Raw genomic sequence first — 144,179 nt, forward strand, 5'->3', positions numbered from 1 at the left:
TGTGACCCTCCCACAGGGAGTGGCCAATGCCTGTGCCTGCTTCTCCTCAGACAGCTGCAGATGGTACAATGACTGTAATTATTCAGCAGTAGAGGAGAAAGACAAGCATGCGGAAGAGTGAATAACAGCCACATCCCACTATTTTGTTTATTTTTTACGCATTCTGTGTAAGTCCCTCCCCCAAGCCATGTGTGTGTGACGATTGGCTGGAAGTGAGTCGTTGCCACCATGGCTAGCTTTTTTAATATAATAGGATATTCTATGATGTCATTGCAGGGCAGTCAATAGCCACCAACTTGTAGCAGCCAGAAACTAACAGATTATTTTATTTTTTGTTACAACTCTATTCTAGGTCTTTTTGCTATGCATGCAAGCTTGTAAGCGTAAGCTATATACAGAATACATTTTTATTCAAGACTGCATTGGAATAAAACAGTCCTAAATCGTGATTTTACGTTTTGGTTTTATGTTTTTATGTAATCTATTTTATTATTTTATGAATGCTGCAATCTGCCTGGAGCTCCCTAAGGGGAAAAAGTCAGTTAATGAATATTTTAAATAAATAAACAGAATATGTTTGTGTCTGGGTGATCCTACCAAGAACTTTATGGGGCTTTATATTAAGATGCTGCTCTGTATGAAAACGCTGGAACCATCTTCTGTGGATCCACGGAATTGATTTTAGCCTGCATTCTCCACACCCCTGGAAACCTCCAGCAGTTAATAATACAAAACAATTAATATGCAAAAACGAAGATTAAATCCTTCGATGTGCACATTTATGCTTTTATCATATAGTTAATCAGGGAAGCGAATGTTCACATTAGAGAGAGTTCAACGTGTGCCTGTTCTAGAATCCAACCCCCAAAACAGCACTATAAAGCCCTAATCTGCAATGCAAAAAAAAGAGAATTAAAAAATTACCAAGCATATGGGAGGGTCTATAGATTTTCCAAATCACCTGTGCTCTAATTTAATACGAATAACAATTAGTTTACTCTTATCAGTTAATTGTGCCCCTGGTGAATTCAGCAACACAGCATATCCTTGCTGAATGCCTTTGTCTGTGCCAACTTTAATTACACCCAGTCTGGAATCTTTTTTTTTCTCTTTTGCTTTGACAACAAAGCTGCCGGGAAAACAAAGCAAGGGGGCACCTTCCTTTTTAAAATGGGAATGGAAAATGTTCACAAAACCGGCGTGCATTGGTGCTGGGGTGGAAAATTCGGTCTTCAAACTGGAGATGGTCTGTTGCAGATCCGCATAACTTGTAATTGTCCAGACCAGGGGTAGGGAACCCTGGCGTGCTCTCGAAGATCCGCGTATTGTGGCTCTTCTCGCCCCTTGCACTGGTCAAGATTCCATGAGCTTGCGAGCCGGCTTCATCCTTGCTCCGCCCTGCAAGCAGCAGGAAGCGGGCGCACCAATTCGCCCCGCGACCGGGCTGGGCAGCGCCGCGGGTTTCCCCTCTCGCCCACCTTGTTCGAGCGGGGTGGGTGCTTTCCCGGCGGCCGGCAAGGCCGAGCCGCTGGCCCCATCCTTGCCCGCCCTGCAGGTGGGTTCATCCATGCGCTTCTCAGAATGAGTGGAGTAAAAGGTAAAAAACCCCAATATATACAGTGTTATCTTTATTTTAACTGTCAAATTATTTGCGGCTCCAAGTGTTTTCTTTTCCCATGGAAAACGGGTCCAAATGGCTCTTTGAGTGTTAAAGGTTCCCTACCCCTGGTCCAGACCAAAGACAGCTCCCTCACCCATGTTCATATTTCACCTGTTTCTGTAACCCAAAAAGATTCTCAAAACCATTCAGTGAGCCTACCTTGTCTGCATGGATATAGGATAGGGCTGTCAAATCTGGGTTGGGGTGGTTTGGGTGTGGAACCTGGAGAGGGCGGGTTTTAGGGAAGATGCTCAGCAGGGTATAATGTAGGTGTGCCAACTCCAGGTTAGAAAACAGGTAGACGCCAACGCCTCCCACCATTTGCTGCTGGCCTTTTTGCAATGCTAACACGCCGCTCCTTCGGCAGCTGGCAGCTAAATCCTTGATTCACCCTCTTGGTGAACCAGAGAGAAAAGCAAATCCCTTCTGGCTGGGAGGACTTGGCCAGGTGGAAACATTTCCCTTTCCAGATTAGCAGAAGCTTGGTGTTCACACCTGATATTGCAGGCGGGAGGGGGGTGATCTACTTTCCGCCCTGTTGGCAGGAAGGGAAGGGGCCTTGGCAAGACCGTGACTTCCAGCCGTTGCCTCCGCTGTGAAAGCCGAGCCACATGAGACAGCCTGCCGAGCAACAGATAAAGCCTTTGGCGGTAAAAATGTTCCTGGCCTGCAGGATGCAGTCCAGGAAGAGGAGCTTTGAAGCAATATGATTAGAAGTAAAATTTCACAGGGGAACATGCCCGGTCAGTCAGGTTTCCGGAAGCTTGAATTCCAAAGCTGAAAGGCAAGCTCGGGAAATGGCATATGACATCATACAATGTTGCAAATCCTTCACATCTTATACTTCTGAGTATAGGCTCCGATACAAGCACTGCTCTATGAAAATAGTACAAAGCACTACAGAAAACCTTGAAGCTTTGCGTGTCAGTGGCAAAGGTGGGGTATAAACAAGCTAAATAAATAAGTGCTTCATACAATGCATTGCCGAAGGTTTCACGGCTGGAACCAACCGGCTGTTGTGGGTTTTCCAGCTGGGGTCTAGTAGTTTTTGCTCCTAACATTTCGCATGCATCTATGGCTGCCAGCTTCACAGTAATCTTTACAACACTCCGTAAGGTATGTTGTTGCTGATCTCCATTTTTACTCCCAACTCTGGGTTGGGAAATTCCTGGAGATTTGGGAGTAGAGCCAGGGGAGGGAAGGTCTGGGGGGGGGGGGGGGGGGTAATGTTGGCTTGCCAAGTCCAGAAGGGGAAATTCTTGGAGATTTGGGACTGGATCCTGGGAGGGAGGGTGGGCTTATTGGGAGCAACTTTGATTTTTTTTTCTGTAACATTCAAGACCCTTTAATCCAGAAGGCTCAAAAAGCAAATAGGGACCAGGAAATATACCAGTTGGTGTCATAGTACCCTTGAAACCATGATGGGTTTCACTGATTTAAAATACTAGATTTGGGATCAAGGAGACCTGGATTGAAATCCTTATGAAGTCACGAAGCTCAGCAGGTGACATTGGACCAATCTCTCTCCCCAAACCTAATCTGCCTCACTGTGAACATTGGAGGAAAAGTTGGGGCCTTTCCCCACTTACCTTAAACCCCATGCAAGTAGCGCTGGGTCCCCCGGCACTCCCCACGAGAGGGGAGGCGACAGCGCAGCCACCCTGACGGTGCCACTGTCGCTCCCCCTCAGCGCGTGGCATCCCTAGTGCTCTTGCAAAGGGCGTCTTTTGATGACCCCACAGAGCGCGGGGTTGTGGGGACGCCTGGGCGCACGCCAGGGATGCTGCGCGCTGAGAGCAGCGCGCGGCATGGGGAGATAGGGGAGAGTGGGGAAAGGCCCTTGGATGAAAATTATGAAAGACAAACTGGACAAGAGTTAGCTGTGGATTGGCACTTGCGATTCCTCATACCCACGCTCAACATCTCGACACAACTCAATCCTGACTGTGCTCCAAAGTCATTCCAGAGCAAATCCCTTGTGTGCCACAGAGCTACGCTGGCTCTGGAATTGTCCTAACAGATTGGATCGTCAGCATTTTCATTAGGATCATTCAACAATCTGAAAGGCAATCATCATGAGGAGTCGCCTTGGCCATTTAGTGCCATTCCCACCCACTCAGAACAGTTTGGCAGCTTCTGCCTCTTCTGTGGCCCTGCGCTGGGTGGTCTACTCAGCCTTCCACCTTCAGTCTTGTTCCCGTTCTCCACTGATTGCTTTCCTGGCCCCTCCTCTTACGGCTATCGTGTATGGACAATTATGGAACTGTAGGAGCAAAGAATCAATCATTCCCTGTGGAATGGAAAGAGAAGAGCTAACGGTATCAAAACCGATACCGTTAGCTCTTCTCTTTCTCAGACAAGACCTGTAGGCCGAAGCCTTGCCTCAATTACCCCATCAGCTGGTGACTATGGAAGGCTGTACGCTATGGCATGATGGCAATAGTGTGCTCCCTCCTTGTGTCACATGTTCCTAGTCTGTCTTTCCACTTCTGCTCAATGGCTGGCGAGGGACTAAAAGGTTCTTAATAAAAGGACAAGACAGCATGGCACACAAAGGCAAGCTTAATATATCGAGCGAGGAGTTCAGGCGGCAACACACGAGGGAGACCGCAGCGGGCCGTGTCAGTTATTAACGGAGGGAGAAAATGAGATTGTCCTAGTTCACTGTAAAAAGATTGCATTTAAAGCCCTTATTACCTTTCCAATAAACATACATTGTCGCACTTATTCTTATGCGGTACGTGTGTGGGCTGTGCCTAAAATATCATAAACGTCACTCGGGGAACAACCTATCTTCTGCAACAGTGCAATTTAGATGGGACACACAAAGCCAAATCATGACTAAAGGGAAAAGACGCAGGAGGAGGTGTTACCCGAGAAGGATGCTCAATCCATAATGCAAGGTGGGCTCACACATTCAAGAAGATGCCAACAGAACTTCTGCCACTGAAGGCCTACAAAGCTGGAAAAGATCCATGACATGCCACATAACAACTTTGCTTTCAAAAATTCTGTTGTCCCCTTCCCCCTCCCACACAAAGGCACATTGACTGTTTCTGACCTAGATTTGATTATGAATGTGCTGACATCCCCTACTACTGTGTATTGCTACCTTTTGGGGGGAAAAAAGAGATATTCGCCTCCCATTATGGCCCTTTGATCTATTACCTTAATGTTCAAATTGACTTACTACTACAGAAGTCATATTAATTTACTGGCTGATAAATTTGTCAGGGGAAAAAATGGATTTTATTTATTACATTTTGGGATAACAAATTTTTGAGATTCCGTCATATGTCTTCTTTGCTTTGATAAAACTGTAATTTGATTTTGTAACGAAGGTGACTCTCAGCCTCGTTATCTAAGCGCCTCTTTTAAAATGTCATTTTCCGCCTCTCTTTAACTGTGTTGTTAAGTTTCTAATTAATTTAATAAATACAACAATGTTTCCTGACTGGTGGATCTGGGAGTCAAGCCAGAAACTGTCAGGTCAGGGGGACACAGATGGAAACTGGTTGGGCATGGGTAATTCCTGGTAGAAATTTAGGGGTGCCAAAAATAATACAAGAATTGCCATCTTGTTGAACATGTGACTTTTTCCAGGGCAAACCTGGAAGAGACATTACATCAGTATGGAATTTTGGAAACTCTATAATAAAACTCTAGGGCAAAACTATAAAGTTTGTACTGAATCCTAGAGTGGTGGGATATCACTTCCTGGTTCACCCTTGAAATGACATTGTGCTGCAGTGACCTCCTGTGTCCTCCATGTCCCAGTTTCCTGCCAGGTGCCAACCATTGGCTGGCAACCATATAGAAGAGGGTGCATCAAGGGGGCATCCAGCAGCTGAGTATAGTGCCTGATGAGGGCTAAGTGAGAAAATAAAAACAAATACAGGCATATGAAGCTACAGTGTTATAATCTGCCACATTCATGGATCAATTGACCTAGCATTGTATTGTCGAAGGCTTTCACGGCCGGAATCACTAGGGTGCTGTGTGGTTTCTGGGCTGTATGGCCGTGTTCTAGCAGCATTCTTTCCTGACGTTTCGCCTGCATCTGTGGCTGGCATCTTCAGAGGATCTGATGACCTAGCATTTATTGTCACAGTAATACCTTCCAGCATAGATTCCAAGGCTGTGTGTGCAGTTTCTCAGGGCTACCATCCAGTGGTGGATTCTGCCCATCATAAATATAACGTCTTTAGGACATTATAAAAAAGATCCATTGCGGGATTTTGTGTTCCCACAGTGCAGGAGAACACAAGCATTGCCAGCTAAAAGAAGTGTGGGAAACAAAGTCAATAGATCACACGGCACCTGAAGACATTTTCAAACATTTCAGCCAGAGAATTGTTTTAAAAGGGGATTCATTCCAAACATTTTGAGTCTGGAAAGGAAACGTTTTGGGGTAAAAATAATGCAAAACTCCATGGAGGAAATGTTTTACATAAATTGTGCAGAGAAGCCCAAGATACTTTGTGCTGTGTTGGAGTTGCTTTGTGCACAATATCCCACCCATGATCCACGAGTGAATGTGGAAATTGTCTTGATTGAAAAGCCTTGTCTGAACTACCATGGAAAGTTTGATCGCAGACATATGAGCCAGGGCCTTTTGCTCCTTTATGATGGGATGGAATTTTAAAATGCTTGTTTTATTCCCCCCCACACACCTTTGCACATCATATTACATATAAAACTAAACTACCCAGCAGCTTCAGGCTAGTCAGATACACAGCGAGAGGGGAACCGGATTCTGCTTTATAACTTGTTGCCTGCTGCAGGCATAGCGTTCTGTCTCCCCATCAGTCATTCCTCCGCAGAACAGAGAAGCGCAGAGCCCACGGGGGCGGGGGGGGGGGGGAATTTATATGAAAACGCAATACAAAACCCTGGCTTTGTTTTTTGCTAGGTCATTCTCTCTTCTTCAAGTAGAACCAGCGGCATAATGAATATTCACAGGGCTTTTGTAGAAACCCGTCAAGCTGAGCAGGACCCAGATCCGACCTTCCCTGATTCATACCTGAAGGGGGAAATGGAGACGTTGTAGGAGAACAAGTTCATGAGAAAGGAGCTATAGTCCTCTTCCACATGATACCAAAATAGAATGTGAGCTCAAGTAGGGGAGAGAATATTCAACTCAGGAAAAAACCCCTATGGCCTGCAGAGCGGTATTTTTGCTTTGGGACCAGTTGCCATAAAAAATGGGAAGAGACTGGGTTTTCTCCTACAGCTGTTTGTTTATAGCTGCAGGCTTTGGATAGATGGACTCCACCTGCAGACCCCCCTTCCCCACAAGAGCCCTGGGTTTTGCTCCTAGCATTGTTTGTAAGACCCCCCGCCCGCCCCCCCAATGAGGAATCAACATTTTTAGTTTCAAAATGAGCAGCCCGAGGAGAGAGCTGCTGTGAGGAGAAGAAGACTTGGATTTGCTTGCCGACAGTGTTCACTTGCCCGGCCCGGTTTTTGCCCTTTCCCCATTCCTAGCTTGCCCGGGCCATTTTTTGCCCTTTCCTGAGTCCTGGCTTGCCCGGGCTGTTTTTTTGCCCTTTCCTCAGTCCTGGCTTGTCCGGCCCGTTTTTTGACTTTCCTGTATTCATGGCAAAAATTCTTGTACCAACGCGCTTCCCCCCTGCGGCATGCCAAGAGAGGAAGTTCATCAGGGCAAGATTTCTTGCCCTAATGCACTTCCTCTTGCCCCATCTGTTCGTGGTGTAGTGGTTAAGAGCAGGTTCACTCTAATCTGGAGAACTGGGTTTGATTCCCCGCTGTGCCACTTGAGCTGTGGAGGCAACATCATGGGATCTAAATTAGCTTGTGCACTCCAACACTTGCTAGCTGGGTGACTATGGGCTAGTCACAGTTCTTTGGAGCTCTCTCAACCCCACCCACCTCACAGTATTATGTTTGTTGGCTGGGGATGGGGATGGGGAAAGGAAATTATAAGCCCCTTTGAGTATCCTTACAGGAGAGAAAGGGGGGATATAAAATCCAAACTTCACTCGCTTCTCGCTCACTTTCCTCCTCACTTTCCCTGGCTTGGAAGAGCAAAGGCACTTCTATGGCTCGACTTTTGTGCCAAAATGTGGCAAGGGTGGGACAGAGCTGATTGTGAGCCACTGTGGCGCCTCCCCTGTGGCTAGCTGGGTGACTATGGGCTAGTCACAGTTCTTTGGAGCTCTCTCAACCCCACCCACCTCACAGTATGTTTGTTGTGGGGATGGGATGGGAAAGGAAATTATAAGCCCCTTTGAGTATCCTTACAGGAGAGAAAGGGGGGATATAAATCCAAACTCTTCACTCCTTCTCCTCCTCCTCCTCGCTTTCCCTGTGGAAAACAAGAGCACTTCTGGCTCGACTTTTGTGCCAAAATGTGGCAAGGGTGGGACAGAGCTGATTGTGAGCCACTGTGGCGCCTCCCCTGACCGCCCGTCCCCCTGGAGCGAGTGTGCCGTCCCTCCTCCCTTTACCTGGGGGTTGTCCTCCCCAGCCAAGATCTTAAATAACCTCACCCAGAGGGTGCCTCAGCTCTTGGTGTACCCTGACACCCTTCCTGCACCTTTTTCCTCGCTCCGTTGCCACACGGAGCAAGGGTTAGCCCACCTACTGGGCTTTCCACTCTCCCTCCCCCAGCTTGTTCCCCAACACAGCTGGCCTACAGGACTCTCCCTCTCCCTGCCCTCTGTCGGGGCGGAGAGGCGGCGGATCGGCCCGGCAGCGCGTTGTCCTCTCTCCGGCCGCGGACGGGACCGCGGTCTCGCGCGGCACCAAAACATGTCTGGATGTCGCGCTGGGGCTCGCGCCCAGACAGCCACTGTGTAAGATATTATTGGATATATTAACAGCTTTAATTGCAGATTCAAATTTTGTATGCATCCCTCCCAAATAATAATCTGCAAGGCTCACAACAAGTTTAAAGTTTGGCAGTGACTGTACTTACTGAAGCATGAATGCAGGCAAGCCACAAATCTCAACAAATGAGGCACTACCTGTGCTCAATTCGGTTCTTTCTTTCTTTTTTTAAGAATAGGGTTTTTTTTTCTTCTTCCTGGCCTATAAAGCAGATAGCTTGAACCTGAAAGCAATTTCACACTTACGAGAAACAATCCGCTTCCATCAGGAGCCTCAAAGAGGTACTTTGAAGGAAGCTCTGCAGCATGTAAATTTATTTAAATTTAATTAATTGCTTAATCTCTTAAAAACCAGACAGTTACTTCATTAAAAAAAAAGAAAAGAACCTTGATTGGCTGACAGTCCTATTTGAAAGGCATTAAAAAAAAAAAAAAACGACCTGTTGTCAAACTCGTGTCAATTCCTGACTGAGTTTTTCCTTAAAGCAGAGAGGATTTTTAAATTTTTAATTATTGCACTTCGGTCTGCACTTTTATTTTGTGGAGCTTCCTATCATCCCCATTTTGCTCGTGGTGAACAGAGACTCAGTTAGGGCCGCCAGCTCTGGACTGAGCAATACCTGGAGATTTGGGGTGTGTGGGGTGGAGCGGACGCATAGCTAAGGAAAATGTAGCCCAATGCAAAATCTGAGTTTTCTGCCCCCCCCCCGCCCCCGTATGGATGGCTGTCCTCTCCCACCGTGACCAAACAACAGTTTTTTGAACCAAGTCTTGAAGTCAGTGTATGGACCTGGGGGGGAGGGAAGGAGGAGTGGTGCGGAGGGCGATTTTCTGCCCCCTACATGACTAAACGGCTACAGCCAGGGGACATTTGACCCCATCTGTCCTCCTGGGTGGTATGCCCCTGTGGGGGAGGCTGAGCATAACTGGGTTTGAAGAAGGGAGACACTTCAGTACAGTATGCCACAGAAGTCTGGAATGAGCATTGTGCTTACGAGGCAATTAAAATAGATAATGTAAATACAAAAATAGGCTTTGAAAACTCCCTGTGTTCCATGGCTACAGGGATTAGTTCACCTAGAGAAAATGGCCGCTGTAGAAAGTACAATCTATGGCATTATGCCCCACTAAAGTCTCTCCCTTCTCCAAACCCCGCCCTCCTTAGGCCCCGCCCCCAAATTCTTCTTACTTACCAGCCCATAGCTGGAACCCCCAGTCAGAAACTCTAACCACTACACTGCACTGGCTCCACCTGCATACATGCAAGCTTTCCTTAGATCCCCATGAGGAGAGGAAACTCGCTTCCTGAAAAGACTCTAAGAGCCCTTCCGGACACTACTGCAGTCGACTCAGGTTTGACTCGTGTCGGCGGAGTCTTACCTTGACTCGAGTCCTCCCGTTCCTCCGCACAGCAGCGGCTAATACCGTGTCTCCGGAGCCGAAGCTCAGAGGGCGAGGGACCACTCCTCCCTGATGCTTTCGCGTTCCGGGAATTGGTTGCTGTGTCCTGGCCGTTCTGGCGCGAGATGCCCAAAGCTTTTCGCGCCGCCACGAGTCTCCCCTTCTGCGCATGGGCGAAATACTTAGTTGTGATTGGCTACATGGCAGAGTCGAGTGACGGAGATTCCGCACTCCGTCGGCTTCGGCTCGAGTGCAACCCGAGTCCGCCAGTCGACTCAACTCCCCAGTAGAGTCGAGAAATTCAATGGCGAGAGGGAGGTGAGTCGAGTCAGACACGAGTCCGACGCTACGTCTGTGCGGAGGACTCGGGTCGGACTCTAGTCGATCTCAGGTCGAGCACGACAATGCGGAAGCACCCTTTAAAGCAGTGATGGCGAACCTATGGCACGGGTGCCAGAGGTGGCACTCGGAGCCCTCTCTGTGGGCATGTGCACACAGATTTCGTTTTGTGGGTGTGGAAAATCCCCCCCCCCCCACACACACATATCTAGGCTGGCCTGGGGCACTGAGCACGATGTGCACGCACTGCGGTGAGCAGGGAGGACTTGGCTGGCGGGCCTGGTGCCTGTGCTCCTGGTGGTTGCTGCCCGAGAAGGGCGGGTGGTGCAGACAAGGCAGAGATGCTTGAGGGGCACAGAGCGGTGCGTGCGGGACTTGCTGGAGGCTACAGCAGGCTGGCCCCTGCTCGAGCAGGTGGGGCGGAGGAAGAGGGAGCCAACCGGTTTTTTCTAAACTAAAACCTCAGCATTCAGGTTAAATTGCCGGGTTGGCACTTTGCGATAAATAAGTGGGGTTTGGGTTGCAATTTGGGCACTTGGTCTCAAAAAGGTTTGCCATCGCTGCTCTAAAGATACAGCTGGGTATATATGTGCACTATATATGCACATGTGTATAGACCTGTGTGTATAGGCACTATATCTACAACTGCCTTCCTTATCATGAAAGGCTGAATATAATTTTTTAAAAAACAACTGGCAAATGACATTACAAACACTATGTTACAGCAGTGGCTTTCCCAAAGATTCTTGAGAATGGTAGTCCTGACAGAAGGCTGTGTGAGAAATCTCCTATCCTGCCTACATTACAAGAGTAGAAAATGACTCTTGCGCTATACTTTAAATAAGGCTAGAAGATGTCCAGTTCTGGGCTGAGACCTCTGAGGTTCACCCTTTCACTATTCACTCCCCCGCCAATGCATTGAAGACTCCGAGCTGTGCCCATTTTCTAACCCTTCTCTCACCCCAAGTGGCGGCATCCATTAGGAAGTGCGACGGATTCCCTCCGGCACCGATCGATGGCAGAACGGTCGCTTGTCAGAATTAATCTTGCAGGGCCCCGTCGCTCCCAGTCACAAGTCCTTATGTCCAGTTGAAAACCACCATCGCTCTTAACTCTCCCTTTCAAGGAGTTGTCTTGCCCTAGGCAGTACCAATGAGTTATACATTTTAAATGACATTCCCATTATTTTTTAATACAGCGGGCTGGAAATCACTGAGGGCAGGCCCTATTTCAACTTCCTCTAAAATGGCTGCAGAATTAAAGAGGGAGAGAGAGAGCCTCATGAAGAAACTCGGGGTGTCAACCTCCTGGTGGGACCTGGAGATCTCATGGTATTGCAATTGATCTCCCAACTACAAACATCAGTTCCCCCAGAGAAGAAGAAGGAGTAGTAGTAGTAGTAGTAGTAGTTTGTATTTATATCTCCCTTTCTCTCCTGCAAGGAGACTCAAATGGGCTTACAATCTCCTCCCCCCCACCCCCAACAAACACCCTGTTAGGTGTTATACTTACCTGGCAAGGGAGAAACCTTGATCACCCTGTGAGGTGGGTGGGGTTGAGAAAGCTCCAAAGAGCTGTGACTAGCCGAGGTCACCCAGCTGGCATGTGTTGGAGTACACAAGCTAATCTGGTTCTCCAGATAAGCCTCCACAGCTCAAGTGGCAGAGCAGGGAATCAAACCCTGTTCTCCAGATTAGACTGAACCTGTTCTTAACCACTACACCATACTGGTCTATATAGTTTGGAGATCGGTTGTAATTCCAGGAAAAATCAAGGTCCCACCTGGATGCTGGCAGCCCCTGTCCATAGCAAGTTTTCTACTAGGCTAGAAAAATGATTTAAACAGCCTCTTGCCGTATGCTACTAGGTGCTTCTCTCTGAATTTCTCCAATTTAACAAGGATTTCTACCTCTTACTGACTGCATTTTAGAAGCTTCCATTCTATATTTACAGTGACACACAAGATATATAAATAACCAAGGTGCTGTTAGCAGCTCTGCAGCTGTTTTTTGCTGAAATTTGCACCGAGTCAGAGTTTAAGAAAAATCGGCTGCGCTCCTGCTAATCTAATTTAACCTCCCATTATGACACAATTACCTCAAATGAATGTTTGGACTTTCCCAAATACCTTCAAATGTTCCCTAACTTTAAGCTCAGTGCTCTTCCTTGTTTATTTCTGGCTCAGTGAGAATGAAAAAAAGATCACCTCCCCCCGCCAAGAAAGTCTTGAGGAAAACTGAACATTAGGGTTACCGACCTCAAGGTGGGACCTGGAATACAGCAGATCTCAAAACTGCACAGATGATGATGATGATGATGATGATGATGATGATGATGATGATGATGATGATGATGATGATGAAAAAGAAGAAGAGGAGGAGGAATTTGGATTTATACCCCGGCTTTCTCTCCTGTAAGGAGGAGACACAAGGTGGCTTAAAAACGCCTTCCTCTCTCCACAACAGACACCTTGTGCAATAGGTAGGGCTAAGAGAGTTCTGAGAGAACTGTGACCAGCCCATTGTCACCCAGCAGGCTTCATGTGGAGGAGTGGGGAAACAAATCCAGTTCACCAGATAAGAGTCTGCTACTCATGGGTAGGAGTGGGGAATTAAACCCAGTTCTTCAGATTACAGTCCACCTCTCCTAACCAGCACACCACGCAGGCTCCCCTGGAAAAAATAGTATCTTTGGCGAGTGGACTCTGTGATATACCATAGAGTCTAAGAGGAACTGAAATCCTAGAGTTTGGTGATATCTCTGCTGAGCTCCTTCTCCTTCCCAGATCTCCAGGAATTTATCTAGCAACCCTACTGAGCACACTCACAGAGGCACACAATATTGACAGCAGTGAAGATCCAGAGCTCGATAATTGGGGACCATAATTCCTGCTGTCAGCATGGCCAACTGGCCATGCTGGTAGGGGCTGATGGGAATTGTAGTTCCTGAACATCTGGAGAGCCGCAGGTTCCCTACCCCTGAGATAGAAGGATAAAAAGAGAGGGTGGAAATAGGGAAAATGGCTTTCCCAAGCTCCTGCGAATTTTTAGATTCCTGAAGTGGAAGATTTGCGGGTTAAATATTTTTTCCAACTATTTCCCCCTTCCTCCCTGAAGACCATTTTAGAGGGTAGTCAACTTTGTCTGCAGTAAAACAGCAAGATTTGAATCCAGCACCTCACAGACCAACATTTTTTTGTTTTTAAGCTTTCTGGAGTCAAAGCTCCTGGTATCTGACGAAGGGAGCATTGACTCTCAAAAGTTTAACCCTGCCCCCTCCCAAATCTTGTTGGTCTCTAAGGTGCTATGGACTTGAAGCCAGCTGCTTCCAGCATATCCCTCACAGACTCCTGCCTTCACAGCTAATAACACCCATCAAGATGGCCTGCAGCTGTATATCTGCTGAAGAATGTCACCAGCAGCACAGATGCAAATGCATTTGAAATACAGCTCTTTTTAAAATGTGAACAAATCAATCATTCGAGAGTATGTAGTGATCCACTTGAGAGAAAATGAATGCTATGAACTGGTAATTTCAGCATTCAAGCATGTTATTTGCAAGGGTTGCAACTTCACACTCAATTCCTCCTACCTCCATTTTACTCAAAGAAGATTTTATGGCCGTTGATTCATATTTTTGGAGAATACAAGGACCTGCATGGTTTAGATATAATGAACTGAGATGGGGGAAATTCAGATTCAAAACTATTAGCAAACACAGTTTTTTCCCTTCATTATTTTTGGATAAATGACAGGGGTCTAACACTAGATGCTTTGTTTCAGATTTCTATAATCCTAGTCCTATTACTTTGCTTATATTATCGAATTGTGTAATTTGCTTTGGCACTGTCCTGGATGGTCCAGGCTAGTCAGATCTCAGAAGCTAAGTAGGGTCAGCCCTGGTTAGTATTTGGGTGGGAGACTCTCAAGGAGTACCAGGGTTGCTATGTAAAGGAAGGCAGTGGCAAACCACCTCTGTTTGTCTCTTGCCTTGAAAACTCAATTGGGTGGCCATAAATTGGCAGCAACTTGATGGCACTTTACCCACAATTCACCTCGAGTCTCCATGAGAAAGGCGGACTGCATGTATAGTAAATAAATAAATCACTTCTACACATTCTCTACAATTTATCTACCTTTGAAACAAAACCTCTAAGCTTTTAGTAACTCTCAAAACTTACTGTTAGTAACTCTTTAAACCTTGGGAATCCTTCACGGCAGTGATAACCCTTCTTAATATATAACCCCCCACTTAATAGTCTCACCAGTTTCAAAGAACAAATCAATACATGAAGTGTGCTGACCAGTTCTCATCTAGTTGGGATTAATCCTGAATCATCATCTGTCTCATAAAAGAGAAGGCTGGATGGAAATAAGATAGGTAACCTTCAACCTTCCAGAAGAAAGGTTAGATCCCAGTCAGATAAATCCAAATCAGTGGGAGAACTAGTTTGCTTTTTAATTCCCCTGTTGCTGCTTGGAGGAGGGTGGGCAAAGCAAATTGTCAATGGGAGGCCTTCCGCCCTAGCTATACCGGAAAGCATGGGAACCCTATTTCAGGACCATTAGTTGGGCGAAAAGACAGCGTTAAAATATTATAAATAAGTACATGAAAATTTTGTTTTCTATGAACGTCAAACAAATGTATACAAATGGCTGCATTGTCGAAGGCTTTTACAGCCAGAATCAACTGGCAGCGGGGGGGTGGTGGTGGTGGTGGTGGTGGTGGTGGTGGTGGTGGTGGTGGTGGTGGTGGCTGTGTTTGGCTTTAGGTTTTTTTTTAAACTCATTAGCATCTGATAATAGTTTAATTCAGGCTCCATCGATCATTTTCTGGGCCCATGCTGGAGTTGCCAGTCTAATATGGGAAATATCTGAAGATTTGGGGATGGAATCTGGAGAAGGTGGAGGTAGGGGAGGGGAAGAACCTCAGCAGGGTATAATACCATACAGTCTACCCTCCAAAGCAGCCATTTTCTCCTAACTGATCTTGGTCGTCTGGAGATCTATAATAGTAGGACGAGATCTCCAGGTGCTACCTGGATGTTTGCAATCCTAGCCTATGCTGAGGTGTACATGTGTGCCAAAAAGGGGGGGTATCAAACATACCAAAACTTGGGGTCCCTGTGGGGTGAGCGTCTCAGGGACAGGGGAAACATCTGAGACCGGTTTGAGCTCTTTTGCGCTTTCTTTATACCTCTCTTCTGGAACTATCACACAGCTCCACACTTAGGATATAGAGCTTTCCCACGATCTCTCGAAGTGAAGGAAAGTCTTTGCTTTCCCAACCTGTGCACATCACACTCCTTCGAAATAACACAGAATCAGGGCCTGTAAAAAGAAACGGAAAAGTTGGCAAGTCTTTCTGAAACCCTGAAGGAAAAGTTAAAACAGAGGATGCCTAATTCGACCGTCGAGATTCAATAAAACAACTGCGGGAATTTTAATTCATGGGATTCGGCTCTGTGAGGCAGATGGTCATTTTGGGCTTTCTATGTTTCTAATCTTTTGCTCCATAAAGCAAACCTCCCAAATCCCAGATAATGTAGGTTTTATCCTCTCAGATGTATCCAAGAGCATTAAGGGTCGTCTGGGTGATGAGGTACATATGCTGGGACATCTGGAGGATGAAGCATTTTAAGGCAGCAGAGAGCAGTCGCCTTGTTCTTTGTGGAACCCTTGGGAGATGGAGGAGTCTTACTCTGTTTTTATAATGAATGGGCCAGGCCAGCCCCATAATTACATATTGTTTGTGTGTGGGAGGTATACATTATTAATTCCAGAGAGACAGACGGAGGTGCAGATCTCCTTTGGGGCACCTGCATGCCTTTCACCAGCTCCAGTTTGTATTCCAACTGTGGCCCTTCATTTAGAGGGAAGCTCTGGCCTCAGTTAGCCATATGCTGATTGCATCCAGGATGGACTACTTCTAAATGGCTTTCCGTACAGTAGTCCATGTGCATGGGGCTGCGTTTGACAGCTGTTCAGAAGCTCTGAATGGATAAACACACAGTCACAGCAAGGCTGCAGGAGTGAGTGTGCTACAAAGACCACATCTTACCAGTTTAACAAGATCAGTAGCGGCCAACACTGTCCTTCTAGTCACAGTACAGACTACTGGTTATTGTTTATAACGTGCGTTCTGAGGTAATTGACAACCATCTTGCCCCATACGGACCAGCCTGCCACCTAAGAACATCATCATAGACGCTGCTCCATGTTGGCAGACCTCGACGTTGAAACATTCCTGCAGATTTGAGGGTGGAACCTGGGAAGGCATGGTTTGGAAAGGGGAGGGACTTCAACCGGGCAAAATACCATAGAACCCATCCTCCAAAGCAGCCATCTGCTGCAGGTGAGTCAATTAGTATATTCCAGAGACCAGTTGTCATTCCAGGAGATCCCCAGGCCCAACCTGGAGATTGGCAACCTGCAAAGGTGAGTGAGCACCAGAGACAGGGTCTTTTCTGTTGTAGCACCTAGCTTTTGGAACTTACATCTCAGAGGCTTTCTTGCCAACAAACTGCCAGTGTTTTAGACAGTAGGCAGAATATTTTTTTTGTTCCCTTAACCCAGTGATGGTGAACCTTTTCGAGACCGAGTGCCCAAATTGCATCCCAAAACCCACTTATTGATCACAAAGTGCCCACATGGCAATTTAACCTTAATACTGAGGTTTTTGGTTAGAAAAAATGGCTAGCTCCGAGGCGTGCATTACTCGGGAGTATGCTTGATGGTAGTTGGTGGCTTTGCTTTGGAGCAACCGTGCAACTCTTCCAATGGGTGAATCACGACCCTAGGAGGGTTTACTCAGAAGCAACCGAGCTTACTCCCAGGTAAAGGATTTAGTTCTTCGCATAAAAATCAGTGGGTTTTAACAGGGTTACCTACACTGCTTCCCCAAAACTAGGTCTTAGGTTTAAGGCTAATAATCGAACCCAGCGGCCCAGGACAGCCTAGATGGGGCGGGGGCACTCTGTTTGCGTGTGCCCACAGAGAGGGCTCTGAGTGCCACCTCTGGCACCCGTGCCGTAGGTTCGCCATCACTGCCTTAACCATTTTATGTTCCACCCTATGGAGATTTTAATAGGACTCTCTTCTGACTTGGCACACTGATGAAAGTTATTGGTTTCATTAGTGTTTTACCATTGTTATTTTATTTTATGATCTGTTCAGAGTTTTTATGCCGTTCTCATGGTTTTATTGTGGTCTGAATTTTGTTTTATGCAGCTGTGGCTGCTTTTTTACCTGCTGCGCTTCTGAATGGCTTTCCGTCTCTCCGTCTTTGCTAGTTCCGGCTTGTGTTCTTGTTGCTTTAAGCAGCTGTTTGTAAGCGGTGCTGTGCGTGTTTACACTGGAAATGTGGGATATACATATTTAAAATAAAGAATAAATCATTTAAATGGATTAAAATGTATTTTAATAATTTAAAGGCCTGTCAGTTGCCACAACACCTTTCACGTGCACTGGGCCAGAACGCTGGATGCTGAGGACAGCTTTTCTCCTCACAGAGGAATTAGACAGAATATGGACTGCACATTTTCCACATGTAGGAAAAACTAACTGCTAGTTTGGAAGGAACAAAATTGTTGAAACTTTAAGAGGAAAAACACTTGGAATAACCTTCCTTCCCCTTACAGGTATTCCCAGGACTACTAGCTCTGAGATTTGAGGTGGGGGCAGTGGCGTACCTGCCTAAGGACAGGGGGTACCCTATGTCCCTGCCCCCCCCCCATTTGGTCACGTGGGGGGCGCCAACATTTCAGGGTCGTCTGTGTGTTTTAAAATTTTTAAGTGTTTTTTCACGTTGCAGCCTGCAGGGGGTGCATTTTTAAATCTAGCAGCACCAAAATTTCAGGGCATCACCCAGAGACTGCCCTGATGATACCATCCGAGTTTGGCGATGTTTGGTTCAGGGGCAGCAAAGTTATGGACCCCCAAAGGGGGTGCCTCATCCCCATTGTTTTCAATGGGAGCTAACCTGAGATGGGGGCTACCCATAGGGGGAGGGCAGAATTTGGGAAGAAGAGAAAAGTTTGAATTTATACCCCATCTTTCTCTCCTGTAAGGAGACTCAAGGTGGCTTACAAGCTCCTTTCCCTTTCTCTCCCCACAACAAACACCCTGTGAGGTGGGTGGGGCTGAGAGAGCTCCAAAGAACTGTGACCAGCCCAGGATCACCCAGCTGGCATGTGCTGGAATGCACAAGCTAATCTAGTTCTCCAGGTAAGCTTCCACAGATCAAGCGGCAGAGCAGGGAATCAAACCTGGTTCTCCAGATTAGAGTGCACCTGCTCTTAACCACCACGCCACTGCTGGAAGGAAGCTGAATGAGAAAGTGATGCCATAAAGTCCTGCCCTCTGAAGCAGCCATTCACTCTAGGGAAACTGATCTCTGCTGTCTGGAGGTAAGTTATAGTGCCTGGAAAACCCCAGGTGTAAGGTTACCAGCCCTGGATTGGGAGATACCTGAAGATTTTGGGCCAGCCTGGGAGGGTGGGACCTCAACAAGGTAGAATGTCCTAAAGTCCACACTCCAAAGTAGCCATTTCTCCAGGTGAACAGATTTTGGTAGTCTGGAAATCCATTGCAATAGATGGCAGTATCCAGGTGCTACCTACCCAGGCCCCATTTTTGATGTTGGCAACTCGACTCTGTACAGTTCTATTAATTGACTGATGGTATATTCTGTCCCACTTTCCAGCCCAACTTTGATTCCCCAAGTGGCTCATAAAAATTAAACTCTAATACAAATTCAATATGCAATGTTCCTTAAGAACATAAGAACATAAAAACTAGCCTGCTGGATCAGACCAGAGTCCATCTAGTCCAGCACTCTGCTACTCGCAGTGGCCCACCAGGTGCCTTTGGGAGCTCACATGCAGGAGGTGAAAGCAATGGCCTTCTGCTGCTGCTGCTCCCGATGCTAAGGCATCTGCAATCTGAGATCAAGGAGGATCAAGATTGGTAGCCATAGATCGACTTCTCCTCCATAAATCTGTCCAAACCCTTTTTAAAGCTATCCAGGTTAGTGGCCATCACCACCTCCTGTGGCAGCATATTCCAAAAACCAATCACACGTTGCATGAAGAAGTGTTTCCTTTTATTAGTCCTAATTCTTCCCCCTAGCATTTTCAATGTTTGCCCCCTGGTTCTAGTATTGTGGGAAAGAGAGAAAAATGTCTCTCTGTCAACATTTTCTACCTCATGCATAATTTTATAGACTTCAATCATATCCCCCCTCAGACGTCTCCTCTCCAAACTAAAGAGCCCCCAAACGCTGCAGCCTCTCCTCATAAGGAAGGTGCTCTAAGGAGAAGGGATTTTTCCCTTGCCTCCCTAGTTGCTTCCGGCCTGATGACGGTGCAACTGCATGTATGTGGACCTCTTGCTCTACTTTGCTTATTAGGGCTATCGGCCTCCAGGTGGGGCTGGAGATCTCCCAGCATTTCAGTTGGCCTCCAGGCATCAGCTTCCCTGGAGGAAACGGCTGCCTTGGAGGATGGACCCTGATGAGGTCTCTCCGCTCCACAACCCCTGACCTTCCAAGGTCCATCTTCAAAAATGTTAAGGGTCTCCTATGCCCCCTCAAGGTTTATAGGTTGGCAAATTCCTGGAGAATTAGAGATAGAGCCTTGAGGAGAGAGGACAGGGGATGGACCTTAGCGGGGCTATGTTGCTGTGGGTTCCAGCCTCCAAAACAGTCCTTTTCTCCAGGGAACTGACCTATGTAGTTTGAAGATCAGTTGTGATTCCAGGAGAAATGCTGGTCTCACCTGGATGCTGGCAGCCCTAGTCCATAACAAGTTTTCTATTACCAGAGTGGGAATTCTACCACCTTGCAATGTTACCTCCAAGGGAAGCATTTCTGCAGCATCCCAGGCTCCTGGTTGGAGCAGTTTCCAAAAAGACAGAGAGCCTGGCATCTTATGGAACATTTGAACCCCCCCCCCCAAAAGAGTCAACTTTGTTTAATGAGAAGCCGTTAGCATCTTGCCGGCTGGCAGTGAACGCTCACAATTAACTAGACAGGGAAATGTATTTCATGCAATATGCATATTGTTTCCCGCTTGAAAAAAAAATAGTGTTTTTTTTTAAAAAGATCAGACCGTAAAAAGGGCAAGAGATTGAGAATTCCTCTCATGCTAACCATCAATTTCCCCTTTAATCAGGCATTGCAGGGTGCTTAACTAAGAAGGATGGTACCGACCATTTGCTGGGCCTCGGAGGGACATCGGCCGGAGCTTTCAGCTGACGGAAAGGCATGGTGGATTTAGTCAGGGCATTAATGGGGTGTTTTCTGTAGTGGGAGATTTTTCTGTGTCACACCCAAATGCAGAGTGTAGCATCTGGTAAGATATTTGACAACTTTAGGGCCAAACTAGCTGTTGCATGAGAGCTCTGTGTTTGGATCTACCAACATTTTTCATTGTAAAACAATGGTGATGGGGCCAACAGAGATCAGGCTGTGGAACTGGGGGAAGACGCAAACTCCAGAGCTGTTATTAGCCATAACAGAGGAGAGGAAATGTAGATGCTGGTATGGCACTGGTTCTTCCTTGTCCCATGCAGCTAACAGTGGCATCAAAGGGACAAAAATCATTTGTCTAAAAGGGAGTCCCATGCATCATGCTTGGAAAGAGCATAATAGTGTGATAACAGGAATAGGATGTTTCCTTCGTACCATGGACAAAGTGGATCGTGACACCAGGCTGGGGAAATCCAGTCAGGACTAGTTGAGACCACAAGCTGCTTGAAAGTAGGACAAAGGGCATAAGTTGTACCAATAAAGGGCTAAGGAGCATAATTAATTAGCTAATACATATTAACTGACACACCCCGAGCTGAATAAAGAGCGTCAACAATGAACATGGAATGATAAGGGGCTTCCAACATATGAGGAAGGGGTCTTGATATGTAAAAGACAGATTGGATAGGTGGAACTTTAACTACTCTTCGCCAATGGAGGAATGGAGAGGGACTTGCCTATCAGGAGAAGGGAGTTGTATAGATGCATGTATTGTGAATGGTGGGTGGAGTTTGCCCTGGAAGGAACGGCTCCCCTTTCTTTGCAAATAAAGCTATTAAAAATCTCTTCTGTTGGCTTGCTATTTAATAAAACAAATATTGGGCATCAGAATTCCCAGACCTAGGCCTATGCTCTCCGGAAGCAGTTTGGGGTGGAGCCAGGGAAGGGAAAAAGTCACTGAGTGACTCCCCCCCCCCCCCATGACAACCTTTATGGTGAATCCCACAATGATTGGATCAATTCTTAAAGTGTCATGCAGGAAATGTGGCTGTGACTGATGTCACTTCCAGACTTTCACCCAGAAGTTACGTTACAGCATCACTGTCATTCTCTTCCTTCTCCCATTGCTCACTGGAGCAAAGGAGGGCAACAGAAGGTGCAGGTGAGAGTTCCCCTGTTTGCAGCAAGCACCTGGAGCAGTGGTGGGATTCAGCAGGTTTGCACCACTTCCGCAGAACTGGTTGTTAAAATGGTGCTTGTAAACAACCAGCTGTTAAATTATTTGAATCCCATCACTGACCTGGAGGCTCCAGAGCATGATGTTGTACAAAAACTACCCCGAAGTGGGATTGTGCTGTGTTTCACCCAGGGAAAAACCCTTGAAGAGAAGCAGCCAGCCATTGATGATATTGCTACAACTCTTCTGAGTCATAGAAAAGAAAAATGTTTAGAATATTCATGCTTACAACATATTAACATTATAACAGCCAATTAGAAAAAGATCTTTAAAATGTCAACCGCTAAAAGCAACCTGACCCCAACCCAATATATATGTCAAACTAAAAGGGGACCATAAAGAAGAGGAACTGCTCAACAACTGAATCCATCAAACTAAAACAAAACAAACAGCCCAGCTTTAAAAATCTAGACAGCTAAAAGGACACAGCTACCAGGAGAGGTAGTTTAAACCAACTTCAGGCAATTGAGAACGTTGGGAAGAATAAAAATATCTCTGCCCAGTGCCTGCTATAATGTAAGCATAATAAAACCTATTTATTTAAATAGATCAAAGATTTTGTTCCCCCCCCCCACCCCCCCATTGAAAGTCTTGTCTGTTCCCATGCAAAAAGTATCCTACCTAACTGGGTCAGCTACTCATCTGTTCTAACTCCTAAGTTATAGGCCCAGAAGTTTCTTTCTTTTTTTTTAAACAGCCTGCCTGGCTGCATATATGTTGTAATGTTTCCGGGTTCTGAAATAAGAAACCAAAAGTATGAGGCGTGGCTCAAACAGCTTTTATTAAAGAAGCAACTCCAGCAGGTTTGTGCAAGCGCTCTCCTCAAACTGAACTGTCTGTGGTGCATTCCACGCAATGCAAAAAAAGACCTCTGTGGGACGTCTTAAAAAGAGGCTACTGCCTCTTATCACTCTGCACATTCAAAATAGAGGTAGCTTCCAGACAGCTTTCCAGACAGCAAAGGCATTAGAGGGGGAAAAAGGCTATTTCCTGACTGACCGTTTTGCTTTCTGGTCAGTTTCACCCTCCACTTGCACCCAACATTTTGTGAGCAGCTGCAGGGATTCTCCCTGCTGACATTTGCTGAAGGTAGCCCCAGGATGTTTGCTCTGCGGACTCCAATCCTGGGTATCTTTTCAACCCCAAAAGTATGTAGTTGTACTCAGCTGGTCCTGCTGATTCCCGCAATATATGGTTTCCCTATTTTTTAATTTTTTCCCGAGGAGCTGTCTTTGTAGCTATGCAGATACACAGAAGGTCGAATCCCCACTTGAAATTTGCATACAGATCCAAACCTGTTAGTTGTGAAACCGTGTCCTCTTCATCGGAGTTTCTCCCTCCCCACCGTAGCGAGCACACAGCAGACACACCCGGTTGCAGAATTCTTAGCAATCCCCACTACCAGGCGAGCTTGCTTCATCGGTTTCCCCTGATTGGCTGGCGTGCCTTGATGGGGCGGGACCTTTTCCCACTGTGGAAACATACGTTGTAAGGGTGTGATAAAAAAACCAACATGTAAAAGTTTAACATTTAACTGTGCAAACAGTTAATTGTTACCTGTGTAAACCATTCGAAGCTACATGTTTGACTGTTTGCATCCCCTTCTGCTGGCCGACTAAGATTCTCTTAGATTAGATTAGACTGCACCTGCTCTCAAGGTCAATACTGTCTACTCAGAATGGCAGCAGCTCTCCAGGGTCTCGGGCAGAGTGCTTTCGCATCATCTGATCCTTTCATTGGGAGTTTTAATCTGAGACCATCTGCATGCCAAGCAAATGCTCTGCCACTGAGCCATGGCTGCCAACAGCCTACACAGCTGCAGATAAACCTGCACCTGATGCCGCCTACCCAAAAGCAGAAACAAAACCAAGGAAAGGCTGCGTGCGCATCGCAGCGCTGATTGGTTGCCCGAATTCCATCAGGGTTTCAACCCTCATCCCTCCCCTCGGATCAGCTCTGAACCATGTTAATGGGGTCTATGCCACTTGCAACCAGGTCTTGCCGGAACGTGGATTAACGGGGAGAACGAGCACCAGAAACAGTATCTGCCACGCAAGCAATGGGGAGGTAGTCCCTCAAACCTGGTTAGTTTGTGTTCTGAAACCTGGCTAAGACAGTAGCGGGGATTCGACCAGAAGAGAATCTTGAGGTCAGAAAAAAACGGAAGACAGGCCTGCCATCCATTGAAAAGCATTGGGGTTGACCTGCCATTCCAACACTGACATTTTTCTGAGCAGTAATAGAAATTCTCTGCACACTGTCTTGGGGTGTTCTTCTCTCTTTGCATAAATATATGTGTAATTGATTAGGTGCTTGATGGTGTGCATGGGGAAGCCTGGGCTTTATTGCCCATTAGGAGTACGGCTCAGTTGCGATTCCACATTCCTTGGATTATGCAGATACCATCGATCACATTGTTCCAGAAATTTGGTTAAAGCTGCAGTCGGAGACGGCTGCAGCTGCTCTCTGCTCTCTCCCGGAGAAACACATCATCGCTCTCTCTTATGAGAAATCAAAATTGCCCATTGCGGCGCCTGCAAAGGCAGCTGCTATTAGGTGTTTTCATTTTTGAACGAGGGAGAAAAAAAGAACCCACTCCACGATGATGAGTTTGCCTTCCCTTCCCGTTTAACCGAATTACAATGTGTTTATCATCCAAAGGCTCACGGAGGCTCAGGGTGGGTGGGTGGGTGGGTGGGTAGGTGGCATCAGGTGCAGGTTTATCTGCAGCTGTGTAGGCTGTTGGCAGCCATGGCTCAGTGGCAGAGCATTTGCTTGGCATGCAGATGGTCTCAGATTAAAACTCCCAATGAAAGGATCAGATGATGCGAAAGCACTCTGCCCGAGACCCTGGAGAGCTGCTGCCATTCTGAGTAGACAGTATTGACCTTGAGAGCAGGTGCAGTCTAATCTGGAGAATTGGGGTTGATTCCCCGCTCTGCCACTTGAGCTGTGGAGGCTTATCTGCGGAACTAGATTAGCTTGCGCACTCCAACACATGCCAGCTGGGTGACCTCAGGCAAGTCACAATTCTTTGGAGCTCTCTCAGTCCCACCCACCTCACAGGGTATTTGTTGGGGGAGGGAAATGAGTTGTCAGCCCCTTTGAGTCTCCTTGCAGGAGAGAATGGGGGGTATAAATCCAAACTCTTCTTCTTCTTTAAAGCAGGGGAGCCAATCCCTGTAGTCTGGAAATCAGTTGTAATTTGGCGGGGGTCTCCAGGCCCTACCTGGAGGTTGGCAGCCCTGCTGTAGGATCAACCCATCTAGGCTAGCACTGAGCAGGCACAGTGCTCTGAAGAAAATCTGGAAAACAGACAATGGTGAATTTGGATGGCATCTGTTCCTCTTCAGTGGGAAAAAAGACCAGAGAATTTGACATTCCAAAATATGCAACAAATCTGGATGAAGAGAATTTTGGAAGCGCATCCAGCCAGAATGCAGATGCCACTGGAGAAGATCTATGCCTGCCCACTCTGTATTGTTCATTGACTTTTTTGTAATGCTGTTTTGTAATGCTGATTTGCTCTGAGTTCTTGAAACGGCTAGGCTACCGATGAAAACGTTAGAGCCATTTGTACAGGTGGTGATCAAAATGGACCAATTTGTGTTTATTTAGCTTTGCTAAATTGAGATGCAAAACAAAGGGACCTTGAGGGTCTTTTTGCATTAAAAAAAACTCCCCTGAACAGTGAATGTGAAGCCCTGGAAAAAAAGATGATTTTTTTTTCTTCCCAGATCAAGATATGATATTTGCCAGGCAGGAAGGCTGGGTTTATTAGGTGCAGGATTTATTAAAGCAGGGAAGAAAATGATGTTTTAGTCATTGATGAGTAATTTTTTTTAAAATACCCACCCAATCCACATATTTGGCAAATTGGACTCCTTTCTAGGGCAGGATTTCATTATGCCTTTAATGAGCATGTAAGGAGATCATTGTCTCATGCACTCTCTCCCATCATGACTCAAGCCTTTTAAAGACACTGAATAAACTCTTTGAGACTGCATAATAGAATGATAGCTCTCCCTGTAAATTACCCTTTCGGAAGAGAGTGCAGGGGTATTAGGCTTAAATGCATTTACCCAACCTCTCAGGAAGGAAACACAGGTCATTTCCGCATGGCAAAATTATACCTGTGTACCACCGTTTTTTAAAAAAACCTGGCTCTATTTTATCCTGGTTTCTCCCTCTGCTCGGCTGTGGGAGGTAATACTCCAGTTTGTTCCTCATGAGCCCGGGTCTTTTGTATTTACACTGCAAGTGCATCCCTGCATGCACAAACCTCTTGATTGGTCGAGAGTGGTGAGTCAGGAAAAATAAACTGTCTCTGCTCCTGTGGTGTTTACATGGCAGTGGGGTCACCCTGGGATAGATGAAAAGAATCTTGAATTTGGCGATTTTTGAAAATCCTGGGCTAAGGGGAATATCACGTGGCAACACTGGGGCCGGCCCGATTTAGCACCAGGAACTGTGCAGAAAACTTGCACGAACCGGGATATTTCACTTGCCCATCCCAGGATATTTGGACCATGCAGAAACGGCCACAGTAGCAGAACAACTTAATTAATGGCCTGCCAGTTGCTGTATGGTCTGATCTTGCTTCTGGCACCACCTGTAATGCCAGATGTTCTCAGTTTCTGGATGGATCACCAAAGATCCAAGCCAATTCAAATGTCAACCAGTGCTGGGCGTGATGACAGCTACTGGGACCATTCAAGAGCCATGAATGCCAAAGTCCATTGGTTCACTGGAAGTGGCAGATAGTGAAAACTTTCTGTGTTGTATGCATGAGTGCAAAAATGAGAATGTTTGTGGGCCAGAGTATTGGCATGTGGAGTGTATGTCACACACACTTTTGATGTACTTTACAACTGGGTGTTGCTGTGTGAAACAGCAACATCCACTTGCAAATAATTGCTAAAGTGCATTGAAAGTGGTCTGAAAGTGCTTTATTCAGCATGTGTGAAACAGTATGGTAGGGGACCTTCCATCGTTCCAGACCCAGGGACCACCTTTAAGACCAACTTGAAAGGCAAGGTGCCATCTTGAAAGGCAAGGTGCCATCAGTGTCACCTATCCTAGGTAAGAATGCACCTCACCAATTGAAGACCAGAGTTCAAATGCAAGGTGTAACACCCCTATCATTATCAACCTGACCTGTTTAAGCTTTGTAGACTTCTTCTTTGAACCTACTGCTGGCCTTCCCTCTGCAATTAGTCTTTTCCCCCATCCACTGAAGTTCAGTGCAAATGATGATACCAAGATGGGATGACTCGGATGGAAAAGTGCCAACTGATTGGGAGGAGATAAAAAGCAATTAGTCAGAGGAGGAAGGTTAATAACTGCAATCTTGTAAAACTCCTTCAGGGGTTCTAATACTATTTATTGAATGACTAATGAGCCTCCCTCTGCAATTAGTCTTCCTATAATTTATATACTTTTCTTAATCTATCCAAATCTCTGCTCTTCCTGACTGGCTGATATTGGTGCTTTTGCTGCTAACGTGCTGCCAACCTGGCATTTCCCAAACATGGCAGTCATGTGCCACTTAGGCCCCATCCGCACACATGGAGAATAATGCACTTTCAATCCACTTTCACAGTCGTCTGCAAGTGGATTTTCCTATTCCGCACAGTAAAATCCAGCTGCAGAGTGCATTGAAAGTGGATTGGAAGTGCATTATTCTACATGTGCGGAAGGGGTCTTAGGTGAGATGCCAGAAATGCCTCTGCCAGGTCACTGGATCGTGAATGCCTTCTTCCCATTGAAATCAGCCCTGACCTAAGTGGCCCAGGCTAGACTGATCTCATCAGTCCTCAGATGTTAATATTTCGATAGGAGACCACCAAGGACCACCAGGATTGCTATACAGAGGAAGATGATGGCAAACCACCTCTGTCAGTCACTTGCTTTGAAGACCCCAAAAGGGTCACCATAAGTTCGTTGCAACTTGACTGTGCTTTACAGACACACATGTATTTGAGTTCTGCTATTCCAAGTAAACATCCTCAGTAATACTGTATGCATCAAGTTTCAGCTGAGTTGTACTGACATCATGACTACGGGGTATTCAAGGCAAGAGTTAACAGAGGCGGTTTGCCATGGCCTTACTCTGCATAGCTACTTTGGATTTCCTAGGTCAGTGGTGGTGAACCTATGGCACGGGTGCCAGCGGTGGCACTCAGAGCACTTTCTGTGGGCACGCGTGCACAGTTCATCATGTGATAATAGTGTAATTATTTCAGGGAGATTATTAGCATTAAACATAAGACCTAGTTTTGGGGAAGCAGTGTAGGTAGCCCTGTTAAGTGCTGTTAAACCCTACTGATTTTCATGGGAAGAAGAGTGATCATTTACCTGGGAGTAAGCTTGGTTGCTGGCAATGGGGCTTGCTTCTGAGTAAACCATCCTAGGGTCGTGATTCACCCGTTCGAAGCGTTGCACAGTTGCTTCAAAGCTTACTCCCGAGTAACGTGCGCCTTGGAGCCAACCGTTTTTTCTATACTATAACCTCAGTATTCAGGTTAAATTGCCATATTGGCACTTTGCGATAAATAATTGGGTTTTGGGTTGCAATTTGGGCACTCGGTCTCAAAAAGGTTCGCCATCACTGTCCTAGGTCATCTCCCATCCAAGTACTAACCTGGACCAACCCTACCTAGTTTCTGAGCTTTGGCAAGAGAGGGTTAGTCTGGGCTATTTAGGTGCTAAACACCCTTTCCTAGCCCCAAATCCCTCTGACTTAAATCATGAGTCTAATGCAAGATCTGCTCTCTGTACCTGCTTTCATCTACAGTCGGGGCGGAGTAAGGGGGAACTGCGCTTGGGGCATGCGTGCGCCCTGCTCCCTTGCCATACCTCTGTCCGTCCCACCCCAGAACACCCCCCCACCCTCACCATGCCCCTGCAGGGGCATGCGCCTGATGCATCGCGCACACACTGCCCCCTTGGCACTACGCTACTGCCTGCATTGTTTTGCTTTAAGGGACTCACAGTACAATTCAAAACAGAGTTACTCCAGTCTAAATCCACTGAAGTTAATGGGCTTAGTCTGGAGTAACTATTCTGGATTGTACTGTCAGTGTGATATAATGATGATAGGGTTGGGCTAGCATCTGGGGGACCCGGGTTTGAAACTCCACTCCAATCTCCACTCCAATCTCCACTATGGAAGCTCACTGGGCAACCTTGGGCCAGTCACACTCTTTTGGCCTTACTTACCTCCCTAGGTTGTTGTGACAATAGAGCAGAGAGAGGAGAATAATGTAAGCCATTTGGGGTTCCCTCAGGGAGAAAGATGGGGTTGAAATGAAGTAAATGCATGAAAATAAATATGGGGATTGGAGCCAATAATCCTAGTGGAAGAGATCCAGCCAAAGTTGAACACAAAATTTCACTTTGAGAGTCCAGTAAGAAGTTAACTTCCCTCCCCTGTGGTTAGTGGGTCTTAAAAAGGATTAACTTTGGCTGGATCACGGCCATTGTATGCGGAGCTGATGGCTCCATTCCCAGCATTTATGGAACACATGCAAGCTTAACCAGGGAATCCCCTTTCAGCTGGAACAGCTGCTGACTTCTTATTGGGTCTTACAGCATCCATCTTCCCAGCTGCCATAAACAGCATCTGTTCCTTCATCTATGCCCATGGGTGCCTGGAGTATTTTGGAGGCCCTCCCTTCTCTCCTTACATGGGATTGATGAAACTTTCACTTTGAGCTTAGATGAGCGTGAAGGATGCAAGTCAGGTTTCATTGAAAGACTTCTTGTTGGGTATTAACACAGCAAGCCATCCATTACACAAGTATTTTGCTGTGGCAGACAGAAAGTGACTTTTATGGCTCTATCATGAGAATGGATTTCGCCATCCATTAAAATGATGTACAGGTAAACACTCCATTCATTTTTAATCTATGCCGCTTTGGGTCTTTTCTCTAGAAGATGGTCCCATCAATAGAGCTGATATTAAGCACAAGTATTCACCAGGAAGTAAGAGGTAATGAATAGCACAGAAATTTGGCAATTAAAGAGATTGCAGTGCAAATTAGGAAGGAATTAAAGGCAGCCATTTGCTGACCTTCTCTCATCTCCAGAGGTTTGCCAGTACTGCAGAATCATAAGCTATTTCCTAAGACATTCTGAGTGAAGAATTCTTACGTCATCCTAGCTGGGTTGGTGGAAGGACATAAACCTACAACCTCTAGTTTGGAAGTTACTGATGAGTCATTGTCTCATGTAAGATAAACATGTTGCTGTGTCTAATCGAGGTCCATGTGGACCAACCTTCTCTTTCCAACACTGGTGGATTCTGCACAATGCAAATATTCAGGACATTATAAATAGCATTTTGGGGAACAACTTTGCACAGGTCTCTCCCCCAAAATGATTCAAGCCCATTATAGCCCCCTGAACCGAGGTTTTTCAATGATCGCTAAACTAGCAATCTTTTTGTAAAGTCTTGGGTTGACGGTGGTCCCACTTGAATGTATCAGGCAGGAGATGTTTTATGTTTTATTATTATGTGACGTTAACTTCATATACATGAAGAAGTTTGTCTCTCTTGTTTTCCTGATCCAGAAAACTGGGAAGACAAAACGAGAGAGTACTTTAACATGGCCAAATGGCCAAATGAAATGGCATGGCCATTGACTAGCAAGCTAACATACCACATTCCCCAAGTATCCTTATTTATCAGAGATAATCCCTGCTTTCTTGTCTCTGGAAAAACTACTTTCCCTATTTTGCCCCTATTTTTACCGTTGGGTAATGGCTTGTGAACTATTTTTTTTAGCAGGAATTGCTGCTGTTGTCATTCTTCTGGGATCTGCTGTCTCCTCAGAGAATCTAGAACATACAGCCCAATGCGAGTGGTTAGGTAAATGCATGTTATCTCTCCTGCGCATGCATGTAAATGTATGCACATGAAAATAAGGATGTCTCGGGATGCACAGTTTGCCATTTCACACTCCGCAGTGGCTGAGGTATACTTTGAACCACTGATAATACATTGCAGGATGGTTATGCTTTTCTCTAGTGTGTCTTTACCTCCAACAACTCATACGCTGTTGCTGCTCTAATCAGTGGAAGATAGACCACTGTGGAATAAATGAATATAGCACACCTCCAGTGGTTATGGGCATACAACAGTGTATCACAGGGGGGTTGCTTTGGGTTACGGCCTTTGGTGTGAGCAGAGGGGTGTTACAAGCATATCTCTATTTTCACCTGTGCAATACTGGAGAGCTTGGCACAGGAAAGATAGCAACGCTGACACAAGAAACATCTGCAGTAAAGAAATAATACAGGAAATGATAAAAGAGGCTGAGGAAAAAAAATTATACAGGGTGGAAATAATTCCTTATCAGGATTGCTAACAAAGTTATGTAGGATGCTTTTAAGACCTCCCTAAATATGTTTTTTCCCCATAATCATCTTCCATTTAATTAACACTTAAAAGCAACCCCACAGAATCTAAATTGAATCTTTCCTTAAGAAACTTTGTTCAGAAGAACACGGGACTCCCCTTTATCAGCAAAGGAAATGTCAGCTTTGTAATGGAGAAGAACATTTTAATGTGGAGCTATACAGAGGTGGCTTTTCAGATCAGTTGGTAGTTTGGTTAGAATATCAGAATAGTGGGAGACCAGAGTTTGGATTCCCACTACTGGCTTCACTAGAGCTGATTACTGAGCCAGTGTGGTGTAGTGGTTAAGAGCAGGTGGATTCTAATCTGGAGAACCGGGTTTGATTCCCCATATGTGTTTCCGCACATCTACATTCCTGCTGGGTGACCTTAGGCCAGTCACAGTTCTTCGGAACTCTCTCAGTCCCACCTACTTCACAAGGTGTCTGTTGTGGGGAGAGGAAGGGAAAGGGACTTGTAAGCCATCTTGAGTCTCCTTACAGGAGAGAAGGTGGGGTATAAATCCAAACTCTTCCTCCTCCTGTTCTTCTTCTTCTTCTTCTTCTTCTTCTTCTTCTTCTTCTTCTTCTTCTTCTTCTTCTTCTTCTTCTTCTTCTTCTTCTTCTTCTTCTTCTTCTTCTTCTTCTTCTTCTTCTTCTTCTTCTTCTTCTTCTTCTTCTTCTTCTTCTTCTTCTTCTTCTTCTTCTCCTCCCAAACTAAAACATTATTTTCTTGTACAAATGCTACTGTAGGGACTGCCTTACCAAGGAGAAAACTAATCTGGAAAGAGGAAAACTTCAATAAGTAGGCATCAACTTCTCTGTGACATCAGCACCTATTACTCCAATGTCCAATCTCTTCTCAGATCTATTGGCATGCCTGGCAGCCAGAACTAAAATTGGTGGCCAACAATGAGCGCAACTAAAGTGTCACAATGCAGCAGAGTAAAATCTGAGCAAGCAGGTGGACAGGTTCTAAGATTCGAAATACAGATCTGCAACCTCACCCTCTAAGAAACTTCACTAGTCTTATAACTTTAGCTTCCCTCAGAATCTCTCAGACATTTTGCCTGGAGAGAACCCTCTAAATCATCTCCCACTTTTACTCTGGATGAAATCTAGCAACAAGCTAGGAATGTACAGCAGTATTATAGGAAATGATTTGCAGTCTCTTCTGAAGCAGAATTCAATCCTTCGACATCTGCTGCAGTCCACGAGCTTCGAGGGGTATAAAGGCACTAACATTTGCATCCATTTATTTATATCCTATTTTTCTTCCTTGCTGGGACTCAAAGACTCTTCAGAACACCGTTCTCTCCTCCTCCATTCTCTCACAACAACCCTATGAAGTAGGCAGGTCTCAGAGTTTGTGATGAAGAAGAAGAAGAAGAGTTTGGATTTATATCCCCCTCTCTCTCCTGCAGGAGACTCAAAGGGGCTTAAGATCTCCTTGCCCCTCCCCCTCACAACAAACACCCTGTGAGGTAGGTGGGGCTGAGAGAGCTCCGAGAAGCTGTGACTAGCCCAAGGTCACCCAGCTGGCGTGTGTGGGAGTGTACAGGCTAACCTGAATTCCCCAGATAAGCCTCCACAACTCAGGCGGCTTATGATGAGCCCAGTCCCCCCCCCCCCCCCCGGCCAGCAAGCTTTCAAGGCAGAGATTTCATGGCAGAGACCCAGATTTGAACTTTGATCACCCATGGCCCTCGTCTGCCATTTCATCCACTATGTCATACTGGTTAATTTGCTAAATCTGCTTAGGAGATCATTGTTAGTCTTCCCACAAAGTTCCACACAAAGAGTCTTTCAGGAATATCCTCTAAATCTCCTCTCGGTTTCTCTTTAAATAAAATTTGACGCCAGTTCCAGTCTGAGGTAAATCAAGGCCAACTCATTAGGCACATACCCTCCCCAGTCTGAAGGCTGCAATACCAGCAAGTAATAATAATAGAAATAACCCAGCTTCGGTTAAAAGAGAAGCGATCAATGGGGAAACTGAATGAGAGAGTCCCATTTTCTTGAAACTGCATCTTTGTCAATAGCTAAATATATTTTGCTTTTGTGTCTTCTTGGTGTAGGAAATAAGTTTCAGAAACAATTTCAGGCTTCCTTGCTAGTTTGTGCCCAGATTTGCTTTGATGGCATCTGCTTCTCACTTTCTGATTTTCGGCTAAGTGTTTCTCTTTGATGCACAGAGCAGCGGCAGCGGCTACGGAGACAATTATTTTTATTAACAGCTGCTCCTTGGAAGATGTTTTGCTTCAGAACTGGCCGGATGCTTCTGAATTCCTCTGCAGGAGAACGTTCCCCTTGAATATGCCAAGTTGTCCACACTGCAGGACAGAACAGTGTGTGCGTTCTTGAAACCCGTTTTTGTTAGCATGACCCAGATTCTCTGCGGAGGGGAGAAGGGAGATGAACTGCATATGTATTTAGAGACTCATTATCCTTTTGGAAGTACGGATAAAACAGCATGGTGTAGTGGTTAGAATGTCAAAAGAAGACCTGGATCATCCTGCTTCAAATCCCTGCTCTGCATTGGATCCTCAGCCTATCCTAATTTACCTCACAATTCTTGTTGTGAGGATAAATTAGAGGAGGGGAGAATGATGTGATAAACTGGTTGTGATCCCAATTAGGGAGAAAAGTGGGAATAAGTGAGTAAGGGAAGTAAAGTAAGTGAGTAAGGGAAGTAATTGTATCATTCTCTCCATTGGTCAGACCTCACCTGGAATAAATACTGTGTCCAATTCTGGGTGCCACAATTCAAGAAGGATATTGACAAGCTGGAGTGTGTCAAGAGGAGGGACCTGTGGCAGAGGCTTATCTGATGAACCAGATGTGTTTTCACACTCCTGCATTCCTGGGTGACCTTGAGCTAGTCACAGTTCTTTGGAACTTTGGAACTCTTTCAGCCCCACCTACCTCACAGGGTGTCTTTTGTGGGGAGAGAAAGGGAAAGGAACTTGTAAGTCACCTTGAGTCTCCTTACAGGAGAGAAAAGTGCGGTATAAATCCAAACTCTTTTTCTTCATCGTCTTCCTCTCTTCAACATGACATCCCTTCAAATATTTAAGCAGGACTATCATGTCACACTTTGACCGCTTCTCCAGACTAAACATACTCAGCACCCTAAGTCTTTCCTCATAGGGCACGGATTCCTGACCTTTTATCATCTTGATTGTCCCATGATCGATCCAACCAATCTGCACCATGAGCAGCTGATGTCACAATGCTACAGTATTTGGCTATGCAATGAGGTACCTGGAGGCAAGTGAGAGCCAGTGAGGGCAATTTAAATATTTAAACAAATATTGCTGTAAGACGAAAGGGAAAAAGGTCAGAAAACTGGACACTGTTTGGGCACTGCTGAAAATGCCGATGGGAAAACAGGGAGCCATTTGGACTCAGCCACTGCTAATAATAACATCAGTGTACTTTGTGGTGAACAAATAGTGAAGGAAAGCCATTTACAGAAGCCATTCATCTATTCATCGGTTGTAAAAGGTGCGGGAATCTTTTCGTTGAAAAGACCCCGCGAAGTCCCAAGCCTTCATAATAACATTGAAACGCTCAGCCTGAATACAAATTAATTAATTAATTAGCTTCATTTCCTTAATGGGGAAATATTATCTCCTGAAGCTAACAACCTCTTCTCTCCTTCCTATCCCAGTCAGACAGACACATTTCGTGGGAGATTACTCCACAGCTAATCTAATAAATGCGTGTGACAGGGAAAATGTCTTGAGGGCTTTAACAAGGAAGTAACAAACAAACAGTGGCATATGCTTCTTTTCATTTAATTCTCCGCTATCTGGGCGTGAATAAACATTTCATATCACACTTTCTTCTTCTTTTTTTAATGCATGCCACAACAATATTTTGAAGTGAAAACGACAGTCTTGGGAGGAGAGCACGCAACATCGAGTAGTAATGAGATAAAGGCTGTATTGCTTCTGCTGGTCCAAACTGTCAAAATGAGTCCATCCTCAGAAAATTAAGTCAATGATGTGTGAGAGAAAGGTGGATGGATCTCGGTCAAAGGTGTCTGTAAATGGCATCCATTTCAGCATCGGGTCGCGGTTCTTCACCGCAAGGAATAAATGAGGTAAACTTTATTTCCAAGACAGGTTGATAAAAGCAGTCATACGGAGGCACAAGAGGACCCATTTGGACAATGCTTTTGCTCGCTTGAACGTTTAAAAAATAGTGTCTCTCTTTTGGGGCGAAATAATTGCTGACAGGATCAGGCAGTGAACTGTGCATGAAGAACGTTCGCTTGCTGTCTCTCTTAATGGGCTCCTGAGAAATCAAAGGATATCTATATCCGGAGTCCTATTTGCCTCATGGCAAAGTAGCCCGTTGGTGTTCGTAGGACATGGGTAACTTTTGATGATTCAGAGAAAACTGCAGGCTAAGCGCTGTGATCAGTAGAATTGCCTGGTGGAGCTCGGGAAGGCTGTGCCATTCAAGCTGCGTAGCAGTATTCCTCCCCTGTACAAAACCTCTTGCACAAGGGAAATAAGCAGTCAGGGAGAAGACTAGACAAGAGTTTTTCCCCTGAAACTCTTGATTTCCACATTCAGGAACACTTTAAAAATGTAGGGGGCATTCAAATGTATGATTCCCCCATCTCAAGTGATTCAGCAAGCCCTACAGCAGTGATGGCGAACCTTTTTGAGACTGAGTGCCCAAATTGCAACGCAAAACCCTCTTATTTATCGCAAAGTGCCAACACGGCAATTTAACCTGAATACTGAGGTTTTAGTTTAGAAAAAATAGTTGGCTTTGAGGCACATGTTACTCGGGAGTAAGCTTGGTGAAGCAACCGTCCAATGCTTCGCATGGCTGAATCACGACCCTAGGAGGGTTTACTCAGAAGCAAGCCCCATTGCCAGCAACCGAGCTTACTCCCAGGTAAAGGATCATGCCCAGGCCAGCCTAGGGGTGTGTGTGTGAGGTGTAATTTTCCACCCCCCCCATGATGAACTCTGTGCACGCGTGCCCACAGAAAGGGCTCTGAGTGCCACCTCTGGCACCCGTGCCAAAGGTTCGCCACCACTGCCCTACAGCATGTGATTACTTTTGCTTCATTTATACCATGCCTTTCTGCCCAAGGGAGACCCAAACTGATTCACAACATTCTCCCCCTCGCCTCCCCGTTTTATCTTCTCAACAACCCTGTGAGGTTGGTAAGGCAGGGAGTGTGTGATTGGCCCAAGGTCACCCAGAGAGTTTCCATGGCAAAGCAGAGGATTCAAACCTGGTCCGACACAACTCCCATAGGTCTGTGCAAAACTATACATGCATGAAGTAGTATCCATAATATGGACTTTGAACACCAAATGACATTAATTTTTAAAGTGTTATCAAATAACCGGTGGATTTCCCTTTTGCAAACTACTAGGTAGGCACTAGGACCCAGGAGGAGAATTCTACAAGAAAGAAGGTCCGGCCAGGGGTGGAGTAAGGAAACTGCGCCTGGGGTACGTGTGCCCTCCGCCCCTGCTGTGGCACAATCTGCCCCCACCCCTCCATGCCCCCTCCAGGTCACACCCCTGCCGCAGTGCACACCTGGGGCATCATACCCTCCCGCCCTGCCCCATTGGTGCTACGCCACTGGGTCCAGCATGTTGTGTTCTGTGGCAGAGGAATATAGAACCCACTAACATCTTTTTCTGAGATAGACGGCAATTTGCTGCTCAGACATGTCCTGTCTCTGGAGCTGGAGGTTACTTTTTGCCTCCATGAAAACAGATGATGAGTTCTAAAGAACCACCTCAGCTGCTGGCCCTGTTGAAACTGTTGTTAGGGAACCCTAGAAGAGGATTTTGCCTGGATTTCCTCCAGTGAGCCAATCCCCTCTTTTGGTGCTAGCGAAGCAAACATGTAGCAGAAATGTTTATCATATGCAGTTCGACAAACTTCTGGAAAGAAAAAAACACCCCTTGAGATGACCAGGGTCTTACGTTGACAAAGATGGCTTGTGTGGTCTGTCATTCAGGAGTAGATTCCTATTCTGAGCACGGTGATAGTCATTCCACTGCGTGGTGTCTAATTAACTGTCAGAAATGCATTGTTGAGGGGATGATGGATTACCCCGCTGAAGACATTAATAAAACTCATCCCCAACCTCCACGTGCTGGCTGGTACCAAGTGACCAAGTGACGCAGACTTGGCAAAGAGCTCGTTCCTTATTGGTTTGCAAAGTCACCTGGGAAAAGATCTGAAAGGGCCATCAGTTCTGGGTGACAGATGCTGCCTCCTCAGCCGCTAACACCAAGGTGAGAGGATTGTGATTTCTCAGTCTTAATGCTATGGCTTTGGCAAAGGGACATTTCATAGATGACATGGCAGCAAACCCAGGTTTTAGCCCTAGAGACCCTTTAAACATTGCTAGGTAGCTAGGAACTGTGGTAAGTGAAGGTTGATCATATTGGATCCTGGGGATCCATTCCCCTGATGGATGTGCTTCCCTCACATTAAGGATGTGGAGCTAGGGTTCTGATTCACCTGCCTGGAATAAAGAATAGCCAACCCACAGCCTTAAGTTCCCACTGCCAAATAAGTGAGGACTGAGAGAAAATATGGTTTCCACATCATGATGTTCTAGGAATTTTTCTCAGTCTCTGTGGTAAATACCATAGAGACTAGGGGAGGCAGCCTAGATTGTAACAGTAACAGCACATCCTCCCCCAACTCCACCCTCCTCAGGCACTGTCTCCCAAATCTCTGGGCATTTACTGAGGCAGTCTTGCAAGCCCTAAAATAGGTCCATGAGATCTAACTCATAGCTGCCCTATAAGATTTCACATTTGAAAACAGACCTAATATTGGTAATCTCTCAATCCTCACACCAAAGTGAATGCAAACATATGTTTGTGGCATCCACACTTGATTATTTAACTGTCTCCTAAAAGATCTTGTGCATGACTAAAATTAACTGAAGGGATCCAGGGCTGCTGCCAGAATGTTTTTAAAGGGAGATCCCCAAAATGAAAGCAGAGCTGAGTTCACATCCAAATGTTCCGAACCACTACTATAAAATTACCAGCTTCCAAGTGGGGCCTGGAGATCTACCGGTATTACAATTTATCTCCAGGTGTAGAGATCAGCCCCTTGAAGAAACTGGTAGTTTTAAAGGGTGGACTCTACATCATTGCACCCGGAAGAGGCCCCCTCCCCTCCCCAAACTCCATTGTCCTCAGGCTCCACCCCCAAAATCTCCATCTATTTCCCAGAGCTGACAACCCTACATCTTTTGGGTGCTAAAGGGTGAACTTTTCGGCAGTATATCTGGATTGAATCTTCCACCCTGGCCTGTGCTGTCAGTTCACATCTACATAAACATGCATTTTTCTGTGATGGTTCCCTTCCCTTCACACTCCCTTCCTCCATTTATCTGCATGCCAGCTCATTTTACAGTCTTTCTCTGGGCAGACTCAATGCATCAGTTGGAGAAGTAGATGCTGGACCTTGGGCTGAATGCTAAGAAACTTTGGCTGAGTGCACAAAATAGCTTAGCAGAATACTGGAGGGAACATCCTTTTGTTAGCATGCATGGCCTGGCAAAGCTAATTCTTGCAGCTATTTGCCACTGTCCGTAATCCCCTGACTTCCCCGCTCTGCCTCCTTAGCCTTTCATATTACAAGGCAAAAAGAAGAGTCCGGAGCAACAAGAAGTTGGGGAATTAAAAAAAGACTCCGTGTTATGGAAAGGTGTCATAGAAGAGGAGGGACAGCTTGGGCATTCATTGATTTTATCCAACTTATTTATCAATTTTACCGATTCCCCCCCCCCCCCCGCCCAATTATTTCATAGATCTCTAGTCAGCTGAAGGCTCAGCCTCTGAGAGCTTGGGGTTGGGGTCATGATGCAGTGCTGGTGGTATGCACCATGACATCACTTCCAGGGGGGAAAAAAAGAATCAATGTCTTGTTGCTCTAGGAACTGATAAAAAACTTTATGATAAAATGACCCTTGGGGTTTTCCCACAGGAGGCCTGATAAGCCTAGCTCAGTTTTCTTCTGTGTTTATTTTATTACTTTATGTATTTTTATTTTTTGAAAATTTAAACTCTAGATATAGCATGGGGAGAGGGGGAAAGTTTAACCCTCCCCTTCCCTCCTATTTTCTCACTGGGAAAGTTTAACCCTCCCCTTCCCTCCCATTTTCTCACTGGGAAAAAACACACACCACACTGTTGTCATTTTTAAACCCCTGATGGGTGGGATGAAGGGTACAGGTACTTTTTATTCCATCAGAATTAAAAGCCATTTTGGGTGATTCTGTCTAGGCCCTTTTTGCACAAACCTTTTAAAACATTTTGAGGCAGGAAATAAAATGTTTCCTCCATGGAGCTATGCATCGTTTCACCCCAAAATGTTTTATTTACAGCCTCAAAATGTTTTAAATGAACCCTTTTTAAAACGATTCTGTGACTGAAACATTTTGAAAATGTCTTCAGTTGCTGTGTGATCTATTGACTACATTTCTCATGCTTGTCTACTTCCGTGAACTTCCTCCTCGGCACCATTTTCGGAGTTCAGTCAGTTCCCCCTTGTCTTTTATTTGCAACATTTTTGTTTTGTTTTTTTAATGGGGGGAACCTTCAAACAATTGAGTATATGAGGAGCAGAGAATTGCAGCATGTTTCAGAAATGTTTTAGCTGATTTTTGCGGAAAGAGCGATAATTTTCCCAAATAGGACAAATAGAATTCCTGGTCTTATCAGGCTGAAAAAATGGTATGGAGGGACAGCTTAAGCGCTTGCTGTCCGAGCTCCCAATCCACATCGGTCCTCTACATGCCTGACAGCAAAGTTTTCACATGGACTTCTTTGCACCCATTTGGTTTGGCAGGACTTGGGGGTTGACCCACACACTGCATGAGGTGTTGTTAGGCCATGAATCAGCCTCCCACCCCCACACATTTGGATTTGCTAGCAATTTTCCATGAAAGATTGTCACGATCCTATTTGAGGAGCTGCCATTTTGTTATTAATGCCGACCTCTCTCCTCCCTACATTTCTCCCATGCAGCAAACAAGCAATTTATTCTTGATCTGCAGAGTCCAAAGGAAGCTGGGGGAACTCCTTCCATATGCAACAGGCTCCAGCCCTAAGAAACCTGCATATCGAATGGGGAGAAATCAGTCTGCTCCCAAGGACTTGTGTGGATTAACGCGTTTCGTTTTTAAGTCAGTTTTTAGCAGCAAAAAATTCACACTGAACCTTTTCTTCTGATAAAAAGGGCAGGGTTGCTTGGATGTCTTTTTTATCACATAATTCACAACATGTGCATCGAAGTGATTTTACCGTTTGCTCAAATATTACGTTCCCCGGTGACAGACTGCCTTTTTTGCCTTATGTCTATGGAACAGCATGGCCCAGAATCCCACTTGTTCAGAGCTCTAGGCCCCTCCTGCTACATCTTGATTCCTGCTAGTATTGAGAAGGGGGAGAAAGGCTGATGGGACCAGATTGGGAAACTCCTGGGGATTTGGGGGTGGAATTTGGGAAGACAGGGCTCTCAGTGGGGGTACAGTCCCATAAACCTTTCCCACACAACCAAAATAAAATGTTTCGAGCAGTGGTGGGATTCAAATAATTTAATAACTGGTTCTGCTAGGGTTCAAATAATTTAACAACTGGTTGTTTACAAGCACCATTTTAACAACTGGTTCTGCCAAAGTGGTGCGAACCTGCTGAATCCCACCACTGGTTTTGAGGCAGGAAACAAAACATTTCCTCCAAGAAGTTGCACAAGGATTTTTAGCCCAAAATGTTTTATTTCCAGCCTCGAAATGTTTTATATGCATCCTGGATTTCAGCAAGTCTTTGTTTTCAAATTCTGTGTGTGTTGTGGGTGGTCAAGTCAAAATAGCACTGAGAGAGCAGGCAGCCCAACAATCCCCTTGTGGGCGGGTGAGCCAAGACCACAGACCCAGCCTCCACTGTCCAAAAGAGGTGTGCAGTTTTCCCATCATACACACACACTTTGTCTGAATAAAATTGGTGCACAGTAATAAAGAATGGAGCATAAACACAGCAAGATTATTTATTGATAACAGAACAGGACCAGTGTATGAGTGCTTTAAAGAACCTTAACAATAACCTTCAAAGCAATATTCCCTTAGACCTGCAATCAGCCATAAGCATAGCTATGCTGAATTCTGTAGCTACCATCCATAATTCAGAAAGGGAAGGGCAGCACAGCCAATCAAAACAACCAGGCTAATGTGGGAAAGCAGTTATCCAATCACCTGGACAGAGTGGTAGGCAAGGTATGATTCACTGGTGGACTTTAGGGACAGTAATTGTATAAGCCAATGGGACCAGTTGCATGGCAGTGTGTGTTAAATTGCTCCACTGCTCCAGGGCAATAATATAAGGGCAAATCCACCCACCCCCACCCCAGAAAGTGAATAGTCTAAAACTCAAGTATGCAAACAACTGGAGGAGTTACTCATAAAAAATAAGAAGTGTGGAGTGATTGCCCCGACTGCACTAAAAGCAGAGGTGTCCAAAGGCGGGGGAAATTCAGAACAGGGCTGCTGTAAAGAGGACAAATGGAAGAAGAGTTGGATTTATAACCCCCTTTCTGTCCTGTAAGTAGACTCAAAGAGGCTGATAATCTCCTCCCCCCCCCCCAACAAACACGCTGTGAAGTAGGTGGAACTGAGAGAGCTCAGAAGAACTGTGACTAGTCCAAGGTCACCCAGCTGGCATGTACTGTAGTGCACAGGCAAATCTGAATTCCCCAAACAAGCCTCCACAGCTCAAGTGGCAGAGCGGGGAATCAAACCTGGTTCCTCCAGATTAGAGTATACCTGCTCTTAACCGCTACGCCACTGCTGCTCCCAAATGGACAAACATTATTCTATACTGCGTTCTAAAACAGTGAATGATATATATTTTTTCAAATACTTTGAACATTCACTACCATCAGGAAACTGCAGCTCAATCCAGTATCTTCTGAACATTTGCAGATTGGATGAATTCTGACAGCTGAAGCTACATCTTCACCTTCTTCCAGACATGCTAGTTGTTTATTTATTTATTTTCTGTCAAGTCTCATTTGAAATATGGCAACCCATAGGGTTTTCAGCTCTGTTTCAGGTATTAGGGCCAGTCGAAATATTCCAGAGCACGTGGAAGCAGCTTGAAATAGACTTTCTCTATTGGCTACTCTTAGCCATGGCCATAAAACCTTGGGCAAGTTGCCAAGGAAATCACCTGCCTCTATACAAGCTCCTTGCCCATACATTGGAATAGCTGATGATGGTACAGATCGGGCAACGTGGGAGTTGTGGCGGTTGTTACATATTTTTTATTGTGGTTGTTAAGAGAATTTCATGTGCCTCCAACAGCGACATGCCGTTGACAGAACCAGCCGGTGGACACAGTCCCTGCCTGCAGGCTTGCGATGAAAAGTAGACAGGACACACAAGGAAAGTAAACGAGGGGGAATGGAAATAGCAGTTTAGAGGCTGAATCAAAATAATTGGGGAGAGGAGGGGGGAAGAGGAGAGTTAGAAAAAAGCATTACAAAACAGATGGAATGCGGGTAATCGAAAGGAAATTTGAGAGGTAGGGTGCCACTTTAAGAAATGATGGAGCGTGGGAAAGAGGTGGCCCAAGCTAGCCTGCTCTCACCAGAACTTGGATGCTGAGGAAAGGTCTGAGGATAAAGGGACAATGTATCATTTGTGGTGGGTGTGCAAACTAGTGAAACAATTTTGGCAGAATATTCACAGTGAGATTTTAAGAATCCTTAAAGATACATTAACATTGAACCCAGAATCCTATGTTTTGGGTTTTATGGACAAAAAAAGACAGAAAATATGGGGAAATATTTGTCAGGATATTGAAAATTGCAAGGTGGTCATATGCTGGTCTAGAATGACTGGAATGTAACAGTCAGCAGAATTGTAAAGGTCGGAGCCTCTCTGTCTGGGTCTGCAGTGATTGGCATGTAACAGTCAGCAGAATTGTAAAGGTCGGAGCCTCTCTGTCTGGGTCTGCAGTGATTGGCATGTAACAGTCAGCCTTGAAGGGTAGAAAGGTCCACAGGCCAGGATAGATTAGATCATCTAGCTAATGATTTGCTGGACAAAACTATATAAGAAGACTGCATACCCAATTGGTCAATTTTCTCTCCTTCACCTTCAGGTTCAGACTCGAATTGTTGTCAAGAGTGAGAGGTGGATAGTCCATTGTTATTTTTTGTTCCTTTGAGAAACAAAGAGATAAGAAGTATTCCTGTTGGAACTAAATCCTACTGTCCTGAGTGTTTCTTTTTTTCTTATACTGCGAAACAGTTACCTCCTGTTCTAACAAGGGTGGAGTTGGCACCTAGTCCTTCAGCTGTGCACTAGGCCAACAATTTGGTTATAGACCCCAGTATCCTACACCACTGGAAAGCTAGAGAGTGTCGAGGAGCAGTGTGACCACGATGACATCCACCGTAATACAGTTTGCCTTTTGGTGCACTGACTACGGGAACTACTCAGCATGGAGTGTGAAAATGCAGAGCTTTCTCATGCAGTGAATTTATGGCTGCTGTAATTGATTACACCAGACAGGCACAGCAGCAGAGCAGGAGGGCAGATGCCAGAGGCAAAGTCCCGCAGCTCTTTGGCTGTGGAAAACTCCCAGCTCATCTATCACGGGCTGCTGAAGAGCTTCTGATACTGGAAGGTGTTGAAGGACCACCAACACCAGGCAGCAGAACTGCTGGTTCCAAAGGTAATCTTGACCAGGCGTTTAGCACAATTTTGAAGCGCTGAAGGAGGGTGAGAAATGTGGCCAACCATGTCCCAACAGCTGCGATACACTGATATTCGTCGAGGCTGGAGAGACAGGGCATGACTTTCACTGAACAGCATGGGGCCTATATTGTACTATCTTCCCCTAGATGACAGCTGGGACAATTTTGTCTATAGTATGCAGAGCATAAAGGAGATGATTTGACTCTAGACTATGTGACTGCCACAGCTTCTGGAGCTCCAGAAACAAAGGGAAGTTTGCCTTGAAGCCACAGCCAGAGAGAAGCCTGCTGTTTCCAAGAGGCAAAAAAGTGAAACCCAGCTTTCCCTGAACTGTCAAGGTCATGCGGTTCCGGCGTTGTTTCCGTTGTGGCTCTACTAATCATGCTTCTCGAGAATGCCCACGAAGGGGGGGGAGAAAGGAGCCAGCTAAAGGACAACGGGGAGAGAGGAAAGAAGAAAGAGCACTACTTGGCCGGCATTGCTGAGAACCGATGTCCCAGAGAAACCAACCCATCCTGGCTCTTGGACTCACCTGCTCCAGAGCATGTAAGTAAATGCTCATCACCCTATTGACTGAGGAGTCCAAAGGCAGAAGTGTGAAACATGTCAACTTGGCGATGGATCACCAGCTGCACATTACGCTGCAAGGAACTGCCACCACATGCCATGCCTAGGTAAAAAAAAAGTTTACCCAAAATGTGTTGTGTGTTCCCTGGACTGGATTTTTTTGTTTTGTTGAGCGTCCCAAAGTTTAGCTGAACAAAGGGAACAAAACTATATTTGATAGACAAAGGGTTGTACAGTATGGCAGGGAATGACATAGAGTGTGCAAAAGGTACACTCTGCGACAAAATGTATGTTATGATGACTGATAAAAGGGGCAAAATGAAAATGTAATAGATGTTTCAAGTCTAGCTAATAAGCCTATGCATGATGATTGTGTGCACTATCTTCACAAGAGTCCTAGGACATGCAAGTTTTGCCACCATCAAGCAGTTGGCAAAGTATGTGATTTTGAGTGTAAAGCCTTGCAAAACATTCCTAGACTGTTCCACAGTCTGTAGTGGGGGTTAAGGTGAAATCCCTATCCAATCCCAAAAGAGCTACAGACAAATGGAAGAAGACCATTTGAACTAGTCCCATGCAGACTTAGCTGGTCCTTTCCAATCAGCGAAGGGGTGCGATATATATTTCTGCTGATTGATGATTATAGCAGATATTCTTACTGCTTTGTTTCTATTTGAAATCTAAGGATGAAGCCTTTACTGGAGTTTAAGGAATAGGTCTCAATGATTGAGCAGGTTCCCTCACAAGGTAAACTTGCCTGCAATCTGACAGAGGCGGTGAGTTCATGGGGAACAAATTCCAAACATGGCTGACACAGAAGGTATTAGCAGGAGGCAAATCCGTTCAGCCCGGCTGAAAATACCAAGTATTTGAGAGGGAGACTAGGCATTCTTCAAACAATGCGGGATTGCATGATAAATGATAGCAGGTTCCCATTCCATTTCTGGGGAGAGGCTGTCTTAGCTGCCACACATAGTAATAAACAGGTTATTGAGTTCAAGTATCAATAGAAACACCATTTTTCAGAATGTTTGGCAAAAGGCCTTCCCTAAGAAACACCTTAGAATATTTGGGAGTTTGCTAACGTCCTCATTCCCCAGACAGCAGGAAAAAAGGGACAAAAGAAATGGCAGGAGCTGCGTTTTGTGGGATATCGCCAGAATACCAAAGAGCTAGCGATTTTCATTGGGTCATGGAAGGAATTGCTATCTCACGCAGTGCCAACTTTGAAAAGCATACAGGTTGGGGCATGTGCATCAAAACTCTGAAGTGTTCTTACCACCAGTAAGCCCTTGTTACGAGGTACCCTAGTGACAGCACACAACCCCACTCCTGTTCAAGGTCACACATCTGCTCCGAACTGGTAAGCAACAACAGAACAGTGATGGTGATCAGGAAGGAAGCCAGGGAGGAGGGAGGCTGAGAACGGAAACTGGAGAAAATAGCTATACCACTTAAGATCCAGAAGAACAAAATAAAGGCATACCACCAAAAGGTTTATAGTACAAGAAGTGAGAGTGTGCTTGAGTGGGGACAGAACCACAAGGTTTTCTACATGATATGTGTTGAAGTAATGCACCACAGAGACAGAGGAAAAATGGAATCAGGCTATGGACAATGAGTTTGAATCCTTGGTGAACTTAAAGAGAAGTGTTTAACATTGTTGATAAACCTACTGAGTAAGCCGATCATAGAGTTGCAAGATGGGTATACGAAGGCGTAAACCTATGCCCGATGGGACTTGCAAATATAAAACAGAATTAGTCAGCACAAGGCTTCTCTCAAACAAAGTTTGACAGTTATATGATCAGACTTATGCACCACTGCAAAGGCAGAATCCATGAGATTAGTGATTGCTCTGTAGCTGAGCAAAGAGACTTTAAAATGAGGAGCACTTTGATTTTTTAGAAACAGCTTATTTAGAAATGCAGATTTGCAAGAGACCATATACATGAAGCAAGCACCAGGTTATGAGCATGAACAAGTTGATAAAGTTTATAAATATATAAAGCTTTAATACCAGACTGAAACAGTCCAGCCAGATGTTGGAACAGTTACATACACAAAGCATTATGTGAAATGAAATTTGACCAAAGTGTGGCCGATGCCTGTATATATACAGAGGTACTGGTGATGAATGTATCCCATTTTGATGATTTATGTTGATGATCTCTGTGTGGTTTGCAAAACAGACAACCAAATCAAACAACTTTACACTGAGTTGAGTAAACACTTTAAGCTGAAAGACTTGGGTATCTTCAAGCAATACCTGGGTATTCAAGTCAGTAAATCTGAAGAAGGGGATGTGTTTCTGACACAAAAACAAAAGATAGAGGGTGTCTTACAAAAGCTGGTCTGCAAGATGCCAGAAGTGGCACAAACCCCAATAGTGGTTGATTTTTTCGTAAGCAAGATAACAACAAAAGCATTTGAAAGGCAAGAGACCTATATGCGTTCCTTAATTGGCCACTGCTGCACATTGCCTAACTGGACAAGACCAGACATAGCTTTGCTGTAGGTTTATTAAATTAGAACAGTTGCAAAACCTACACAGAAAGACTGGCAGGGCTAAAAGAGTAATTCGTTACTTGAGAGGGAACTGCTAACTATGGTTTACTTTTCTAACCAAAACAACAAGGACTTGAGTAATTGTCACGGACAGCTCATTTGCAGAAGGGACTCAGGATGTAAGTCAGTGAGTGGTTATTATATGCAATATGGCAGCCATCCGATTTGTTGGAGATCACCGAGGAAACAAATAGCAGTTTACCACTTCAACTGCTGAAGGCAGAGGTATCGCATCTTAATGGGCATGCAATGAGCTATAATGGGTTATGCAGTTGCTAAAAAGACCTGGGTGAAAATGTGAACAACCTATTACAGTTTTGAGAAGACTCACAGGCAATGTATAGCCATGGCAGAGAAGCGAAAACTAGCAAAATTAGGTACTAAACATGTAGCTGTGAAATTCCAAAGAGTAAAACAACTGATTACAGTCAAATATGAGTTAAGTTGCAGTACTGTGAATCATCTGCAAACATAGCCGACTTATCTTAACAAAGCCATTACCAATACAAAGAAACATAATGACTTGGTGTTTTGGTTTGGGTTTAGCAGATGTAGCAATTTAGCAAGGAACTCTGTACAAAGTGGGGTGAAATAAAAGTAACTCTATTATTTTAAGCTATGTACTAACTATAATGAGTGTAAATAATGTGAGGATGACTTTTGTTTGTAATTATTTTGTTTGTAAATATTATGTAATGAACTAACATTCCAACCAGATGAGAAGGGGTGTCAGGATATTGAAAATTACAAAGATTGTGGTCATATGCTGGTCTAGAATTGACTACTGAATGTAACAGTCAACAGTATTGTAAAGGTCAGAGCGGTTCTGTCTGGGTCTACAGTGATTGGAATGTAACAGTCAGCAGAATTGTAAAGGTCGGAGCCTCTCTGTCTGGGTCTGCAGTGATTGGCATGTAACAGTCAGCAGAAGTGAAAAGGTCACAGGCCAGGATGATTAGATCATCTAGCTAATGATTTGCTGGACAAAACTATATAAGAAGACTGCATACCCAATTCAGTACCTCTCCTTCACCTTCAGGTTCGGGCTCAGATTGTTGTCAGAGTAGAGAGTGGATAGTCATTGTTATTTTTGTTCCTTTGAGAAACAAGAGATAAAGTATTCCTGTTGGAACTAAATCTACTGTCTGAGTGTTTCTTTTTCTTATACTGCAAGCAGTTACCTCCTGTTCTAGCAAGGGTGAGTTGGCACCTAGTCCTTCCGCTGTGCACTAGGCCAACAATATTAAAGTATTTGATTATGACAGCAAGGATAGTTTGGGAACAAAAATGGAAATTAATGGAGATACATACCATACTTGATTAGCAGATGAAAGTGTTGGATCTTGTTCAGATGGTGAAACTGACTAGATATGTAAATGATAAAGCAATTATGGATTTTAAGAAAGAATGGAGACTCTGGATTGAATACGTCAGGAAAAAAATACAGCTGTGAAGATATGACTATTGGTTATGACATATAAGGGAAAAATTAACTACTGTATGGAATACCTTTTATCTTCTATTTGGTTAGATGATCTTCGCCATCTATAATTATAAAGGATATTTTGAAGTACTGAGCAAGTGAACTGGATCATTTATTTTGCGTTCTTCAATAATTACTGTTGGAAGTCTTGTGCTTATTTTTTCTAATACAAACAATTAATATGTTTTGAATATTGTTAGGAAATGTAATTGTTTGATCCCATATATATTTTTCTTTTGTTTTGAAATGTAGTCACTTGTTGAACTGGAGTAAAGTTTCTGAATTGGGGGAAAATAACTTGGAAGCTAAGCAGGGCCAGCCGTGGTTAGTACTTGGATGGGAGGCCACCAAGGAAGTTCAGGGTTGCTATGCAGAGGCAGGTCATGGCAAACCACTTTGGAATGTCTCTCGCCTTGTAGAACCTTACCAGTCAGCTGCAACTTCACATTCCTCTCCATCATCTATGCAGTTACTTGTCCTGGTGTGGATAGTCTAGGCTAACCCAGTTAGATCTTGGCTGCTCAGCAGAGTTGGTCCTGGTTAGTACCTGGATGGGAGACCACCAAAGAAAGCACAGGTATGCTACACAGAGGAGGCAATGGCAAACCACCTCTTTCCTTGAAAATCCTTTCCTTAAAAATTTGCTTTCTCAAACAGATTCCCAGCACCATGTTCCTTCCTTGTCTGCTCAACCCAGCCCAAAGGAAAACAGTAACTTATAAAAGAATTGCTTTCCTCAAACGTCAGGCGCCTGCAGAAGAGGGGAGCAGTTGAGGATCCACACAGCTTGTCTCTTGAGTAATTCAAAACCTCTCAGAGTTGCCTGATGGCCTCTCAAACCCAAACTTGTTTGTGTTGTGTGTTCAAAGTAGTCGAGTGTTCTAAATAGCAGATACTTTTGTGTATTTACATACTGCCGCTTAGGAATTGGCGCTCGGTCCAGTAAGTTCTCAGCATACGCCGATGTGAGGAATTGTCCTGGCAGTTGATCTCCATCAGCTGTGCAGGTGCACGAGCAGGCTGTATTCTCGAAACGTAATCGCTTTGAAATGATACATGGTCTCTTCACGATCATCCTGGGCTTGATTAACCTAGTAAATTGTGAGCACAGGCTGACAGCAGCGACTCATCCAGCTACCGAGCTGAATGTTGCCAACTGCACAGACACCAACCACTTGAAATCCCTCTCAGCTTGGAGCAGCGAATAAGTCATTCCTGCAGTCAGATAAGAGAGATCGCAGGCCTTGTGAAAGTTGGAGTTTCAAATGTCTTCTTTGCAAAAGCAATCTTGAAAAACAGCAGAAGTGAGATACGACGGCTTCCTTGTGACACAGCTGCACTTTCAAAACAGTCATGTGGTCCCATCCGAAAAAGGGGGTGGGGCAAATCTGCCTGTGAAAGTGGCACACAGCTGTGCCAGTGGATTTGCCCTCCCTAGGCACTTGCCACGGCAAAGGGCAAATACACTGGCATGCAGCCGCTGCAACCCTATCTAGGGCTGGGACACATCACCGGATGAGGCGCCAGTGTCCCAACACCTCTGCTAGCAGTGTAACAGGGTTGGGCCAGGGGCAGAGCTGGGGAGGAGCTGACATTAATTGGCTTCCTCCTGACCATTAGCTGCTTTACGCTGGCGGCCGGGGATTTAAACTTAAGCCACCAAGAAGGTGGCGTAAGTCTATTAAGCCCAATCGAGGCTTCTTGGCAGCAGTGAGACTTTCACTTTGCAAGCCTCCCCAAAGCTGCCAGGAAGCCCCTATGGGAGCGGAGGGGTGGTGCTGCCATGGTGCCACGGCCACCTGGCCTTTTTGATGGGGCTGTAAATTGCTTGATATTTCTCTGAATTGCTCAGATTGAGGATCAATTTTTTAAAAAGAATGTAAAGACCCCAGATGGATCCCCAAAAGGCTCCTTCTAATCCAACATCCTTCTGGTTTCCAACAAGGGCCAACTAGATACTTCAAGGAAACCCACCAAACAGGAGCTGAAGGCAGCAGCCCTCCATCACGCTTTGTCTCCATCATCAGGTACTCAGAGATATGGGGGAGGAGGGGTTGTGGTTCAGCTTACCTGCTGAAGCTCCCACGTTCAATCCCTGGCATCTCCAGTTAAAAATGACCAGGTGGTAGGTGACATGAAAGACCATGACCTGGAACTCTAGAGCAACTGCCAGTCTGAGTAGGCAATACTGACCTTGATGGACCCAGGTTTTAATTCAGTATGAACAACCTCATGTGTTCATGTTTTCATATATGTTGCCTCTGAACATGAGGGTTGCATCGCGGTTAATAGACTATGAGTCAGCAGTGTGATGCGGTGGCCAAGAAAGCCAATGCAATTCTGGGCTGTATCAATAAGAGTATAGTGTCTAGATCGAGGGATGTAATTGTACCTCTCTATTCTGCATTCTCACCTGGAACATTGTGTACAGTTCTGGGCACTGCAATTCGAGAAGGATATTGACAAGCTGGAACATGTCCAGAGGAGGGCAACCAAAATGGTAAAAGGTCTGGAATCCATGCCCTACGAGGAGAGACTTAGGGAGCTGGGGATGTTTAGTTTGGTGAAGAGAAGGCTAAGAGATGACATGATAGACATGTTTAGATATTTGAAGGGATGTCAGGATGGTGAGGGAGCGGAGCAAGCTTGTTTTCTGCTGCTCCAGAGACTAGGACCAGGAGTAATGGGTTCAAGGTGATGGAAAGGAGATTCCACCTAAACATCAGGAAAAAATTCCTGACAGTCTGTTTGACAGTGGAATGCACTACCTAGGAGTGTGGTGGAGTCTCCTTCTTTGGAGGTTTTTAAACTGGATGGCCTTCTGTCAGGAGTGCTTTGATTGTGTGTTCCTGCATTGCAGGGGGTTGGACTTGATGGTCATTGGGGTCTCTTCCAACTCTATGATTCTATTAACTTATATCATGCCATTGTAAAGGAAAGAAGTCCTTTGCAGGAAGGGAGAGTGGGAGGAGGGGAAATCTTGAGCCTGTCTCAACAGCCCCTTTCCTGAACTGACTGACTTGATGGGGGTTGCATCTAACAGACAGTCTCCCATTAGACTTCTGCATTGCCAATTAGCTGTTCCCAAGCTCCTCTCTCTGCAACTGACAGCTCGGATGTGTCCTCCCGCTTCCCTGGCTGAGAAATTGATGCTCTTGTGCCAGATGTCCATTGCTGTCTGCACAATATTCTTCCAACAGGCTAAACATGGGCTGCCTGTTCATTAAAACTCCCTGCTTCCATTCTGGGTGAAAGGCCTCCTTCTGGCATTGCAGGCCAAGGGCACTGGAAGGAAGAAGAAGAGGCCTTTGTTGGCTGTTTGTCTTCCCTGATTCCAGGCTCTTGGGAGGAGCAGGCATGCCAGGCAGGAGGGCAAAAGGGAGGGGACATTTCGCACTATTGCACCGGCATGTCTTGTTAATGCAAACGCAGCGCAGCATGAGAGCCAGCGGAAAAATATGGGGAGAGAGGAGGAGGAGGAGCCCTAAATGGAATAATTGTTTCTATCCTTTTGAATTTAGCACTGGCAAATAGCTTTCACCTGACAGCAACAGAAAGCAAAATCCTATTAACTGACAGACAGTCGGAATGGGGGAGAAAATGTGGGACCACAATAGATGCATAATGGCTGGACCACTGGAGGAGGAGTGCCAAAGAGGAGAGCCATATGTCCTTTTGTTTGAGATGCAATTTGACTAGAAAGAGCTGGAGTAGGCAGCAGGATGAGCACATTGTAGAGCTTCCAGGCTTCCTGTTATGGTGAGAGACCTCTTGCTGGCAATTGAAATTGTTGGCCAATGCTCTGTTGTCATTGCCAGTCAATGCTCCGAGTGGTGGCAGGAGGAAAAAAGTGAAATCTGCATCACTGCATCATTTAGGGGGAAACCTGGAAGTGACCTATGCTTTTACCATAGAGTTTCTGGAAATTCCCAGAGCTACCCTCTATGACATTCGTGTTTTCACCAGAAGTGACATAGCAACAAAGACAACATAACACACCCTCATATCCCTGCTCCCAATCCTCCCACTGGCAACCCTAGCACAAAGAGCTACACCTCGCCATTGGTTTAGTTTATTGGTATGTGTCGCTCCATGTGGTAAGGAACTAGTGATCTTCCACAGGAATCTATGAGAGAAACAAACATGGGTCAGCGTGGTGAAGTGGTTTTAGTCTTGAACTAGAATCAGGGAGATGGAAGGAAGGAAGGAAGGAAGGAAGGAAGGAAGGAAGGAGGGAGGGAGGGAGGGAGGGAGGGAGGAAGGAAGGAAGGAAGGAAGGAAGGAAGGAAGGAAGGAAGGAAGGAAGGAAGGAAGGAGAGGAAGGAAGGAAGGAAGGAAGGAACTGATGGATGAACCAGCTGCGGGATCAGAGACTAGTACAAAAGAGATGGGTGCTGATGGGGACAGACAATTCCCACTTGATCCCTGTGGTCCACAGTACAGATTTACTAGCATCAGTTTGAGCCTCGTGGGTCAAGCTCCAAAACCTTGAGGCACATGATCTGAAGATCTTCTCCCTGAGCCTGTGAGATCATGGCTCCAGCTTGCAACTGATGGACTGTTTGATTATCATAAGCAGAACCATGCTTTTCAGTGCCACCACACATCTCGCATCCACACATCTCGCATCCAGGAGGATTTCTGTGAGGGAATAAAACACACAGTCTTGCCAGCAAGAGGCAGCCATCATGGAAGTCCAGATTCGCCAGCTTCAAAGTTCTGAAGAGTGCCCCAAAACCAGCAGACTGTTTCTTGGTACCTTCTCAAGAGTGGCTGCTTATAACAGTGATGGAAGCCTTTTGATATTGGATGGCCAGTGACAAAGGCCGTTTCCCCACTCGCCTTTTGTTGCGCGCTACTTGCTCCAAGTAACGCGGGGTCCAGCAGCACTCTCCACTACCAGAGCGGCGACAACGCAGCCGCCCCGATTCTGCCGCCCTCGCAACCCCTCAGCGCACATCATTTCTGCCCCTGTTCAGAATGGCGCCTTTTGCAAAACCCCGCGCAGAGCACGGGCAGTGGGGAGCATGACTGCGCACTCAGAAACACCCGCGGTTAACGAAGCCCGGTAAGCCTCGCTTTTCTTTTCAAAGTGGGGAAACGGCCAAAGACACAGCCAGTGCTTAATGAAAGGATATTAACCATTACTGCCTGTTGATGACTGCTTGATCCTGACAGGCAATTAGAAATAAAACTTTCTCAGAGTGCTTGGAAGACAACCGGGCTTCAATCAAATGGAAGGTCAGTCAGGAAGCAGCTATAAAGCAAGGTCCTCCACAATAAAAACGGAAACAAATTAACACAAAGGTGGGTGGTTGCCTTATCCTTTTGATTTAGTGGTTGATAGTAGGAGAGATAGCTCTTTGGAGAACCAGATTGACTTTTGCACCTGGTGCATTATTCACTGAGAACTCTAGCCCTGGAGGAACTGGATCAGCTGGGAACTAACCAATGGAAATGTGCAAAATAGATAAAGTTGGAGTCAATTCCACACATTCTACTGCACTGTCAGTTTTATGGCATTAGGAAATGTCTAATATTACCTCTGTTGCTCCAGTGCCTTGGTCATTGTTATTATTTCAGTCGCCTTAATGACTCAGTTAATTTTCTACTTGAGGATAAAGTTCCTAATATTTCACACTCAGTGTCAAAGTTCCTTTACATTGCGAGTGGAATATGACATTCTACGAAACTGTTTATTAATTATGATTGCTTGTAATTGGCCCTTTTTTGATGTATGTAGGCTGGTCAAATGACTGGATAAAAAATCTGTCTGATGTGCAAAATTTAACAACCACAATAAAAATCAGATTTGTTCTTCTTTTGAATTGTGAACAGTCTTGGGGCCTTTCCCCACTTTTCCCTCGGCCGCCATCACTGGGCGCAATTCCCAGCGCGCGGCATCCCTGGCGCACACCCGGGTGTCCCCACGACCCCGCGCTCTGCACGGGGTCATCAAAAGGCGCCCTTTGCAAGAGCACCAGGGATGCCTCACGCTGAGGGGGCGTGGCAGCATTGGGACAGCTGCGCTGTCGCTGCCTCTCTCATGGGGAGTGCCGGGGGACCCCGTGCTACTTTCCTCAAGTAGCGCGGGGCTTAAGGTAATTGGGGAAAGGCCCTTGGATACAAAATGTATACACTGGACTAAAAGTGACTTCGTATGCCAGGAGACTGGGTGGCAGGTAGTGGTGGTGCTAGAACCAGATTGTGAATATGTATGATGCATCTTTGTCTCCACTGGAGGATGATATTTCAGATATCATCAACATTCCCTAGTCTGGAGGCTCCCTTGATGGGCAAGAGGCCCAGCAGTGCAGGGGCAGAGTACTGGAAATGGGTTGCTGTCATTTCTTAAAAGGTCAGAAACAATAGGGGCAGTAACTGATAATTAACTAACAGGCATACCAAGACATTAATAGAGACAGCAGCCTGTTGCATTCAGCTCTCTGGCTCACCCTTATTTGCTAATATCAGGAGAGGGAATTATAAAAGCGTAATGAGAAAGCCACTGAAATATGAAAGTCTTGTAATGATGAAATATAACAACTCATAATGAAGAAAAAAAGCAGTGGCAAAAATCAATTCTTCTGAAACAAAGGAAGAAGAGGGGAAGAAAGCAACGTCTGGGAATGAGCTTTTCTTCCTCACTTAGCGTTTGAAACTCTAAAAAACCAATTACTGTAGAGATGCCGTTGCCTTTCTGCACATTAATTCCCCGTTATGAGTAAAATTAATGAGTTTAGAAAACTCCTTGTCCTCAACAGAAGCAGTGCTCTTCATTATTGCTATTAATGACCCACCAGAGTATGGGAAGTTTCCTTCCGAGACGCCCTGGATTTCTACAAGAGCAAAGAAGGGAGAGAAGAAAGAAGCGCCAGAAAGTTTGTGCCTTTCTGGTCTTTTTCAGTGGTTCAGAAAGAGATATTCATCAAGGCAATGGGTCGTACTGTGGGTCAAAGCCTCAAAGTGGATATTGGTTGACTTGTAGATAGGTTGTGAGGTCAAAAGGAAAGAGGACGATGAGGGTGAGTCAAAGAAGAGCCCTGGGCTCAATGGCAAATCAGAGTTTGCTTCTTCCTCAGGTGTGAAACAGCCATCATCTTGTGGTTCAGACATAGCAGTAAAAAAAGAAAAATGTAGACTTGCTCAATGTCATATTTTATATAGAAGAGGGTGTTGCATGGAGTTGTTTACCAGAAAGGTCCCCAGAATCGCAGCACAAAAGTTTGTGAACCACTAATGGCATTGGAAGAGCCCTGCTGGATCAGATGAGTGATCTATCTAATTGTAAGAATATCAGAACAGCCCTGCTGGATCACAGGCCAGAGTCCATCTAATTGTTTGAACATCAAAAGAGCACTGTTGGATCAGACCAGTGGTCCATTTAATTGTAGGAACATCAGAAGAGCTCTGCTGGATCAGAACAGTGGTCCATCTTTCATAGTAAAATCAGAACAGCTCATGACAAGTTCTGTTAGATCAGACCAATGGCCCATCTAGTTCAGCATCCTGCCTCACATAATGGCCAACCAGTGACTTTGGAGGACCAACAGCAGAGCTTAAAGACTGAGGCCTTCCCCTAATGCTGTCTACTGGCACTAGTATTCAGATGTCGACTACCTCTAAATGCAGATATTTTATCTCAAGCACCACTGTTTTAAGAGATTGCCCCCAAACCTTTTGGTAGCTACATGTTTCCTGAGTGGAGTTCCCTAGCTCCTTAAAGAGTAGCCATGGGGAGGACAGGTTCTGGATTGGAACTATGGTGCTAGGGAGGGAAGTTGTTTCCCCTCACCCCATGCATTTCCCTGATTGAAAAGACCTCTGGTTGCTTGTACCCCAGCAGAAGTTCCAAAGTTAGTGTCTATATTGCTACTACTTTCCCCACCCTGGCTCTTACGCAAAAGGCCATTTTCAACACGGGAAATAACACAAGTGGTAGAGTTATCCCCTCTTCCCTGATTCCACATCTTTGATCCAAATCAAATTACAGCACAGGTGACTTTTAGGAAAAAATTGAAACACTCCAACAGTCCAAGCAATGTTTGGTCTTTTTCTCAGAGTACACCAGTGAGAGCCAGTGTGGTGCAGTGGTAAAGAGCAGGTGGATTCTCTGGAGAACTGGATTTGATTCCCCACTCCTCCAACTGAGTGGGAGAGGCTTATCTGGTGAACCAGATGTGTTTCCACATTCCTACATTACTGTTGGGTGACCTTGGGCTAGTCACAGTTCTTTGGAACTCTCTCAGCCCTACCAACCTCACAAAATGTCTGTTGTGGGGAGGGAAAGTGAAAGGAGCTTGTAGGAGTCCCCTTACAGGAGAGAAAGGTGGAATATAAATCCAAAATCATCATCATCACCGCCTTCTTCTTCTTCTTCTTCTTCTTCTTCTTCTTCTTCTTCTTCTTCTTCTTCTTCTTCTTCTTCTTCTTCTTCTTCTTCTTCTTCTTCTTCTTCTTCTTCTTCTTCTTCTTCTTCTTCTTCTTCTTCTTCTTCTTCTTCTTCTTCTCCTTCTCAAAAGGATGGCCATTTAATTAGATCTATCCCAATACTATTAGTGGGACAGTATAGGACAGCCCATTTCCCCATTCTTTCTACTCTTTAACAGCATCTTTGCCTTAGGAAATCAAGATATAGCAAGACTGGGGGAGAGGAAGAGTCATGCATCATTTACAAAAGACGCAGGTGGCAAAGGAGAAAGCTTTCCTCGGGCTACATGTAGCCTTTCCAGGTTTTCAGGGCTGGCAGATGGGATCATATCTTTGACTACACAAGTCTGGAACTCAGAGTTCTAAGCTGTTCAACTTTTTATGTGTGAGTCCGCAACAAGAGAACAAGAAGTTAGTCTGTTAGAACTCTATACTCAAGTCCTGTTGGACTGACTTTCTGAAGCTTGGACTGTACCCCTTTAAGGCTACCAAGAGCCTCATGTCCAAATTATGCCCCCAACCCTTCTGGCATGAAAAAAATAGTATGTTATTGTGAAGCATAAATGGAGTATGGTGACTAGTTGCCTGTGTAAGAAAGGGTTGTTTTTTTAAAAAAAAGATTAAGATCTTCTGAGGAGGGGAGTATTTGCTAGGCCTGTAGAAGGTCCCAGATTCTATCCCTGGCGTCTCCAATTAAAAGAGCAGGAACTGGGTGATGTGAAAGACTTCAACTTGAAACTCTGGAGAGCTGTTACCAGTCAGTATAGATAGTACTATCTAGATGGACCAGTGGTCTGACTCGGTAGAAGGCAACCTAATGTGGTCATGTCTTCCTGAAGGCCAGGTCATATACGTAGCACTCATTGTTTAGTACTGTTTCTTCCATCCTCCATGAATTTAGTAGTTACAGGTCTTCTCCATCACTTACTAGCTGTTTCCAGGAGCCAGGACTCTTCTTTCTGTTTCAGTTCTAAGGCTTGACCTGTAGGGTTGCCAGCGCTATGTTGGGAAATACCTGGAGATTTGCAGGGTAGGGTGGGGAGTTCTGAGCAGGCCAGGGTTTGGGGAAGACAGAATAAGCATATCTACATAAAATAATTTAATAAGCAGATACCAGTAAGCGTTGAGATGTTTCAATGATGCCATTTTATGTTTATACAGCCATTTGGACCATTCAGAAGTATCGACGAGGTCACACCCACGTGGGGGTTGACTAGCCTAGGACCCCATAGAATTATTATTTTTGTGTAAAGAAATTGATACCCAGAGGGTAACTTTTGGGTAAGAAAAAACAAACACTATTTTAGCGGGTGTCAAGTTGCAACTGGAGAATTGTAACTCTATACTTGGAGAATTTGAATGTTCATTATTTCACATTCTGTTAAGAAAGACTATTGAAAGTTTGTGAATGATATGGAGAGATTGTGACTGAAGAAACAGGTCCTTGGACATAAACAATATAGATGGAATGTTTTTAGAGACTGTTTTTGGGAAGTTCTTGTTTTTTAGCCATGAGGTGCAAAATTTAACAGAATTCTAACCAGTGGGAGGTTGGCAACCAAACAGGCATCCTTTCCAGATGTCAATTTGGTTAATGCCCCCAGTGCTTTTTTTAGCATACTGCTAACGTGAGCTTACAATGTGGTGCGTCAGCGTACCTTCTTCTCCTTTCCCCATTAGCATTTCCATCCGAGAATAATGGAGCTCAAAGGTTAATGGCGAAGCTTTAACACAGTATTAAAAACTGGTTTGCGATTCCCAAATGGCAAAACCTCATTTAACCATCCTTAAGCATTCTAATGGGTCTTGCACCCACATTCCAAAATGATCAATGGCTCGCACATTCAATTTTAGAGCAGACTGTTGGAAAACTCAAATGTTTGACAGCGCTGGTCTTGGCAATATTGAATATGAAATCTGCCTCCAGTGACGTTTGCTGCTACCATGGGAAAATCACGCTCTATTCTTGTAAAGCCAGGGTGGCCTTTTAGAACAACAGAAGTACTTTTGAAATTGACTGCTTCAGGCCAAATCGCATGACCGTTTTGCCTACACCTAGCAAGAGTCTCCAAAAATTGCCTGCCCATTCATGGTCATGCAATTAAGTAGTCTTGATAAAGGACCCTTTTATTATAAAACTGATGCATTTATTTTCCAGGATGTACAACCAGCAAGGGAGTTGTGGGTGGGGGGGAATGTTCTAAGAGAAAATTCAAAATGAAAATTAAGCCTCGTCTACCTACAGGAAGTTCTGACAAGAGAGTTCCTGGTGATTCCTAGAGCTACCTTTAAGTGACAAGGGTAGCTCTGGGAATTGCCACAAACTCTGTGGTCAGAACACCTGTAATTAGACAGGGCTTAGTTTTACGTTTTAATTTTTCTCTTCAAAATGATTGAGCCCCCTTTGGACCCAGTTTTCACCTGCCGGTCAGGTGAGTATTGGCTGGCCAGTGCCTCAATTACCTGGAGGTCTCCTGCCAATATCAGGCAAACCTTTTTTCACTATGCCTTTATTATCTGTAAAAACAAAATGGCATGCCTATAAAAAAAGTGCTACCTGTTGTGTCAGTATTCTGTTTGCAAGGAATTGTTTTGACATAATGGTGTCCCATTAGGGTTGGCAGACTTAAGGTGGAATCTGGAAATCTACCGGAGTTAGAACTGATATCCAGTTGAAAGAAACCAATTCCTCTGGAGAAAATGGCTACTTTAGATGGTGGACTCAGTGGCATTATATCCCGTTGTGGTCCCACCATTCTTCAAACCACACCCTCCCCCAGGCTCCAAAAATCTCCAGGAATTTCACAGTCCAGAGTTGGGCGTCTTAGGTCCCCTTCTGGTCATTGGAGGTGGTAGGGGCTTTTTTGACATTCCTCCCTTGGGACTCTACCACCTTGTTCCAACTTCTGCTGCATATGTAAACCATACCTGATATTACAATAGTAGAATGCATACCACTGATTATCTACATATTACAATAGTAGAATGCAGCAGCGTTCTTGACTTCACTGCAAATACCTCCTTCTCCTTCAACCTGATGAGATGGGATCCCTACTTCCTGGCCTCCTGCTTACATTTAGTGCTAATCCTTTAAACTACCTCTTCTAGTGCAATGGCAGGGATTCCAGCTGCAAGTCGCTACCCCGGCATGTGCTTTCCATTCTGTCCACATTACATTATTCTTTTGAGCTGTAGCAAATCGTTCATCAGGGCAGTGAACTCTCCTGAATCACACTCCAAATCAGCGATTTATTTGATACGTTTCTGATGTGCCGGGCAGCCATGTAAAGGTCTCGCTTTCTGACCGAGGTAAACAGCACATCATAATATAATAAGCCAGCAATATTAAAGAGCAAGCCAAGGACTTCGAAAAGGCAGGGGAGGGAAGCAAGCCCAGGAGCTGATAAATGGTTGTACGTGATTTTTCTTGAAGCTGATTCCAGCAGCTGATGTGTTGCACATAGAGAGTTGCAATTTGATTAGGAAAGTAAAGAATTCCTGGGGATTTGGGGGCACTTCCTGGGGAAGGCAAAGTTTGGAGAGGATGGAAGCTCAGTGGAGGTGTGATGCCATAGAATCTGCTTTTCTTACCTCCCATCTCTCTGTAGTCTAATCACTTGTCTAACTAGAGAGAAATCCACATTCACAGTAGGGTGATGAGGTTTCCCTCAGCCTTGGTCTCCTGGCACTATTCATTAGGGTGGTTGTGGGGAATTGCGTGGGTTAGGTGGAGGGGGGGGGAGCATCCCATGACCTGCAAATCACTGTTAGTCGCGTAACCGGCAATGAGGTCACCACACTGCAAGATGTTCTAAGAAGATGTCCCTGGAAAGCTGTGGGTTTTTGTAACATAGAGTTTCAGGGAAATCCTAGAGCATCCTGCTGGAATGGGATGGTGTGGGATGGCATTTGGGTAAGTCTCTTTCCTCCCTCGTCTCTCAGGGGTTGCCAACCATTGGGGACCTTGGGAGAAGGAAGCTGGCATTGGAGGAGCAGTGGCAAAGCCAGGCAGAGGGATATCAGCAACGTTGACATGCTCACAGAACAGGGTGTGCCCATATTGAGAGAATTTGGCCGACAGGAAAAGTCCAGTAGCTGGCTGAGCCTAGGCTTAGGAGCCGGTAATGTCCAACCATTCCTAGCATTGCCTAAGATATAACCCATTTCCTCTACTTTTTTGGATAGCTACATGACTCCCTGACAGGAGGAAGAACAAGGATGGGGGTGAGTCAACTATTTAGATTAGGAAATCATGGTGCAACCATGAAAAACTTTTCACACCATGAAAAGTTTAAACTGCCCGTTTTCAGTCATGGAACCTCCATTGAAGGGACTATCATGTGGAACTTGGAAGGGGGAGACTTGGGTGCAAACCCTTACCCTGCCATGAAGAGCAACGGAATGGTCATTCTTTCTCAGCCTAGCCTACTGCACAGGGTTGTTGTGAGAATAAAATGGGAGTTGACCCCAGTGGCGGGATTCAAATAATTTAACAACTGGTTGTTTACAAGCACTGTTTTAACAACCGGTTGGTTCTGCCAAAGTGCTGCGAGACTGCTGAATCCCAGCACCACCATGTATAAGTACCCTGAGCAATTTGCAAGATGGACAGGATAAAAATGTATTAATGATCATCCCAATTCGGGGTTTGTTTTCCAAAACAGCCAATTGCCCTACAAACCCCCTGTATAGTTCCCCTTGTTACCCAGCTTAACAGTATGCTCTCATTACGTCCATAAGCAAGCACAATGGGAGGGATTATTACCATTCAGGGAAATCCAACTCCAAATATCGGATTTGAGATATCTGATCTGAGTCTCCTCGGAGGGAAACACAGCCAGCAGAATTTGTAAGAGACTTAAATTCTGTCACCAGCTGAGCAAATCTCTCTTCACCTGGGATTACCTGTGTAAATTGAATCTGATGGCATCGAACTTGAGAAGCTGCCTTGGTTAACTAACACTTGCAAAATTGCTTTGAAGTCCCCCGGTGAAAGCTTAAACAGAGCACAGCAACTGACTCCTGATAATTCACTGTGATTTCGGATCGATTCGAAGGATTCAGTCTAACTGGCTGGGGACGTATTTCAGTGGCTTTTCCCTCCCTGTCCCTTGGGCTGAAAGGAAAATCTGGTGATGTTAGAAGAAGAAGAGTTTGGATTTATTATCCCCCCTTTCTCTCCTTTAAAGAGACTCAAAGGGGCTGACAATCTCCTTTCCCTTCTCCCCACACAACAAACACCCTGTGAGGTGGGTGGGGCTGAGAAAGCTCTGAAGAGCTGTGACTCGCCCAAGGTCACCCAGCTGGCATGTGTTGGAGTGCACAGGCTAATCTAGCTCCCCAGATCAGCCTCCACATCTCAAGAGGCAGAGTGGGAAATCAAACCTGGTTCTCCAGGTTAGAGTGCACCTACTCTTAACCATTACGCCACTGCGTAATGACAATAGGGCTCACCCTAGAAATTCCAAGGACTGAGGTTCAAAATTAGCTTTGTGAGTGATTCAAGACTGCAAATTAAACCTTCCAGAAGCAGCCTGTAATATCAGCCCCTGTGACTGGCAGGTAGTGTGGTATCTTCCACGTGACTATACAAGGAGGCTTGGAGGCCTCCCAGAATTAAAAACTGACCACCAGATGACATTGATCAGGTATGTTGGACAAAATGGCTGCTTTGGAAGATAGTCTCCATGGGTAGAAGGTGTGGCAGAAGACCTGCCTTTGCTTGTCTCCCTAAAGAAGAAGAAGAAGAAGAAGAAGAAGAAGAAGAAGAAGAAGAAGAAGAAGAAGAAGAAGAATTTGGATTTATACTCCATCTTTCTGCCCAATAAGGAGACTCAAGATGGCTTACAAGCTCCTTTCCCTTCCTCTTCTCACAACAGACACCTTGTGAGGTAGGAGGGGCTAAGAGTTCCGAACAACTGTGACTAGCCCAAGGTCACCCAGCAGAATGTAGGAGTGTAGAAACCTAGTTCACCAGATAAGCCTCTGCCACTCAGGTGGAGGAGTGGGGAATCAAATCCGGTTCTCACCTGCTCTTAACCATTACACCACTGCCCATCTGACTACTAGACAGAACTGGGCTGGATGTTGATATGAGAAGAAGATGCATTGAGAACACATTTATCTTATGGTGTTTAGCTTAGCTTTGCTGGGAGAGGAGGGTGGGAATGCCAAAGTCAGCACCAATGGGTGTGTTACGTTTCTATCACAAATTGAGCCAAAACCAGGCATAATTAAACCGCTCTCCTCCATAATGCCCTGACAACTGTCCTGCTTTAATTTGCTTTGGAGTAAAGATGAACACCCTGGCACAACTATACTTCACAATAGGGGAAAAGAAGGGAGCAGAGCTAATAAAATCTGGCGGCTTATGCGCTATATTATTGCATCTTTCTTTCTGCTTGTCTGACAAATATTTTGCTCCTCTGGGAGCACTTTTCATATTTATTTGATCACTCCTCCTGGCGAAAGCTGACTTCGTGGGACATTGAGACACGATTAATGCCAGGCCATGTAGGTGTGCTGGGGAGGCAAACACATCAGGGGTCTCCGCGGCAATTCTCCAGCATGGCGGGAGAAATTCTGGCAGCAATAAACCAAGTGAAGCTATTAAGCCTGAATAGTGGCCAGCAGAGACTGCGGAAAAGGGGTGGGCGGAACCACTTTTCGGTTTGAAGCCTTGGAGAAGCTGACCAGGGCAGGGAGATCTGTTCATCTCGCAGGCTGAGTAGTTTCTGGGGCTGCCAGTCTCCGGATGGGGCATGAAGAATTATAATGGATCTCCAGCCTACAGAGATCCGTTCCCCTGGAGGAAATGGCTGCTTTGGAGGGTGGGTCCGGTGACATCATATCCTGCTGAATTCCCTCTGTTCCCAAACCCTGAACTCCCAAGGATCCACACCCAAATCTTCAGGCAATTCCCAATCAACAGATGGCAACTCTACTTTTCATTGGCAGTAGCTGCCCAAGTTCTGAGGGAGAGACAGCATTGTACAGTGGTTAAGAAGAAGAGTTTGGATTTATACCCACCCTTGTCTCCTGTAAGGAGACTCACTTACAAACTCCTTCCCTTTGTCTCCCCACAACAGATGCCTGGTGAGGTAGGTGGGGCTGATAGAGTTCTGAGAGAACTGTATCTGGCTCAAGGTCACCCATCAGGAATGCAGGAATGGGGAAACACATCTGGCTCACCAGATTAAGACTCCGTTGCTCATGTGGAAAAGTGGGGAGTTAAACCCATTTCTCCAGATCACGGTCCACCTACTCTTAACCACTACACCATACCGGCTGTCTTAAGAGTCGTGAACTCTGATCTGGAGAACCATGAGCATGAAGTCTGCTGGGTGATCTTGAGCCAGTCACAGTTCAATATGAACTCTGTCAGCCTCACCTGCTTCACAAGGTGTCTTGTTGTGTGGAGGGGACAGGAAGGGATTGTAAACTGCTTTGAGACTCCTCCTCCTCCCCCTTCCCATGAGTCAGTGTGGTATAGTGGTTAAGAGCAGCAGACGCTCATCTTGAACCATGGGAAACAGCAGGGTAGAAATTTTTGATTAAACCAACATACAAACTACAATCCTGTTCCCTTGATAGAAATGACTTCCATTCTCTTATACCCCATCCTTACTAGTTTTATAAAAATGCCCCTCCTCAGTGGACTCTTGCTTCCTTTATTTGCTCAAAGCAGATGCTCTGTTGCACGTGTGGATGTGTTTCTGTGTTTCTGTGTGGCCCCTTCCGCACATGCAAAATAATGCGTTTTCAAACCACTTTCACAACTGTTTGCAAGTGGATTTTGCTATTCCGCACAGCTTTAAAGAGCACTGAAAGCAGTTTGAAAGTGCATTATTCTGCATGTGCGGAACGAGCCAGAGTGAAAGAGGAGACAGAAATGGGAGACAGATGGTGTATGGATCCTCTCATTTAAATTTTCCATCCCCAATCTTTCACATCCCAACATCCAGAGGTGGGATCCAACCAGTTCTCACCACTTCTCTAGAAGTGGTTACTAATTTTTTCTGAGAAGGGGTTACTAAAGCAACCTCCCTGCCCAATAGGGACTGGAGGTGCGTGTGTGCGACGGCACCACTGTTTGAATCCCACCAGCATTGGAACCTGTTGTTAAAATTTTTGGATCCCACCACTGCCAACATCCACGAGAACGCAACTGTGCTTAAATGCCCAAGGCAGTGGGAGTAGAAAAGTGTCAGCTGGAAAGAGCAACGCTGAGAAGAGTCAGAGAAAAGCGGGCCAGTGTGCTGCCCAGAGGTGTGAGAGAGGACCCAAGTCGGGACAAGCAGCGAGAAGAGGAATCACAGGCCAGAGAAGACCCAGATGCAAGCTACAGAGAGAAGCTATTTCTCTAGCAGAAGTGCCTTATCGCTGAGCCATCCTTTAAATATTTCAGAGCTCTGCTTGCAAGCAATTTGTGAAGCCGTTAACAATAATGAAGCCCTTAGACAATAAGTGTGTGGGGAGGGGGGCGAAAGGGGAGGAGGCAGGGATTTTAAGCAGAAAGGAGAAGCTGCCAAGCAAAGTGTGTTGACCTTTGCTGGAATTAATGAAGCTTGTTTGCTGGCTGGCTTTTAAAAGGGTTCTCCCCCCTGCCCCATCCCGCTCCCCGCCCCTCCCCCCCACAAATGTCAGATGCCTTCCATCTCCTTCCTCTCCCTAGACCAGTGGTGGCGAACCTTTGGCACTCCAGATGTTGTGGACTACAATTCCCATCAGCCCCTGCCAGCATGGCCAATTCCCATCAGGGACTGTTTTAAAAACAAGTTTTAAAAACAAACAGATGGCATAAAAAAGTCCAACATGGGAGCATAAAAGGAACAGGTGCATACATCGTATCCAAACAAGGACCAGAGGTAATTTAGAAGGAAAGGGATGTCCGGCTGGCTCGACAGAGAAGGCCCTGCGGAACAGCTCTGTTTTGCAGGCCCTGTGGAGCTGAAACAGATTCCACAGGGCCCAGATTTCACTAGGCCAGGTCCAGGTTTGTAAAAGCCCTGGCCCATGTTGAAGCCAGTGCTGGGGCCCGGGACCACCAACAAATTCCCCTCTGCTGAATGGAGGAGTCTCCATGGGCAATATGGGGCTATGAAATATATGGACAGTTCTTGCAGGGAGAGGAAGAGATTAGTCTGTTGTGGGGAGAGGAAGGGAATATAAGGCACGGCATATATTTGCAAGATAGATCTCCACAAATGCCAAAGTTCCCTTCCAATATTGTGCTGTGTTTTGCTATCTCAGGGTTGGAAAACGCCGGGCGCCCCTGGCATCCGTAAGCAACGCTTACAGTGACTGCCGGGCTTGCAGGAACTTGGCAGAGGGCTGCCTTCTAACCCAACATTATTCAATTAGTACATTTTGTTGATTACCATCTGGGTCACCGTTGTCAGAGTTACAGCTGGCTCAGTCTCAGCCCATAGATCATATTTGAAAAACCCACCTGGGGAGACGGGGATATTAAAAAAAATCACAGACCCTGAACGCAACACAATTTTTAAATTTCCCAGTGCTACTTTATCGACTCCAAGAATAAGGCTTACTTTATTAATTTTGGGAACGGATTAAATAATGGCAAAACAAAAAGCCTGTCTCTGTGTTTTCCATAACTGAGAGAGAGAGAGAAGTCATGTGTGCCTCTGCAGTATAATTTTCTCTGTGTGTGTCTTAATTTGGGGCAGGGAAAAAGTGAACTGGCAGTGACTGTATCTCTGTTGTGCTGCTCCTTCCGGTGCTGCACCTGGAATTCCTTCCGAGGATGCATAAATTGTGCGCTAGACTATATCTTTAAGACCATATCTTTAATCCAAACCAAGCCAGAGGATAAGCAGATGGCTTTGAACAAATCTGTCTCCTGTTCCCTTTGCCTTTCACTTTCTGCCCCTCCTCCTCTTTCTCTCACCTGCTATACCACCTCCCATTGGCTTAGGGCCAACCTGTGCTTTATATCTACCATGGGATTGCGATGGGGACTTACAGCCACTGGAAAGCTGCATGATTCCCATGGGGAACTCAGTTCGGAAGCTCCTGCCTTCCCCCCTGCCCCGTGCTGGTTTTTCCACTCAAACAGCCCATGGAGGGCTGCATGTGAAAGCATTCAGAGTATACGTGAAGCACTTTGATAAGGAAAGTAAAGCCTCATGGGCAGATTCTGATTGGGAAAACAGCACCGGAAGAGGCCAGAGTGCCTATGTAGCATAAACATTGGACCCAGTCTGAGTTGGGCCCGTGTGGTTTAGTGGTTAAGAGCAAGGTGGGATTCTAATCTGGAGAACCAGGTTTGATTCCCTGCTCTTCCACCTGAGTGGCGGAGGCTTATCTGGTGAACCAGATGTGTTTCCACACTCCTACATTCCTGCTGGGTGACCTTGGGCTAGTCACAGTTCTTCAGAACTCTCTCAGCCCCACCTGCCTCACAAGGTGTATCTTTTGAGGAGAGGAAGGGAAAGGACCTTGTAAGCCACCTTGAGTCTCCTTACAGGAGAGAAAGGTGGGGTATAAATCCAAACTCCTCCTCCTCTTCTTCTTCGAGTTTCCACAGGGAAATCACAGTTGTTATGTTCCTGGAAGTCCCTATAGCCATCACATGATAAATGTAATGTGTCGTTTGGACATAGTGTCAACAGCGCGCAACAGTACCCTTTTGGAAAACTGATTAGAGAACTGGGATTGAAGGTGATCTGAAATAATCCAGAAATTATATTGCTCTAATTTGTGTTATATGTACATTGAGAAAATATATGCATTTTGTTTGGCATGTTTACAGCAGAAGTCTGAGGTTTGTAAGAGGCTTCTACTGCATATGATAATAGTTTTGTTAATGAGGTAAAAATCAGATAATATCTTGTTAATTTGTTTATTGAGAAATATCACTACAGTCATCTTAGCTGGATTATCTTGAGTTATTATCTGTAAAACAGAGAAAGACTGAAAGCTATTATTGTGACTGTATGAGTTAAAGACTTACAGGTGTTAATAGACATTTATGTGTTTTCGTGCAGCGTGGCATTAGTTTAGCCAGCATAAGGTTGGCAACCCTATTTCTAGGTGAAGATGCTGAAGAAGAGTTTGGATTTACACCCCCCTTTCTCTCCTGTAAGGAGATTCAAAGGGGCTTACAAACCCCTTTATTTATTTATTTATTTATTTATTTATTTATTTATTTATTTATTTATTTATTTATTTATTTATTTATTTATTATTTGATTTAGTATACCGCCCTATCCCCAAAGGGCTCAGGGCGGTGAACAATATAAAAGCATATATAAACATAAATATATAAAAGTTTAAAATTTTCATTCTAAAACAGTATCCCACGAACCCAAATGCAACCCTCCCAAGAAGAATGATGGGTCCCGATGATGTTAGGGACCCTAAGCAGCAGGGGGAGGGCAGAGCAGGGCACCCTCAGCGGCTGGTCTCTCCGAAGGCCAGGTGGAACAATTCGGTCTTGCAGGCCCTACGGAACTCTCCAAGGTCCCGCAGGGCCCGGACAGCTGGTGGTAGAGTGTTCCACCAGGCAGGGGCCAGAGCCGTAAAGGCCCTGGCCCGAGTGGAGGCCAGCCGCATCATTGAGGGGCCAGGGATCTCCAGTAAATTGGCCTCTGCTGAGCGCAGAGGTCGACTCGGGACATATGGGGTAATGCGGTCCTTTTCCCTCCCCACAACAGACACCTTGTGAAATAGGTGGGACTGAAAGAGTTCTGAGAGAACTGTGACTAGCCCAAGGTCACCCAGCAGGCTTCATGTGGAGGAGTGAGGAAACAAATCCAGTTCACCAGATAAGAGTCCACCACTCATGTGGAGGAGTGAGGAATAAACCATGTTCTTCAGATAAGAGTCCACTCCTCTTAACCACTACACCACACTGTCTGGTGTATGTCGTTGCCAGCAGTGAAGTATTTTTTAAAAGTTAGAAGAAGAAGAAGAAGAGTTTGGATTTATATCCCCCCTTTCTCTCCTGCAGGAGACTCAAAGGGGCTGACCATCTCCTTGCCCTTCCCCCCTCACAACAAACACCCTGTGAGGTGGGTGGGGCTGAGAGAGCTCCGAGAAGCTGTGACTAGCCCAAGGTCACCCAGCTGGCGTGTGTGGGAGTGTACAGGCTAATCTGAATTCCCCAGATAAGCCTCCACAGCTCAGGCTGCAGAGCTGGGAATCAAACCCGGTTCCTCCAGATTAGATACACGAGCTCTTAACCACCTACGCCACTGCTGCTCCTAGAGAGTTTGAATGGCACCTGGAAGGAAATACGTAAGCAATGAAGCTGGAATAAAATATTTTGCATATGCCACCTGGCCAAAAAAAAAAGTTGGTAGCTGCAGTCTGCTCATACTGAAGTTTTCGAGGTGCCTTCAATGTGCCTATGTTGGTCAAACTGCAGTAGTCAAGCCAGAAATACCTAAAGTTCTCAGAGTATATTTTCCACCACTGTGCACATTAAGTATTCAGTCTTTACCTTTCTTTCCTTTCACCCCATCTGTTTAGCACCAGCATTTTATTCATTCAATTTCTTTTCCGCATCCCATCAAAATTTGTTCCATCCTATATGCTGCTCCGTACGTTACAAATCTGTATTTAAAGCTCTTTGGATGTTGCATGGTCCCCAGCTCTCTGTTTCCCAAACAGTTATTTCTTCTCTGCAACCATGGCGTTATTAATTTCAAAGTAGGGAATTTAATGAAATCTTATAAATGCCAGGATTTTTTAAAAGAATAAATGACCGGGCTGCAGCAGGACCTCATTAAAATACAACGAGATTAGCAGCTCTCCTGCTTTTCAATTATTAACAATGTACTTGTTCTCCAGAAAAGTACCCCATGAAAATTTAAAACAGATGAAAATGGTTGTTCACTTAAAACTGCTCAGTTAATCTGTGAGTAATGTTTTATTCAGTGGTGTTAAATGAACACTGCAAAGTTTGATATGTGATGATCCATCACTCAGGTGGCATTACAGACCAGATCAATAGAGCTCTGTGCCCGGTGGACCAGTTTCGCTTGGCAGCTTTGAGGTCGCTGGGCACAGACTCAGTCGCGCAATTCACTGGGCAGGCAGAATCAATAGCCAACCTCACACCTGATCAACCAGAAGCTGTCAGGATTCCATTTGGTCTGAAAATGACTCACATAGCAAGAGGCAAAAGATGGAAGGCGAATTTCTGGTGAAGGGTCCTCTTCAAACTCCGGTAAGCCTGTTTATAAGACTTAATTGGAAAACTGAGCACATGAAACTTGCTTATATTGAATCACGTCATTGGTTTATCAGTGCCAGTACTGTACTCAGACCAGCAGTTGTTCTCCAGGGCATCATCTAGTTGTCTTTGACATCATCTCCTACCTGGAGATGACATCATCTCCTTTCAACTGGAGATGCTGGGGATTAAACTTGGGACCTTCTGGATATCTAGTGGAGGCTTAGCATGCAGATTGGCCAGGGATTCTGGATGGATCATCTGATGGAAGTTGGGCTCAGGTAACTGGCTCAACGTTAACTCAGCCTTCCAAGGTTGGTGAAACTACCCAGCTTGCTGGGGGTAAAAGTGTAGATGACTGGGGAAGGCAATGGCAAACCACCCTGTAAACATAGTCTGTGAATAAATATTGAGATGTTATGTCACCCCATGACTGGGGAAGGCAATGGCAAACCACCTGGTAAACATAGTCTGTGAGTAAACTTTGTGATGTAATGTCACCCCATGGTGATGTCACCCCAGTAATGACCCAGTGCTTGCACAGGGGACTTACCTTTTTACTGGGCATAGTGCGAGGATCACTGGGGAAACAGGAGGGAATAGTTGTGAAATTCCTGCATTGTGCAGGGGGTTTGACTAAATGACCCCTGAGGTCCCTTTCAGCTCCGTGTTTCTATATTTCCTACCTTCCCTCCCTCAAGCTCTTTCTCTCTTTATATCTTCAATTACTGTGTCTCCGAGAACCCATTATAGAAGGAGCTCTGCTGATCTAAGCACATAGATTAGTGTTATCTCCCTAGAATAAGGCTCCAGTCACCTGTTATCTGTATATGTAATGAACAGGGACATAATGGAGACCTGCCAGACACCAATAAGCAGCCAAAGTGCATTGTAAACAGTCCTGGGGTGGTTTTCTTTGCTTTTCTCTGATAATAGTACCAGAAACCTGGCAGACTCATGGAAAGAAATGGGCACAAGATTCCTTTCTCGTTGATGATGATCTGATGGCTCTATCAATACGATGAGCACACTTCCTAATATTACTCTTCTGTTTAAAGTTGGACAGCCAACCTTCAGATGTTTATTTCTTACATTGGTCTTTAACCTATGGGTCAGTACCCCCAGCTGGAGCACCACCTTCAGGGCTGAATGTCCCGCTAGAGCACAGGTGTCAAACTCGTGATCCTCCAGATGTTCATGAACTACAATTCCCATCAGCCCTTGCCAGTATAGCCAATGCTCATGTTGGGAGGGTCTGATGGGAATTGTAGTTCATGAACATCTGGAGGGCCACAAGTTTGACATCTCCTGCTCTAGAGGCATACTTTTTGGTCTTCCAGAAGGAATATGAACACATGACGGTGCCTCATACTGAATCAGACCCTTGGTCCATTAGAATCAGCATTATCCATTCAGACCTATAATGGCTTTCCAGGCTTTCAGGAAGAGGTCTGGAATCCACGGTAAAAGATCTGGAATCCATGCCCTGTGAGGAAAGACTTAGGGAGCTGGGTATGTTTAGTTTCATGAAGGGAAGGTTAAGAGGTGACATGACAGCCACGTTTAGATTTGGAGGGATGTCATATTGGTGAGGGAGCAAGCTTGTTTTCTGCTGCTCCAGAGACTAGGGCCCTTTCCCCACTTACCTTAAGCCCCGTGCTACTCTCCTCAAGTAGCGCGGGGTCCCCCGGCACTCCCCACTACAGGGGCAGCGACAACGCAGCTGCCCTGACGCTGCCACTCTCGTGCCCCCTCAACGCACGGCATCCCTGGCGCTCCTCAAAACGGCGCCTCTTGATGACCCCGTGCTCTGTGGGGACGCCCGGGCGCACGCAGGAGATGACGCGTACTGAGAGTAGCGCGCAGCAAAGGGCAGCAAAGGTAAGTGGGGAAACGCCCTAGGACAAGGAGTAATGGCTTCATGGTGAAGGAAAAGAGATTCCACCTAAATGTCAGGAAAAACTTCCTGACAGGAAGGGCTATTCGACAGTGGAATGCACTACCTTGGAGTGTGGTGGAGTCTCCTTCTTTGGAGGTTTTTAAAGAGAGGCTGGATGGCCATCTGTCAGGACTGCTTTGATTGTGTGTTCCTGCATTGCAGGGAGTTGGACTTGATGGCTTTTGGAGTCTCTTCCAACTCTATGATTCTAGGTCTTTCACGTTACTTACTGCCTGGTCCTGTCAAATGGAGATGCCAGGATGTGCTTTCTACACTAGCTGCTGCAGCATCTTCTTCATCTTCTTGGATTTGTCACATGGGTGATTCCAATCGAACAGGAATCATGTTGCGAATGGGATGATATTAATGGCTGCATGGTTTGGGCTACATGGCCATGTCATTGATGGTACAAGATCATAGGAGGCATAGAGGGAATGTGAAGTCAGTTCAGTAAGAGTAAGACACAATTGGTAAGTGTACCAAATAATTTATTTGATTTTTTACCCCATTTTTTCCTGATGAGTCGGGAATATGAATGTTTTTGCAAATAGTCATTGCGAAAAGCAGAATTTTTGGCATTGCTACCCTGTCAGTAGTTTTGGCTTGGCCATGGTAGACATTTGATACATGGACAATACGTTGAATGTTTACTCTCCATTTTCAAAGCAATCCTAAACAGAGCTACCCCCTTCTTAGCTCAATGACATCAACAGACTTAGAAGGCTGTAATCTTTCTGCTTAAGACTGCATCAAGAGGTAGGAGGAAGGGTGTAAGCACTTAAGGATCAGTAGAATATTTCATTGCTCCTAATAAGCAGAGGACTTTCTGCTGGCCTCAGTAGTATTTATGCTAATCCCATCATGTGCCTAATGAACTGGTACAAATCTCATCACACAAGGGGGTTCGGATAAATATGCCTCTGGCCAGTGTATTCACTGAAGATATTGGTATTAAAGCAATAGGCAAAAAAGCGATTCCTGGTCTCTTCCCACTGCTGCTATGGAGTCTGAGGATTGTGTCTTATATCAAGGGAAATGCATTATTTTAAAGCCATCATAAGGCTGAGGATCCAATATTTCTCAAAGAGTTGCAGTGAGTGGGTAGAGGATTAGGACTACTCTCAGCCCATTGGTTGATCCAGGGGACATATTGTGGACACTGTTGCTAACTTATGGTAACCTCTGTCGGGTTTTCAAGGGAAGAGACAAACAGGTGTTTGGCATTGCCTGCCTCTACATAGCAATCCAGGACTGTTGTAAGCTTGTCACTTCACTCTTGGATTGCTTCCAGAGCCATGAGGAATCATAGGGTAGAGGTAAGGTGACCAGATGGTCACCTTTGTGGTGAACCGGGACGGGCGGGTAGGTGGCCGGCCGGGTGCGCGCAGCCGCAGGAGCACACGGCCTTCTGGGGCGCTCCCGTTTCCCACCCTGTCACAGGGCAGGAAATGGGAGCGCCCCAGAAGGCCGTGCGCTCCTGTGGCCATGCGCGCGGGAGGCTGCCGCACTGCCTTGCGCCCCAGAAGGCAATGCGGCAGCCTTCCAAAAATCGGGGCACTTGAAAAAACCCGCGGGACAAATTGTTTTAAGGCGGGACTGTCCCACCAAAAGCGGGATGTCTGGTTAGCCTAGGTAGAAAAATCATTTTTTGATAGTTTTCTTCCAGTCCAAATCTTTACGTTCAGAAACAGAATGTCTTAAAGGACTGGGCAGACCTGCCTCTTTTCACCCCCTTTAACTGACATTTGACTGTCCTCAACACGACATGTTTTTTAGAGAGCAATAAGCATGCCCAGTTGTTATCTTGCCATGGGATGAGGGTGGGGACGGTATTCCTTTTCATCTATGTGTCCTCATTTTTGGATCTTATTGATAAGTACTGGACAATTTGGTTTTTCATCAGTAAGAATGACAGCAACCCTGCTTAAGACACAAACAGTGGCAATCAGTAAAATGGCAGAATATGATCAAGTGTGTTGCTACAGTGTTCTGTAGTGGTTAAGAGCTGGTGGACTCTAATCTGGACAACCAGGTTTGGTTCCACATGAGCAGCAGAGCCTTATCTAGTGAACCAGTTTTACCTCCCCACTCCTACAATCATGCTGGGTGACCTTGGGCTAGTTATAGTGTAAGCCCCTTTGAGTCTCCTTACAGGGTATAAATCCAAACTACTCCTCCTCCTCCTCTTCTCCTTGTTTTCCACAAACATTAGCAAGGATGATATATCTTATTGGGCAAGTACTCTATATCTTATCTAACTAAATTGGGGCAATTAACACTGCACTGCAGTATTTATATATATTTTAAACAGCTTTTAACTAGTTTGCTGGGAGTTAAATAGGACCCTTGAAAATAAGCACAAAATACCAGCCCGAGCGTGGTTCCTGAGCTACGGAAGCATCGATTTCAATCGACCTTCAAATAATGCCTCTGTACTTGAGCATCGATCAGATGCGCTGTTGGCTGGAATGGCTGACTCGCGACTTCCTCTCCATCGAATGCAGACCTGCCCAAAAATAACAAGGCAGGCACAATTTAGCTCTTGGCTTCACTCGGAGATCAGAAACATCCAACCCGCAAAGGCAGTGGATAAACGCCAAGCCGGGCCTCTTGCTTTGCTGTCTCTTCATTGATTTTTGCCTACTTTTGTTGATGAAGCTGCATTCACAATGAGCGATAAATCCATTAGACAAACATGACACTCCATTATTCACCATGTTGTCGTCACCCAGGGGATGCAATCTTGCAGGAAGGCGGAACGGAATCAGCGGATCTCCCAGGGGAAGGGTGTCTTGTCAGATGGCATGGCCCCATGCGCTGGCATTCAATCAGAGGTAATAGGGCACATCTTTATCAGAGCTTTAAACTGTTTTAATTATCACCCCCTCCCCTTTCTGTCCTGGAAACAGCAGTTTTCTCAGAGTTGGATTCCGCACAGCATAAATATAACATCTTTCAGACGATATAAAAAAATCTGTCTAGGGCCGTTTCCGCACGGCCAAAAGCAGCGTGATGGCATTAAGCAAATTGCGACGTATCCCAAAAGCGTTCACACAGACAGGAAGAGCTGCCGGAAACGTCCGCAGCCCGCCAGAAATGTGACGGTTACCGCGCGGAAGCGCTTCTTGAGCTGGCGTCTGCGGCGGGCGTTCAGCCTGCGCGCTATAGCGGCACCGATGCGAGGCCCGACGCCATTTTTGGCGACAGCTCGATGGCGTGACTGTTCGCACGAGTCGCGGCGTCGATGCGTCACATGGGGAAAAAGAGTGGTTTTGAGCGTTTTCTGAATACACCGTCTTCAGCAGCGGTTTAGCGTTTTTTTGTGACGGCGCGACTGCCTACCCTCGCCGCATTTCTTGTATGCGAACGCAGCGCTCTGGCGGCTTCTTTTTTTCCGTTCGCGGCGGCGTCATATTTTTGCCCGTCGCGGAAGCGGTACAGGCATTTTGTGTTCCCACAGCGTGGAAGAACAAAAGCAGCAGAAATGAAAGTGAAATGTTTGGGCAGGAGAAATCGGCCCTTTCCCCACTTACCCTTGTCAGAGGGTTGCTGCGCGCAATTCCCAGCGTGCGCAATTCCTGGCGCGCGCCCCGGCTTCCCCATGACCCCGCGCCATTTGAAAAGGCACCAGGAATTATGCGCCAGGAATTACGCGTGCTGAGGGGGCGCAAGAGAGTCAGTGTCAGGGCGGCTGCGTTCTTGCCGCCCCTGAAGTGGGGAGTGCAGCTGGACCCCACGCTACTTTAGGAGAGTAGCGCGGGGCTTAAGTTAAATGGGGAAAGGGCCTTCAACAAGGGTTGAGGGAAAAGGATTGCTAGTTTAGTGATTTTTGAAAAACCCAGAGGAATATAATGGGCTGAACTCGTTTTGAGGAAGAGAGCTGTGCGAAGTTTTCCCCCATGACACTTTTTATAACGTCCTAAAGATGTTACGTTTGTGCTGTGTGGAATCCACCGACAGTTCTTTTACAGAAATACCTTGAATTATATTTCTCAGAGTTTCTTGGCTTAAGTAGATAATGTGGAGACACCAATGAGGATCTGACACATGTACAAAGGCACATTGGAGAATCAGAGTTGTATAGTGGTTAGAGCAGGTGTCCCCAATCTGTTTCAGTCAGGTGTCCCCAACCTATTTCTACCTCCATTGCAGCTGTACAACCTACCTCTTCTCCTGTCTGTGTGTTTTTCTACACAACATAGAATAGTGATGAATCCTATACCAATTTTACTGGGGCATTTTTTTTAAATGTTAAAAACAGGTCAATTTTGTCAGTACATTCTTGACAATACTCCATATTTTGCTATCTACTTGTGCAAGCGTGGAGTTCAGAAAAGAACCCTGATTGAGATTAACTTGAAGTGCGCTGATGTATAAACTAATCTTTATTAAGTATCAATAGCAGGGGAAAAGAAACGGAAACATTTACAGAACAATAGGGTTCTTTATCTCATTCCGGAAAGAACTAAACCAAAAACAAGCATAAGATTTTTTTAAAATGATGTGGTTGGCTTGATATGCGAATGTTGTAGAATAAATTGTTTGGATGCACTGCCATGTTCTAATCAATCAATTAAAAGACTTCTCCAGAATCTCTAATTGCCTACACATGTCAAAACTTCGGAAAAATGTTCATGTGATATCTGTATATTCCTCCAACAAGTCAGTCTAATAAAGACATCATCTTTACCAATTCTCTGCCTGCCTCTCTTTCTCTGCCAGTCCAACTAATCTGCTTTAATCTAGTTTAATCTAACAGGCCATATGTAGTTATCTATGCAGGCACCCACTTGAGAATCATAAACATAAAATGCAATCATTTTCTGACCTGGAAAGATGTTGACGTGAACTAGGTTAGCTAATGGGATACTCTTCTGCCAAGTGAAATTTGACGCAGAGGATTTGTTCAAGGTTGAGAACTCTTCTGGCCGGACGTTGCTTCATTTTCATCTTGGCATCATTTCATTCTCCATCCTTGTCCCTTATTGCTTGTATAAATTTCCAGGTTTCTCTGACAAATAGCTCTGATTAACTGTTTTCTAGTATCCCGCTAGGCAAAATCATAACTTCTTCTGTTTGTGAGTCACACAAATTGCCAACCTTGGTGACCTAGTTTCATACCAGCAATGAAGGCATCTCTAACATCTACCATCAGAGCTCTAAATAAGGTCACAATTGTTGGCTCTTTCTTATGTCCCACAATCCCCTTCAATGTGCAAATCCATCCCTCTATTTCTGATTTTTGTTCATTTTAAAACAAAATTTATATCAGCTGTTGTGGGTTTTCCAAGCAGTGTGTGTGTGGCAGTGGTCTGGCAGTTTTTGCTCCTAATGTTTTACCCGCATCTATGGCTGTCATCTTCAGAGGCATGTCACAGTACAATGTTTATCTCCATGGTGATGTGTTTCTGTGTGCCATGGAGAGCAACACATCATACCATCACTTTCCTCAGAAGAGGCAGGCATAACATTAGGAATTAAGACTACCAGACCAAGGCCACGCAGCCCAGAACACCCACAACAGCTCTTTGATTCCAACTGTGAAAGCCTTCGACAGTACAAAATTTATATCCTGCCTCTCTGCAATCATAAAGGCCCACCAAAGTGGCTAACAAATAAAAACCCAGACATATGAAATCGTATCTTAAAAACTATTACCCCACCCCAAAACACACAATTAAAAACAGAGCTACATACAAAACCATCAAAACAACAGTTAAAACATTGGGAGGGGAGGAAGGATAACTGAGGAAACACCAAGCAAAACAAATCTTCATCTGCAGATGAAAAATGGAAGCAAAAGGGAACAGATGAGTCACTGTGCGGAGAGAGCTCAGAACTTTGGTGTCATGACTGAGAAGGCCCTATTCTAGGTTGTCACCCACCTAATCCCAGAAGTCGGGGGAATTTGAAGGAGGGCCTCAGAGGATACTGATCAGGTCCATTCATAAGAGAGTCGGCAGTCATTCGGGTGTGTTGATTCTGAACCATATAGGGCTTTTAAGGTTGGTACCAACACCTTGAATTGTGCCTGGAATCTAATTGAAAGCTAGGGTAGATGGGCCAATTCTGGAGCGATAACATCCCTATGACTCGCTCCAGTTAACATGCTGGTTACAACTTTCCGCATCAGCTGAAGTTTCCAGACAGTCCTCAAGGGCAGCCCCAAACAGAGTGCATTGCAGTAATCTAATCTAAGCAGCCCCACAGTGGCCATATATTTATATTTAGCTCTTTATATTTCTTTTTATTGATAATTTTATTTGATAATTTTTGTACAGTTTTCTGGATGGTTTTGTCTTGAATTATTACCTATGAGAAAAAATAGCGAGATTATTCTATGTCATTACTTATTACAAAATATGTAAGGATTGTTAGGTTCTAGTAGATCTTCACATGTTTGGTTCTTTTAGGTGCACCCACCCCATTGAATAATATGGGGGAACCTCAGCATGAGGTCTGGAGATCTCTTGTTATTACAACTGATATACAGATAATAGAAATCACTTCCCCTGGAGAAATGGCTGTTTTGGAGGGTGGACTCTATGGTACTGTAACCTGCTGACATCCCTCCTCTGCCTAAACCCTGCCCTTCGATGGGTGCTGTTAACCCACCAACAGTTTTCTAGAGCTGTATTTGTTCGTACAATGGACTTTACTGCCAGTCTTTACATATTTCTACAGCTGACTTTAGATTCAACATACTACACCTGCAGAGGCACAAATTTCCTGCAGAAGTCAGATGCTATTTAAATTTTAAAATTGAATTTTACCTATATTTTAAATTGTAAGCTTTAAACAATTTGGAAAGTCCTTCCCCGGCAAAATATCTGAGGCCTTGTAGGGAAGGAGGATAAAGATTTTCAAAAGTTCTTCAGTTGAATTTCATACAATTCTCCTTTTACGGTTTACAAAGCATAGCTTAGTGCTGATTTGAGGTGTGCAAAATAGGACCTCCGACTAGGATTATCTATACTGGAAAGATAAATGGACTCTTGCCTTGTTTTTGCTAACAGATACCCATTATTGTAAAGAACAGTCTCTCTGCCCCATCCCACTCCCATAGCTCATCATGGATTTCCTTTATTTCAAAACACCACTGTGCTAGAGAATGCACTGCCTGTCTCTTACTGCAAAGCACAGCGCCCCCAGAAAGCCTTATTTTTGAAGTTTCAAGCTGACAGCCCTTACTGATAAAGCAGTTTCCGTAAGTTCCTGTATTGTTGCAAAAAATCGCTCCCTTTATTGCTTCCCAATGCATTGCGTTCTTTATAAAGCTGATTTCCTCAGGTATTAAATACTGTAGAAAAGGTTGAGCAGGCAAAAGGGTTGCTGAGTCATTCTGGTGCTTCTACATCCATCCTGTCTGTCTTCAGGGCATCTCTTCGTCTTGTAAGAAATTATGAAGTTTGAGCTAGAAATGATTTTTGTCCTACCTTTGGGGACAGGAGACAAGAGCTCCTGCAATTTCAAGTGGAGGAGAAAAGAACACGGCAGGAAAATATCGGTGCAGAGCTGAAACAGAATTATGTGTCTCCTGGACATTTCTGCCACCTGAAAAAAGATCCCCGTGATCTTCTCCCTGGGTAATAAAAGGGTACAAAAACAACCCGGAAAACCCACCAGAACCGGTACAACAACTGTTTGCAAAGAAGAAAAGAGGAGACCATGCTATGGTTGCGACTAGTTATGAATAGTAGTTGGGACAGAAAGTGGATAGGGATAGAACACCTAAATCCAGATGTCATCAGTTCCACAGCATTAACAGCCTGTCTACAGAGTGATTTAGTGGTTAGGGTTCCAGACTCAGATCAAAAAGACCCAGTTCATGTCCCCACACAACTTTAAAGCTCATTGGGTGACCTTGGTTTGGTCATTTTGTCTCATGTTAACCTGCCTCTTCCAGGGCTTTCGAGGCAAGTGGGAAGCAGAGGTGGTTGGCCACTGCCTTCCCCTACAGAGTCTTCCTTGGTGGTCTCCCATCCAAGAACTGACCTTGCTTAGCCTCTGAGATCTGATGAGGTTGAGCTATACCATGCTGCCTTTCCTCCACAACCTACCTCCTGGGGCCCTCTGAAGATTAAATTTATTTCATATAGGGTATTGTTGAAGGCTTTCACGGCCAGACTCAACTAGCTGTTGTGGGCTTTACGGGCTGTGTGGCCGTGGTCTGGTAGATCTTGTTCCTAACGTTTCACCTGAATCTACGGCTGGTATCTTTAGAGGTGTATCACAAAGAGAATTCCAGGGAATTCCCTTATTTCAAACCTTTCTACGCCACCATTACACCCAGTTCAGAGTGCCTTAGATCCTAACAGGAAATCCAACGAGGGATTGAATTTAGCACCTGAATGCAGAGCCAGTTATTCTTTCACTGATCCCATTGACATCCCTACTCCCATATGAATTGGAGCACTTACACTGAATTAGTCTTACACTGGAGGAGGCGAGAACAGTTTATGCCACTCTAAGCTCTTCCAGGGAATGCAAGAATAAAAATGTAACAATACATTTTAAATGCCTGCTGTAATAGACATTCTGCCCTAATAAGCTATGATTAAAGTCAGTGGGACAGAGCTGGTAATGAAACTGTCAGCACCATGCCAGGAGATAGGGACATCCTAGTTATCTTCCCTGTTTCTGCTCTTGTTCAGAGTGAAGGCAACGGATCAAATTGGGGATATGTCATGGTTGTAGTGTCAAGCAACCAGGATTCCTGATAGTCTATGATCTATATTGGGGGTCCCTAACCCTTTTGAGCCTGCGGGCATTTGGAATCCTGACATAGCATGGTGAGAACAGCCACAGTACCAGTTGACACAAAATGGTTGCCAAAGGGGGTGGAGTCAGCCACAACATGGATATTACAAATTATCTTCAGTAACACAGTGCATAGTAACACAAGTCAGCTTTGTGCTGTGACAGCAACTGCTGCCAAAACAATATTGTTTTTTTTTTTAAAAAAAATCTGCATAGCCAATCAAATCTCCAGTAGCCAATTGGAAACCTTGCTGGGAAGAAGAGGAGTTTGGATTAATACCTTGCCTTTCTCTCCTGCAAGGAGACTTAAGGTGGATTGCAAACTCCTTTCCCTTCCTCTCCACACAACAGACACCTTGTGAGGTAGGTGGGGCTGAGATAATTCTGAGAGAACTGTGACTAGCCCAAGGTCACCCATCAGGCTTCATGTGGAGAAGCGGGGAAACAAATCCAGTTCACCAGATAAGAGTCCGCAACTCAGGTGAAGAAATGGGAATCAAACCTGGTTCTCCAGATTAGAGTCTATCGGCTCTTAACCACCACAGCAACTTGGCTCCTCCCCCTCCCTAAAAACACTTGGCATGTACCAGAAAAGATGTCAGCAGGGACTTATATATATATTACAAATTATGTTATATATATATATATATATATAGAATGGCTATTCTCAGGGAGAAGGCAACCCTGCAAAATTGGATAGACTGAGAGAGGGTGAATGGCATAGAACAGGTCGTATAATCATGTAACCATAGAGTTGGAAGAGACCACAAGAGCCATCCAGTCCAATCCCCTGCCATGCAGGAAGGCACAATCAAAGCACCCTTGACAGATGGCCATCCAGTCTCTCCTTAAAAACCACAAACGAAGGTAGTGCATTCCACTGTCAAACAGCCCTTACTGTCAGGGAGTCCTTCCTAATGTTTAGGTGGAATTAGTGTAGAGACTTGACTGTGCCATATTTATCAAATTTGGAACGTGGCTCGAGTGATCGTTAGAATTTTGGGTTTTGACAGCTGGTAACACAGCCTCAGATGGCAGCCTGGTTGTTGAATTAAATCCATACACAGTTTGCTACTGCGTGTCATTCTGTTCCAGTCCCAATCGAAGCTTCAGCAAGCCCTCACTCCACTCTAGGCTCACTGATGGAATTGCTTTGATAGCTGCTGCAAACAATTTTGAATCTTCACCTAGCCAGTTGCATTAAATCCAATGCAGTTCTTGATTTGCCAGAGACCTACTAATCAGGACAGGAGCAGATACAGAAATTAACCCGTTCAGGACCAGAAAAGACCTGTCACCGTAGATCAGAGAATATACCATGAACTGACTTTTTAAATGTTTGCCATGAAGTTGCAGCTGACCTAATGGTGACCTGACAATGTTCAAAGCAAGAGATGCTCAGAGTGGGGCTGCCCTTGCCTGCTCTGTTTAGTAACCTTGGACTTCCTTGGTGGTCTCCTATCTAAGTACTAACTAGGGCCAGCCCTGGTTAGTTTCTGAGGCCCTTTCCGCACGGGCCAATAAACCCAGGGTAAGAACAGAATAAACCCTTTTTTGGGGGGGGGAACTTTGCATGGTTCCCACTCCTAATGTGAATCTGCCCTGAGTTTACCCCCAAAAAATGGGTTATTTGAGAATCATGCTATCCGCGATTCTTTAGTTTTAATGCAGGGTTACTTGGCCTTGCTTCTTTTTTTCCAATCTCCACCAGAGTTGTCAAAAACACTAGAGGTCTTTTTTCCTCAAAGGATGCCACCCAACCAACGTCAGCTCCATCAAAGAGACTTCAAACTGTTATGGTCAACAAGCCTGCCCTGCATTCAGCATACATTCCCTTCAGGGCAGGCTTTTACTTACAAAGGCGTTTTTCCCATCATCACAGTCACACCATGCCATAGATCACATTTCCCCCAGTCTTCAAAGAGAGGAGAAAGTCCAATCTTTTTCCTGCCTGCTCAGAGAGAGCAAAGCAGCCAAATGTCCATCTGGCTCACTTCGCATTTGCCTGCTTTCTGCCACCCACGGAGGAGAACTTGTTCAGGGTCAGTGCCCCCCATTGTCGTCGTTATCCATTGCTTTTTTAACAGTTCTATTTTTTTTTTCATTGTTTCAGCGTTTCAATGCTGAAACAATGTAAAAACATTTAAAGGACAAAAACACCGTACTACTGCAAAACTCTCCTCTGGCGAGGAAACTGCCCTTTCCCCTTGGAACATCCAATCCCACCAAGAAATGTGGTAAACAGTATACACCATTGTTATATCAATGCTTTGATGGCAATTTTTTAAAAAGAAAAAGTCTTTTGAAGCAAATCCAATTTAAATAACAGTCTGTCAAAGAGGGATGATTAATTAGCACATCAAACACACTGAGACAAAGAGATAACTCCAGTAATAAATAATAAATACGGTTCAGAATAAAGAGCAATGATCCGTTCCTTGCCTGTGCTCAGAAATGTCATCCTGATGTATTTAGCCAAAGGGCACATTTGCCTGGAGGGTTCCATAGATTCATCCATCCTTATGTGTGTCATAAAGAGGAGGCTTTATCTTAGATTAATTAACAAATTAACTGCCTGAAGAGATCTGATCAAACCCACCATAGCTTATTTTATTGCCCTGATTTAAAAAGCAGTGTTTAAGAATATAATATGGCATCAGGTCATGTGTCAACTGAAAGATGCAAATGCTGGCCAGACCAGTAGAGTCCAAATATGTTTTCTGAAGAGTCTTACATTTTTGTGAGGAAAGGGTATTTGGTAATCTTTATTCTGGAGCCTTGCTGTCTAACTAGAGTTCAGTCTGCCCAGCTCCATTCCCAAATCTCCAGATAGTTCCCTATCCAGAACTGGCAACTGGGCCTAGAGATCTTTTGAACTTACAACTGATCTCCAGACTTCAGGAATCTGTTTCCCCTTGAGAAAATGGCTGCTTTGGAGAGTGGACTCGATGGTATAAAGATCCCTCCTCAAATCTTACCATACCCACGCTCCACTCCCAATCTCCAGGGATTTATCAGCCCTTAGCTGGCACCCCAAGGATGCAGGCTTTTCATCACAATGACTTAGAATTCTTTCTTCCCCGATCCCCATGTCCACCTGTAAGTGTGATATGTTATCTCTTGCTGATCCTACCTGCCATTATGGTTTATCTTTTTGTGATATTTTGGTATGTCAATAGCAACCTTGGACACTTGGTTTTTTTTTCCAACCCTTCTGCCATTTTGTTTGTCCTTAAAATTTACCATAAATGAAAAATATTGGTGAGAACGCCTGAAAACATATATATATCCTTCTCCTAAATTGTTTCTATTATCTTGGAGCCCAGTGATTGGTGTGATGCAGGATTCTAAAGGATGAGGACCAGTGCTTCAGGCAGAACCACCAGGCATCAAAAGCCATTAATGGTCATTCATAAGCACCCCCAAGCCCTCAGTACCCACAGAGGAAGATCCATTAGCTTAGAGAGATGGCCATCATCTCCTTATATTGTGGCCATAAGATTATGGTTGCTAGCTCTGGCGCTTTCTGCACGGGCCAAAGGGCGCTCCTGCACCGGCAGGAATTCTGCCGGTGGAGGGGTGGGGGCCATTCGCACGGGAGCGTGCGAGTGGCCCCCGCAGAGGCCGACCTCCAGGGGTCAGAGGACAGCGAGGGAGGGTCTTAGGAGGCCAGCAGGGCGACAAAGGCGACGAGGTGAGTGGGAGAGGGACGGGGAAAACAGCGTGTTCCCGGCGGTGCCGTTCACACTGTGCCGCCGGGAATGCGCTGTTTTACAAAAACCTCCCTCCAGGAGGGAGGTTTTGGGAGGCGGCCTGACGCCGCCCTGGGGGAGGGGGAGGGGAGCCAGGTCGGCGCTGCTGCGTTTTCACAGCGCCACCTGTGCGAACGGCTCCCTGGGGACGGCGTTTTTGCCGTCCCCAGGGCGCCGTAAATGGCCCGTGCAGAAAGGGCCTCTGAGTTGGGAAATACCTGGAGATTTGGGGGGTGGTTCCTGAGTAGGCCAGGTTTGGGGAGGGGAGGGACTTCAATGGAGCATAGTGTCATGGAGTTCACCTTCTATAGCAGCCATTTTCTCCAGGAATTGAGCTTTGTTGCGTGGAGATTAGTTGTAATAGCAAGAGGTCTCCAGCCACCACCAACCTGGAGACTGGCAAACCTACATAAGATATGTTAGCCAATATGTCTTACTGAGGACAGCTCACTGAATTCAGCTGGATCATTCCCATTAAGATTCAAAGGGCCAGACTGTACCCCCACATGAAGCTGCACCAAAATGGAACCCATATTGTAAATTCTAAGGACAGGATGTTCTCAGGTTCAATTGTATTTATTGGATTTACACCATCGATCAGACTCAGAACAGCCCTCCTGGTATCTTACAATTTGAAATCAATAGTGATGCTTGGTCACATAAACTGCAACCAATTAAAGCAAGTGAAAGCCCCGTAAAGCAAAATAAAACTCAGTTAAATCATGAAAAGAGGCACCAGAAGACTTGCTTAACCTCTTGCTCTGCAAAGCCTTTGTAAAACAACAAAACCTTCACAGCTCTCCTATATGCTCCAATAGCACAAGTTGGTGGGTTTCTCATGGGAGAGTTGACCTGAGGAAGGGTGACACCCCAGCAAAGGCCCTGCTTTGAGTAGCATCCAACATGACTTGGATAAAGACAAGATCTTAAGCAGAATAACATTTGAAGATCTGAGCAGTCAGGTAAGAAAGTCCAAATGGGAGCAGGAACTCTCTTATCTCTTGTGCAAATCCCAGATATTTCAAGGTTTTCAAGGCCGTTCCTTTGGACTGAGACCAGAAATGAGAAAAGGCACTCAGAATTATATGACTGAATTTCCCCATTGTGTATTTTTTAAAGGAAATAACAGTTCTATGGAGCCTTTTGATCGTAACTATGGTGTTAGGGGAAAAGAGGTTTCTCCCTACCTCATATCACCAATTGAAATATTCTCCTAGGGTTCTCAGCTTTGAAAGGGGAGGAAGAAGAAGATTTTGATTTTGATGTATACCCTGCCTTTCTCTTCTGCAAGGGGACTGGAGGTGGCTGTCAAACGCCTTTCCCTGCCTTTTCTCGCAGCAGACATCTTGTGAGTTAAATGGGGCTGAGAGAGTTCTGAGAAAACTGCCACTGGCCCAAGGTCACTCAGCAGGGTTCTTGTATAGGAGTGGGGAAACAAATCTGGTTCACCAGACAAGAATCTGCCACTCATGCGGAGGCATGGGGAATCAAACTCCATATTAGAGTCCACTGCTCTTAACTATTACACCATGCTGGCAACAGAGACAGAAAAGAAGAAGAAAACCATGACCACTTTCAGTTTCTTCACTGTCAACCTAAATACTGTGTGATTCCCCAGTAGTCATTTCTTTTGCCTTCTTGATGTTCAGCTGTCATCCCGCTTTGACACGTTTTCCTTTAATCTTCACTAGCAGTTGTTTCAAGTCTTCACTATTTCCTGGCTTTGGCAAATCATCAAAATGAAAAGTCTAAAACATCAATAAAGCACAAATGTTAAAATAATTAACCTGGACCTCATAAGAATGCACTGCCATATTGCCATTAAAACCCCAAGATGCTGTTTAAATATTCAGAAATGAAAGGACGTTTTTAAAATAAGTCTCCTGAAAAAATAAAAGAGACATGTGGAGTGTCTCTTGAAAGAGTTTTCCACAAACGGAGTCCTCTCAGACAAAGCAGTCGCTTTCGCGTCCCCTTCCTAAGGCCCTGAATGTCTCAATAGAGTATTATACAAATACTGGGTGAGAGGTTTGAATGAGAAGAGGTGTTCTCAGCTTATTCTGTGTTCACAGCTCCATGGATAAGAGCCAACTCCTTAACTTTTTACCCAGAAGCAAGTTTATGACTAGCACCTGTTAAGAATTAGATTGCTGGGTTGCCTGAAGTTCCTGAATAGTCTTCAAGGGAAAGTCCCATGCAGAATGTGCTGTGCTAGTTCAAACAACAGGTTACTTGTCAGGCTTGTGAGTCCCCCAGTCAGGGCAGGGGATTCACTGTCTGCTACTGAACCAAGTGATGGCAGGAGAAAAAAGGAAAACTGAGTCGCATGCATCAGTACATCGCTTCTTAGGAAAATCTAGAAGTGATAGCAGCTCTTGGAATCACTGAAAACTCTATGGTTTTACCACAGAGTTTTGGGCAATTCCTAGAGCTGCTCTTTGTCACTTCCTGGCTTCACTAAAGTGACATACCAACAGATGCAACATTGCACACACACACATACCCCTCTCTATCCCCAAACCTCCCACCAATTGCCACTTAAAATATTCAGAAAGCAAGTGACCTGGCACATTCCAAAGAGTGCTTCATCACACCAAATTCCCAGTTGGGAAAAACCAACATGTGGAGTTTTTTTTCATTTGAAAAGGGGCTTTAAGTTTGGACTCTAAAATTACCAGTGCAACTCTATCAACTTGATACTCTCCAGCAGAGGCATATCTGAGGAAAATGTAGCCTGGTGCAAAACCTGAGTTTTCTGCCCCCCCCCCCCCCCGCCCTGAATGGGTGGCCGTTCTCCTACACTATGACCAAACAGCTTTTTTTTTGCACCAGGTCTTGAAGTCAGTGTATGGACCTAGGGGGAAGAGGAGGGATGTGGAGGGTGATTTTCCACCCCCCACGTGACTTAATGGCCGCAGCCCAGGGACATGTGACCCCATAGGTTCCCCTGGGCAGTACACCCCTGCAGTGTATTTGGGTTTAGATGGGTATAACTCTGCTCAGACCTGCCCTGTTAGCTTTCCCTAAAAGCTAGCTTTCCATGTGGGAAAGGAGTATAACCTTTGTATGCTGTCCTGCACGTGCAGCCTTTCTGTCTGTTGAGACAGAAGCTGCTGTTTGCTGGACTGGTGTGTATTTTCAAGGAGAAAAAGTCCAAACGGGTCTTAAAAGGGGAATTGTAAACCCAAAGTGTTTTTCCAGTTTATTTGAGTTCTCCCATCAAAAGCAGCACGATAGTCGAATGCTTAAGCTTCGCTGGCTTTCCACCTACTGACGGTGCTCAGCGTCCCCCCAGCCGCGCACCCAGACAGACAGCCAAGGATTATTCTAGTGGAATGACTGTGGAGGAGGGGGGGAGCGCCGCCTTTGCAGAGAAACCAATTTCACAGAAGACTAAACTGTGTTAGGCCAGGAAACAGGGAGACAAAGGCAGCCAAAAGGGAGCCCAATCTTTTTTAGGTTTTCCAGAATGAAGAGACAATTAGACTGAAGTGCAGCTTGGCCTGGCACCCGGAGAAATCGTTTTCTTTTCAAAAGGCTGAGAAGGCACACAGACGGCGAGATGAACTGACTTCATGTAACTTTCCTTGTCAGCTTAATTACCAGGGCATTTTCATCCTCCACCTCTGATGTTCATGTGCTTCTCGACACCACTAGTCGGGGGGGGGGGGGACACGTGATTTCTTTTTACAGGCTAAGAAAGTTGAGCAGATATCATGGGAAAATGGAGGACAGTTGCTTTCAAAAATGCCATATGCAAATCCTAGTAGTGTGGGGCATCCCTAGAAGATTACTGGGGCCCTCTTGTAGATACATATGCATGTATATGCTAAAACAACGACAAAATGGCAGCCAGGAATCATTTTCGAGGGGGGAGTGCGGACAAACGGGGAGGAGGGGTTGAAAACATTTGCAAAACATTTGCAAATGTTTTCGGGGCATGTGCAGAATGGGCCACAGTTTTCCTTGCAGTGGTTCATGTTCACTCTCTAAATCAGGGGTCAGCAACCTTTACCACCCAAAGAGCCATTTGGACCCGTTTTCCACGGCCCTGAAGATCTACCGAGCCTCCGGTTCAGCCCCTCCGCTCACCTTTCCTTCCAGCACTGCTCTGGAGGTCTGGAGGGACAAGCCCACGCTACCCTCCAACCTCCAGGCCACACGGAGCCGCAGTATAAGGCTGAAAGAGCCGCATGCGGCTCCAGAGCCACAGGTTGCAGACCCCTGCTCTAAATCATTTGCTGCCCAATTCTGCTAGAAGCAGAATTTAAGCTGCAATTTGGGCAAAGCAGATTCCAGAACAGCTGGCAAAGGAAGCAGCACCCCGACAGCAAATGAACTGTTCAGGGTCTCCCCACTGGAGTATGTATCATCATCATCTGCCCCTAAAATTCTATTTCTTCCTAATTTCCAATCTGGCAACCTCTCTCCCCTCCTCCAAAGGGCGATAGGAAAAATAAAACACTTTTAATGCTCTCTCCCTCTTGTTTGGCTTCCAGACTAAGTGATCAATAGAATGGACGTGTCCCCCCACTGCGCGCCCATGTGCGCGCGCACACTCACTCACACACAGACGCACAACCTATGTACAATTCCTGTCTACTCTTTTAAAGATGTCTGGCTTGCCAGTGAGGAAAAGGCTTCTCGCACTGTTATTCACCACCGTGATTGATGGTGACTCTGCCGCAGGCGAGGAGAAGATTGCTTTCTGGGTCTGATTGATAAAGTCTCTCATGCGGCGTGAAACAGTCGGGAAAGGGGGAAAATGGACCGTGTGATCTCTCCTTCCCTACCGCAGTGGATGTTTTGTGCCCAGGAGATCATGAGGGTCCCTAATTCCACGAAAGAAGCCCCTTGCCTGGAGTCACCCAATCAGCCTGACCCTTTATGGGATTCCAGATCTGCAGTCACTAGTGGGGGCTGCTCCGTATGTACACTTCTCCTAGGCTTCCCCAGGGAAATATTACGGGGATCATGTGGAAGGTTTATTCAGTCTGAGCGATGAATTGAGTTCTATTCAGAGCTGACAGCAGTCTCTGCTCCCTCTTTCAGCAAATTGCTTTGCAGCTTTGCTTTGGGGAGTCCTGAATGACAGATAGTTGTGGATATGCTGTGGCCAAAGGGACTAGCAAAAAATTGCCCCTGGAGATGGAAATCCCAACAAAACGTATCTGCTTCTTGACCGCCACAGACAATACTTTAATTTTTTTCCCATTCTTGGAAAAAAGAGAGAAAAAAGGCCTGTCTGTTTGGGGATGGATTCCCTGGCCTTCTCCTACACAGGTTCCAGTGGGCCATGAAGACTTTGAGCCCGGATATGGATGGACCAGGCTAAACCACTCTCATTAGATCAAAAAAGAAGAGGAGGAGGAGGAGTTTGGATTTATATCCCAGCTTTCTCTCCTGTAACAAGACTCAAGGTGGCTTACAAGCTCCTTTCCCTTCCTCTCCCCACAACAGACACCTTGTGAGGTAGGTGGGGATGAGAGAGTTCAGAGAGAACTGTGACTAGCCCAAGGTCACCCAGCAGGAATGTAGGAGTGCAGAAACGCTTCTGGTTCACCAGATAAGCCTCTGCCACTCAGGTGGAGAAGTGGGGAATCAAACCCGGTTCTCCAGATTAGAATCCACCTGCTCTTAACCACTACACCACGCTGGATCTCATAAGATGACCCTAGTTAGTATTTGGATAGGAGACTGTCAAGCAAGTTCAAGGTTGCTACGCAGAGGCAGGCAAGGGGTAAACCGTCCCTGTTTGTCTCTTGCCTTGAAAACTCTATGGGGTTGCCTAGGTCAGCTGTGACTTGGTGGCACCAAACGTCTTGAGTGCATAGCTGACATTGAAGGTATTTGATGGGTCACACCTTCCAAACTGTCCAGCCCACCAGTGAAGGTGTGTTGCCCAGATCCTACAACTGGTACCTCTCCAGCTGGCAACAAAACCACAGTTTTTTCAGTGGTGGCATCTCAGCTTTCAAAGCCCCCCCTCCCCCCAAAAAACTTTCCCCCCATCCCTGGTACCCTCCTTACTGTCCTTTATGGTGAGCCCACAACACTGCCTTTTACTCAAACTTTTAGCAGAGGAGTTCCATTGTTTTAAGCTTTTTTAATAGTCTGGCAAATGATGGTATTATTATTATCTTTTTAGGCCGATCACTGTTGTTGTTTCATGGTCTTTTGATGCCCCTGGCGCGTGTTTATGACTTTTTCTCTCAGAAATATTACTAATTCTCATGTTGTACTTGATAGGATTTTATTGTGTTGCTTTTAGTCCATAAACTGCCTCCAGCATAGGCATTTCTAAATATAATGCATTTTGTAATTTTCTCACTACTTCCCAGTTGTAATATTTGAAATGATTTGCCACCAAATCATAAATTCTCCTGCCTGTGAGTTGCATCAGTGGTGGGGGTGGAAACACACCATGTGATGGAGGTTACCTACACAGTAAGCTATTTTTTAAAGCATGGAAACATAATAGTACATGAACTATTAAACAAAGAATAAGTAGAGAGCACGAACTTAATTGCAATTCTAAATATAAAAAGAAAGCCCTTGGAGTTAAACAAAAGATGTTCTATAAAGGCATATGTTTTCAGTCACATTTCTGAAGATTTCTTACCCAAAATTATAAAATCTGTCAAATTGTAAACCCTTTCAACAATACATTAAATAATAGTCACCAACCATCTAGTCCTTTCAGCCGGTGATGTCTGGAATTCGAACCTGGGACTTTCTGTACACTAAATTAATGCTCTGCCACTGAGCCACAACACATCTCCATTAAGTACAACCAGAAGTTAAGAATGGGCCTTTCCCTACTCTTTTCCATCCCCCCTATGTCGCGCGCTGCTCTCAGCGTGCGGCATCCCAGGCGAGCGCCCGGGCTTCCCCACGACCCCATGCTCTGCGCGGGGTCATCAAAAGGCGCCCTTAAGAAGAGCGCCTGGGATGCCACGTGCTGAGGGGGCGCGACAGCAGCAGCATCGGGGCAGCTGCGCTGTCGCCGCCCCTCTCGTGGGGAGTGCTGGGGGACCCCGCGCTACTCTCCCCAAGTAGCGCGGGGCTTAAGGTAAGTGGGGAAAGGCCCAATGTTACGGCCAGCAGTCTGAAATGCACTTTTTATCAGCTTGCCAACAAAAAGACTTGAGAGTTAAAGTTTGAAGTGTGTGAAAGAGCTTGCGTGCGCCTGAATTCTACAGCTGAATCTGATGTGTCTAAGTCGGCAGAGCGGGGACTGAAACCTGTTTGCCTCCAAGAAGTGGGACAAAGCAGAGGTAGTCAAAGCAAGCTGGAATCACTTGACAGGTGAAAGGACTTGTTTACAGGGATTCACTTTCCGTAGCTGAGACATGAGCATGAATTAATGATTGCGTGGGAGAGAGATAATGCCGGGGCTGAGTTTTTAGTGTGTTTTCATGTATATTTCATGGGCCTTGTTTGCTTTTTTGATGCCTACAATTCTTTGATGATTCCTTATATCCCTTTTATTTGTATATACTTTCCCAAGAGTCAGGTGCCCTATGGAGGACAGCCCTGAGGGCAACTGCTTCTAATGTCAGGCTCAAGTGAGCTTCACTGGACTGTATGTCAAACAATGAAGGGGGAGAAATGGGTAAAATAGTGAGCATACAATCTAAGTTTCAGGATATCAAGACAATGGAGTTACACATCAGGCAAGCAATGAAGCAAATAAGGAGAGACTGGGCAGCTGGGGAGCTCTGGGGCCAAAGCAATGAGTTGTGCAGATAGAAAAGCTGGGCTTGAATCAGTAGACCTAGAAGAGAAGAGTTTGAATTTGTACCCTGCTTTTCTCAAGAATGATTATCTGAGCTGTTTTGTTCGGAACATGAATTTGAGAGAGGAAGGCTGGATAGAAAACGCCTATTAAAGATTGTTCAGTGCTACTTTGGTACTTATAAGAAGAAGAGTTTGGGATTTATACCCCACCTTTCTCTCCTGTAAGGAGTCTCAAGATATCTTACAGCTTCACAAAGAAATCCTTCACCATTACAGTCAATTTCCATCACTTCTGTTCTCCCCCAGGATTCAGCTACCTTGGAAAAACTAAATCTGGGCAACTGTGCATCTGTGCATAGTGAAGGATGGAGGCAGTGCTAGCAATTGGAAGTCACCCTGCAGTTCAGACCTGAGATTTATGTTGAGGAAGAAGAAGAAGAGGTTGGATTTATACCCCACCTTTCTCTCCTGTAAGGAGACTCAAGGTGGCTTACAAGCTCCTTTCCCTTCCTCTCCCCACAGCAGACACCTTGTGAGGTAGGTGGGGCTGAGGGAATTCTGAGAGAACTGTGACTGGTCCAAGGTCACCCAGCAGGAATGAAGGAATGTGGAAACACATCTTACACACTAGATAAGCCTCTGCCACTCAGATGGAGGAGTGGGGAATCAAACCCGTTCTCCAGATTAGAATCCACCTGCTCTTAACCACAACACCACGCTGGCTCTCAAGGAGTCTCCTCCTCCTTCACTATTCCAATCCATCTGAGCTCTTTTTATGTTCTTAAAATTACTGTATATCACTCATCTCTCGTCGTCTTGCTTACATGCCCAAGAATACCCACAAGTTCATCAGCCAGCCTGATCCTCAACAGGTTTTCTGGGTCTTTCCAGTTGTCCTTTCAAAGCTCTGTCTCTTCACTTAGGTTCCCCACGTCATGGTCCTTGAATTCTTCGTGGTTCACTGTGAGAACGAACCTTGTCCGGTTCACTGGAGCTCTGGACATCCCTAGGGAGACTGTGCCACCAGAAGTAGGTTTGCAGGTGGAGTATTGTCCCAATAGGCATTGCCAAGATCTGAGACTGGTTATACCAGATGAATTCAGATTGAGCACAATGTTGTGAGGATATAGAGAAAAGAGAAAGGAATGGGGGATGAGAAACAGGGCCCGTGTCAGCATTCTCTGAATCGAGGCAACAGCCGGGGCCCCAGGTGGATCCCACTACCACTAAAGCCATCACCTGCCCTTCCCCAGTCCACTCACCTGTGAGTGCTGTACCATCAACATTCCTGGCTGCACATGCTGCCCAGCATTAGCTAATGTGGGACTCCCAACTGCATGGGTTTACCAGCACAGCTGGAGAAAGGGCATGCAGTGTGGGAGGGCTTACAAGTGCGTACAGGGATAATGCAGAGGTAATGGTCACATGAGTGGGTGGCCGGGTGGCCAGAGGATAGGGCTCCTGAACACGTCACTGTCTGCTTGGGATGAAAGGTGTAGTGATCACTCTACACTGGTCACCTTGTAAGCAGAGCCCCAGGAGTTTAATTGCCTTCCGGTGGACCAGGTTGAGGTCTTTTAGCTGGGCATGAATGAGTCTGAGTCTAGCATATATCATTCAGGGCCCTAAATGACTTGTGGAGGGGGCACCTAAAGGGTGGGTTTCGTTTGTATTTGCTCTGCCTTTCCCAGATCTTTGCAAAGTGAAGACATTAACAATGCCACTGCCTTAACTCAGAGCGTAATGGAGTATTTGGAAAATGTTTTAATGATGACTCCTTTGAGGTTCCCAATTAAGGATTTGCTTGAGATCAAAAAATATCTAGCAGTGTATTACAGATGAGAACATGCTGAACACACAGTGGTAATCGATGATAGCTTTCACCCCAACAGCTGAGGGATGGTTTACAGCAGATGTCTCAAAGCTTGTTGAACTCATGGGCGCTTGGGATTTTTGAAAGAGGACAGAGAGATTGCCACTAGAAAATGGCTGCAGTGAAGTGGGTGGGCTAGTCACAAAAGCACTGGTGCAACCACACACCAGGAACCCCCCCACACCACAGACAAAGAATGCAGAAACAACACAATTGCTTTGTTGTGTAGTGTTCTGTTACTGCGTTCAGGGCATGGGTGATGCAAATGGACAGAAGGGACTCAAAGCTTGGGCAAGCTGCACAGACGCCGTGTTCTGTGCAAAATTTCAGAGAAGGCAATTAGAGCATTTCTAATGCATCAGTTCTGCTTCAGAGGCAAGAACGTGTCATTCCAGAACTCCAAAATTTGCAGGAAAAGAAATGAATGAAAAGAAAGTTGAAAGAATTCCTAGGAACAGAAGTCTTTAAAACTCCCCCTCCCACTCAGGGAAGTGGGGGGCATAAAATAATAAAAGGGACTTGATCCCTTACTTGCCCGGTTCGCTTGTAGAAAGTGTTTCAGTCTTGCGACTGCTGACTGAAGAGCACCCTTGGATCTGACAGCGGCAGCCTCTGACTCACAGCCGAGTGGGTGTCTGCCTTTTGGCCTGGCCTTCGGCAATGACCTCTTTTCCATGCGCCGAATCCCTGCTCCTCAGTTACTGACTTGCAGGTTTTTCTTTACCGGCCTTTGCCATCTGTATCTGAGCTGCCTTTGAGTAAACGCTTATTCAATAGGCCCAGTTCGCCCAGAAAAGAATGTGAATCAAAGTGAAAATCCTTGCAAGGCACTGAAGTCTGACAGCAGTTGCCAACCTCTTCATCATTATTGAAAGATCTGGGGTTAAACAGCAAAGAAGGAGCCATTTTCTAAAGTGGCTGCCCATCAGCTCCACTGGGGTGCGGGGGGAGCAAAAACAATAAAAAGGGGATGTGGAGACAGAGAGAACACCCAAGACACTGGAAAGAGAGATTCCAGTTTCCAAATCAAATGGCCCTAGGCTGTTAACATTAAACCCCTCAGATTTATTTCTGGCGTGTGCTCCCTTGGTCCTACAATTATAGCATCATAGGCCCCTTCTGCACATCCAGAATACTGCACTTTCAATCCACTTTCACAATTGTTTGCAAGTGGATTTTGTTATTCCGCACAGCTGCATTGAAAGTGGATTGAAAGTGTATTATTCTGCACGTGCGGAAGGAGCCATGGAGTTGGAAGGGTCATACTGGCCATCTAGTCCAACACCCTGCTCAAAGCAGGATCAGTTTAGAGCAACCCAGACAAGTGTTTGTCCAGCCATTACTTAAAGACTGCCAGTAAGGGGGTGCTCACAATCTCTCTAAGTAGGTGATTCCACTGTTGCACAACTCTTATCATAATCCCCCCGCCCCCGCACCCAATATCCAGTTGGAGCCTTTCTCTCCATAATTTATCTACATTATTGGGAGTCCTGTCCTCTGCTTTCCACAGGATCAGCTTCTTGCCCTTCCAATGCTTAAAGACAGCAATCACGTTCCCCCCTTACACTTTTCTTCTCTATGCTAAACATTATCAAGAAGAAGAAGAGTTTGGATTTATATCCCATCTTTCTCTCCTGTAAGGAGAGTCAAGGTGGCTTAAAAGCTCCTTTCCCTTCCTCTCCCCACAACAGACACCTTGCGAGGCAGGTGGGGCTGAAAGAATGCTGAGAGAACTGTGACTAGCCCAGCAGGAATGTAGGAGTACAGAATCACATCTGGTTCACCAGATAAGCCTCTGCCACTCAGTTGGTGGAGGAGTGGGGAATCAGACCCACTTCTCCAGATTTGAATCCACCTGCTCTTAACCACTACGCCACACTGGCTCGCCACACTGGCTCTCAAGTCCCTCAGCTTTTTCTCACAGAGCTTGGTCTCTAGACTGATGAACATCCTTGCTCTCCTCTGCATCTGTTCCATTCTGTCCCCATCTTTCTCGAAGCGAAGCCTCCAGAACCGTACACAGACCCTCCTTCTGTGTTGGTATAATGCAGAAAGAGAATGAAAGAGAGAGAGAGGCGCGTGCTGGGAATGGCATGCTCATTCACAGTGGAGGAAGATGGGGCTTGACCTTTCTGCTCCTTTGTTTACACCAGCTGGCAAGCATCTACAAGGCAGCCGGAGCCTTTCGTGCAGGTCAGCAGGGATGGAGGAATCCGCTCTGCCCCAAAAGCATGATGTGCTCCATTTAACGGAAAGGGGAAGTCAGCAGAGGCTGGAGCGAAACTAAATTTGGGACAGAAAGAATTATCAAGTAAATTCCATCCCCCCCCCCTTTGTTCCAAGTTTATACACAAGAATTCTGAGTCACGTTCTAATAATATGATATCCACTCCAGTATTTTCAGTGACTGTTGCCAGCTCTGAGTTTGGAGATTTTGAGAATGGAGCTTGAAAGGGCAGATTTGGAGAGTGGAGGAACCTCATTCAGGGTATAATGCCATAGAGTCCATCCTCCAAAGCAGCCATTTTCTCCAGGGCAACTGATGTCTGGATATCAATTGTTACAGTGAGAGATCTCCAGGTGCCACCTGGAGGTTGGCAACTCTAGTTATAGGCAGAACATTATTGGGACTTGTTAAAACATCTACCTGTGCAGCCTTTGAACCACAAAACCCATCATGCAGCACAACTGTGAGCAAAATCACACATACAGAAAAACCCACAGTCTTTAAAACCAGTGAATCATTGATAATACTGAGAAAAGCCAAGGAAATGAAATCAGCCTGAGAGAGAAGAAACTGTTGAAAATGGGTGCTTCCATATATGTCCATGCATACACACATTTTGCAGGATACCCGTATATACCGGCGTATAAGACGACTGGGCGTATAAGACGACCCCCCCACTTTTCCAGTTAAAATATAGAGTTTGAGATATACTTGCCGTATAAGACTATGTCAAATGCTTATGACATGCAGGTGCTGGACGTCTCTAGGAGAACTCCAAAGAATCGTGCCCTGAACAACTTGGGGAAATTTTCCCACTCAGAGGAAGAGGAGAAAATTGAACCCCCCCCCCTTTCACATTCACCAAGTTTCCAGATCATCTCTCTCTCGGGGGGGGGGGGAGGCGCACTGACAGTTGCACTAGGATCATGGCAGGTGGTGGCGACGGGCTGCAGTTGCACAGGCAGGGAGGCAGGCAGGCAGCTGGCCAAGCTAGAGTAGGGCAAGTTTCGTGTTCAGGAGTGAGGAACTGAACCCAGTGCGCGGGGTAGCAGCAGCAGCAGCAGAGCTGCTGCTCCAGATCCTGGGCGCTCAGTACCACCCGCTCAGTACCCGGCGTATAAGACGACCCCAGACTTTACAGATGCTTTCCCAGGGTTCAAAAGTAGTCTTATACGCCAGTATATACGGTACTTGCAAATGCCCCCTAATTATTGTTGAATGTTCGGGGAGTTATGATTACAAAAATGCAAGTGTATGGAGAGACCTGGGGGAAGTCTTTCATCCATCACTCCTCCATATTTACTAGGGTTGCAAACTACTTCGGGATCGCACCTGGGGAACATGGGGAGGGGCTCAGCAGAGATGTAATGCTACAGATGATTTTCCCTCTGAACCTGTCACTTTCTCCAATCTGTGTAGTTTGGAGATTAGTTGTAATTTTGGGAGATCTCTAGCCCGCACCTGGAAATAGGGAACTCGAATACTTACCAGATTGGTGTGCAACCATCCCTTCATAAGTACCAGTGCAGGACTGAAGAAAAACATTCATTTACCTTATTTCTGAATATCTGTCATCCATCAAAACTACTTAGCCTGGCACCTGTAAAACCTGTGCATTTAGATTTTACAAGTTCTGTTGTCCCGAGATCTACACTTTACTCACGAAACAGCCTTTCCTTCCTCCCCCCTTTTCCTTGACAAAAAATAAAATCCTAAATAGGCTGATCTGCCTTCTGTTCATCCTCGCTGCAGGATTAATGGACATGATGTTTTTTTTTGGTTGGTTTATGTAAATTTCTGGCAGGAATGCAACAATCATAATACTCTTAGATGCAATGAAATGCAGTTTGTAGTGAAATCTATTATAGTTCAAATATAAATTAATTATAATCCCTTCTGCTGTGGCAAACCTTCATGTATAATTAACATTTGCTGTAGGGGGAAAATAGGTAGCGGGGGAAGAGTCTCGATCTGTGAGAACGGCAGGTTCACAACAAGATCTCTTGTGAGCTGTTTTCTTCTCTTGGGATTCTGCCCTGCACCTGTCTCAGTGTGCCTATCAGACAAGCTGCAGCCAACCTGCCATGTTCTACTGGACCTCCTGAACTAGCAAAAGGACAATAATGAAGGATTTAAAGGTAGGCAATCCAGGGGCCCCACATCTGGAACTGGAACAGTAGCAACCCCCAGGACACTCCATAGCAGCAGCTATTGTAATCCAGATGTGAAAACCTGGACTCTCTCAGCCCCTCTATTGGCTGATTTAAGAACCTCACCCAAACATACACAAAACCACCATCAACTTTCATTTTGAAGAAGGTGTATAAATGCTTGAGAACAGCTTGTGAAACTGAAGGTTTGTTTTAGCACTTAATAAATCAGGATGGTCCAGCTAGCCTGATCTCATCAGATCTGGATGGTCCAACTAGCCTGATCTCATCAGATCTCAGAAGCTAAGCAGCTTTGGCTGTGGTTGGGACTTGGATGGGATGGGAGACCACCAAGGAAATCCAGGGCTGTTGTGCAGAGGAAAGCAATGGCAAACAACCTCTGACTTTGCCTTGAAAGCCTGCTATTAGCTTTAAAAGGGGCTTGGACAGATTTATGGAGGAGAAGTCAATTTATGGCTACCAATCTTGATCCTCTTTGATCTGAGATTGCAAATGCCTTAACAGTCCAGGTGCTCGGGAGCAACAGCCGCAGAAGGCCATTGCTTTCACATCCTACATGTGAACTCCCAAAAACACCTGGTGGGCCACTGCGAGTAGCAGAGAGCTGGACTAGATGGACTCTGGTCTGATCCAGCTGGCTTGTTCTTATGTTCTTATGTTCTTATTACAACTGATTTCCAGATGGCAGATTCCCCCTGGAGAAAATGGCTGCTTTGGAAGATGGACTCTATGGCAATATATCTCTTTAAAGTCCCTTCTCTTTCCAAATCCTATCCTCTTCAGGCTCCATCCCAAAATCTCCTGGTCTTTCCTGACATAGAGCTGGCAACTCTGTTGAGCAACCAGGGTAAGATCTTCACCCAAGCTATCAAGGTCTTGGCCGCACTGCCGGGGGTCAATGATGTGGCAGAAAGAACTAGGCATGGCATAGGCCTTTCCTCACTTTGCAAACCTGCGTAGCCACCAGCCGAGTCCAAGGCGAATCCCTGAGATGCTGGCAGTTCCATGCTCTGCTCATGAATGCTTTAGTGCTGGCATACATTGCATGCAACCTGGGCAAGGCATGTTGTGTGTCTGTGTAGTAAAACATTTGCAACTAACAGATATTCCCTTATTTTCACAGTGTTATGGAACTGGTTTCTTGAGAACTTCTCTAGATTTGTCAGCTTTCAGATGGGGCCTGAACATCCCCCACAATTACAACCAATCTTCAGGCAAATTGAGAGCAGTTCCCCTGGAAGAAATGACTCCGTTGGAAGGTGGGCTCTATGGCAGTATCTTCTTCTTCTTCTTCTTCTTCTTCTTCTTCTTCTTCTTCTTCTTCTTCTTCTTCTTCTTCTTCTTCTTCTTCTTCTTCTTCTTCTTCTTCTTCTTCTTCTTCTTCTTCTTCTTCTTCTTCTTCTTCTTCTTCTTCTTCTTCTTCTTCTTCTTCTTCCTCTTCCTCTTCCTCTTCCTCTTCCTCTTCCTCTTCCTCTTCCTCTTCCTCTTCCTCTTCCTCTTCCTTCTTACAACTTATCTCCAGACTACAGAGACATATTTCCATAGAGAAAATGGTTGCTTGGGGGAGTGTGTGGACTCTGTGGCATTGTATCCACTGAGGTCCCTCTTTTCCTCAGGCTCCATCCCCAAATATCCAGGTGTTTCCCAGCCTGGATCTGGCAACCCTACTCCCAAACCCCCACAGGTGGCCAAGGAGGATCTGGCAACCCTACCCTGCAATACCCAGAAGTCATCTCCATACCTCCTAAAGGAAGACAAGCCCCATTCCCTTCTGCCTCTCTTTCACCCTAGATCTAGGGAGAAGTAAACGTTCTACTCCTGATTTTTAATGACAGCAAATTGCAGCTGGTAACATTTTATATCTTTTTTTTGCTTGTTCTGCAAATTATGCAGGAGAAGAGCAAAAAGGGTCTATTAAGTGAAAAATAGGACGTTTTTCAAAACTCACAGGAAACTATTTAGTTGGTTAGGTTGGAGGCAGGGTGGAATCCAAAGGCCCTTTATTATCTTTCTGCAGGAAGCAGCAGTTTGCGCTGTCAGCTGCCAAAGACCGGGAAAGGTGAGATTTCAGAGATGGTGAAGAACATACATGAACGTCACTAGCAGCTTCATCCTGCTCAGTCAGACCTTGGATCCATTTACTGCTGCACAGTTTGTGGTTGCCAACCTCCCGCTATTACAACAGATCTCCAAACAATAGAGATGAGCTCCCCTGCAGTAAATAGCTCCTTTGGAGGGTGGATTCTGTGGCATTGTATCCTGCTGAGGCTCCCCCTCCCCAAAACCCTTTTGAAAGTAACAATGGCCCTTTTATGCATGCAGTGCTTACCCTGCAGGCATCATCTTCACTGTGGGGGGTCGGATTTTTTTTATGTAAACAGGATTCCCCTGTTGCAGAGTGTCTCCAGCTGAGCTGATCCACCATTTTACCCACCCATTCTCTCCATTTACCCACCCTCCAGCCCGGGAGGTTGCCTCTGCTGCCTTTTTTTTGGGGGGGGGGACCATGTTGTTTCTAGCATTATTTTGCTAGACCATGTACATTCCATATATATTTCATCAGTCTACTGCTCCAGCGATAGACAAGAAGCATTAAAATAAACTTTAAAAAGAAAGCTCTTCTGATTGCTCTGAATTGCTGCCCCAAAGAATGGGAGGAACGGCTGTTGGGTGAGCGAAGGAAGATGAGGATAAGTGAGAAAACCCATTGGAAGGCAAACACATGCCATCAACCTTTGCTTTCCCTGCGAAGGGAGAGGAAAAGTCATGCTTTTAGCATTTTTGGAAACCAGAGAGATTTTCTGAACTGAGGTGGTGAGTTTGGGAGAGGAGAATCCAACCAAAGAGAATATAGGCTCACAGCAAAGGAGACCACTAAGTGAGTAAATCACCAATGTCTAGCAGGCAAAGGAAGTGAGAAGACCCAGCAGGTAGCTGGCAAGTGGTCAGCTAGATGGGGCTGTAAAATTAGAGACCTTTCTACCCTTTTGTGCTACCTCTCATGGACGTAGGTAAGGGGGGGGGGGTTCTCGGGTTTGAACCCCCATTCATGTCCGATGTATTATCAGGAGAGTCTCTTATTGATGCCACCCAGGTTTTGTGAAGTTTGTGAAGTCATCCTGAACTTTGGACATCCTGAACCAAACTTCACCAAACCTGGGATTTACTATCAGGAGAGTCTCTTATTGATACCACCCAGGTTTTGTGAAGTTTGGTCCAGGGAGTCCAAAGCTATGGACTCCCAAAGGGGGTGCCCCATCCCCCATTGTTTCCAATGGGAGCTAATAGGAGATGGGGCTACACCTTTGAGGGTCCATAACTTTGGACCCCCTGAACCAAACTTCACCAAACCTGGGTGGTATCATTAGGAGAGACTCCTAAAGATACCCTGAAAGTTTGGTTGCTTCTAAGTAACCATGTGCACCCCTGACAGCAGGCACCCCCCAAATTTCCCCAGATTTTCCTTTTAAATCCACCCCCTTTGGCATGGATTTAAAGGGAGAATCTGAGGTCCTCAGTTTAGAAGAAGAAGAAGAGATTTATATCCCCTTTCTCTCCTGCTTAGAGGAGGAGACTCCGAGGGACTTACCTGATCTCCTTGCCCCTTGCTCCCTCACGAAAAGCAAACACCCTGTGAGGTGGGTGGGGCTGAGAGAGCTCCGAAAAGCTGTGACTAGCCCAAGGTCACCCAGCTGGCGTGTGTGGGAGTGCACAGGCTAATCTGAATTCTCCAGATAAGCCTCCACAGCTCAAGTGGCAGAGCAGGGAATCAAACTCGGTTCCTCCAGATTAGAATGCACCTGCTCTTAACCACTACGCCACATTGAAAGTGATGCTGTTTCAGGGTAGGAGATAATCGACCCCAAAACAGCATAACTTTCAATGTTGTTTAACTAGGGACCCCAGATTCTCCCTTTAAGGTGGATTTAAAAGGAGAAATTGGGCTCTCTAGTTTAAACACCATTGAAAGTGATGATACTGAACTGGAAGCGGCTACCCCGACACTGCTGAGAGGCTGACAGGAAAACTCAGATTTTGCATCAGGCTCCATTTTCCCTCTATGCCTCTGCCCAGAGGGGAGGGGCAGGGGAGGGGAGTCTGCCATCCCCGACCTCGGAGAGCTGCTTTTATAAGCACTAGGCCAGGGGCGGGGCTTGGGGAGGTGTGGCCATGCCCTAGGGGTGGGTGGGGGTGTGCCCCCCGAACCCCCCCATAAAAAACTATACCTACATCCCTGCTGTCTGTCCTTAAACTGATAATCCCAGGTCTAATTTGGTCCTTCTTTTCAGAAGTACTCTCTCCCTCCTTCCCTAGTTAGCAAGGTAGCTGAAGGCTATTCCTGTCTTTCAGCTTTCCTTTCTGAAATGATGTTCCTTAATAAACGTTTAACTTTACCTTTAATCAGTGAGTCTGCCAAGTGTTTGTGCAACTAGATATCTGCCAACCAGCCCACCCTGGCCAGAAATTTCCAGGTATTTCCCAGTCCAGAACTGGCAACCCTAGACAATCTATTCTGTGCACATGACCCCTCTAAAGTGGGTTCTGGCTCACCAATGTTTGTGGTCTAATAGTAGGGTTGCCAGCCTCTAGGTGGGGCCCAGAGACCTCCCCAAATGACAGCTGGTCTCCAAACCACAGAGATCAGTTCTCTTGAGAAAAATGGCTCCTTTGAAGGGTGGCATCTCTGGCACTGTTCCCTGCCTTCCCGAGGTTCAATTTCCAAATTTCCAGGAATGTTTTCAACTTGGAACTGGCAATGCTACTTAATCCATTGATTAATCTTAATTTGAGCTGCAGCAGCTGGAATCTGCCCTGCCGGTTCCACCATTCCTCTTCTTTCTCCTTGATGAAGAGGGAAGAAGCTGAGTGCTCACCGTTGCTCAGCCTAATTCTCTTAGCTGATTAATTCCCACAGCCTGAGGCTTATTCTCCTTGAGGTTTGCCTGCCCCCATTATATAATATCTCGTTTGGAAGTACATTGGAGCATGCTCTCTGACCAAGTCTGCAGGCTAAGTGATAAAGCTGGATGGGTTTTTTTTTTCCATTCTGGGAGGCACCTGAAAAGGGGACAAGATTCTGCAACCGTGGGTTCAAAGCCAGGGCAGGGTTAGCAAGAGCCAGATTCTGGGTCACATCTAATCGGGGCGAGGAGCATTAATGTTTGCTTCTCTCATCCTCCCGGGGTTGCTGCTGGCTCGTTTTTCTGCCGTATCAGTTGGATGTAGAGAAATTAATCAGGCAAAGATCTCCCAGTTACTCTCGTTCCCTCCTAGGGAAAGCTTGACAGGCTGAATTGCTTTGTGATTGGCCGCCCTTCAAGGCCCGAGAGAAAGCTGTGAGTGCAGTTTGCCCCAGCACAGTTCAAAATAGCTGACAGTTCACTGGGAGAAACTGGAGGGTGGAGAAAGGCTCTCCAGAGCCACGCATCACTTCCTGAGCAAAACTGGAAGTGATGTCGTCGGGTTGGTACAATGCTATAGCAAATCCCGGGACATCACCCCAGTGCAATGACTTCACCTCTGGTTTTGTACCAGGAGTGACATCATGTGTAATGGCATGTCCCATCATTTCCCCCTGCCACCTGCTTGTGTGAAGCAATGGGGGGAATTGGGGGGGGGGGAGGGTGGCAATGTCAGAAGACTATAGCATGAGTCCTGGCTCCCATAATTCACAGCCCCTCATGACCCCAGCCCCCAAACACAGAGCTTTATAATCAGCACCACAGGCAGGAAGGAAAGTGAGAACTGCTTTTACTCTCAGCAAAGACAGATAGTGATGAAAAAAGCTGATGCATTTTGGCTGATCACAATACTTGCCAGCCTCCAGGTGAGGCTGGGAGATCTTGCAACTGATCTTGAAGTTACAGAGATCAGTTTCCTGGAGGAAATGGCTGCTTTGGGGGTGGGGGATGTAACGAAGCTGCCATCTTCACCAAGGGAACTGATTTCTGTAGTTGGGAGATGGCTTGAAATTCCAGGAAATTTGAAGAAGAAGAGGAGGAGGAGGAGGAGGAGGAGGAGGAGGAGGAGGAGGAGTTTGGATTTATATCCCCCTTTCTCTCCTGTAGGAGACTCAAAGGGGCTTACAATCTCTTTGCCCTTCCCCGCTCACAACAAACACCCTGTGAGGTGGGTGGGGCTGAGAGAACTCCAAAGAACTGTGACTAGCCCAAGGTCACCCAGCTGGCGTGTGTGGGAGTGTACAGACTAATCTGAATTTCCCAGATAAGCCTCCACAGCTCAGGCGGCAGAACTGGGAATCAAACCCGGTTCCTCCAGATTAGATACACGAGCTCTTAACCTCCTATGCCACTGCTGCGTAGACCCCAACGAGCTCTTAACCTCCTACGCCACTGCTGCGTAGACCCCAACATACTCCAAATACATACTGATTATGTATGAAACTTCTCTCTTGTTTTCTCCTGTGCTTTTCCTCCACTAAGCACTTCCCTCAAGCTCCCAGGTTTCAGTTCACCCCTGCTACTGGGGAGCAGAGGAGCAGTTGGACCCTGCAAATCCATACAGCAGGTCTTTCCTCCTCCAGCAAATTGAGCCTTCTGCTGATGTAAACGAGGAGAGTCTCATAGGTAAGCAGAAAGCTGCAGCTCCTGCCATTAGCGGAATGGGTCTGCGGGATCCCACCCAACGTTCTCGATTCTGTTTCTGCTTTATATTCATTTGTATTTTTGTCAGCGGTTTTCTGTTCTCGGCGCTCGTAGCTTCATTTGCATTGTGTCGGCGCTTCGCGCGGCTTATACACAACAGCGTACACCATTTATATGTATAATGTTGATTTATAGACAACATCAAAAATGCCTGTGCTTTACTGGAAAAGTTTGCGCGAGGATAGAAAAAGTGACATAAAACAAAGAGGCAGGGATTGGGTTTGCAGAAGACAAAGTTGACAGGGAATGGGGGGAGGCTGAATCAGCGGGAATGGGACAGTGAAACGTATCCCCATCAACCACCCAGACTGCACCCCCCAGCATCTGCCAAGAGAGGGCTGCCAACAGTCACGTCGCTGCCACGGGGCGGAGGGGGCATTGGGGTTACGCCCCCCACATCCCTCCCGCTTCCCCCTTTGCCCTGCCCCACCAGCCAGGCGTTGCAGCCCAAAGCAACCTGACTGGAGCAAAGGGGGAAGTGGCTGAACTAAGAGCAGCTGGCAGAACTAAGGTAAGGGAGGCAGGACGTAGGAGGTCACACCCCGCCCCACCAGCCAAGCCCCATGGCCTGGAGCAGCCTGGCTGCTCTTTGCAGCTGGCTGAACTAAGGTAAGTGGTGGTGGGGCCCCGCAGGGGGGCACGGGGGTGGGGTGCCACAGGGGGCAGGGCCCAGGTGCCAATTTGCCCCGGGCGCCATTCCCCCCCCCATGCAACTGATTGCCAACCTCCAAGTAGCATATGGTGGTCTCCCTGAATTACTACTGATCTCCAGATTAAAATAAATCAGTACTCTCAGAGAAAATGGCTGCTTTGGATAAATGACTTATGACATCATACAATGCTGCATCATTCTCCTCCTTAAACCCGTTCTTCAGACTCAACACCGTCTTCGGGAATTCCTCAACCTGAAGTTGAAAACCCTAGTTTGTGACAAGTGAAATCTGACCAAAATTGAGGAGATGCCTCTCTAAGGAAAATATGAAAGATCTTGTGAGGGGAAACCAGAGACTATTTTTAAAAAACCAATTATGCTACTGAAATTGGGCTGAAGGGAATCAATCTACTCCTGTTCTCACATGCCAGGTTTGTTAGGGAGCAGAATTTATTATAGTCCCCAAAACAGACAATGTACTGCTTTGCAAATGTTTGGTGCAGTTGTGTTTTCCCCCTATTAAAACAGGAAGCGACACAAATGAGCTAGGTTAGTGTTGTTGGATTGGGACTTTGGATTCAATCTACACTCAGCCATGAAGTGCCTTGAGAGACCATGGAACAGTTTCCAAGTAACTTGGGACCAATGTTCAGAAGTCCATCTCTAGGGTTGTCAATTCCAGGTTGAGAAATACCTGGTTAATCCTGGGGTGAATCCTGAAGAGTGTGGGGTTTGGGGAGGGGAGGGACTTCAATGGATTATAATGGAGTGTAATGCCATAGAGTCCACCTTCCGAAGCAGCCATTTTCTCCATGCGAACTGATCTTTGTTGCCTGGAGATCAGTTGCAGTCCCAGAAGACTTCTAGCCACCACCTAGAGGTTGACAACGCTACCTATCTCCCAGGTAAAGAATCCTTCGTTTGCAATTGGTCCAGGTCCACTCAGTGCTTAGAAGAGATACATCACTTTCCCTGGAAGAAATACTGTCTTCAAAGTTGCTCAGAATGTTTCTTTGTTAGTGCCGCATTCAGGAGGGAGCGGAGATCTGGAGCAAGTATCTGAGGCCTGGGATTGTTGCTTTATTCCAACTCCTGGCATTTTAGAGCTGGTAGCTGAGTGCATTCGTTCGTTCGCTGAACATCTGCTTTCATTTCCCCCACGCAATCTCCATCTCAAACTGTGACTTTATCTCTTCTTAAAGAGCCCAAATAGCCCCTCCATAAACCAAATGCCTGACCTACTTTCATTTCATCAAAGCATTTCAGCCTCCCCCTCTCTCCTCTCCTCTCCTCTCTTTTCTTTCCTCTCCTCCAAATTTTGACTCTTCTTCCAAATTGAAAGCTGTTCTAGCTCCCCCCCCCCCCAAAAAAAACCACCCTATAGCTGACAGTGAAGTGAAGATGTGCCTGGCTGGAATCCAATATTGGCAAAAGGATATATTGCAAAATGATCACTTCTCCTGTAAGCAAATTTGAAGGCAAGCAGGTAAGTGAAGGGAGCTAACTATCCAGAAAGGAGGTCTTATGCCAAAGTTTGCAGGCTTGCAAAAACTGTATGAGGAATTTTGACACTTGAAATCTGCCATAAATGAATTTTATATGCCAGGAGTTGAGTTTGCAACTTCTCATTTTCTTAGATGCAGGAAATGTTGCTCTCTACACAGCAAATTATACACATTTTCAAAATGGCTTCAGGAAAAAGCTCCTGATTTTAGCCTTTTCAAAATAAAACCTTTTTAGGAAAAAATAAAATGTTTTGCAAACAGATCAGGGAGGAAACGGTGTGGAGTTCCCCCCTCCCCAAAATGTTTTATTTTGCGACATGAAAACGTTTTATTTGTGTTGTTCGGAATGGGCTGGTGTGACTTTGAGACCCATTTCAGCCTTTCAGCTGTTGCATCGCCACCTGAAAATTCCCCCTTGGACCACCGCACCTTCTCATGGATCATTGACAAATGTATTTTTCTTTTATGTACACTGAGAGCATATGCACCGGAGACAAATTCCTTGTGTGTCCAATCACACTTGGCCAATAAAGATTCTATTCTATTCTATTCTATTCTATTCTATTCTATTCTATTCTATTCTATTCAGGTGTCTGGCCTCTGTTTTGAAGTGCTGTTTCCATCGCCTTGGCAACCAATCCTCAGCACTCCTCCCTTTAGGCCTGTGAGTAGGCCAAGTTGGTTGCCACAGTAACTAATATGGTGACATGGCCCTACCTACTCCCCTTAAGGTCTGAGTCCATGGCGGGTCATCTCCTGCCATGAGGATGAGGGACAAGAGCCAGTGTGGTGTAGTGGTTAGAGTGTCTGATTAGGATCTGGAAACTCACGTTTGAACGCCCACTCTGTCATGGAAGCCTGCTGGGTAATCTTGAGCGTGCTACTCACTGTCAGCCTAACCTACCTCACAGGGCTGTTTTGAGAAGAAAACGGCAGGTGAGGACAAAAACATAAGCTGCCTTGGATCTCCATTGGGGGAAAAGGCAGGATATAAAGTAAGTAAGTAAGTAAATAATAAGCATAGCCTGGGCCTCTGATGGATGTGGGTTAGAAGATCCCATTCAGCAGAAAATATTTACAAAACTCGTTTTGGGATTTAGCACAGACAAGAATGCAGAAAGCCTCCCACTGACTCCTCGGACCTGTTTTCTGCTGTCCACTGATTGCTTCATTTTGCTCTGTTAACCTTCTTGTCTCTTGCATTTAGGGATTTGCTTGCTGGAATATTACAAATATCCGGCAAGGACGGCAGGAGGAAATGGAACCCTTATAGAAAATCATACAATCTCCAGCAGAACTAAAGAGCAATGTAGAGCCAGTCCTAACCTCATCAGCATTGTGCCCCAGGCGGTACTTTGCGCCTCTTCTAGTAGCAACCCCCTTATAGCAGCTTTGCGCCTCTTATAGTAGCAGTATGAAGCTGCTCTGTGCCTCTCCTAGTAGCAACCCAAGTCACCTTCTTTGCAGTCGAGCCATAATTGGAATTAAACGGAAGGTTTGCAACGAAAGCAAACATGGTAATGGAGTTAATTTTAGCAAACCGCTAATGAGCACTGGAGTAGGGCTCTACAATTTATTATTATTTTTGTACCCTTACGGCCAGCCTCCTAATGTGCCTTTCTCTAGCTTTTATTGAAGTCATTAACAACTTACCTGCTGTCTTCCTTTCAGAAAAGATACTCGTTCCGGACTCCCCTCCGTGGGGATCTGAAAGAATTTTTTGCCAATCAACAGTTCATTGAGAGTTGTCTTCAGAAAGCAGACATTGTCGTCGCTTCCCTCCAGAGACAACCTTGAGCCATTTAAAACAAGACGGAACTCTACGCTATGATCTTGCCAGTCCCCTGATATCTTTTTTCCCTCTTTTAATATGGAGTAAAAGAACAGCTTTTCAGTACACCATCAGAAGAACAGGGCTGCTCCTTCTCGGTGCTAAAAATAAAAAGGAAGCGGTAGCGGTGAAGAATGTAAAGTGCTCCTTTGAGATGGTTTTTTTTCTTTGCGATGCTTTCTCAGCACCAGTGAGTCATGCCCAGGCTGAGTGGATCTTGTCCTTGCCATATTTTAACCGGCAGAGAGGCTCTGTGACAGATCATAAGCTTTGTATGCCAAATTTTCTATGGCTACAGTCACCAGTTCCAGGGTTTGAAAATTCCTGGAGATTTGGGAGAGGTGCCTTGGAAGGGCAGGGTTTGAGGAAGGGGAGTGGCATCAGCAGGTTGGAAGGCAGAGGCCTTGCACACAACCCAGAGGTGTATCTAGGGAAAATGTAGCCCAGTGCAAAATCTGAGCCCCCCCCCCCCCCCCGCCATATGGGTAGCCGCCCTCCTTCACCACAACCAAACAACTTTTTTTGCACCCGGTCTTGAAGTTTGTGTATGGACCGGGCGGGGGGGGGGGGGAAGGAGGGGGAGCGATTTTCTGCCCCCTCCACATGACTAAATGGCCGCAGCCCAAGGACATTTGACCCCATTTGTTCCCCTGGGTGGTATGCCATTGATACAACCTACATAGCCCTCTTAACTGGAGATGCTAGAGTTTGAACCTGGGAACCATCTCCTACCAAGCAAAATGTTTCACACCTGAGATGCCCAGTATGATGTCAGTGGTGCCTGCCAATACCATTTTCTGGCACCTGCTAAGTGTTTTTAAGAAATGGCAGGAGCTACTTAGGACTTTTGTCTAGCAAGATTTCTGACTGACTATTGTGATTTGATTGGCTGCACAGATTTTTTTTTATATTGCTTTGGCAGCAGCTGCACACAATGTGCTGGAGTTAAGCTGGGACAACCGCTTTGTGGCTGGCTCCGCCTCCTGCAACAGCCATTTTGAGACAGCTATTTTGCTGCTATGCTCACCAGGACATGTCAGGATTCCCAATGTGGCTACAGGCTCCAAAACATTGGGAACCCCTGGTCTACACCACTGAGCTGTAACTTGCGGTCTTTGACTTGGCGAAGGACCCCCTTGCACAAGAGACAACACTTGAACTAACCCCCTACCAAATGATGATGGCCAGCACTCTTATTGACTCTTGGGAGTACACAGGATAGGTCAGATACTGTCTAGTTGTTGTGGGGTTTTTGGACTGTGTGGAGTTTTTACTCCTAACATTTTGCCTGCATCTATGGCTGGCATCTTCAGAGACATGGGACCTCTGCTAGGACTTCTCCTGTTCTCCAAGCGGTTCTGAGATTACTTCTGCCAGTTTTTTTAAATAACCTGGGAGGTAGTTCATCAGGTCCTGGAGATTTGAATTAATTTAAAGTAGCCAAGTATTCTTGTGCTACCTCTTGATTCATTCTGTGCTGAATTTCCCCTGCTGTATCTTCTGTTCCACTTCCCCCTGGCTGAGAACTGTTTTTCTTTTGGGAGAAGACTGGACAAGGAAGGTATTGAGTAGTTCTAGCTTTTCTCCATTCCCTGTTAGCATTTTGTTATGTTCTCCATGCAGTGACCCTAGCATATCCTTCTTCTTCCTTTTGTTACAGACATAACCAAAATAGCCTTTTTACTATTTTTAACCTTTCTGGCAAGCCTGAGCTCATGCTGCGCTTTAACTTTTCTGACTTTCTCCCTACATGTTCTGGCTATTTGTTTGAATTCTCCGGTGATTTCCTCTTTTTTCCCCCATTTCTTGTACATGACCCTTTTGAATTTTAGCTCAGTTGAAAGCTCTTTAGACGTCCATCCTGGTTTCCTTAGACAGCTTGCATTTTCTCTCCTCACTGGAACTGGTTGAAATTGTGTCTTCAAGACCTCACTTTTAAGAAATTCTCATCCACCACGCACTTCCTTCTCTTTTAGTGTTCTTAATCACGGGATCACATCCAGACGTTTCCCAAGTTTACTGCAATCAGCTTTTTAAAAGTCTATAGTGTGTCTGACTTCGCCTGGCATCTCCTTTCCACTGTCTAACAAACTCCAGGAGAGCATGGTCACTCCCACCTAGGGATCCTATGACTTCTACCCTTCCTGCTGCATACCTGATTCAGATATCCTTGACCCTGAGCTTCCTCCCTTCCAAGATCACTGCTGAATCACCACACTGGCTTTCAAGCACTGGCTCTTGTGCATCTGAAATTCGCTGCCTGGTCTTCTTTGCAAGCAATCAAACCCCTGCCAAGACAGGTTCTCTCCCTCCAAAGAAATAGCAATAAAACAGGAGTTAAGTTCAAGGATGTTCTGCCAGTTTCAGCCTGTCTTTCCCACAGTGAGGTCAGGGAATGGTTCAGGGTGAATTCAAAGGGCTGCTGCTAATGAGGACAGATTTGTCTAGCTCTGCATGATGCATGACAAGAGGAGACAGTTCTGAAAAGAAACGGAAAACCTTCCCAGCCCCTGCAGCTTCCCCCACTGCTTGGTAGGGACTGGCTAGTTGTTTGGGGGAAACAGAGTCAACTCAGAAGCAGGGTCCAATTCCCTTGGCAGGTACGTTACTTTTAGCTGAGAGGAATCCCTCAAAGTCAATTGCTTGTTCTTGCAAAATGGAGAATGTGGTAAACAGCTAGAGGCCTTTCAGCCAGGACTGCTCACTTCCAAGTGGAATCTCCTGGAATTACAATGGATCTCCAGACGACAGAGGTCAGTTTCTCTGGAGAAAATGAGTCCAGTAGTCTGCTGGACTTGAATTTTGTTCTGGTGCTACTGATAGACACGACTTCCCATCTGAAAAGAACTATGTCAAGATATCTCCTAACTTGAAATACATGAGGAGTTCATAGTTTAGATCACAATGCAGCTATTGCCCCATGAAATATGGAAGTATGGGTAAAAGACTCAGGAATTACCTGTTTTTTTTCTGTATTGTTTATTTTATTTATTTATTGTATTGTTGATCTTATGTTTGGCCCATCAGTTCCCCAATCTACATAGGAAACCTAGAAAATGGGAAGGGTTATATCACAAGCCACTTTGGGTCATTTACTGGGGAAAAAAGTGTGTTACAAATATATAAATAAATAAATAAAACATCCGAGGGAGAGAATCAGGTAGTCTGCTAATAGATACTGAATGGCATCTGAGATAAAATTTGCCTGTCATTTTTTCCCAACTATTTATTAATTTCCTTTTAAATTTATTTATCCATTTACTCAATTTATTGCAGCATCGTGCATGTACTTTAGAGAGCAACATTCATAAGAATTGGGTCAAATCTCCAAGGAATTTACCACCTAACTTCACCAAAGAGGGCGGGGGATAATGGATACAAGGGCAATACTGAAGAGGTCCTTGAAAGATGGACAGATCTATCAATCGGGATGCCATTTCTAATCAGCAACCTTATAGCTGGTTATAACAAAGACCAGCTCATTTGCAAAGCTCTTCTGCTCCTTTCATTAGCATAAATATTGTTTTCCAATATTAGCAGTGCTGCACATTCAACGGATGCAAATTAATCTGTCATCTGAACAGAACTGGGAAAGGGCAACTATGAATTCAATTAACTGGGATCTATCCTGTTCTGAGCATGGAAAATCCAGTTTGTTGTAGTGGTTAAGAGTGATGGACTCCAGTCTGGAGGACAGATCTGATTTCCCACTCCTTCACATGAGTGGCAGACTCTTATCCGGTGAACTGGATTTGTTTGCCAAACAACACAAAACACTCTCCAATGGCCAATTGATATCAAATGCTAATACATATAATGTGATATAAAGTGCACCTGTGTGATACAAATATACAAACTCATCAACAGACAAGCAAATGTGTTTGAGCATACATGGAGTATCACCTATGACGATAAATAACAATGAATATGACAATAAATAACAATATGGCGCTATTAAAAATGCCTCTGTTTCTCAATAGGGAAGTCACTCCAGCACATCAAATTGCTACTATAGTCCACTCAGCATGTCTTATTTGCATGAAGTAAATCCCAGTGCTTTCACTGGATTTGTTTCCCTGCTCCTATACAATAATCCTGCTAGGTGACATTCAGCTACTCACAGTTCTCTCTGAAGTTTCTCAGCCCCACCTACCTCAGAAAGTGTCTATAGTGGGGAAAGGAAGGGAAGGAGTTTGTAAGTTGCCTTGAGATTCCTTACAGGAGAGAAAAGCAGGATATAAATCCAAACTTTTCTTCTGATCCCTTTGGAAGCATCCTTTGGGTCACCATTTCCTAGGCCAAGCAGAGATCTCATTGCTCTTTTTTGGGATCCCAGGGCTCGTATATAGAAATGAGATTTCTATCACCAATATAAGACATGATGTAGCGTGCAAACTTGCTGTGGGGTTAGCTTGCAAGGTATCACTTGAATCAGCACAGAGATAAGTCATTGACAGCAGAGGAGTCTATTGAGCTGGGTTTATTTGTTAGGGCAGGGGTAGGGAACCTGCGGCTCTCCAGATGTTCAGGAACTACAATTCCCATCAGCCCCTACCAGCATGGCCAATTGGCCATGCTGGGGTGAGAACTGATAAGTATATTCCTAATTTTATCTGGAAGCCGCGGATATCCTAACTCGGTAAGAAGTAATGCGGACAAGGAAACCCTTGACTATAGGAGGCATTGTTGTACTACATTTCACATGGAGGATCATGCTCTTAAACATTAGAATTGACCTCTAGGGAATACTTATTTTATTACATTTATAGCCTGACTTTATGCATGGAACTGAAAGCATTCTCCCTTCCAGGCACTGGCTATATGAAGCTATTTTACACTAGGTCATACTACTAGCCTGTCTAGCTTGGAAAGCCTTGCTCTGGCTGGCAGAAGATCTACAGGTCCAAAGTAGAGATGGGTCTTTTCTTTCTGCTACTAGAAGTCTGTACTTGGAGATGCCCAGGTCTGTACTTGGAGATGCCCAGGACTTGGAGATGCCCAGGAGATGCCCAGGACTGTCTGCAATGTTATCTCCAATCCATTTCAGCAAGATTACTGCATCATGTGCCCTCACACTGGAATGGCAGCCATACTATTGTCAAGACCCTATCCACCTCGGTCTTGCCATGGGCGCACAGGGGAGTCAGGGAGACTCTGGCACTGCTCACTTCTTGGTTTTGCTTGTGCTTGCTTTGTTGAGAGATAAGCAGTCACTGTTCCCCCCCCCCTCCCCAAGGAATTCAATATCAGAAAGCTAAATTGAAGCCCAGACTGCTGATCCCACCCATCAGATCTTGGAAGATAAGCAGGGCTAGTCCTGGTCAGTATTTGGAAGGGAGACCACTAAGGAATACCCGCCCAGAGCAATTTGGGGATGGGGCGGGATGTAAAACTAATTAAATAAATAAATACTAGGGTCAAGGCCCAGAAGCAGCAAGTGGCAAACCATCTCTGAATATGTCTTCTCTTGCAAACCCTGTGGGGTCACCATAAGTCAGCTGTGACTCAATGGCAAAAAGTTTTTTGGGGTATCAGCTTTCAAGAGTCAAAGCTCCCTTTGTCAGATATTGTGTTGGCTCTAAGATGCCACTGGACTGTTCCACAGCAAACCAACATGATCACCTTTTGGAAAGTATAGGAAAATTTTCCAGAAAAGCACAGCAGAAGTATTTCTGTTTTGGAGTAATCTTAAAGGCAACATGTTTGGGAGCTGTAGCAAAGATTTATTTTCCCCAATCATCAGTTGCCCAACTTCTAGATCTCCAATTCTCTCTCTCAATTCCACCTTTCAAGACAGCCCTTTAACAGTGTTCAGGATTATGTCACTTCAAAACTGAAATGAACAATGACACGTGGAGCGGCAGAAGGTAAATGGATTTTAACTGGATAACATGTCAGTTAAGGGCTAAATTATTTCCCTCCCTGTCACTTCTCTTTACTTTGCAGGGTCGGCATTATTGGCTGTTAGTGACAACTGATGAGACAAGAGGTGCCGTTGGTGCTTGGACGCGGCAGTTACTTTGCAAGCTATCTGCTTGGGGCAATGGAGCGAGGAAATGAGCACCCAAAGTGACCTGTTTTCTGCTCTCCAAACTCTCTTTGGCACCAAGACTCCCCAAAATGATGCATGCCAAAATGCAGGCTTATGGGGGTAGGGCGTGGGGGGTGGGTGAGGGTAGCATTTGAAATAAATATTTTCAGGGCTCAAAGAAGTTCAGGATTTGTCTGCATGGGGTGAGGGAGGTGCAGTGGTTAAGAGCAGGTGGATTCTAATCTGGATAACCAGATTTGATTCCCCGCTCCTCCACCTGAGTGGCAGAGGCTTATCTGGTGAACCTTGGGCTAGTCACAGTTTTTCGGAACTCTCTCAGCCCCACTGACCTCACAAGGTGTCTGTTGTGGGGAGAAGAGGGGAAAGGAGCTTGTAAACCACCTTGAGTCTCCTTACAGGAAAGGTGGGGTATAAACAGAGGTGGGATCCAGCAGGTTCTCACCAGTTCCCTAGAGTGGGTTACTAATTATTTGTGTGTGCCGAGAGGGGTTACACTAATTAGGAATAAGCTTTTTTTCCATGCTCACGCTTCGCCTCCTAGAGAGGCATACTGCCCTTTGAACGTGAAGGTTCCATACCTATAGCAATTGCGACTAATAATGTAACTCCCTGAACTGGGTTAATCCCTTTCAGGTACTGCAATTCATTGATTCTCAGCGCTTTCGTGCAGCATGCACCAGTCTCCATCAAAGAACCTGTGTGTTTCACCATTGCTGTGTTCAGATTTGTGAGTTGGGGCATTTTTCTATAATAATTGTTGGTTTGAAATGATCACAGTGCAAAAAAATTTTTTTTGGGGTCATGGTGGGGTCAACTCAGGTTTTGCCCAGGGCTCAGGTTTGCCTAGGAACGCCTCTGCCCCCTTTGCTGGGGGGCGGGGGGGGGGGGCTGGTTAGGGAACCTGTTACTAAAATTTTTGGATCCCACCACTGGAAATCCAAACTCCTCTTCTTCTTTATTACACATCCATGATAACACCAAGTCACGCAGCACTGGATCCCAATCTGGCAAGCAACCTTAGCTCTCATTCAGCTTCACCTCCCTTACTGCATTGTTATGAGGATACAAATGGGAAGGAAAAAATTGTGTCAGCCCTCTGAGCTCAGAGGAGGGGTGGGATAAAATGCCATACACCCTGTTCCACATAAAGACCTAAGTAAAATTGTAACTTCATCTGCCATTTCCTCCTGCTCTCCCCTCCATGTGCTTTACCACCCCCCTCCCCCAACCATTGTCTAGTCCGGACCAGGCTGTGATGAGTGGGGGGCATGGGGAAGGCCTAATGGAGGGCAGGAGAAATGATGGTACAATTTTAACAGGTCACAGACTGGATGCCTGCTGAGAGCAATGCCCTCTTGCAAAGTTTTGACAGGGAGCATTATGTAGTCTAATAGCTCATTTTCCAATTTGCTACAAGCCAAATACTTTTTAAAAAGCCATATGTGACTGATAAATGTGAGGGGGGAAATATCAGTGAGGTTAGTGTAGGGGGACAAAATGAACTTTTGGTTGAAATACCACATTTTAAAGATAAAAGAATTAAGAGAAAGAGACCTCAGGGGAAAAAAAAAGTAAGAAAGAGTCTTTTCTTATTGGCTTAAGATGATATGGAATTTGGAGGTATGGAAGTGGTTATTTGGATCGTCTGTGACAGGCTGGGTTTCAGAGCTGCAAGTATGATTGATGGAAAGTTTTAAAATTCTAGGGACATCTTCTTGAACAACCTGATGTAAGAACCCCTCCTTGTGACATTGCTGGGCAAAATTCAAAAGCTGGGAGTTGAGTCACGACAGCTTTAACAGTGTCTGTTGAAGGCCCAATTAATACAATTAAATCTATTGTTAAACTCTAATGTAGCAATTATTTATGCTACAATAAATCTGTTAATCTTCCAGGTGTCATAAAATGCTCTGTTTACATGGAAAGAGAGCAATTGTAATGCCCATTAAAATACATTCCGCCATGGAGTTATGATTCCTTATAGAGTGAGTGAGTGAGTATTACAGGAACAATGTTAAAATTAAAAGAAAGAAAATTACACTCTGGGAAGCTGTAGGTTAGGTTCTATGAACCCAAACTGTGCTGTTTAAGAAAAAAAATGGTAGTGGGGGTGTGGCAAAATTGTACTTTACTTGGGGCGACAAATACCCTGAGCTGCAAACACTGGAATCATCTGTTCCCAACACAATTATGTGATTTCTGTCATTAATCTTATACTGTGGTTTCTGGGAACTCTTATATTTTTATCTAGATCATCCCTTTCTCAGGAGCTGTAGTACATGGCAGGGTAGTGGTTAAGAGTAGGTGGATTCTAATTTGGAGAACCAAGTTTGATTCCCGGATGAACCAGATGTGTTTTTGCACTCCTACATTCCTGCTGGGTGACCTTGGGCTAGTCACAGTTCTTTGGAGCTCTCTCAGCCCCACCTACCTTACAAGGTATCTGTTGTGGGGAGAGGAAGGGCATAAGCCACCTTGAGATGCCTCCCTTACAGGAAAGGAACTCCTGTAAGTCCAAATTGAACTCAGGGCAGCAGAGTAAGTGGCCCGGTTAAAACTCATGTATCTAATCTGGAAGGAACGGGTTTGATTCCCAGCTCCACAAGCCTGAGCTGTGGAAGCTTATCACGGAGGAATTCAGATTAGTCTGTACTCCCACATGCCAGCTGGGTGACCTTGGGCAAGTCGCAGCTTCTCGGACTCTCTCAGCCCACCACACAGGGTGTTTGTTGTGAGGGGGGAAGGGCAAGGAGATTTTGAACCCCTTTGAGTCTCCTACAGGAGAGAAAGGGGGGATATAAATCCAAACTCTTCTTCTTCTCCTTCTTCATTAGTTTTAGAAGGGCTCAACTCTGCTTATGATTGTACTGTCAGTGACTTACAAGTGTGAAAAAGATCAAAACCATTGAAGGAATTCCTAATTTGCTGTGAGTTACTGTGGTGGGATATAAAGAAAATATCACTTAAAATTTAGTGCTTTTCAATGGAGTCAGTACTCAGTGCCATCAAGTGTTAAAGTCCTTAAGGGATGAAAAATCAGTTCCCAGTGTTCTGAAAGAACTAACTGGGTCCCCAGCACTACTTGCTGTGTGAAGATCACTCGACAGAATAAGCTTTGGGAAGCATGTGATGTCTGCTTCCAGGCTACATTTACAGGATGCTACACAGGTTTCTGGCCTTTTAGCATAGAGGCTGAGGGCATTGCGCTACATGTAGAGGCCATTTTTCTTCTGCTCCTCAATTCCTTGAGATTGGGGCCCTCCCAGCCCTGCGGCTACTCTCCTCCGTGGCTGGCTGAGGGGTCTACGGCCTCCCACTACAGAGGCTGACAAGCACTTGGCAGCCCGGCGCTCTGCTCTGCATGCCCCTCAGCATGCGGCATCCCTGGCTCCTCAAAGCGGCCTTTGATGGCTACGGGCAGGTAAGCGAGAGTAAGCACCTCAAGGCGGCAAGGTAAGTGGGGAAGCACAGAATTAGGGGCACAGGGTAGGTGTTATTGTTATTGTGTGGTGTTATTGTCCACCTGGGGGTGTAGGAGGTGGAACTCTATGCCTTGTGTAGTTCCATTTCTGCTTTGTAGCCTGAGTGGTTTAAGATCCTTAACATAGTAGCTATGGGGCACAGGTGTGGGGGGCAATCTGTTGCTTGGAATTTTTTTGAGGAGGAGTCCTTTCGCACAGTGGAAGGAAAATAGTTTTATAAGTTAATTCTTGTTTCAGAAACAGTTCTACAGAGAAGCAGAAAGAGGAAACCATTCTTAACAATTGCACAGGCAATTAGGCAGTGGCGTTCCTGCCTAGGGACAGGGGGTACCCTATGTCCCCGGGCGCCCCCCATTTGGTCACATGGGGGGGCGCCACCATTCAAGGAGTCGTTTTGTGTGATTTTTAAATTTTGTTGAGTGTTTTCACGTTCTGGCCTGCAGGGGGCGCATTTTTTAAGGCTAGCAACTTTTAAATTTTCAAAGACAATAAAAGGGGCATCACTGATGATACACCCAGTTTGGTGATGTTTGGTTCAGAAGCAAAGTTATGGACTGAGAGGGGTGCTTTATCCCCATTGTTTTCGTGGGAGTTAACAGGAGATGGGGACTACCCATTTAGGGACCAAACTTTGTCCTACAAGACTCTTCACCAAACTTGGGTGGTATCATGGGAATAGTTACCAGATGATGCACCAGTGCTAGTCACTAGCTTAAAATACCCATACAGGCTTAAGAAAGTTGCCCAAGATTCTTTGTTTTGCAGTGACTTCCCATTGTAGCCAAGTGAGAATTTCTGAGTGTGAGAGAGGCAGGCTGCACATTTTTTGAAGATAGAGGCACCAGACACACCTTCAAAGGTGGCTCAGGAAGCCCTCTAGTATCCGAGGCATAGGGCTTGCTTTCCTTCTGGGGGTTCCGATTTGCTTGGGCCCCCAAAAGGCTGGCCCTGTTTCAAGCTCCTGCACATGAAAGCCTAGGGCTGGGTTCTCTCAGAACTCTCTCAAACTTCGTTCCCCACCACTCCAGAAGCAAAGCTCACTTAAGCTTGGATACTATTACCAAGACTCTTTGGGCCTTGGGAATCTGGTGCCTCTATCTTCAAAATGTGCAGCCAGTGCTTACACTCAGAAATTCCCCAGAAATCTGCCAGGAGGCTCTTCCCAGCCAGGTTCTGGGTGGAAAATTACTTTTCCACCATGGGCTTCTATGGGGGCTTTCTGTTATGCCCAGATGGCTCTGTGGTAGAGGTTTCAATGGGAGGCACTGTGGTGGGTCTTGCTCTGGTGAGGCATTTCCTGCAGGGCTGCTGGGGTGTGAGTCTCCTGAAAGAGACCCAGCGAATTTGCTTCAATGCTGTGGGCACCAAAATTAGAAGGTGAACCTGATGCCCACAGCATTAGGCATCCCGACAGAGCTGGTGCCCCACCCAGAGCAGGAGCCACTGCATGCAGCCTCCTGTTGAAACCTCTACCACAAGCCAGCTGAAGCAGCATAAGCCCCATTGGAATATGGTGGGAAAAATAATGGTACCATGGAACTTTGAAACCTGGCAGATTCACAGGGAATTTCTGGAGTGTGTAAGCACCCTGACCACACATTTTTTTACTGAAGATAGAGGCACCAGACTTTCCAAAGGGGTGTCCAAGAGGCCTTGGGTATGTCCAAGCTTGGTAAGCACTTCTGGTGTGGGGAAGTTGGGGGGGGTTCTGAGAGGAGCTCAGCCTGACTTTCCATGTGCAGGGCCATTGACAAAACTTGAGGGGTGCAGGTGAACCCCGAAGCAAAGGCCTCCAAACCTGGGATGATATTACCAGGGCCCACTCCTGGAGCCACCTAGTCTGAACACTCTATCTTCAAGAAGTGTTAGGCCTTATAGAGAACTGAAGTAATGGAGACTCAAAAATCCTAAAACTCAGAATGAACCTTTCTTAAGTCTCTAAAAGAAATTTTAAAAACAGCTGCAAAATTTCAAAGACATCTCAATGCAACTTATTCCACATAGGCCTCCTACAGGGTTTGATGAAATTAAATGGGGGGACAAGAGATTATCAGTCCTTATCTTCCTGTTAGCTCCCCATTGAAAATATAATAGAGGAATAAGGAGGCTCCATTTGAGTGTCCATAACTTTGTCCCAAAGGTAATCATCCAGGAGCAGTGTCTGAATGATACCTAATCTCAGTATATTAGCTAAAAATGCCCTCCCTCTGAGCCAGCCACCAAAATGCCACCACCCCAAAGCCAAATGCCTTTGCGTTCACATTTGTTCATATTTGGGCGGGACATGGTGGACACTTGCATCCCAAGTGTGCCCCAAATTTGCCCAGATTCCAAGCTGAGATGTTATTTGTTCCATGCAAATCTCAGCCTCAAAAGTGTTTCTGGGGTGGGGACAGCATCACTTTCAATTTTTATTTAACAGAATTTGAGATTCTCCTTTAAGGTGGACTTAAAATCCCCAAGGCTCCCTAGTTCTTACCACTGAAAGTGATGCTGTTTGAGGTGAATTCCACTGGAGGTGTTTTGAGAGAAAGATGCTGTTTGTTTGTGCAAAATATTTGCTGGGGGGGTGGTTTGTGAGAGATTTACATGCTTATGCACACACTGGCTTGGAGTTGTTTCTCAGGCTAACAACCTACCTCATAGGGTTGTTGTGATTAGGAAATTAAGGAAAGAAGTTGGTTGTATGTTTTGCTGGGAGTGGGAGGTGTTTTGTGAGCTGGTACAAAATATGTTGTTTGTTTCATGAACAGGGGAGGGTGGCCGCCCTGTCAGCCGGGGGGGGGGGCAAACTCAGGTTTGTCCCGGGCTCAGTTTACCCTAGGGTTGTACTCCCTGTTAATGAGATGCAAATTTGTGTTGCCAGTTTGTAGATGTGTTTAATTGCTGGGTAGCTAATCTGTGATTGGCCAGAATGTTACCTTTTAATTGATTGATTTCACAGAACCGTTCCCAGTTGTTTCCCTCTTGGGACCCATTAGTGGAATTTGGCCCTGAACTTTGACCCTGGGAATGAACAGCACTTCCATAGGGGATAGCCACATTGCCTGTCTCTCTGATACTAACTCACCAGTTCAAACATCATCAGATGGGACACAGGAACCGAGTCTGTGTGTGGAAATCACATCAGTATGGATCTTGACTGCCTTTCATGCCTCATTTTTTACTGTGTTTCAACTCAAAAGCCTATTTTTCCTTTGTGTGAATCGGACCCAGGAGATTTCCGCACTGTTTTCCATACGTCACATCAATTTCCCCCCCTGTAGTAGGCCATTTTAATGGCGAGTTTTGCACCCACTACGGCGAGTTGGCGGCATGGGCATTTGCGGTAGCCTGATCTCATCAGAGCTTGAGGGGGGCTAAAGCAAGGAATCAGCCCTGAATTTAGTACTTGGATAGAGACCCTGCCGTCAGGTTGCAGCAACACAGAGGCAGGCAAAGACGAACCCTCTGTGATCTCTTTGCTTGTGAAGATCAACGAGGGCCACTATAAGTTGGCTGTGATTTGAAAGCCCTTTCCACCACCACAGGGTGTTTCCCCACTCACAAGGATCCCCTCTATGCTGTGTTCTGCTCTCAGCGGCATCCCCGAAGCGTCTTGCCGGGCATCCCCACGACCCTGGCTCTGGGTCCATCAAAAGCTGTTTTCTCCAGCCAGGAATTACCCGCTGGGAATGCGATAAGCGGCAGCGTTAAGGGCAGCTGGCTGTTGCAGCCCACTGTCATGGGGTAGGGGACCCCGCCTTCGCGAGGGAGAATTAGTGCGGGGCTTAAGGTAAGTGGGGAAAGGCCCACATATCTGAACAGCGTAAAAATGGCATATAACATACAAGTGTAAAAAAAAAACGGTGAAACAAATGAATCAGGAATATCAGCAATGAAAAGAGCTCCTATATAAGCTCTGTTGAAATAAGTAGGGACTGTACAAGGCAGTGGCAGTGAATCACAATCTTCATCCCTATGGGATGAAAGAGAATGGGTTTTTCCAACAAGAACTTCAGGCTCCAAAGTTAGAAAGTGAACGAGGCCACAAGATATAAACGGGAAGCAATGATTGCCTATCTGAAGAAAGGCCCAAAGAGCAGGGACACCTCCGGAATAATACTCGTCTGGCCCTCACATGATTATTGTGCAAAGAGCAAAACTGAGCCAAGGAAAGAGGCAACCGGGCAGATGATAATTCAGTGGCTGCAGGAGATCTAAGCTATTTGGAAAGGTCAGTGTAACCCAAATCAGTCGCGTTTCAAAGGAATGTGCTTGAGACAGAAGGTTCTGTGCAGGTCAGGGGAAAGGAGGGAATGTCTGGTCTCAGATGAAAAGCGAACCAGACGTATCCCGGCAGCGGCTTTTGGGCCAGATCAGTATCTCTTGAACAGCCATCAGCTTTAGAAAATCCAAAAGAATGATTGACAGGGTCTTGCCAATCCAGCAGTAGCACTTCCCAAAATCTCAAACAGTACCACCCTGCAAAGTGCCACGTTACCGTTGTGAGTTGTTGCGGGTTTCGGTTGCTGCAAAACGACTGCGGGAATTGGCCAATGTTTCCCTCCAGTCGCTTCTCCGGTTCCAGTATATTAAAGAAATCTGTATAGGGCGATCAATTAGGGTTACCAACCTCCAGGTGAGGCTTTGAGATCTAGAGGAATTACCACTGATCTCCAGATGACAGGTATCAGTTTCTCCTGGAGAAAATGGCTGTTATGGACAATGGACTCTATGGCATTATATCCTACTGAGGTCTCTTCCTTCTCCAAGAATACGTATACAGACTCCCTTTAAAATCTCCAGCTTTGTTCTATATGGGCATCTTCCCTCCATATGTCCATCAGAGTTTCAAACTGAAAGTAGGAGAATTAATTCAAAGACACTAGCACTTTAAAGATGAACAAGATTTTCAGAGCACAAGATTTTGAACCCCATTCAAAGGGGGAGAAAGATGAATCCACCGTGAGTAGCGCATGGTCATGTCAGTAGTTGCCTTCCGGGACATCCCAAATGGAGGGTGATTCTGCCAGTGTTAGCCCCTCCCACCTCGACTTGTACATGGTGCTTCGCCGGCACCAAGCGTCCCAATTCTCCTGCGTTGGCGCAGCTGACAAGGACTATTCATGGCGTTATGCTGTGAATACGCAATTTACGCCTGCGTGTTATCCCTGCTCGGAGTCCCATAGGTCTTCTTGGTGAGGGTGAGGAAGAGGTTTTCACTTTTCAAGACTCCCATGCTGCGAGAGAATCTTTTTTGGGGGGTAACAGCTGGGGGTAGACTTACTGACGCTCGCATTAAGGCACCAGCTCTTGGATGGGACCTGAGAATCAAAGCTCTTTTTGTATCTGATGAAAGGAACTTTGACCCTTGAAAGCGTATACTGTGGAAAATCTTGTTGGTCTTTAAGATGCTACTGGACTCGAATTTTGCTCTTCTACGGCAGATCAACACAGCTGTTCATTTGAAAGTGTGAACTGTGTATCTGGAAGGTGTTTGGGAATACAGTTTATAACAGTTTATAACAAGCAAACATTTGCTTGTGACTTGTGATCAAACTACCATTCAGGGAGAGGAGCACCCAAACCAAATTAAAAAGAAGTTACGTATTTAGTGTGAGGAAGCCATTGTGATTTGATACTGCAGATCTGAGTTCACCGTTCATTCCTGACCGGTAAAATGTACATATAAATGACCTGTTTCTCAAGGTTGCTCTCAGGATGAGAGCATTAAGGCGATAGACAATACTGTTATTTTGACTCCATCAAAGCAGAACCAGTTCTCTTCCAGACAAGCTCTCCAGTACAGGCTGAATGAACACTTATTTACACAACATCTCTCCTCTGCAGCTGACAGGTTCTGAGAAACCAGCTACAATCTACTTAACAAATTCTCCCTCTTTCTTTTCCCGACGTGACGCCTGTTATTAAGCTTATTATCTGATGGTTGTTTAATCTCTGTTTGGTAATTAGTTCCCTTCTGTCTTTCATTCCGACGTACACTCATTTTCTTGTTACGTAGAGCCATTGACCTACATTATCTGAGCGGCAGAAAAGTCAATTACACTGCCTGTGATTTTTCAAGTGGTGTTTAGCAAATGGGTTTTTGTGTATTATCCATCCCATTTGCTGGTCCCTGTCAGAAGTACAGCTTCTCTCTCAAAAGGGCCTCTTAATATACTTTGTCCCTTGGGACTTGAGAGGCGACTTTGGAACACATAAGAGCAGCAGCAGAGGTTAAAGCACCAATCAGACCTTATTAACCAAGGTAGACCTATGCTTACAGGGACTGAATTAACCACAATGCTAAGTGGAATAGAGCTTACACTTCCTGTATCAGCAATGTAAACTCCTACCCTCAGCCCCTATCCTCTACCCTCAAGAAATTGAGGAGCAGGAGGAAAAAAGAACTCCCTAGTAACTCTCTAGGAATTTCCTCTTTGGTCAAGACCACAGAGATTAGGGGAAATTCCGAGTGAATTGCCTTAAAATGACATCACATCCTCCCCAAACTCGACCCTCAAAATCTCCAAGGATATGTTGAAGCAATATCAGCAACCCCAGCAGGACCATGGTCTGAAGAGGAGCCCAGAACTAGCACTTTCTCATGACTTTCTGAAAACATCACAGTAAAGTCTGAGAGAAAGCAAACAAAAAGAAATGGGAAAATGATGAATCCTTACTGTATCAGGTCCTCCTGGAACCCCTCCTTTTGGGGAAGGGGAAAGGCAAACCACATATGTTTCAATAAAGAAATAAATATAGAGTTTTACAAGAAGCAACCATCAACTTCTATTTCCAAAGTCCACTATTCAAAGACCTTCCATAATTAAAAAAAAAAGGGTTTTGGACATTCTATGAAGGGCCTGCACAGCTGGCCTAGTTGGTGGTTTTCTCTGCAGGTATTTATTTCCTTAGTAGGCACAACAGTTTGAGAAATGCATCCATTTGGATGCCTTGACAACATGAAAGAAAAAGAGTATTTGAGATGCCCAGAAGAAATCCTGTCATAACCTAAGGAAAGGCAGATGCTTTCCTCAAAGTTTCAAGCAAACCAAGCCATAAAAAATTTATATGTTTCAAGATGAAGCCATGAATCTTCAACTCATATGTTCAATTCCTATATAGCCTATGGGAGCAAATCCTGGAAATCGATCAAAGATACAAAAAGATGTCTAAATAAATGCATATAAATACAAAGGCCTCAAGAAGGTTCTAAGGCTCAGATGGAACAATTTGTAAGAAATGCTGAGGTATGTTGAAGAGTTCAACAGCTCCTTTATTGTCAAAGTTCTGTTGGGTGGCGGAATCCAGTGCAAAAAACTGTGGGGCTAGAGCAGACTAGGAGTGGTGATTCGGTAAACCCAAATCACCCGAAAAACCCAAAAAAGCCATATTGGCTTTTCTCAGTTTTTTCCTTTATTGAAAAAAAAATGGTGCCGAGAAAGCCGAACATGATTTGACTTTTTCAGCTGGAACTCAAGCCTCCACTCCCCTACTTCTACTGCTCTTTCCTAAGTCCATATGGACCTGGGAGTAGCAGTGAGTGGAGAAAAGCTTCAACTGAATGCTGGAATGAATTCTATCCCTCAGATGAAAAGACCCTTTCTTCCCATCGATGTTCCTTCCTCTCCCAGGAGAGTGGGAAGGGTTGGAGTTTCCCCCCCAGCAAATTTGGGTTCAGGTTTTAACCCCCCCCCAAAAAACCCCAAATTCAGTAAAAATGCTGATAAGTATTGGCCCCCCAGCAGGAATGCAGGAGTGTGGAAACACATCTGGTTCACCAGATAAGCCTTTGTCACTCAGGTGGAGGAGGAGTGGGGAATCAAACACAGTTATCCAGATTAGAATTCATCTGCTGTTAACCACTACACCATGCTGCTCTTAACCACTATATTATGCTGGCTGTCAGTAGTGCTGTCCCTGGCCGCCAAGGGCTTCAGATCGGGCTACCCAACTATCAAACTGCTTAATTGTTATCCTGCGATGTTTCTCAATAACTACTACACAAAACCTGACACTGTCGTATGTTGTGCCAAAACTAGTATCTGTAAGCAGCAAGGAAATATAAAATTGCTCTGTGCGGCTTGGAAATCTATACTTCTCTGAGTAAACCTTCTTAATCAAACGTCAGCATGACAATACCAGAACTCTTAGAACACTCTGTTGCCTGTAATAATGGGGAAAGTGGAAGAAAATGCCTTGCAAAATGTAATAACATTGGCTGACTTCCCTCTGTATTGATGGTGATAACTTTCCCCAGGGGAAACCTTAGAGGATCTGCATTTTGACCCTACTTAACTTGTCCTGAATAATACCAGGCTTTGTAGCATTAAATCAAAAGACATATTGCAGGTTTTGAAAATACATTTGCAACGGCTGAAAAGGACTTCAGACCTTTCTCACACCCTGCTGTAAAGCGTGTTAACATGAATGCAGCTGGACAGGTGGATACGTTCTGTGACTCACAATCATAACATAAATAAAACACAGAGGCATGATCAGGCTGGAAAATATTGCTTAGACAGTCCGACCTGCCTGTAGGTTAGAGTTTAGCAATAACCACACTTGCATTTTTCTGCTGAGATAGCATTGAAGATAGCATGGAGATAACATTGCTATGAATTTTTCTATCTACTGCACAGGTTATTATCAGATGTATTTCATTTATTTATTATTTCTATCCCACCTTTCCAGTTTAGCTTCCAAGATCTTCCCTCCCAGTTTCTTTTGTTTTCACAACAGCCCTACAGTCAGTGGTGGGATTCAAATAATTTAACAACCGGTTCTGGTGGTGGGATTCAAATAACTGGCTGTTTACAAGCACCTTTTTAACAACCGGTTCTGCCAAAGTGGTACAAACCTTCTGAATCCCACCACTGCCTACAGCCCTACAAGAACATTAAGAGAGCCACTGGCCCTTTCCCCACTTACCTTTGCTGCCCTTTGCTGCGCGCCACTCTCAGTGCGCGTCATCTCTGGCGCGCGCCCGGGCGTCCCCACGACCACGCGCTCTGTGCGAGGTCCTCAAAAGGTGCCATTTTGAGGAGCACCAGGGATGCCACGCGCTGAGGGGGCGCGAGAGCGGCAGTGTCGGGGCGGCTGCGTTGTCGCCACCCCTGTAGTGGGGAGTGCCGGGGGACCGAGAGTAGCGTGGGGCTTAAGGTAGTGGGGAAAGGGCCAAAGTGGTGTAGTGCTTTACAGCAGTGGATTATAATCTGGAAAGCCAGGTTTAATTCTCCACTCTTCCACATGAATGGTAGACTCTCATCTGGTGAACTGGATTTGTTTCGTTGCTCGTACATCTGAAGCCTGCCTGGTGACCTTGGGTTCGCCACTGTTCTCTGCGAACTCTCAGCCTCAAGGTGTCTGTTGTGGGGAGAGGAAGGGAAGCAGTTTGTAAACTGCCTTGAGACGCGTTATGATTGAGAAAAGCAGGGTATAAATCCAAACTCTTCTTCGTCATCATCCCTACCCACCACAGAACACAAGCTCTCCTAAGTAGGAATGTGTATTAAACCCAAGTATTTCAACTATCCCTTTAAAGAAAGTTTACGGGACTTGCTTTTGCACGTTGGATATTCCATAGCAGCAGTCAGGAGCATCGCAAGCCAGTTCAGTGCCGCCTGTGAGCTCCCATTCTGTGCCATAACCCTGCCAGTACTTAAACAGCTGCACAGGGAAGAAGGCATCAACGGAAGGAAGGACAAGCTTAATAGCAGCTCTGTAAATGCAGGCTAGTGGATTGTTACTGGCTTTCAGCACATTGTCTCAGATGAGCATCGAGACCCAAATTCTTACATCCGCTCCGTGGAAGTCATTTAGCAATCAGCAGAGTTCGATGCTATCTACGCGCTCAGCCTGGGAGTCGGAAGCTTGCGAGCGCTAATGTTGCAGAAAGAAAAGGTCTTTATTGCGGGAACCTTAGCAAATTAGATTCCTATCAGCCCGGGGTTTATAGAATGGCTGCTCTCCTCTGCAGGAAACCAGTCTGGGTGTTCAGAAAGTTCCCCCAGGAAAAAATCAAACTGAGGACTCATGGGGGCTCCGAGCCTCCCAGAACGTAGGTGTGCGTGTATCATGACTTTGTGTGGCAAGAAGTGTGTACCACTTCAGGGGAGGAGGTACAAGAGGATAGAAAGTTTAATACTGTATAGAACTCAGGAGCAAAGGATATTTTCATCCATCCATTCGTGGTATTAGGAAGTAGGGATTGCTGCAGTCCTTTTGAAATCAAGCTAACCCAATCCAGCCAAGAGGCCCGAAGCTCTTATAACTCACCTATGGGAAACTTAAGCATTGATGGACAAACACAATCCAGGAATGGTACATAGTTTAGAAATCTTTATGCCCAATACAGGGGTTCCATTCTGGGTGTCTGTCCAGACAGGCTGCCCTATCTCTGGCTTCTCCCCAGAGAGAATAATGCCCAATTCTGGTAAACTAATGCCTGGATGTAATCCTTGCACCTGAATATGGAGGCTCATTAGGTTTGCCAGCCTCCAGGTGGCAGCTGGAGATCTGCAGATATTACGATGGATCTCCAGACAACCAAAATCAGTTTTGCTGAAGAAAATGGACTCTATGGCACTGCATTCTGCTGAGACTCATGGAGACCCTATGAACTTCCACCTCTTGGGTTTTCAAGGCACGAGGTGAGCAGAGGTAGCTTGCCATTGCTTGTCTCTGCACCTTAGCTATAGGGATTTGATTACCTTCATGGAGAACGTACTGAGTTTGACAGCCACGATTTAGCTATGAGCCAAGCCTAGGATGTAATTGCTACCAAACTGCAAGTCAAACAACTGTCAAACAGCTTTGTGGCTGCACAGGAGTTGTGGTGGTAGAGTTTGATGATGTATTGGTAGATGGAATCACTGGCTGCCTGCCTCATTCTTTAAATATATAAAAGAGACAGGTGAACAACATTTAGCAACTTTAGGTCTGGTTGGGTAAGGAGGAAATTAGGACTCCCATTGGGGTGTATAAGAATGCAGTCATTAATTATTCCCAATTGCATCGTACCATAGTGTATACTATTTGAATGTACAAAAGGTATCTGAAGAACAGGCTCAAGAGGCTCTTGAAGAGCTGAACTGGTCCCCAAAAGATTGCCTCCTTGCTCATGACCCGTTAGCACAATACAAGTCAAACTGGGCTGGGGGCTGGGCTGGGGTTAAGCATTACTTGGCAACACCAGTGATGACTCCCTTGTGCTCCAGTTCCACAGGAACTGCCCTGAAAATTTCAGCAGGCAGAATTTTCCATACAAGCTGGAAAGGTGCAATTACAACATATCAAGATGAAAAATATATCAGCATTTCATTTTTCTTCCTCATTTAAATCTTTTCATTCCAAAAAAATAATCAATGCCTTTTAAAAAAATAAGGGCACATTTCCTTTTAAAATGCAGCTAAAGGAGATAAATGGCCCAGAAAAGAAAAGAGAGAGGGAAAGAGACAGACAGATAACACAAGAAGGGGAACCAAACAAGCCAATCCATTTTAACATTTACCGTTTCGGAAGCTGTTGTAAGAAGAAAGCATCCATACTGGTACAGAGACAATTTATTCTCAATGCCAACAGAACTCTTGTGTTTGGTTCCTTAATGATGGTAATCAATGAACTAGAAAATGCAATGCTTTCCCCATTAACCAGATGGGTGCGCAAATTCTCCAGCACGCACCTCGAAACTTCCAATTAACATTTTGCATCTTTCTATTTTGTAATTGGACTCGAATGGAAGGTAACTACGTAGAGGGCCTAAAAATACTTGTGCCCCACCACCTTTCCTTCTCTCCCAGTCTCTCTTTCTGTGCTCAACTGTGCTAAAATGCTCTAAATCAGCAAAGAGAGACTAGGCTTAACATCACAAAGGATGTGCTGATGCGGAACAGTCTAATTGAATTACCACCTTTGTATCAGAGCGTGATTCTGGTCACACATCCCTGCCTGGAGCACTTCTCCCATTGCAACAAAATTTCAGTGGGCTCCCCAGGTTTTCAGGTGGCAGAAAAGAAGCACACAGCTGCCCTGTTGTGCAGAACAGAACCAACATGTGTATATGTGTTAAGGAAATAAAATAGGAAGTATAGCGAGGCACTAGACATACTAAGAAGTGCAAAAAGAAACCCATATAACTAATGATGAAATCCAAATGATGCCAATTAGAGCATTTTAATGGCTGTATGACTGCCCACAGTAGACAGACACATCTTCTAGTAGCAGCTACCAAACCCTAAGGAATTAATTGAAGACAGCAATTCTACATAAGTTTGGGCCAAGACAGCATATGAAATATTACTGATATAGGGGAGTGATTGATCCCCTATGAAACAGGATTACCTCTGGACACTTGTCTTTTTTTGAATTGTTTGTATTTGATCATTAGGACTTTTAGATTCCACTGTTTTCCCAGGACTGACTTGGACTGAGTTCTTTCCATGGGCTGTTATTCCACTGCTATCTTGTAAACCTATTACTTGTTTTATAGGATGTAGATGCTTGTCTTATAGGATGTAGGAGCAGTGGTGGCGTAAGAGGTTAAGAGCTCGTGTATCTAATCTGGAGGAACCGGGTTTGATTCTCCACTCTGCCGCCTGAGCTTTGGAGGCTTATCTGGGGAATTCAGATTAGCCTGTGCACTCCCACACACGCCAGCTGGGTGACCTTGGGCTAGTCACAGCTTCTCGGAGCTCTCTCAGCCCCACCTACCTCACTGGGTGTTTGTTGTGAGGAGGGAAGGGCAAGGAGATTGTAAGCCCCTTTGAGTCTCCTACAGGAGAGAAAGTGGGGATATAAATCCAAACTCCTCCTCCTCCTCCTCCTCCTCTTCCTCTTCCTCTTCCTCTTCTTCTTCTTCTTCTTCTTCTTCTTCTTCTTCTTCTTCTTCTTCTTCTTCTTCTTCTTCTTCTTCTTCTTCTTCTTCTTCTTCTTCTTCTTTTTAGCCTTGAATTGTTTTTGTGCTTTTAGGTAATGCTTTTAGGTAATCAAGGCTGCACATTTCTAATTACACGGGTATTATTCATCAGCAGTACATGTTTCTTTGATAGCCATTGAATAGCGATTTGCGTTTCTTTTGGGGAGAGGAAGGGAAGAGGAAGGGAAAGGAGTTCGTAAGCCACCTGGAGTCTCCTTACAAGAGAGAAAGAAGGGGTATATAATTCCAAACTCCACCTCCTCCTCCTCTTCTTGTTCTTGCTTGTTCTTCTTCTTGTGCTTCTGCTTCTGTTTCTTCTGCTTTTTTTCTTTGTTACGTCCAGCAACAAAGCTTGCCAGCGAGGAACCACATTTAATTGTATTTGGACCAAAGAGATTTTTAGGAGGAGTCATTTTTTATTACAGTGAAACTTATTGACAAGTTGAGTCAAAGTAACTGGCTCCTTGGCTGCCAATTCTTTACCACACCCTCTGAGTTGCATTCTAGACACTTCTGCTGGTTGACCAAGGCTTTGGATTCCCAGTATGTATGTTCTGACTCACTGATCTGACTGCCAAGCATCTCACTCTGCCCTGCAAAGTGCAGACTTATTTACTTTAAGGAGCTGAGCGGAGGAGTACAAATCATTCTCAGCTAGAGCCTGAAATGTTTGCAAACAGCAGCTGTTTCAATTAGACTCCCCTGCGCTCAAAAAGCTTGCAGGCACCCATGACTCCACCAAGATATCTCTCAGTTGCAATGAGTGATGAGGTTTTGACCTTGTCTTCAGTTTGAACGAAATGAAATTTCCCTAAAATTGTTAGGAAATGGTAGGCGAGGTGGAGGGGGGATGAGCCCCAATAAGGGAAAAACCTTAACAAAATCTGCTGTATGAGCATTGACGTTATAACCACCACTTTAAGAGGAAACATGCGTAGAATCGGTGTACGTTGTGGTCTGATATGGGACTTGTTGTTACTGAAAAGGATAAATGTAAATCCTGGAAATTATTAGACTCCCTTGTGTGCCAGAAACATGACTTGCACCTATTACTCCACCAAGATGCCACAGCCATCAGAAGAAGAAAAAATGGAAGCCAAATAATAGCAGCGGGGAAGGGGTTGGATCCAAGCTACATTTTTAATCAACAGAATGCAATTTACCTCTCCTATTGCTGCTATAGCCTACCTGTCTCCATGGAATGCACCTTATGGGTATGTGGGGTGGGGGAGGATTGGGAACCCTGAAGAACAACATGGAGAGTAGATAGTATTGCCTGCTTTGGGTTGGGAAATACCTGGAGATTTAGAGGGTGGGACCTGAGGAGGGTGGGGTTTGAGAAGGGAAGGGATTTCGGTGGAGTAGAAGGGGGTACAATCTAAAATTGCTTGTATACCCCTCCCTTTTTTGTGGGTGGGCGGTTGGAGGGGGTACGGAAGATTTTAGTGCTGGGGTTTTACGATGGGGTTTGATTGTGATTTGACCATTGTTGGATTTTTACTGTTCTATGCTTTTTATGGTAACCCACCCTAAGACCTTTATAAATAGTGGGGAATAAATGTAAATAAAAAATAACGAAAATGCCATGGAGACCATCTTCCAAAACAGCTATTTGCTCTGAGTGAGCTGATCTCTGTCACCGTAAGATCATTTGTAATCCCTGGAGATCTCCAACTATCATCTGGAAGTTGGCAGCCTAGGAAGGGGTCTGGCAGCAGTAGAGAATGGGAATTGGTGGTCATTACTGGTTAAGTCTGGATCCAACCCAAAGGGTCAAAGCGCCATCAAAATAAAATAAATATTTGTTGTTGTTTTTTAAAGAATGTTTTTGGCTGGATCAAATACGCTATTGTGAAATTTACACAGAAAATACAGAATGGTCAGCTCTGCTCTTAAACACATGTAATAATAATAAACTGCCTGTTTTCCTTCTGGGTTCTTTGTCTACCACTAAGGGACTCAGCTGAACTCTCTATCACGCCACCCCAAAATTTCATCTCCATCCACCTCTCCCTATCAGTTGCATCTTCTAGATCTGCTAAGGACCAGTATCAGTTCTCTAATGGGAATCAACAAGCCCAGCTCAGCATCCAGCCAAGCAATCAATTTCCTTCTCCCCTTCCTTGATCTCTGCCTGGAACCAAACTCTTTGGAGGCATTATTGAATCCCATGCACAGTCTTTAATCTCCCACTCCTTCCAGGCACCAAGGGGTATCACAGTAAATGAAGCTGTCGCATAAATTTGGCGGCTGATCTGCTTCCAAGGTGGCAAGGAATTTTTTTTAAAAGAGAAGAGATTCTATACCTATACTTCACATGCCTCAGGCTTCATAGATGGGTGGTTGCCATGGTTACAATGTAAGCCAAATGAACTAGGTCTTGGTGTCATCGACACGCTGAACAACACACTTCCGGTTCACAAGGTGCCATTGATCAGCAGCATGCTTGGAACAGGAAAAGCAGAAGCCCCCTGATGCCAGCCAAAATTGCATTAACTTCACAGAAAATCTGCCATGGTGAAGGAAAACAAGGCAGCTGGCTGTGAAGTGCAAGCTGAGCTAAGCTTCTCCATCATAATTCTCTTTGCAGAAGTTAATATTCCAGCATGGTACCACTCCTGGTCAGTGTGCAAATGGACTGAGCTCCAGAAGCCAAACCTGATACTCCGACCAGAGGACTGTTGCAGCATACCGTGTCCTCTCAGAAATCTTTGCTCGGCTGGAGAGGCACTTGAAATTCTTTGTCCATCCTGCCAAACCTTGGGGTGCCCAGCAATGCCATGCCAAACTGAAGATCCCATTATCTTCATTGGTTAGTGTACCTACAAGGACATCAAAAGCTTGTTTGGACTTGCCCTCCCCCATATCTGCCTTGCAAAATACCTTCCTCACACCCTCCCTAAAAGGATTAAGAGAAAACAATGTCCCTGCACTGGAAAGCATTTCCAGCCCTGGACTATCCACCCTGTGAAGACCAAGGACTTGTTAATGTATTTGCCCCAAGTGTTTCTGCCAGTACTGGATTAACTCAATACTTCCTCCTCTGACTAATCTCTTTCTAATGACCCCCTTATTTACACTGCCATTGTTCCGCAGTTCTGATTTACTCAGCTCTCTGCCTACCTCAGGGCACTTCCAGCTTAGCCCATCAGGCTCAAACCATTAGATTAACAGCTCAACACTTAAGACTGATGTCTGTCTCTTGTCAGTCTCTGGAAAGGCAGGACTTCCCTTTGTCCTGGGAGATTAAGGGCCACTCTGTATAACCTTTAGGGTCCCTTTTTCCATATAAGAAACCCCCTCTCCCAGCAGCCAGTTTTCAATATCTACGGACAGTCGGACACTGCTTTGTTGATAATGTCCCCAGTGTGCTGATCTTTCTTCTATCAGAGTTAAGCTCTGTTCATAGAACCTCTCCACTCCAAGGTCAGGTGACTATAACCCTCATTCCCCAATTCCCTTCATCTATTCAAAACCTATCCTGTCAAGACTGCTTATATCTGAGAACTTTGTTTTTATTCAGTTGCTTTGATTATTGAGTGCTTATGTGCCCCTATTATCCCTAAATAAATTTGTTAAACTTCATTTGTTGTCCTGTAAATTTCTTGCAAAAGCTGACCTTGGTATATATAGGCAACAAAGATCTTGAGCTGGTCCAACCTTTTGCTAAGCCAAAGAGTCTGCTGTCACTAATTCCCTCACTCTGAAAGGGACAGACTTCGACCATTTCTGGTAACAAAAAGAAGAACCTCAAAAGGTACAATTCCTTAAGTCCACCCTCTAAAACAGCCATTTTCTTCATGGGAACTGATCTCTACAGTCTACAGATCACTTGAAATTCTGGGAGATTTTCAGACCCACCTAGAGGATCACAACCATCCCACATATCCACCAAGTAACTTTGAACATTGGGTCTGACCTCTCAGATCCATTAACAGACATACCAGCTTCTACATGATGTCTTTAGCCTTTCAACTTGCTATGCCTGATTCACAATTGTATTTTCCCAAGTTGGCTATTGCCCCTTTTTTAGCAAGAGGGACTATTTAACTAGAGGGACAGCACAAAAGAAGAGCAGCATTTTTGAACATGAAGGTCCTTTATCAAGAAAGCCTATTCGGGTTTAATCATCTACCTCATTCCTGGATTTTTCAGAACAGAAGCAGACTTTTGTTCACGCTGCTCTTCAAAGCCTGCCAGCAAAGGTTACCAAGAGAGGAGACATTTTGCTATTAAAACAATTTCTTTCTGGATCACCCCAAGCCAATTCCTCTGACGCTTTCCTTTCTTGCTGAGGTCGAACACTTGGAAAACCAGTGAGGCTGTTCTGTTCTCCAGACACTTGTCTGGGACAAGCTGACCTCAGACGGATAGCCACCATCTATAATCAAGTCAACATTACCTAGCACTGAAGACAGTCTCATCTATGGAGTTCATACATTTGTATAGGGTGACAACATGGATTTAAATGCTTGAAGAACTAAAAATCTTTGCTGACAGATCTAAACATGAGGTTTAGATCTGTCAATAGCTATCAAATGTGATAGCTAAACAGAACTCCTATGATCCAACGTAATATGACTGAAGTTACCAAATGCTGAAGAGATACATAAACATGTTCAGGAACAATCATGGAACACAGTAGAGTAACATGCCAACCACTTGCCCTATCATTCTTCTTCTCCAGCTGTCATTTCTTTGGAGGGCCACTCCTCAACACCAGCTTGAAGACTTGCATGGTTCTTAGGTGCTGGCGACAGCCAGTAGCCAATCACATTTTGAGTCCCCTGTTCTTTCAAAGAGCTTGGGCAGCATGCATTGTTGTCCCAGCCTCCACTTGATCTTTGCTGCAACCATGTGATGCAGGCTAGGTTGAGAAGAAACGAGCTGTCCAAGGTTAATGACAGGCTTATGTCCAGAGCAAGAAATCATATCCAAGTCTCTGTCTGATCCTCTGATCTCCACTGGCTCGCAACAGATGCTAAAACTTGAACTACAATGTAATTGCTTCTCTTTCATTGTATGGAAACACCAACCTGGTCTGGTTCTGAAACCTGGTCTATGTATGCTAACTTAATTAAAAAAGGAGTAGTAGTAGTAGTAGTAGTAGTAGTAGTAGTAGTAGTAGTAGTAGTAGTAGTAGTAGTAGTAGTAGTAGTAGTAGTAGTAGTTTTGGATTTATACTCCACCTTTCTCTCCTGTAAGGAGATTCAAGGCATCTTACAAAAAGGTGGGGCTGAGAGAGTTCCAAAGTGGGAGAATCAAACCTGGTTACAGCCCACCTCTTTCAACCACTACACTACACTGGCCCTTTGCCCAGGGTAGAGAACATGCTTTTGTCGAACCTACCTAAAACTGCTTTGTTATCCTCTTCTTTTGGGACTCTTGTCCTACTCTTCTCCAGCAAACGGAAGAATCAGAAGATTTTAGGAGAAGTTTTGCCAATTAATAACAAGGTCTAGTTGGAATGCTCATGGTATGGAACAAGTTTGCAAGACCTGAGTAAGCCTGTTAATGATATAATGTCTTGGAGGTCATTAATTCATATGGTCGTCATAAGTTGGAAGTGACTTGATAGCAATTAACACATGCACACACAGAGAAAGTGGATTGGGGGAACTTTTTCTCCCGCCCTCCAGAAACCAGAACATGTGAGATGCACCTAGTGAAGGTGACAGGCAGTAGATTCAGGACAGGTCCCCCCTCAAAAGGCATCCACACACCATGCATAACTGACCTGTGGAACTCTCTGCTACAAGAGTTTGTGTTTAGTGATTGTTACTGACAGGGAAAAGCAAAATTTGGGCTGGGTTCAATCAAAGGGGTCCAAATAAGTGAGCAACTAATCAGTAGAAGCAAGTTCTTTATTAGTGGATCATGATAAACGAAGGTATCTATCCTGATGAAGTTCAAGATACTAACACGTTATGTTTTCATCTGAGGTACTTACAATAAAGTTTACATTGCAAGGATGCAACAGCATATAACCAACCAAAGACTGCCTACTCAGTACTGCACCAAATCTAAACCAATGGAAAAGCAATCTGTGCTTTCTTCTTAACATACTTTTAAGAATACTACTACCTTATCTATCTCACTCTACTAGTGTAAATTGCTATGTTTAAGAAACAGATTAAAGGTTAGTTTGCCCTATGAAGCAAGAAATACAGACTTCTGAAGGCTTCAATTAAAAGCAGAGATAACAGCACTGGATCAGCACTAAGGCCCCTTCCGCACATGCAGAGTAATGCACTTTCAATCCACTTTTAATGCACTTTAAAGCTGGATTTTACTGTGTGGAATAGCAAAATCCACTTTCACGCAAGTGGATTGAATGTGCATTATTTTGCATGTGCAGAAGGGGCTTAAGTCAAACTTCCCTCTCAATTCTTTTCTTGGCCATCACTGGCATGGCTACACAATGACTCATTCACCTTTCCTCTTTCCCCCCTTCACCCCATTTAACTTAGATGGCTTTAAAACGGGAGCTAGTGATTGAATAGATGATGGGTTTAAATATGCCATTGGCCAGTATAGCTAAATGAAACCTTCGTGTTTGGAAGCAGTGTACCTCTGAGCTCCAGGGGAACACAAGGAAGCAGGCCATGGACCACTGTGCCCCGCTTTTTAGCCTTTCTAAGCATCTGGTGGGCCGCTGTGGGAAACAAGACTCTAGATTAAATGAACTTTTGGTCGACTCCAGCCTGACTGCTCTTATTTTTTTTCTTATGTTCTCTCATTAAAAAGCTTGAATGTTCAATTCCTCAGTCCCATTTGCGCTTTTGAAAGCGATCCGCTTCATCATCCCAAGTTTAAAAACTGTTCTTAACCAACACCTCGAGGGGAAATCTTTTAATGAGCTTTTTTGAAAGCGGTCTACTATTTCTGCCGCCTCCCCAAAGCAGTAGGGCAAAAAGGTACTTCATCATGAAGGTCCTGAAAGAGAAAGCAGTAAATCAGTCACAGCAGAAATGGGGCCAGCAGGTCCCGGCAGGTGTTTGTTTAATAACATATGACATCTCAGCAGGCCTGAAGGGACTGCATGGAATATTTACGACCTGTGGAGGCCAAACTGGAGAATCCTTAAGGGTGGTCAGCTCTTTTTTATTTCCAGCAATCTTTTGGCTCTCCATTGTCAGCACATCTGATTAACTCCCATGTACCATTCTTGGACCCCCCCCCCCCCCCGGCCAAAAAAAGGCATTGGATCTTTTAAGAACAAAATTAAGAGAGCAGTTACATGCATCTGAGCACATAGGGCCTACCCAAATGAAAAGAAGGTCTCCAGTTTCTGAAACAGCACGACATATTTTGCTGAGAAAGACAAGCCAGGGAATGGACCGCTGCATCTTTTCTGCTGAGTCACTGCCAAACAGAGCCAGAAAATAGGGTTGCCAATTCTGAGTTCCTGTAAGGAGACTCCAGGTGGCCTACAAGCTCCCTTTCCTTCCTCTCCCCACAACAGACACCTTGTGAAGTAGGTGGGGCTGAGAGAGTTCTGAAGAATTGACTAGCCCAAGGTCACCCAGCAGGAATGTAGGAGTGCAAAAAAACAGTTGGTTCACCAGATAAGCCTCCACCACTCAGGTGGAGGAGTGGGGAATCAAACCTGGTTCTCCAGATTAGAATCCACCTGCTCTCAACCTACCTTCGGAAGCTGCCATTTTCTCCAGGAGATGTGGAGTAAATGTTTCAATAAATATTAAATAAATAAGGGATCTCTGTAGCCTAGAAATCAGTTGTAATTCCTGCATAGCTCCAGCCCCTACCTGGAAGTTAACAATCTAAGCAAGCACCTGTATGGTTAATGGTATTATTGTATCAGTGTCTCTAATATTCAATAAACACTTAAACAATTATAAATAAGCTTTTATACTGAGTTAAACTGAACAACATAAACAATATCTACACAGGCTTATTATTGTGTGATAATTTACACAAAGATACGTGAACCAAATAGTCCCTCTGCAAAGGGCTCACAACAACAAATTAACTTGAACAATATGCACATGGGCTGTCATTCCCCGGGTGTTGAATGACTTTGTGACACTGCATTGGTTAGACCTCACTTGGAATATTGTGTACAGTTGTGTGCACCGCAATTCAAGAAGGATATTGACAAGCTGGAACAAGTCCAGAGGAGGGCAACCAAAATGGTCAAAGGTCTGGAATCCATGCCCTACAAGGAGAGACTTAGGGAGCTGGGGATGCTTAGTTTGGTGAAGAGAAGGTGAAGAGGTGACATGATAGCCATGTTTAGATATTTGAAGGGATGTCATGTTGGTGAGGGAGCAAGCTTGTTTTCTGCTGCTCCAGAGACTAGGACCAGGAGTAATGGATTCAAGGTGAAGGAAAAGCCATACAGGTGCTTGCTTGCTTGGATTGTTTACCTTTGAGCAACCTACCCCAGTTTCATCATGGTTGATCCCCACCTGGAGGTTGGCAACCCTAGCAGAAAAATGGTGTACACCATTTACATTTACATCCCTTCAAGTATTAAAACACATTCTGCATGGGGCTCTCTTCAATGGTAGTACTGAAGGAAGTTGCAGGGAGTTGCCATGTCAACCGGCAACTGGACAATTTGAGTCCAGTAGAACCTCAGAGATTTTCAAGGCATAAACTTTCAAGCGTCAAACCTGCCTTCATCAGATACAAGTAGGAATGCAGATGCCTATGTCCTTATAGGGCAGTCAGAACGCAGCAGGGGTGTTGCAAAGAAAGGTGTCAGGATGGAGATGTACAACGCAAATGGAATTTGCTTAACTAGAATGGGAGAAATGCTTTGGGGCAGAAAATGACTGACTGTATTGTAGTACAGAAGATGCCTCAGCCAAAACAGTATACCCTCCTTCTCCTTCTCCTTTTGCTGTTTTCACCCTAGAAATACTGAAAAGCCTTCTAATTTGCAGTGCTGTGCTCCCTCAATCTTTTAAAAATTACCCCCTTTCATCTTTTTTTACCTGAGGGATGATTCTCCGGAGTATTTCTCCACAGGAGCAATCCATCCGTATCAGCCCTCCTATTCTGCCCTGCGATTCAGCTAGATTCAGCCCCCGGGCCCGGATTTGCGGCCATAAAAGATTGCAGAACATTGCACTGCAAGGAACGACGCACAAGACAGGAGAGAGAAGAGTCTGGTAATTTGCTGAAGCCTGCGCATAAATATGATTAGCCGATTCCTTTGGAAAATTACCATTAATATAGATTTGCTGACTCGCGCACGGGCGCAAGGCAGAAATAGAGCCATCAAAATTTAATGCCTCCTTAGCGCCTCACGCCCCTGACAGCAGGCGGTGATGGTGTTTCATAATCTTGTTGTTAATGATTTATCATCAGCGGTATGACACCATTGTGGTATAACTAAGCGCAACTCAATTATGCTCTCCACTAAGGTAATTCTTCCCCTCGCTAACGTTGAGCTTTCTACTGCTATTTTGGTGGCCTCTTTCCAGGAAGACATTAAGTTAACTACTCGTTCTTACTTTTGACCTACTGGAATCTGTCAAAACCTGTCTCCACAGTGTAGAGAAATCCACTTTGCCGTGACCTCCTGGCTCAGATTCCTTTGCTTGGGAATGAAAGGTAATCAGCTGTCAAGGTATACGAAACTGCCCTTTCCTGCTTGCCGATTCATTTTGCATTTCCTGTTATCATTGCTGGGTTTCCTAATTTCTTTTGCATGAGTTGTGCAACATTTTTAAAAACAGGTCACTTGCATGCAAGCGACAGCAGAAAAGAAACATTAAAAACTGTGCATATTTTAGGTGAAGCATTCCACTAAGAGAATGGTGGAGAAAAACTCAGGGTTTTGATTGGCATAGATGGAAAACGGAAACAAGGATTTTCGAACCTAACCAATAGGGATGAAAAATAAAATAATCTGGATGGCTCAGGCTGGCCTCATCTTATCAGATCTCAGAAGCAGAGCAGGGTCACCCTGATTAATACTTCGATGGGTCCACCAAGGAAATTGCTATGCAGAGGCAGGCAGTGGGAGTTGCCTGTTTGCATGTTGCTGAAGCCCAAAGATTACTCTTGGTGAGTTTTAAAATGTGCATAGGATATAGGGAGTGGTATGCCCGATTCTTCCATCTCTCACTCCTCTCCATTTGTATCTCTATATATCCAGACGGCATTCAGAATGACAAAACGCAGCACACGTCAACAATCCCTTAGCTGCTGTATTTAATTAGAATGCAGAATGCACAAATGTGCATATCTACGTTGGACAGAAATAACGAAGCTGCATTCCTGAACTGTCAAGTAACTATCCTGGATGGCCTCCAAATTGGAGTAGTCTATTATTCCTCATTAAATCAAACCTTACAAAATGTGAGCTGCATTACAAAGTCAAATGGAGTCTTCATAAACAGCAAGGCAACTTGGCTTCCGAGAAGGGACCAGCTCCTGCAAATATAGCAGAGAAATGTTTCACCTTCTTTACTTGTCTTTTAATTATTGGCAGGAGGTTATTAATTCATAGGGTTGCCCCAAGCCAGAGTGATTTGACAGCATTGAATGCACACATGTTGGGTGTGCAAGGGTGCAATGCTATGAATACTTACTAGGAAGTAAGCCCTGCTGAATTCAGAGGGACTTACTTAAGAGTATGCAGGTTTAGGATGATACTGCACGACGTTCAAACTCAGTTCCTTCTCCCATCTTTCTTGGTGGTCACATGTAACTCAGTTTCAGTCAATTTCTTCAGAGAAATACTCTTATGATAGGCATCAATCAGTGATGATTCTATCCACCGATAAATGACAGCCCAAAGCGGGTTGCCAACTGCAGCTTGGGAAATTCCTGGAGATTTAAGGGTGGTGTCTTGGGAAGGCAGAGACTGGAGCAGGAGGGAGCTCAGAGAGGATATGATGTCATAGAATCTGCCCTCCAAAACTGCCACTTCCTTTAAACTATCTGATCTCTGTAGTCTACAGACTGGTTGTAGTTCCAGGAGTATTCCAAGCAGATCCCACAAATCTTAGCTTTTTCCAAATCAAGTCTTGGCTTTGCCCACCTTTCCACACTATCTAGCACCACCTAGCCTGAACTTGAGGAAAACAACACTGATTTTGTCACTCTAAAGATGAGAAAAGTGTTATTCCCACCCCTCCAATCTTATTGGTCAAGCCTTTCCCATCATTTCGGAATTACCAGAAATCTTTCAGTTAAAAATTGGCAAGTTTAGTATCTTTTGTATTCACTTTTCTCTGATCTGACTCCTTGAACAAGAGTTGTTGGGTTGAATAAGACACTTGTCACGTTTGGTGCTTACTTAGCTAGAAGCCAGTCCCTATTTTCCTTTTTATCCTGTTTGCCTTTCTTTATGGTTCACTTGAAACACAACATGGAACCCTGTTTTATTTTAACAATGGTTAGTCTAGGAAACCCGGATTTGGCTTGAGATGATCACTCACATCCTGATTTGCCTTGACAAATTGGATCTTCGACATCTTTGGGCTTTCTCTTATCCCCCTTCCCCAAGACCCTCTTTCTTTCTCAGCATGTGGAGATTTCCCCTTAAAATGCCCAGAGTTTATTATGGTTGCAACATTAATCAGTACTATATATTATACATATCAATGATGTATTTTGGTGCATAAAATATCATATAAATTGTGAGCAAAACCTAGAATTACAACCCCCGGAATTATCAATCTCCACACTGCAGTCCAAGTTCCTTGATAGGGGAAATGTATGGCATTATAGCTGAATGAGATCCATCCCCTCCCCAAACCCATGCTTTTTCAGGTGCCACTTCCAAACCTCCAGCCTTTTCCCAATCCAAAGTTAGCACCCCTCCTGCACCTCATAAGGAAATTTGCTTTGTAGAAGTAGGACACTGGAATGTCCCACCACATCTGAAGTTATATGATTACAATAGCATGGCATTTGTTTTGGAATCGCTTCCTCACATGCCTCTTCAGTAACATTTTGATGCATGAACTATGTAAGCAAGTCAATATTGATGGGAGAAAGACCACATGCTGGTTGCTGCATTTGTAGTCTGGGAACATGTGTTTTCCATCCAGTGCTGTCCCAGACTTGTTCTAAACATATAACCTTTTGAAAACTCAGCAATCCATTGTACATGCAGGAAAGAAGGGGGAAAAATGGGCTTGGCCTTTGCTAGAATGGTTCACTTTGCTCAGGGTTAACAGTGAAGTTCATTTTTTAAAAAGCCAAAACAGAGAGAAGGACCTACATTTATTCATTTATTTTTATTCATTTATTCACATTATTTACAGCCAGTCTTTCTCATTTGGACTCAAGACAGATCACATGGAGTAAGTCACTACGAACAGGGTAGGACAGCCGATAAACTATTGCAACAGGGTTTGGATGGCAGAATTCTGGAATCGAACTGGAGCTGAAACAAAGCAGAAACATTAGCATGATGAGTTACGTGGTAGGATCCTGCTTCCAGCAACAGACAGTACAAATGATGCACAGCCATATAACCCACAGAG

This window comes from Sphaerodactylus townsendi, linkage group LG12 (genome assembly GCF_021028975.2).
Source record: "Sphaerodactylus townsendi isolate TG3544 linkage group LG12, MPM_Stown_v2.3, whole genome shotgun sequence".
Taxonomy (NCBI): Eukaryota; Metazoa; Chordata; class Lepidosauria; order Squamata; family Sphaerodactylidae; genus Sphaerodactylus; species Sphaerodactylus townsendi.